Source organism: Pseudoliparis swirei, chromosome 5 (genome assembly GCF_029220125.1).
Source record: "Pseudoliparis swirei isolate HS2019 ecotype Mariana Trench chromosome 5, NWPU_hadal_v1, whole genome shotgun sequence".
Taxonomy (NCBI): Eukaryota; Metazoa; Chordata; class Actinopteri; order Perciformes; family Liparidae; genus Pseudoliparis; species Pseudoliparis swirei.
The window spans coordinates 22,047,341-22,182,491 of NC_079392.1; the positions used below are offsets into that span (position 1 = coordinate 22,047,341).

General features: G+C 42.9%; 8 protein-coding genes across 18 annotated transcripts; 3 read left to right on the top strand and 5 right to left on the bottom strand.

The window, feature by feature from the left end:
- Positions 1-6,172: 6,172 nt before the first annotated feature.
- st6galnac5b (ST6 (alpha-N-acetyl-neuraminyl-2,3-beta-galactosyl-1,3)-N-acetylgalactosaminide alpha-2,6-sialyltransferase 5b) lies at positions 6,173-21,415 on the bottom strand. Its single transcript, XM_056414339.1, has 5 exons — positions 21,401-21,415; positions 20,699-20,902; positions 10,648-11,057; positions 8,932-9,039; positions 6,173-6,494 (listed from the first exon to the last, which is right to left on the bottom strand). Exons 1-5 carry the CDS (start codon positions 21,413-21,415, stop codon positions 6,260-6,262), a joined length of 972 nt encoding a protein of 323 aa, XP_056270314.1. The 3' UTR covers positions 6,173-6,259.
- Positions 21,416-27,949: 6,534 nt separating this feature from the next.
- slc44a5b (solute carrier family 44 member 5b) lies at positions 27,950-63,305 on the top strand. Of its 5 annotated transcripts, XR_008831689.1 has the most exons (25): positions 27,950-28,120; positions 40,352-40,400; positions 44,188-44,261; positions 46,360-46,444; positions 46,695-46,779; positions 46,915-47,028; positions 47,985-48,045; positions 48,121-48,244; positions 48,802-48,834; positions 50,149-50,232; positions 50,435-50,547; positions 50,735-50,866; positions 51,085-51,184; positions 51,298-51,390; positions 52,085-52,172; positions 52,721-52,983; positions 53,140-53,234; positions 53,323-53,426; positions 53,557-53,630; positions 54,626-54,696; positions 55,162-55,250; positions 56,095-56,179; positions 57,842-57,962; positions 61,851-62,023; positions 63,168-63,305. XR_008831689.1 is itself a non-coding variant. In XM_056414305.1 (23 exons), the coding sequence occupies exons 1-23, from the start codon at positions 28,084-28,086 to the stop codon at positions 57,946-57,948; spliced, it is 2,160 nt and encodes a 719-aa protein (XP_056270280.1). In that variant the 5' UTR covers positions 27,950-28,083; the 3' UTR covers positions 57,949-59,136. The 5 variants fall into 5 exon arrangements, 4 of the variants coding, with proteins under 4 accessions (XP_056270280.1, XP_056270279.1, XP_056270282.1 ...); XM_056414305.1 differs by lacking the exons at positions 61,851-62,023; positions 63,168-63,305 and having other exon boundaries at positions 57,842-59,136; XM_056414304.1 differs by lacking the exons at positions 57,842-57,962; positions 61,851-62,023; positions 63,168-63,305 and adding an exon at positions 56,502-57,786.
- LOC130193687 (LIM/homeobox protein Lhx8) lies at positions 60,553-66,817 on the bottom strand. Its single transcript, XM_056414340.1, has 8 exons — positions 66,737-66,817; positions 65,305-65,430; positions 65,018-65,139; positions 64,350-64,570; positions 63,817-63,920; positions 63,201-63,296; positions 61,675-61,864; positions 60,553-60,629 (listed from the first exon to the last, which is right to left on the bottom strand). Exons 1-8 carry the CDS (start codon positions 66,815-66,817, stop codon positions 60,553-60,555), a joined length of 1,017 nt encoding a protein of 338 aa, XP_056270315.1.
- A 5,850-nt stretch (positions 66,818-72,667) lies between these two features.
- Positions 72,668-88,437, top strand: erich3 (glutamate-rich 3). Its single transcript, XM_056414361.1, is given in 16 exon segments — positions 72,668-74,111; positions 76,594-76,687; positions 77,327-77,452; positions 77,579-77,650; positions 77,847-77,975; positions 78,939-79,097; positions 79,507-79,707; positions 80,152-80,332; positions 81,148-81,334; positions 81,970-82,205; positions 82,838-82,984; positions 83,250-83,564; positions 84,653-84,811; positions 84,898-87,018; positions 87,068-87,125; positions 87,127-88,437. Coding segments are annotated over 16 exon segments (5,328 nt in total). The 5' UTR covers positions 72,668-74,091; the 3' UTR covers positions 88,250-88,437.
- A 941-nt stretch (positions 88,438-89,378) lies between these two features.
- Positions 89,379-102,161, bottom strand: tnni3k (TNNI3 interacting kinase). 2 transcript variants are annotated; one of them, XR_008831688.1, is made up of 26 exons: positions 101,883-102,161; positions 101,451-101,559; positions 101,214-101,299; positions 100,883-100,980; positions 100,367-100,477; positions 100,141-100,239; positions 99,315-99,453; positions 99,085-99,229; positions 98,876-98,980; positions 98,615-98,709; positions 98,390-98,539; positions 98,008-98,091; positions 97,858-97,914; positions 96,476-96,568; positions 96,326-96,383; positions 96,035-96,229; positions 95,292-95,396; positions 95,151-95,203; positions 94,367-94,419; positions 93,742-93,874; positions 93,309-93,418; positions 91,855-91,914; positions 91,609-91,781; positions 90,283-90,362; positions 89,737-90,039; positions 89,379-89,699 (listed from the first exon to the last, which is right to left on the bottom strand). XR_008831688.1 is itself a non-coding variant. In XM_056414298.1 (25 exons), the coding sequence occupies exons 1-25, from the start codon at positions 101,920-101,922 to the stop codon at positions 89,960-89,962; spliced, it is 2,511 nt and encodes an 836-aa protein (XP_056270273.1). In that variant the 5' UTR covers positions 101,923-102,161; the 3' UTR covers positions 89,379-89,959. The 2 variants fall into 2 exon arrangements, 1 of the variants encoding a protein (XP_056270273.1); XM_056414298.1 differs by having other exon boundaries at positions 89,379-90,039.
- An 851-nt stretch (positions 102,162-103,012) lies between these two features.
- On the bottom strand, positions 103,013-107,237 carry fpgt (fucose-1-phosphate guanylyltransferase). Its single transcript, XM_056414310.1, has 4 exons — positions 107,041-107,237; positions 106,365-106,532; positions 106,166-106,258; positions 103,013-105,300 (listed from the first exon to the last, which is right to left on the bottom strand). Exons 1-4 carry the CDS (start codon positions 107,132-107,134, stop codon positions 103,898-103,900), a joined length of 1,758 nt encoding a protein of 585 aa, XP_056270285.1. The 5' UTR covers positions 107,135-107,237; the 3' UTR covers positions 103,013-103,897.
- A 1,643-nt stretch (positions 107,238-108,880) lies between these two features.
- acot11b (acyl-CoA thioesterase 11b) lies at positions 108,881-117,034 on the bottom strand. Of its 3 annotated transcripts, none has more exons than XM_056414312.1 (16): positions 116,862-117,034; positions 116,052-116,249; positions 114,698-114,767; positions 114,494-114,554; positions 114,308-114,409; positions 113,848-113,950; positions 113,597-113,750; positions 112,854-112,973; positions 112,573-112,711; positions 112,407-112,462; positions 111,800-111,866; positions 111,614-111,697; positions 111,075-111,208; positions 110,144-110,275; positions 109,815-109,941; positions 108,881-109,701 (listed from the first exon to the last, which is right to left on the bottom strand). In XM_056414312.1, the coding sequence occupies exons 2-16, from the start codon at positions 116,239-116,241 to the stop codon at positions 109,543-109,545; spliced, it is 1,698 nt and encodes a 565-aa protein (XP_056270287.1). In that variant the 5' UTR covers positions 116,242-116,249; positions 116,862-117,034; the 3' UTR covers positions 108,881-109,542. The 3 variants fall into 3 exon arrangements, with proteins under 3 accessions (XP_056270287.1, XP_056270289.1, XP_056270286.1); XM_056414314.1 differs by having other exon boundaries at positions 111,075-111,163; positions 113,848-113,983; XM_056414311.1 differs by having other exon boundaries at positions 113,848-113,983.
- A 553-nt stretch (positions 117,035-117,587) lies between these two features.
- ssbp3b (single stranded DNA binding protein 3b) lies at positions 117,588-134,411 on the top strand. Of its 4 annotated transcripts, none has more exons than XM_056414325.1 (18): positions 117,588-117,748; positions 118,519-118,591; positions 118,728-118,789; positions 118,880-118,964; positions 127,554-127,643; positions 128,771-128,845; positions 129,096-129,158; positions 129,262-129,361; positions 129,874-129,947; positions 130,130-130,194; positions 130,291-130,339; positions 130,617-130,652; positions 130,785-130,839; positions 130,932-130,996; positions 132,026-132,104; positions 132,231-132,259; positions 132,642-132,743; positions 132,947-134,411. In XM_056414325.1, the coding sequence occupies exons 1-18, from the start codon at positions 117,693-117,695 to the stop codon at positions 132,974-132,976; spliced, it is 1,188 nt and encodes a 395-aa protein (XP_056270300.1). In that variant the 5' UTR covers positions 117,588-117,692; the 3' UTR covers positions 132,977-134,411. The 4 variants fall into 4 exon arrangements, with proteins under 4 accessions (XP_056270300.1, XP_056270301.1, XP_056270302.1 ...); XM_056414326.1 differs by having other exon boundaries at positions 129,262-129,325; XM_056414327.1 differs by lacking the exon at positions 128,771-128,845.
- Positions 134,412-135,151: the final 740 nt, after the last annotated feature.

A 135,151-nucleotide genomic window follows, 5' to 3' on the forward strand; every position in this document is an offset into this window, starting at 1 on the left:
TGGAGGACTGAACCAGTCTCCGTATGGTCACATTCAGTTTTCATATCTGTGGGCCCACGCCCACCAGCGCCCACCAGTATTTGTCTATATATTCTTTATGCTGTGGTTGAATCCTTTCTAATGGTTACTCAAAGGTGCAAGTGTGTAATGTGTTTCAAACCCTCAACTTCTACTTGTTTGTCGATTTTAACTGTATTTATTATAATCATTTGAGAATTTGTATCCGAAAAAATCTGCCAATGTTAAGTAAAAACAATATTGAATGTTGTTCCTACATAATAAGGGAGAACACAGACAGTAGTGTTGATGCTTTCATTCTTTTACAAAGTAGACAAACAGCCAGTCAGTACACTTCAGATATATTAGGATATAATTAATATAGAGTGAAGGAAAAACCAATATAAAGTGTTATTCTTAAGACCCGTAGACCATAACCGTGGCCCTTGGTTATAGCACTTGAAGAGAACTAACTACAGGCGTCGGAGTGCTATTCCGTCTGGTTAGAGAGCATCGATGAACATTCAGATAGTGACTGTGTGATTACTTTGAGGAGGAAGCCGAGTTGTCTTGGTACGCGCAAGGATTTCAGAGCTACAGTTCATTTCCTTAAGTTCCCCCAAGTGAGTGCAGTCGCAGACCCACTAAGCGCATCATCCCCATGGCCTCCGGGGTCAGCGTATTGATCGATGGCGTCTCCATGACGTCAGCCCTGTGCGCGGAAACACCTTAACATAGCAGTTGCTGAGTAGTAGCCTTGGTGCCAGGCAACCCAGGCAGACGACCTCCGGGTCACACATCAGCTAAAAGCCAATATCACATCATCCACAACTTTGTGCATCTCACACAACTTTGCGCACATTCTCGCAATAACTGTCATTATGATGCAGATTTGAACTCATGCTGAGCTTGAGAGGAGATTCTTGTACTTATTTTATTCTGTTGATATCACAGTCATTCTTTTCGTCTTTTCTATTTTTAACCATCATTGCTCCAGGGTATTCCGATTAAACTTCATCATTTTCCTTTCTGCTCAATTATATTGCGACGCCCTGAAAAGTTCCTGAATGCTTTCAAAAGTTTTGTGACTTGTTTCCATCCTCCAAAATGTCCTCTCTTTGTCCATCAGAAGTTGTGTCATACGTCCGCTTCTCTCTCTGTTGCTCTTTCTTTGAGCGATGGATGAGGGACGTTCAGGGACCAGTGTAATGTTCAGGGACCAGTTTTTGTTCAGGGACCAGTGTAATGTTCAGGGACCAGTGTAATGTTCAAGGACCAGTGTAATGTGCAGGGACCAGTGTAATGTTCAGGGACCAGTGTAATGTTCAAGGACCAGTGTAACGTTCAGGGACCAGTGTAATGTGCTCCACTTTCTTGGTTTTCATGAGAAATATGGCCGCAGCAGTCTGACGTTTTTTTAATTTTTACGAACACCAGTGAAGCCACTATTTAAATATTCTATCCTTCTGAAGATAAAGAACGTTTTTTTGTCTGTATTTCTGTCTGTTTTGGACCTAAATTCGTTAATTCCTGATATTTTTACGGAATAAATAGGTATACATTTACGTAGGCAATGGCGATTCTGCAGAACCTCCTCTGTATTCCCACCACATCCATGGTACTGAACACATGTATTTGTAGGTCTGGATGACCTCAACACCTGTGCCATGAATACTTTCCGGAGGAGGGTTTTGGTGATTTTAATGACATTTTTAATCCTGTATCTTGGTAAACCTCCAATGTTTTGTTATTCAAGTCATTTTTATAAACATTTTAAATATAAGAAAAACAGTACACAGCAGTATGACATCATGCAGGAGATGATCGGGCTTTTCTTTTTCATTCACATTTAATGAATGTACTTTTTAATTCTGTAATTGAGTTGCTGAAACTCCGGCGTCTCAGACTTTTTTTGTGTGCCCAGATTTGTCACTAATTATCCAACAAGGTATACGTCTTGATGAAATCTTCTCCCGGGTGACATTGCACCTTCGAGTGTGGTGTCACACAGCGTCTGCTGTAATGACAGGCAGCCGAGTGCTCGGTCACAATGCAAGGAAAGCCCCGGCATGGGAGCCCAATCACATTCTTTTGTTGGTTGCCTCCAATGGGGCTGTTGTAATAGACCGCCTGCCTCCGTGGGGTTCAGATGGAGCCGGGAGGAGATGGGGAAATAACACATAATGCCGGCTTTTTGCCAGCTTCACGGTCGCTTCCTCCCTTGGCGTTCTCTCCGTTATCACAGAAACACCCCGGTGCCAGATTCACAGGGAACAAACGTACTCTTCCTCTCTGCTCTCGCTCATCTTGTATCTCCCGTCATTTTTTTCTTTTCTTTTTCTTCTGTCTGTCACCCTGACCAAACGATTTACCCAATTTTGGAGATTGTTAACGGAGCACCGTTGGTGACATTTATGTGACGTGTAGTTGCAAAATGTGTCAAAGATGGTCATCAAGAAGGGACAAACGGTCAGTCTAAATAAAAATACAAATCTGAACACAGGTTGGGTTGGTTTTCTTGGCGCGACGCCCTCTCACCCTTTGCTAATATCTCACATTTCCAACACACATTTGATCCGAAAAGGTTGAGAAACTTCGTGGCAACGGAATTATTCCTCCGGAGCAGTAACCGTAACCGTCGTCGACCGGCCTCCCAGATGGAAAACTCTCATTTCATCAAAACAGACTTCAATTAAATTATTGTTTGTGTGATTGTTTGTGTTGTCCCACAGAGACTCAACCTGTAATCTGACCTTCATGAAGGCGTGATAATTGGTTGAGCAGCAAAACCCAGATCAGTGGTGACATCAATTATGTTGTTTTAGGCTAATATGGATGTGTGGTTAGAGGTTTAATGAAGAGATCCGTGAACATCTCATGACTGCTGTTACTGTGCAGTTTCACATCGTGTAGTAACCTGCCTACTAGTTGACTCTAGTCTATTAGCTTAACTGCTGGCACTGTCTGCTTCTCATCTGCTAAACCTTCAACCTCATGACAAGATTATCCCATCAAACATCTTTTTGTCAGAACAATTGTATTTCAGAACAATGAGACATCTGCGTGAACTAAAGACTAAGAGTCTACAGTCATGGAAGCAGCTCTGTGAGCGTTTACAGTCGGCACAACGTTTTTTCTTGGCAAGACCCGCCCCTTGTGGCCAGTTGAGGCGGTGACGAAATGTGTTAAATAGCTGTAAACCAAAGCCATGAGGGCAGCTGCTGTCCTCATTATTATAGTGATTTAAGAATGTTACATCTCAGTGTCAGAGTGTTTCCTGCTCCCACACACTCAGTCACACATGCTGCTGGAAAAAGAACGCACACAAAAACAAGTCCCGACAGCCAGAATGGTGGCCCACACCTCCTGGTTGACCTAACTCACCAAGCAAAGAACAGAAAATGAGGGGGAAATACCTCGAAGAGAACTAAGAAGAGATAGAAGAAGACAAATAAGTCACAAGACAAATAAGTCCTGTTCTTACTTCACACTATTATGTGTGACAATAAGCCACCGATGCAGGCGCCTCTTCCAGCTCCCCGCCGGTCCGTTCCGGTGCAGCAGCCAGACGCCTCGTGGAGGGAGACCGGCTGCTTTCAAAGTGCAGGAATCAGATCATCTCAACGCTTTAGGACCATTCCTTTCTTCTTTTTTGTTGCTTATTCGATACTCGATGTGTAGACATATTGTCGTGAAACATGTTTGTGTTTCCCATGTTAGCGTGCCACTCCATCTGTCTCATCGACTATGGAGGTCTGGATCGTGGACCATGCCTACTACGAACTATTCATATACATTGTCATATTCATTTAATGTGTTTTAACTCTGTAATGCTTCCTTCTGTACACATGGCATCTGTCATCCTGGAGAGGGATCCTCCTCTGTTGTTCTCCTGAAGGTTTCTTCCCTTTTGTCCCCCTGAAAGTGTTTTTTCTATTTCTTAGACGTTTTTTCTGATCCGATGCGAGGTCAAAGGTCAGGGATGTCGTATGTGTACAGATTGTAAAGCCCTCTTGAGGCAATAAACTGAATTGAATTGAAAATGATTCTAACTGACTTAAAACACTGCATTAGTGAAACTCGCTTTCATAAATTCTTTCTTAGAATATCATGTTCAGTACAAGGTTCTCCATTCAGTAAAATATTGTGCTAACGAATCTCCACACACAACTAAATGCTGTGCTGTGGAACACACAGCTGACACAGTGGTACATTAGTGTAGTCTTATATTAAAAGCTGCTGTAAATCCCTGAGAGGGATATATAGGCAAAATCTAATTTAAAAAAAATCATAAATACCTAACACTTTCTTGCTGAATACGTAGAATGTTATAACAATCTAAAAAAACATTTGATATCAATCAAAAATGTGGATTTTGGATACATTCTTTCTCTGATATTCCAAACCACACACATGTTTGTATCGAGTGGGCTGAAGCTTTAAGGAATAAAAATTGCGTCTGAGAGATGACAAAATTGACTCCACGCTCATATTTGCACGCTCAACTGGTTAGCCTAGCCTAGCTTAGCGTAGCATGAAGAGGTGCTCGGAGGCAGACGTCGTTACAAGGCCTGTGACACCCCGTCGGGCTCCGAGCACCTTCGTCTCCGCAGGTTTCCGAGGTGAAGGAAAATCCTAAAGACGGCGACGACGAGCTCATTTGCATCCAGCTTATCCTGAGAAGCGTTTTGAGATCCAACCGTTCTCCCTGAGGAGTTAGTAATTGGTTTGCAGAGCACACAGCGCAGATCTCAGGAGCAGCCAGTTAGTGTGATATACTCAAGCACTGCATGAGCTTTTCTCAGGGAGAACGACAACATGAAGTCTTTTGTTCTTCTTCTTTTTTTGCAGGATGATGTTATTTTGAATTCTGCAAGAGTCTTGCTGCTCCCCTCACCCTGGAGATACGGTTGGATAGCACGTGTGTAATCCCTCGCTCATGAGCAGCTCCCCTCTTTATGCTGAGGAGGCGGCGAGGCCTGTGGGTCAGGAGTCGTGACGCTCTGATGAAATCGTTTGTGTGAATATTACAGAGGAAGTTCCTTCGAGGGCTTGTTCAGTCTTTAGTAACGGGGACAAATCGTGTCCCCCCGGGATCAAACACACGGGCTTTTCTGGGTGGCCATCTGTTATGGAGCAGGAGAACAAAATAATGACTTATTAACACGTCCATTTAATCTAGATCTAATCTAGATATGATTTAAGGAGGATTACATTTATTTGGTTTTTAAATCCATCTAAATTTAGTTCAAATCTTGATTGTGTGAACAAAATAAATGTTTTTTTATGCAACATTTTACCACCAGGATCCTGTCAGCAGGATTTTAGAAATATTGATGTCAAGAGTCTAAATAATGTGACGAACAAAAAACTCAGATTATTGTTTAATTGTATATCATTTAATACATTTCAAACATTCCTTGACTGTAATTTTTTATTTTTTCATCTAGAAATTAGATCGTATCTATTTTAGAAGTGAAAATGTGTCCAACATTTTTTCCATTCTGATGCCACACTGTCCTACACACCACCAGTCATCAGCAACAATGGACCATATGTTCTGGTCATGTAAATCTGGACATGAGTGGTCGTCCTGCAACCGCAAGGTAGTCGGTTCGATCCCCGCTATCCCCGTTAGTTGCATGTCGAAGTGTCCATGAGCAAGGCACTGAACCCCCAGTTGCTTCACATTAGCCCACTGCTCCTTAAGAACTAAGGATGGGTTAAATGCAGAGAATATTTTTAATATATGTATGTAATTTTATGTAATATGACAATGAAAGTCTTTCTTTCTTTTCTTTAAAGTACGAAGCAAATTGATGTTCTTAAAAGTGACAGCTACATGAATGTGTGTGTGTAGTTGAGAGGTTTAAACTCAGATCAATAAAACTGTCACATTCCCACAAATAAATAATGAGGACACAACCTCAGTGTCCTCAGTGCATCTGCATTCAGTTTATAGAAATGAATCACTCCAAATTCAGTTATTGCAGCTTCATTGTCGGCCTCCTCTCTGACAGTATACTTACTGTTAAAGCAGTCAAAAAAACAACAACAACAACACATGAGCCAACCTCCAAGGCTTTGATCCCAGTATGAAATTCATCCTATTATAGTTACACTTCCAAAACATTGTCGGGGCTTTGTGCTGCCATTGTGCAGCCGCTCGCTCCCGTACCGCCTCACGCATTCATGTCGCCCAGAGAGGGAATCTGGAAACCGTCCACACTTCATTCCAGAGGGATTGTCTCTGGAGTGAATCTCAGGATCCGGCTGGAACCGGAGCGTGGCGTGAGCCGTTCACGGCGGCCGGCTTCCAGTCCGGCTGGTGGAAGTGGATGTCGAGGGTTCGAGCCCAGTTTGCGAACGCGGCCTTCTCCGTGATGAAGCGGTGGTGGCTTCCTCGCCGGCTCCTCTCGTGGGAGAGATACATGGAGCACTCGTCGGGCCCCGAGGGCTCGTAGTAATGGTACGGCAGAGAGGGATGAGAGGAGGATCTGCACGGGAGAGAGACGAGGAGAGGGAGCCAAGCGTGGGGAAAAAGACATGAAAAATCAAAGAGGGAGGGATGATTATGAGACGAGGGTGGGGGGAGAGACAGCGAGTCCCCGTGGGGGAGAAAGAGAGAGAACAAAGAAGAAAAAAAGAAAGATCAGAAGAATCTGGGCTCACAGATGTGTTTATTATTCACCATCTTATTCCTCTGATATTCACGGCCACGCCAAGCTCGCTGGAAGACTGAGACTCACTTCAATCTGGCCTGCATTGCTCTCTGAATATCTAATTGTGTCAAAGTGTATTTTTTACTGCCGTCGTAGATCCATGTGAGAACATTACCAAATAATTCTCCTACATCCAGTGGACCTGGAGCCATATGAAACGACTGTACTTTGCATTTCTAAACCTATTCGGGGACCTATGTGTTGTTTTTCTTGTAAGAAATGTTGAAGATGAACATTTCCTCTGGAGCTGAAGTCACCGAGTCATTCACCAGCCTGACTGCATGGCAACAGGAGACTCTCGTCGGTGTCACTGCAGGGTTTAAAATGTTGAGGACGCCATTCAAGATGTACGAGACAAGATTGGTACGTGGAAACGCACCCGTGTGTGGAGTTGAAGGCGCTGCGACAGAAGAGAAGGAACCCGACTCTCTTTTTTATGCACTAGTTGTCCCACTTGCTCAAACAGGAAGTGACAAACTAAAAAGTCCAGAGAATGAGGAATTCATTGGATTCTTGGATGCAGTGGCGGGCCGTCAGGGCCAGCAAGGCCTTCTCTGCTGGCCTAAACATCATCAGAATATATATTTTTTTCTAAATATATTTTCCCACAAATATGTATTCAATTATTTCCCAGAGTAAGAGTTATTCTCTTAATTTCATAGCGTTCCTCTTGGTTGCGCTGCTGCCAGCGCCAGGTTGAGATTTGGAGGGCTGGTCTTCATGTTAGATCTTTTATCCAATCATATTCAGCCATCGTGTGTTGCCAGGGGGCTAAAATCTGCCCTTAGGCCTTCAGAATCAACATTGCGGGCGCTGGTAGCTTCAAGTGAATGGGAATGACAATGTTGTGTCAACCAATCAGCTTTAGAGTTGGCCCTGGAACCGGCACAGGAGCCAGCTAGCAGGCAGAGTGCTGCACGTCTTTTGATTGGATTACCAATATTGAGAGGCGGGGCCTATGGGCAGGTAGATGCAAAACCTCAGAACTAGGAAACTGAATTTGATAAAGGAATTAATTCGCGGACTACAAAGCTGTTTTTTCAACCCACAATGAGGAAAGAAAGAAGGATGGATTTTGTGTTCAAATAATCAGTCTTCGGTGAGTAGGCAAACAATGCATTCTATTTTTTATTAAATGTGTAGGCCTATGTATGTTTGGCACAAAATAAAATGGCAAATAGCCTATGTTGCAAATTATTTGTTTTCTTTCTTTTATTTTCAGTGATTAGTTATGTGTCTTTATCATCACGGTGAAACTGCTTTGGGTGCGACAATGCCCTGTTTAGTGAACAAACTAGTGCAAGTGACTTTTTTTTCTTCTTTTTCTCCGTCCCGATGCGCATTCTGCAGCGCGCGAGACGGAGAGCCGAGAGAAATGACATGCTGTTGTGTAGATACGATCAACATCAGACGGCTGTTTAGTTTCATAAATGAACAAAGACGTGCTATAGAGAAAATGACGGGGGCGGGCCAATTTTTTTTAATGTCATGCGATCTACCAATACTACGTCGCGATCGACCGGTAGGTCGCGATCGACGCATTGAGCAGCCCTGGTCTAGAGCCATGGCATCATAATGAGAGGAATAAGAGGTGGATTAATTCGGGTGGGACTGTGTAGGACCTCACTGAAGGCCCAGGCCCCAGGCCCACGGCCCGCCACTGCTTGGATGTATAATTTAAGGAATGAATCAGGATGGTGCAGAGAGCCACTGAACAGAAAGCACCATGTTACTGTCTGTCAGATGAATTAATCACAAATCTATATATATAGTGATATATTATGATTGTTTTTTTTGGAGTTTTCCTTACTCTGTTTCCCTATGTTAGTAAATATTATATTTATTAATATATTTATAAATGTGCATTTAGCTGCTAAAGCGACAAGACATTTCCCTCAGCAAAAAACAATAAAAGAGAGTGAATATTCGACTAACTACTTTCATACCAGGTGGCCAGACTACAAATGAATACTAATTTTGCTTCGCACCTGTTGGATCTGATAAAGTGGACGTATGCTAAGGTAAAAAGTTGTGGACATACAGTATATTAAAGTAAATGAAAATAATTGAATTCCACCCCTTTTCTATATATAAATGACAGACTGGCCTGCTAAGAAAGCTGCTATGATCACCAAAAGTACATAGTATTGATATTGTGGTACTTTTTAGCTTCCGCAATTCTCGGATGAATAACAAAATAATTTGAGTCTACCTGCAGAAATCCGGTGGCACCATGCCGTACACGTTGATCCTGTCGCACAGCTCCACGGCTATCGCCATGGTGAACCAGCCGGTACTCAGCCAGGAATTGGATCTCTTTCTGGAAGAAGAGAAAAAATCAACATATTTACTCAACCCACACTTATATAAAGTAAATATGTTGGTGGTACGGACTTCTTACAAGAGACTAACTGATCAAATGAAACCAGATTAAAGCTTTGAATCCATAATTCGAGAATGTATCTGATCAATCGTCTTTTCAGTAATAAACAGACGAAGACAAAAAGACAAATTGAAGAAAGGCTTCTGTGCCTTGTGCACAACAATAAAAGAAACATCAATGAGGAAAACATTTATTATTACACTGCTTGTTTGAACCCTGAAAGGATTGGATCCTTAATTCAAATGCGACATCCTCTTATCTTCCTGTTAGCTTCCTCTTCACATCCACGTCAGTTTTGTGGAGTGATATTGGCTCATATTTTGTAAGCTCATATTCAGTCAGCCATTTTTCTACAATTGAGGTTGATGGAGCCATTTCAATGTTGACCAATGAGTGACACTGTGGGTATCCACATGGAGCCTATTTGAGTGTAGAATAATCTGACAGCGAGGTCATTGATTATTGACTGTGAGTCAGGTTGATGGGTTTTTATTTCGGATAGGCTACTTTTGTTACAGTTTGGATAAATAAATCGATCGGCACCGAGATTATGTTTTGGAAAAGAGAGCCAAGCTTTGGAAGAACACCGTCTACACCGAAGCCGCGTGTGCAATCACCAAAACAAGTGGTGCGTCAACAAGTGTCATGTGGCCATTTTGTGTTAAAGGAAGAAAACTTGCATTGTTGTCGTATCCAGTATAAAAAGAAATAAATGTGTCCGGTGTTTCGGGTGATCTCAATATATCAAACCTCTGTTTTGTTTCCTTTATTTTATGGTTAGTTTATTTGTTTTGTTTGATTGCCTAGTTCTGACTAGTAGACTGAGTACTCTTAGTTATTAAACATTTACATGTCTTTATGTCTCAAGGCCACAAAAAATCCTGATACAATTATACAATTTGAAAAAAAGTCCTTACTTTAAGAAAAAAAAATAAGTACCAAAGCTGAATTTGGTCAGAAAAAATAACAATAAGCATCACTAATTTCCCGTTAGAGTGGCAGCTGTGGCACTTAACCCTTGTGTTGCCTTAGGGTCATTTTGACCCGAATCAATATTACACCCTCCCCCCGCTTTAGGATTAATTTGACCCCATTCAATGTTTAATGTCGGTGTTCTTTCGGTAGTCAACAAACAAACATAAAGTGCCTCACACTTAAACTTGGAAAACAATATTAATTCTAATAATTTTCTGGAGGTTTTAATTGCTGCCGTCAAATTGAACCCAAAGGGTAAAATATGTTAGTAAATATAAAGGTAACAGGAGGGTGAAACATTGAATCGGGTCAAAATGACCCAAAGGCGGGGGGAGGGTGTAATATTGATTCGGGTCAAAATGACCCTAAGGCAACACAAGGGTTAAACAATGTGGTGCAGCAGGATGAGTCCATTAGGGCTCAACATCCAGCCACTCTCCATTATCACTGCTCAGTTCACATACCACGCAACATTTGTAATTGTAAATACGGTAGATAAGCTTGAATCTAAATCCTGTTCATCAGACGGCAACAACCTCAAAACAGAGTATGGATTCTGTGGACATGTACCTGTCAATCCCCGTTTCGTTTTTGAACAGTTCATCGAATTTCAGCATTTTCATCCGAGAAATGATGTAGACTTTAAGTTTTGGCAGTAGGTGGTTCAACAGCCTGAGGTTGTTGTAAACGTGGCCTTTCCCATCCCGTCTCATGCAGCTGCTGGGTCCCCAGAAGATGAACACTGTGTCTTGGCTTGCGTTGAGCAGCTCCTGCCGGCTTCGCAGTACCCTCTGCAGGCTGGAGTGAGCTACGACACGCAGGCTCGTGCGTCGCCCGACATCCCGCTGGTGGCTAATACTGGGAGCGTCGTTCATACGGATTACGCACTCAGAGCGGTCGATTTCTTCTCCTCTCCTGCTCCCAGTCAGCTGGCCGGAGCTGGTCACCAGGGCACAAGTTCTGCAGTGCATCTTCAGAGGCTGTATCGATGAAAGGTTATAGGTCAGATTGATTTTCAATGCACAGTATATAGTCTTATCAGTCTTATCTAATCCCCCACAGCCCCATCAACAAGCCACAGACCATCAGCCCACCCTCCCCCAGCCCATCAGGGGCTCACACCTCTGGAGCACCCTCCATCAACTCAGCGACGACCCTCGTCATCCTGGAGAGAGACGTCAACAGGCTGTTTAAAAAGCAGAACCCCCGCAAAGCAGCGGGCCCGGACTCCGTCTCCCCCTCCACCCTGAAGCACTGTGCTGACCAGCTGTCTCCGGTGTTCACCGACATCTTCAACACCTCCCTGGAGACATGCCACGTTCCAGCCTGCTTCAAGGCCTCCACCATCATCCCCGTCCCAAAAAACCCAAGATCACAGGACTCAATGACTACAGGCCCGTCGCCCTGACCTCTGTGGTCATGAAGTCCTTTGAACGCTTGGTCCTGTCACACCTTAAGACCATCACCGACCCACTCCTGGACCCCCTGCAGTTCGCCTACAGAGCCAACAGGTCTGTAGACGATGCAGTCAACATGGCCCTTCACTACATCCTCCAGCATCTGGACTCCCCAGGAACCTACGCCAGGTTCCTGTTTGTGGACTTCAGCTCTGCTTTCAATACAATCATCCCGTCCCTGCTGCAGGACAAGCTCTCCCAGCTGCACGTGCCCGACTCCACCTGCAGGTGGATCACAGACTTCCTGACCGACAGGAAGCAGCACGTGAGGCTGGGGAAACACGTCTCAGGCTCCCGGACCATCAGCACAGGTTCCCCCCAAGGCTGTGTTCTTTCCCCTCTGCTGTTCTCCCTGTACACCAACAGCTGCACCTCCAGTCACCAGTCCGTCAAGCTCCTGAAGTTCGCGGATGACACCACCCTCATTGGACTCATCTCTGGTGGGGACGAGACCGCCTACAGGTGGGAGACTGACCACCTGGTGACCTGGTGCAGCCAGAACAACCTGGAGCTCAACGCTCTAAAGACAGTGGAGATGGTTGTGGATTTCAGGAGGAATGCAGCCCCACCCGCCCTCTCATCCTGTGTGACTCCCCCGTCGACGCTGTGGAGTCCTTCCGCTTCCTGGGCTCCATCATCACCCAGGACCTCAAGTGGGAGCTGAACATCGGCTCCATCACCAAGAAGGCCCAGCAGAGGATGTTCTTCCTGAGGCAGCTGAGGAAATTCAACCTGCCAGGGAGAATGATGGTACAATTCTACACGGCCATCGTTGAGTCCATCATCTGCTCCTCCATCACCGTCTGGCACCCTGCAGCCACAGCCAAAGACAAGTGCAGGCTGCAGAGCATCATCCGCTCGGCCGAGAGGGTTATCGGTTGCAATCTGCCTTCCCTCCAGGTCCTGTTCACTTCCAGGTCACTGAAGTGGGCCAGAAAGATTGTCGCTGACCCCTCCCACCCTGGACACTCCCTGTTCGAGTCCCTCCCCTCTGGGAGGAGGCTGAGGTCCATCATGACAAAGACCACCCGCCACACCAAAAGTGTTTTCCCGTCGGCAGTCGGGCTCATCAATGGAACCCGGGACTGACTGACTGTCACCCCCAGGACTACCACCTCTTCTTCCACCTTCCTCTCTCCTTCTTCCCGCTCCTTCCTCTTCCTCCTCCTCCTCTTCCTCCCACTCCTCCTCCCTCCTCCTTCTTCTTCCCTCCTGGAGGCCTCCTCCACACACGTCACTTTAACATGCACTTTAACTTGAGGCCTTCTCCACACACATGCCACTTTTACATGCACTTTAACTTAAACACACGCCACGCGTAACATACACTTTTAACTAAAACACACCACTTGAAGCACACACCCAAACACTTTCACATTATTTGTTGTCTTTCTGTCGTGTTGATTGTTGTTTGTTTGTCATGTTCAAATGTTGCACCTTCCGCCAAAAAAAATTCCTCGTTTGTGTAAACATTCCTGGCAATAAAACTGTTTCTGATTCTGATTCTGATTCTGATCAAGCCATCACGTTTCCCATACTCTTCAGAAATGACAGCATGACCTATTATCAGAGGCAGTGCTCACCATAACAATGTTCAACATCGGAATTCAACGTGTTGGCATGCTGATTGCTAATTAGCACTAAAAACAATAATAATAATATACACTTTTATTAATCCCCAAGGGGAAATTAGTTCTCTGCATTAAACCCATCCTTAGTTATTAAGGAGCAGTGGGCTGCAGTGATGCGCCCAGGAAGCAACTGGGGGTTCAGTGCCTTGCTCAAGGGCACTTCGACTTGCAACTAATGGGGAGAGCGGGGATCAAACCTACAACCTTGGGGTTGCAGGACGGCCCTCTTACCCCACTGAGCTACAGCCGCCCAAATAAAAATTAAAGCTGAGGCTCATGAGAATGTTGTTGATTTTGAAAATATCTGCCATCAAATTGACATTATTTGCACAAGGAAAAGTAGTGGGATCACTAGTTAGAATGTATCCCAAGGGACCGTCTGTCCAAAAATTTACAGAAATCCATTTAAGACATTTCACTCAACACCACATATGTCAACCTGCTGACTGATCCGACAGCAAAACACCAGAAACTCTTCACATGAATTATTCTGAACCCAAATAGAAAACTACATTGGCATTCTGAACTGTGCTCTGAGCTTCACACTCCATCAAGTTCTGAAGTGGGAGAGTGTGTGTGTCTGTGGGTGTGTGTGTGTGTGTGTGTGTGCATGTCACTTTAAATACAAAGATGAGAGCAGCGACAGCTCCGTATTCTTAGGTGCCCTCATGATCCCATTTTAACTCCACAAACATCAAAAGTAAACGCGTTCAGCTGAGTCTTTCCTCTCTCTTGATTAAAATATTGTGATGATCAGACTTGTGTCTTTACCTTGGAAGTCATAGTATAATAATGCCTCATAAAGTGTTACCAAATTATATTTACAAATGAACCACATTTCAACCCACATTCAACTAGTCATATCATTTCCGGAGGTAATAGAGATGTTAGAAGTAGAGATAATTATTTGGAAGGGAAAGTAGACTATTCTAGAATATATTCTGAGGCCAGAGGCACATGCAGTTATTCATACAGCCATCCTCTTTGAAGCCGGCGGAATTGTTTCTGACTTGCCTTTGAGAACTCTTCAACAAACACAGCACACAATCAAGTATTTATTCTCCCAACTGTGATGATGAGAATGTTCTACATGCCTTTTTCTCCTCAATACCAACCATCATTTGAGATACTCACTTTCAATTTCAACTGGTTGCTTATCTTATCTTGTTAATTATATAATAATATAGAAACCTTTCATTTAGTATTTTTTCATTTTCTAATAGTGCCCTTGATGTATATGTATTTACGGTCCTGTGAATTAGTTATTTTTGTAATATCATTTCCTATATTGTATTTCCGATTGTTGCATTTCAGAAGGAAGACTTATTGTGTGAGTTATTTTCCATGCATGGTTGTGTATGTCGATATCCGTCGTCTGTATATGGATTAGATGAAGAGTTTAAGAAAAGAGATGTGGCGTTCAGAGCAGCAGAAGAGGAAGGAGCGGTTAAGAGTGTGACTCCTGTTCCAGTCCCAGTCAATTACCGCCCACACAGACTCATCAGTGTGATCCTGTTTCCCAGGGGATCCCAGGATCATAATTGGTTTCAGAGCAAACCCCATCAGTCAGCCTCTGATATTACACCAGAGCCTCTGTCTCCACCCCTTTCAGTTTAAGAAGGGTGGAGAGTACAAACCTACAGATTTAAAATACGTGGCATAGCGGAGCTACTTAGAGGTCAGAGAGGAGTCATGAGCACAAGAACAAAAAGGGCCCTATTCTCAATAATCCCATGAAAAGAAGATGGCTCTGTCCAAAGTCACTTCATGTTTATGCTGCTATTATAGAGTAGCACACAGTATTAATTGAGTGTCATGGTTCTGGGAAATGTCTGCACAAAACGGTGTCCTCAAAGAAAATGGAAAAAAGTAATGTCCATGGCAAGTGCACTGCTAAGGATCTGACAATGCATTGCATCAAATATTATAGATGTAAAGATACACATATACACTACCGTTCAAAAGTTTGGGGTCACCCAGACAATTTCGTGTCTTTCATGAAAAATCACACTTTTATTTATCAAATGAATATAAAATGTTGTCAAGACATTGACAAGGTTAGAAATAATGATTAATATTTGAAGTATTAATTTTGTTCTACAAACTTCAAGCTCAAAGGAAGGCCAGTTGTATAGCTTATATCACCAGCATAACTGTTTTCAGCTGTGCTAACATAATTGCACGGGTTTTCTAATCAGACATTAGTCTTCTAAGGCGATTAGCAAACACAATGTACCATTAGAACACTAGAGTGCTAGTTGATGGAAATGGGCCTCTATACACCTCTGGAGATATTTCATTAGAAACCAGACACTTCCACCTAGAATAGTCATTCACCACATTAACAATGTAGAGAGTGTATTTCTGATTAATTTAATGTTATCTTTATTGAAAAAACTGTGCTTTTCTTTGAAAAATAAAGACATTTCTAAGTGACCCCAAACTTTTGAACGGTAGTGTATATATATTTGTATATTATCATTTTACTAAATAAGTAACGAGATGAGTAGCTATTTGTTGGGGACTATTTTCAGCGGCAGATTTGAAGTGCTGCAGAGTGTTTATCTCTGAAATGTTGACTCCAGTTGACTCCAAATAAACTGCATTGCCACGTCATGACAAAGCAACCAGTGAAGCATTGCATCAAGGGAGATCTGTGGCTTAGAGCAATAAGACACAATCAGCTTTGGCTACACAGACAACAGATGCCCTGCCGCTGTGTCAAACAGTTGCTTAGCCTGCTGTCGGACAGCGCCATGATGAGTTCAGGTTCAAGCCCACTCTCAAACTTGAACATGCCTTCTATATGCTGGGCAGTGGGTGTGGCAAGACATATTTAATTACGTAGACTACCTAAAGAAGACAACAGACGGCAGAAATGGATTGCAGCGATTAAGCGGTCATCTGAAGTTGGAATATAATGCAATATAGCGAGCTAGCATTAGCTAATGTGAGTGCATGGTAGCCTGCTAACTCAGTAAAGACGCTAAACGAACTGGATACAAATCTTTATTTGGAAGCTGGTACGTTTCATGTTTCAGATCATATGTGAGCAAACGTTACCTGGCAGATTTTGATTTTTAACAAGTACACACAGAATAATCTTATGGAATTTGTTGAAAATAAGAACAATATATAATATCATGATCCTTTTCCTTTGATGTCGAACTTCCTCGGATGTGAGCAGTGGTGTGCAATCATGAAGACTTTCTTAATCATTTAGAAGTTGATCGTTACCGTGACAGAAGCGGCACACTTCCTGAGGCATAGAGAATTAGGTTAACGGCTAAACGGGGAGCAGAGGGGCATGAAGTGGCACCGGTTGTGTGGCGTGAAGTTTTATAACCAGATCTGCTTTCTTTTCTCAGAGACCAATTAGTTACATCGAAACCCTCCTGATAGTTGGCATCTCATTAAGCTCCTCCTGGAAACACATATATTCAAAGCTGCGAAGCTAAACTTGCTCTGTTCTCAATTTGAGGGCATAAAGGTGAGACGATTAAGGCGTCTGTCTTCTTCTTCTTCTTTTTATTTATCTTATTCTTCCTCTTCTTTTCCTCCTCCTCCTCCTCCTCCTCCTCCTCCTCCAATCAACCTCAGTCAGAGATAAGGGGATGGCTGCACCTCGGAGTACGGCAGCACACTGATAGGGAGAAGTGAAATAATGTCTGGCTGGTTTCCACCATGACCGGAAAAAAGATGATATTCATGACTTCCTGTCCGCTCTCGCCTTTCACCGTGAGAAAAAAACACAGCGGTATCGCTTCACGATTGGATCAGAATCAGCCACACCAATTCGGAAATGGTCAGAGACCCATGGATTGGATGTCATCACCCGGCTACACATTACATGTTGATACCAGGTGTTACTCGTATGTATATAAGCAGGACTACAAACTGGGCTCTGTAATGCAAGTCTGAAGACGACACATGATTCTGTTTTTCCAGGAGTGCTCCCTCCCTTTGAGTGGAGTTACAATTTGCATATCCTGAAACCTCATCCATTAAGTAAGCTCACCATTAACATACCAGATGTGGAGCACATCTTACATCGAACGGGGTCAGCGTAGATGAGAGACACTTTGGACTTTCTAATGACACCTATTTCTCCAGAGCTAACAAAAAAACATCATAGTGAGAGAAAATGAGGAATAAAGCAGGAGAACTAGGTGTTCAAACTCAAATGTGTGTCTGAAAGAGTCTATTCAACTCTGCAGCTCTAATTACTGTAGCTTATCGGAGAAAGAAAGAAAAATGCTCCAGGTGTACATCTCATAAAAACCTGCAGAGATTGCAAAAGGCAGATGAGAGGAACATAACGAACACTGAGACTCTCAAAATATCCCACATACAGTAAATGTGCACCACAATGTTGAAGTCGGATCTCACAGCCTTGATCTGAGAAGGAAAAGCCTAAATGAAGCAGCACGGTCTTAGTGATGGATGTCTGCTAACACCTTTTGTCACACACCATCACCAACACAGCCCACGCAGACGAGATATGCACATAAGTTGATATGGACCATAAACAGGGTACAGCAGGGAGATTATAAAGAGCTCCTCTTGCATTTTCAAAGCGTCCCTGCGCTCTGACGAGGGCATCACATTTTGACAACATGTCTGAGCATTTGCATGCAGGAAGTCTGCATGTGGTGCACCAGAGCTGAGAGTGTGTAACCCTGTATGAGTCAAAGCCAAGATTCCCTCCAGTGGACCTCAGATGACCCCGAGGGAAATAATACATGCCGATGCACCCACTCCACAGATCCTACGGCAGGTCTGCTCTGGTTAGTCAATTCCCGGCTCTGTCGGAGGGTGCAGCAGAAAGAGCTGGAAGCCCCACGGGAGGCGGGAGCATCGTGACACGAAGCAGCATGATAATGTCGCTGCGTGGATCCATCATGAATCAGCCGTCAGCCAGGAGGAAGCGGACGGGCATGAAAGATTTCAGAATAATGTCGTGCCTCCAAAAGCATATTTCTCTCAAGAGCCATGGTAAAAGTATCTGTCGTTACCTTTAAAGGGATCCGACATCGAGGAGCCATGAACGGAGAATCCGGCAAAGTCAAGAAGTCCAGGAAGTCTCATCCAGAAGGAAACCTCTCTCCGAACCTACATCTCTCTCACATCGCTGATCATTAATCACTGCAAGGTGAAATGGAACAACACTTTTTTCCTTCCAAATCCTCTCCTGACCGGAGCTGCCTGAGCGATGGGCTTTGAGTGCACTCAAAGAAATGACTCATTGGATGAACTCAATTAAATTGTTGGCAGGTTTTCCATCCAATAATTATCTGCAACTCCAACTCAAATTTAGCACATCAGTGCAATACAATGTAATTAAGTTAGTCCAACTCATTTGTATCAAATACATCTAAAATAAAATAACGATATTCATTGAATTAAATTAATTTGTGTTTGTCCAACTCAAAATATAAACTAACTAACTAAAAAAAGATGCAAACTCCACACAGAAAGAACACCCCGACTGGGAATTGAACCCACAGACCTCTGGCTGTGAGGCGACAGTGCTAGCCACTACACCACCGTACAGCCCTGAAAGTGTCTTCACCTCATGCAAACAACTGATTTTTAGAAGGCGCATGCGCAAAGGGTAGTCCTCAATGAAACACATTTATTTTGAGTTGATATGCACACCATCTAACCTAAATAAATCTAATAAATGAAAGTATTCATACATTTTGTGTTACACCCATTCAATATAAATATCTTCGTTTTGTAATTGATTTATTTAAATGTATCAAACAATATTTAAATGTGTCACCTCTAAGAAGGGCTTGAATCGTTTTTGTGAGTGTAACCTAAATAAATCTAATAAATGAAAGTATTCATACATTTTGTGTTACACCCATTCAATATAAATATCTTCGTTTTGTAATTGATTTATTTAAATGTATCAAACAATATTTAAATGTGTCACCTCTAAGAAGGTCTTGAATCGTTTTTGTGAGTGTAACCTAAATAAATCTAATAAATTAAAGTATTCATACATTTTGTGTTACACCCATTCAATATGAATATCTTCGTTTTGTAATTGATTTATTTAAATGTATCAAACAATATTTAAATATGTCACCTCTAAGAAGGGCTTGAATCGTTTTTTTGAGTGTGGAACGCTATCTTTCTCATTGAGGGGTGACACGCCGGCATCCGAATGATCTGTCTGTAACACGGCGTTGGCTTCTGAATGATGGGCCTCTGCATTACAACAACACTGGCTGTGGCGCTTATAGCACAACATTACAGCGCTGATGTCTTGAGGAGCCCTTCGAGTAGAAATCCATCCTGTTTTGAGGGCTTTTGTCTCTAAATATTTCATAGCGGGTCCATCAATTATGAACCAACAAACAGAGTAAGAGATCATTTAGAGAGCATTCCACCACAACAAGTTCAGCTTTTGACTTCATTGTTTAAGTTGTTATTTTTATAAGCTTACAGGGGACAATAAAGCCGTAATTAACTCCCATTTAATTCTGTAGCTTTTCCGTATGAATAGATATTGCTACAAAATAAAATGTATCATATTCAGAGGGCTTTGGAAAAGCAAAGGCAAATAATCATTGTAACAGCCAAACTGAAATCCCTGGACGTCGGCATTCAGCTGTGAGGAAGGACATGTGCACGAGTCAAACACACAGACGAGGATGTTTCAGTTCTCTCTGTTACCAGGGCAGCACCACAGGCTTCAAAAAGACATTTTCTGAGCGTTCCTGAACCCAATAGTTCCAAGCTCGTGTCTCTGTTGGATGATAGCTGAATACAGATCAAGTCCACTTTGTGTTATATATGTGGAATACGTGTCGAAATAATCAGTGTTCTTTTCAAGGGGTGGGTGCTCGAAACAAAAATGTTGCACACAATATATCCCGATGCCAAATTCCTTAATGTAGAACAGCAAGAGAATAAGGTTACCCGTCATCCGAAAGGATAGCCGCTGTATTTAATGCATTGAGTCAGTGCATCGAGCAAAGTACATCCCAGACAACAAAGACGTTTAGAGTGACTTTGCTGCCCCTTTTTCTGTATCTTTTCCTCTCCTGTTTGTATACTACAAAGTCCCATGTGCTGATGTCCTTGTCACTCGTATCTCCACTGCTGGCCTCCACCACATGCTCCTTCCAATACTCTTTGAAACCACTTTTCACCTGCCAGTATGCTATTACCCCAAATCCCACTCCCGTCTCCATGCAGGCACCTAATGCCCCGACGGGAACCTGATCATTGTGTTTGATTGAACACCACCAAGCGGAGGGTTATCTCTGTGGTAATGGTTGAACCAACCTGCACCACTTTCCTGTATCATCCATTTATTTGGAAGTTGAGGAGATTCTGGTTCTTTTCAAAGAAGACAAATACAATAAAATGGCATTTAGGCCCCGTTTGATCAAATGAATTATCATACAGATTTGCCTCATCCATCTGGCCTCCTTAGTTTTTACGTGTAGCTATATTAGATAGTGCATCACGAAATGGCAGAAAGAGACAGCTCACAGTGCAGAGATGGTGATTTACCTTATGATCCATGACACCTGTGTACCCCTCAAGGAGTCGCTGCGGTCTTTCTGGCTTTTTCGTGGACGGAACAGGACCATGTTGTAAACGGTGTGACGGTAGTGATGATGAGGAAGATGATTTGTCACCAGAGCCGCTGTTGTTGTAAGCCAACATGAAACTGGTAACCATGGTGACGAGGATGATGCCACTAACCCCTTGGCACTGGAGAGACACATACAAGACGTTAAGTTCTAAAATAAGAGCATAAAAACAACATCAAGTCAGACCTTTTGATTCAGAAAATCAGCTTCAGGATGAGAGCTATACAAAAAAGAGTGGGATCAAGAAGATCCCTGCTCATTAAATGTCAGCTTTCAAAGCAGGAGCAATGCAGTAATTGCAGCTTCTCTATTCCTCAGCCAGGCTGCAGATGGAACCTCAGCTGTGACACCCTCAGTCAAAACATTTTTAAAAGAGGGGGGCAAAATTAGCAGCTGAAATCATATTTACTTTCCCCCTTTTGCAGAAAGAACATATCTTTAGACGTGTGCGCTCCTATATGATTATCTGACAGAAATAAGATCCAGTTAAGATTCTTTAATTAAAAGATCCACATTAAATTGAGGTCATAGTAGACAATATAATGACAGCACAGCCTAGAGAGAAAACACTAAAGATCCCCGCAAATGGACATTACAGTGATTTGTCATTCATAATTACCACTCTTATCTTCATCTTCATTGTCACTCAGAATTCCAACCTTCATCCTATCATCCTCCTCCAAGCTCGCTCGCGCAGCGTCGGGACTCTTCGGCATGCAACACTTGAGCGGCAGCAGATCGGCGCGCGGCAGCGACAGAAAACGACGCTCCGCTACACTTCTCCCATGCTCTCCTCCACAGGGACGGCCTCTCTCAACACAGTGCTCCTCATGGTCCTAAAGCCCGCCCGTTCACAGCCTACCTCTACCTGGTGGGTTCACGGGGGGGGGGGGGGGGGGGGGGTCCATGAGATGGTAATTACACACTTAACATTATGATAACACGTAGTAATTCTCCTGGTCAATATCAAGGGAGCGTTGAGTGGTTCTCAAGTGTGTGTTATGACGTTTTTATGTCTCTGTTTCCATACCAACTTCTTTCTTGACAGCTTTTCTTGGCACAATTATCAAATGACTGATTATTGTCAACACACTTTGTGAAATAGCTCATTTTCACTTTTTAGCTCACAGTAAATGCATTATGTTTTTTGTATTGCTTTCATACAGAATCACAGTTATATTCAAATGGTAGCCTACAGTGAAATTGTGTTCTCCAATTTGTTAATCACTATGCTCATTATCTAGTTACTCACATCCAGAATCGGAGTCTATTCAAACATCATAACCATACCTTAACCATACCATACCATGCTGTTGTATAAGTGTTTTTCTCTCATTTAAAGGAGTTTCACCCACTCTACTCAACTTGATTATTTCTATACACAGAGATGACAAGTGTATAATCATCATCGTCGTGAGCACACAGCATGTCTGTGTGGTGGGAGCAATGAATGCTGCCTATGGTTCACCAGATATCAAATATTCAGCATTTTTTCCTCCTATTTGTTTGCTGTAGTTCCTAAATTACATGAATTTATTAAATTCTGATATATTTTTCTTTCCTGTGCAATGAAACCACAGCTTTAATTTTAATTCTCAGTTTCAGTGAAAGAAAATATATATTTAATGCAAATCAATAAAATAAATTAATTATAGACAGTGGACTCCCTCACATCGGCAAATTCATAAACGGCCATTTCACTTTGCCGGCAGTGATTCACTGGCTGATGATATTAATTTTAAATGTCAACACGAGTTAAGTGTTTTAGTGAGTGACCTTTGTAGGTCAGGTGAAGTCTTGTATGTTCTGAACGGCGACAGTTTTTCATAAAATGTGCTTGAGATATTGAGGAAACATTTGATGCAGCTGCCTCATCCTATTTTGTCGTTTCATGGCATCCCGCGAAAACTTATGATAAGATGATATAGTTCTTCAATGGGTGTTACGATAATGCGTCAACGTTTCCTTCAGCAGTCACGCTGATTTGGGGACATCCCATTTAAGGACAGGGGAGTATTGTACTCCTTTGTCACGGCAACCTGAGCAGCTAAAGCTACTCGTGGGTAATTGACTTGCTGGAGGCTGTAATCTATTGAGGAGGAGCTGGGAAATGAGTCTTTTTATAGACGCCCTCTGAACTGGTTTCATTGTGTTTTCTAATATGTCTTTCAAGTCATTCACGACTCACTTTCACAACCGAAATGTATCTGTTGGCTTTGTGGGAATTAATAAGTAATGTATCGCAAAAGCGACACAGATGCTGCAAGAAAAATCAGGGTCGCTACTGTGGGAACAGCACGTCTTCCCTTTCATGTTTTTGGCCCAGATTTACACACGTTCAAACAAAATGTGTTTTTGGACTAATTAGCTTCCTATTTGTTCAGGGATTCATGTAGAATATGATGATATACAAGATAACACATCCCAATGCATGCATGGTATAATGCATTATCATACATATGAAGCAAGATAAAACCAATTGTATTACAGTACAGTTTTATAATAAAATATCATTCTAATGAAAACAAAGCATTTTTTTGTGAAATACTGGATTGTTTACCTGTCTAAAACCATTTAAGAGGAACTACACTTTTTGGATGGGCTTTGCTCACAGACCAGTAGTGCTTGTGTCATAAGCCAAGAAATTTCAGCATCCAGTGTTCAGCATTACATCAGCCGGCATGTAATTACTCCATAAAAGGAAATTCTTTGACCTGAAACAAGAAATATGTGTTTCATGCAAAGTATAAAGTGTTTTAAAATAAGAGAATGCATCTGAAATAGAACCTATTATAGAGCCAGCTGATTTGTTGGTTTGACAGCGATCAATACTATTTATTATTCATTCATCCATACTCACTTGCAAAAAATGGAGACTGTCATTTCTTTAGGCTCTCGTGACAGTCGCTGAGTTTGTAGCTGAGGAAACGTGAAAATATCTAATGACTCACTGCACTCTGTTTAGATCTGTCCAGGTACATCTTCCTAGGAAACTATGATGTTGGAAACATTCATTCCAAAACATATGCAATATGTAACATTCCCATACCCATTTCTCAATTTTCCATATGGGCACTTCATTTGTCCACTCATGCTAATCCCCAAATGATCTGTACCACTGAGGAGCAGCGTCTCATAATGCAAATCATCGTTGTGAATTCCGATTGGGTGGCTTGCGGTGTGTGCATCTTGATTAAAGGGTCTCCCTGAGGTCTTGAACGCATCTCGAAAACACACACACACGAGCAAGTCCAAAGTCTGTGGGAAGAAAACTTTTGGGGATTAACTTGAAGATGTCAATCTGCCTATGCTGGGCCATAGTGTGCAATAATCTGCAATGTTTGCACCTGTTTGCAGTGCCACAAGCCTTTACTTTTTACTCATTATAATGTCCCAAGAGAAGTTGTCTCCAGATGTCAGTATACAACTAAGTATGGGTACCAGTGGGTACAACATATGTTATACTGAACCATGTCTGCACTGTAGGTGTCAGAGGCTCGCAATAGACGTTTGGTTTAGCGTGTTTTGGCACACAAAAATAAAGATATGTACCAAAAGCACCTTTTCTCTCAGTAAGTTTAAAGGCAAAACATCACTTTTTTTGTCTTGTTGGCAGGGTATAAATGCCTCAAAAAGAGTTGTAAAATGTACTTTTAGTGGTCAGTTTCTTATGGCACAATGATATACAGTCATGTGAGAGAAAAGGGCTGTCAACATAAGCAACACATTGCTGGACCTATTTCTATTCAACAGATAATAATAAGTTATTAAACAGTACACATAAATCCAACTCTAATACCAATAAAACACTCTTATGCTCTTGCAGAAAACAAAAGGTGGAGGTGGTGGTGGTGTGGGGAATGCTACTGTATCCTCCAGTCCAGACACATACTGTGCACTTCAGCTGAGGCACATCATTACAAACAAAGAGGGGTAGATACAAGCTGTATGTCCTGCACAGGAGATAAAACGTCTTCCTTCTCTTTGTAAATTGTCTCCACAGACAGACGGCTCGTTGACTCATCGGCTGGCATCCCCACCAATCACAGATGCAATTTCCTGCAACTCAATGTTTCTCAGAGTTGTTGTGATTATTCAATTGATCGGGGGATAAAAAAGACCTCCAATCATTGAGTGTATCTCTGTTGCCCGTTTATGCAGCGGTGCTACTGCTGGACATCATTACCCAATCGCTTCCTTTTAATGGTGGGACTTGGCGGGGTGGGATTTGTATTTGTAGGATTCAGCAGGGTTGATAGTTATTGCTGCAATCGTAAGCACTGAATGAAAAAAGACAAAGGGTGATTGTGTGGAGAGCATCTCCTTCGGCCTCTAGTTACGAAAACTCGCTCACATTCCAAACTGCAAAAGGACAACTGTGGCACAGAAAGGAATTCTCTTGTGTTTCATTAGGAGGAGAAAGGCTAAATACAGTTAATCTCAGAGGGGAACACAATTCACCTTTGGAATGTGTCGCTGTCCTTGTTCGGTCCTTGCAGGATTAGTGAACCTTCCTGATGGCAACGAACAAAGGCTTTGCTTGACCTTGTGGCATGTGATCGCGTTATAGTTTAGCCCAATTCAGCTCAGACAGATAACACGGTCCCCAACACACATGGAGACATGACACACCAACACTTACGCTCTTTGGATTTTTTTATGTTTTATTGTGTATTTTTAGTCAGATTTTATAGTGAATGTGCTGCTTGTTGTTACTATTGCTGGTTTTATGTGATGTAAGGTGACCGTGAGTACCATGAAATGTGCACATGAATAATTATTCGCTTCTAAAAATGTATATGCACTCAACAGAAGGCAGTATGTTTTTCCAAATAGGGTCCATCTTGATGTGGGACCCTTCCCTTTATAGCATTAAACCCAACTGAATCAGATGTCGATGAAGAGAAGTTCAAAAGATCCATTGTACACATTCTCTGAGCAACACAAAGTTGGACTGATGAACAATCCCTGCTATCCCTGCCGGCTATATCATGTTTTTTTTGTTGCAGTGTCCTTTTCTTTTTTATTAAATGAGGTTTCACAACCAGACACACGAGTGTGTCTCTGGAGGATGTAAATCGGTAGTTCCAGGCCTCTGTCATCAAGACAAATGGCTCTTCATTTCTCGCATTGCACTTGGCTATAATGTGATCCCGATTCATTTCGTGTGCTACTGGCACTGATCGAGCCACAACAACATTTGATCGGTCCTGAGGAAGTTAATCCCGTTTTAATGCCTGGCCTTTGGCTACCTGAGCTCCCACTGAGAGAGACATCACTTTTTAGATGTCAGTGTGTAATAAAAATTACCTGTCCCAGGCCATTTCTAATCTAACCTTACATTAAAATGCATGAAATATTTAATGTTTTAGACATGATGTCATTAAAAAGGGATAACGCTTGGTGATGTGCAATCATTATTCAGGGAACATCCAGGTTGAGTCCCTTTGGCTGCAGCTGTCACAGAAAGAGCAATCTTCTTTCTTGGTGTAATTTTTTTGATACTATACGCAAATTGAACCCTGCAACTCCTGGATCCCCTGGTCTTTGTTCATAATTTTCAGTCTCTGCTGCCACGTCCTGGTCTTAGTCACGACTGTCAAACCCCAAATGTGTGTCTGTGTGTGGAAAGTATGGATTGTGGTTTATATTTTATTTGATTCAGTATAGTAAAGTTTTCTGTGACTCAATAATTATGTGAAGTAAATGTTTTCCTCCACTATATGTATCTACATTTATTTTCCAGAACAAATGTTGACATGCAAAACACATAACTCATAAACTGTGATGTAGTCTTTTGTTTAAATCACCCAACAATAGCCAATTGTGTATAAATGAGCAATTAAGAGCCACCTGGATCACGCACACATAATGAACCACTGCTTGCTGGTCATACATGAAATAATAATGGATTGAAATAGCCCATATGTATGTGTCTAATATTTACTTTATATAAAGGACTTGGACCACACACACACACACAGGTGGGCTTGTAATGTGCTTGATAGAAGTCTCTCTGACCCTCCTGTTGGTTGTGTTGCATCTATTTGGGTGGAAGAAATTCCAACTTTATCATTATTATATGTTCTTAAAAATTGGTGACAAGATCAAATAAAATAATCCTTTATTAATCCCGCATTGGGGAAATGTACAGGATTACAGCAGCAGATGGCAAAGTGCAAACAAAACACATAAAAAAATAAAAACAAATTATAAAAAGGCAATACAATTATAGTTAGTTATAATAATTTAAAAATAGGGGAAAATCCACAATAATTTTAATATGATTTATACATACAGAATAGCGTATTGTACAGCGTATTTATATTGCACAGGCTGTAAGTGTGTTGTGGCCTACTGGGAGCAGAGCTGGTTGTGCAGCCTGCCAGCAGAAGGAAGGAAGGACTTGCGGTACCTCTCCATCACACACAGAGGTGAATCAGCCGGTGGATGAAGAAGCTGTACCGAGCTGCCAGGGCGTGCCACACGGGGTGGGAGGTGTTGTCCATCAGGGATGATAGCTTTGCCATCATCCTCCCGTCTCCCACCACCTCCACCGTAACCAGTGGACATCCCAGCACACTGCTGGCCTTCTTGATGAGTTTGTCTGCTGCCTTGTATAATTCCCGCATATCTCCACACAACATCACACTAATCACCTAGAACACGTTGAAAGTCTTTTGAGCAACATATAGGGGAGATAAAACATGCATTAATATAAAAATATAGGTGGAGGCAGAGAATACTATTTGCAATTCCACAGAAACCACAGAAGAGGGCGGTGTTTCTCCACCAAACGCCTCACCGTGAAGTGAAATGTCACTGCCTCCTAAAAAATACTGCCTGCAATATAGGCTGTATTATTAATCAAGCAAAAGAGGCATCCATGAATGCACCGCTGTTATTGCGGAAACGGCACGTTTACGAAGCCCTCCGTTGTCTGGCTTCGGTACAAACCCTTCGCATATTCATGTCAGCGGATAAACTGCACAACATCGACGAGCTTGTAATTAAAGCACATCCAAACAAAGGGAAACGGGACATTCAGCGGCAGCGGCCACGTTGCACGTCCCCTTTAAGACCGTTTTGGAATAATTAATGACGTCGCGCTGTAAACACGACTGACGCGCAGCTGCGTGGCCGAAGCATCCTCCAAAGAGCCCGAGACCTCTCTCCAGGTTCCTCCTTGTGTTTATTTCTCGACGGGACCGCCGAAAGGCACTAAAATAACTGCGGTTCACCTCGACTCTCATATGCGGTCTCCAGAACCAAGACGACGTTGCATTTGTCCTACTAAGTGCCATGGCTAGAAAGACGGACATTCCCTCCTCGTATTATGGTGAGTCGGTTCGTCTTTGTTATAAACCCCAAAATATATGTCTCCCCCTCTGTGCTGTGAGACGACATGACAACACGATATAACGGTATGTTATTTAGCCCGAGTGACATGTAACCCCTGTGCTGTGATTTACAGGGACGTTAGCGTGCTGACATTGTCAGTTGCGAACTATTTTTAGAGGCTTATTTAACGGTTAACGGTTGACATTAAATGCGCAGTAACGGTCATCTCGTGTTTTTAAATGGCTTTTCTTTGCGGTCGAATAAGTCGCCTAAACGTCTTCTTGCCCCCCGCTATTTGTGTGTCTTGAATATGCTTCTTAAAATATGATGCGTTTGTGAAGATAGTTAACTGGTGAACTCCAGTTATTGAACGTTACGGGTTGTCTTTGTGTTGTTTACCTAGTGAAGCAGTAGGAGACAATAAGTCGAATCACTTTCCTTCCTCCACTTGTCATCACTTCGTCTTTGTCGTAAACGCAGATATATTCCGCCTCGTAACTGGCTTTAACGTTACCGTGTGACGGTATGACAAAAACAATAACGTTATATTAACATTATATCCACAAGCGACATGGTCTGCTGAAATGTCCTATACCATATGTATGGTTTCGTCTGTTATGATTAGTTAGTGTAACGTTAGTGGAGAATACCCATCACTAGTTTCCCGAAGACGATGCCATAACATATCATTGTTTTGTCTGAAACCCCAAAAGGACAAAGAAGAGCAGCGAGCTAATCGTCCTCACGTTGGAGGCATTTTAGCTTAAAAAAAAGACTTCAACGATTACCGTTAATTGATTTGACATCGAATAGCTCCGCATTGACTGGTGGATAATGACGGTTATTGATGTGTAAAGAAGAAAAGTATCCGAATGTCTTCAGCATAATCTATTGTTACCCGAAAGACTTCAATACAATACCCCAAAATGAATTTTTTTGGAAATCTTATTCGCAGACTAGTTAATACAGGAACGTTGGCTAACAGCTCACATTCAGTCAGTGGGCTATTATTTAAAGGTGGACGTGAAATATGGAATAACTAATGCTATTTAGTTATTTTTTTGCAAACTGTTGGGGAGCCTAAGTTTCCCGAGCAGGTTAATCTATTCTATAGCATCACTTAGTCTTTTTTTGCCTTGTATTTTCATTTAATTTCTATATATAAATTAGTATATTGCAGTAAACTGTACAAAACATCTTTATCTTTACTTTTCCTCGGCCTCTTCTCGCCCACATTATACAGCACTGTAACAAATGGAGTCCACGGTAGTTATGTTAGTAATAAAGATTCAAAGCGATGTCCTCTGTGATCGGTAATGATAACAAAGGATTTATAGTCTCAAAGGATGTACATGGGCATCTTTTCTATCCATTAGCCTGCCTTGTTTATCACAGCAAAAATAATCCTTTATCACCAGATGTCACGCAGTGGGTTTCCTCTGAGACAAATAATCACTTGCACTGGTGATTTGTACCACACTGGTGACTTTATATTTAGTAATCTTCCATTTATTCATAATAAATAAATACTAAGTGTTTCTTTCACATTGTTGTTAGTGTACCACTGCTCGCAGGCTACTACAAGGCCATCATGTGTAATCCAGACTAAGTGATGCACCACTTATATCATGTACTGCACTCATCTAATTTCTCAGCATCACCCGATCGCAGAGATAGACCAAAAAACACGGTCCATCCCCAGTTATCATGCAGAACTTTATATAATTATGAACTTTATTTTTATGTCATGCTTATCATTGTCTGTAGAGCCTTCCACATCATTCTCAGTTACATACCCATATCAGTTGTATGTAATATTTACAACTAAAATGACTGCAGGGGAGGCTTGATCTTTAGAGGGAGCAGCTGCACAGCAATTTCGGAGTGACTCGGGCATTGCCAGGTCTGCAGCTCCTTTATGGGAAAAATACTGTGTCTCCCACACGCTGACCCCCAACGTCCCTCAGATCTCGTGACTCCAGCCCTCTGCCAGTCACTACGAAAAAAAACCTGTCATCTGTAGTTGGTCCGCTCCGCTCTCGGCAGACCTGCAGCTCGCCATCGGGCCTTCGAACCCTATCACCATAAACCTGACACTGGAGATGATGTGTCGTGGAAAATAAACATCCCAGTGCAGATTTGGAGTGAAACACAAAGTAGAGCCTGTATATTTTTATTACCGTGATTGTTATTATTTTGGACATTACTTCGATGCATCATTACAGAGGATAATATAACACATATACCCGCATTATCTTCTATTGCATCGCATATATTGAGCATCCCCTGACCTAAAGCTAGCATAGTATGGAGTTATGTGGCCTCACTGTGTTTAGGTCAGCTGCTTTATGTTATTGGCTCCCCGGTGCTTTTGCTCCATCCGCGAGCTCGACAAAAGAGCAATGCAGAAAATGTTGTTCTCGCGGTGGAGAGAGATCGCAAAGACACATTTTACCTCGGCATCCTCCGCCTTACATGTGTGGACGATCCGATCCAGTGTTATTGTTTCCGGTTCAGCTCGTTGGATAGATCTCGTCCAACTTGCTTCGCTGTGTTTCAGTTGATTTCGACGTTGGTACCATCAAAGGAAAACGGATTCTTTCTCGACTTGTCACACAAGAGGAAATAGATAAAGCGGAGACGAGCGTTTCTTTATGGACAGCAGCCACAAGGCATGTTGTGTGGAGGTATTGCTCGTGTCCTTCTCAGACAGACACACTCCTACTGTCTCAAAGTGGTGAGTATATTTCTGGGAAATGAGGCTAACTGAAGTCGGCTGGCTGACGGACTGTTATGATGCCATTCCGCATCAAGATTAAGTTTTCACCTAGCCCTAACATATTTAATTGTTGTATTTTTTTAAGAATTGAGAATAACTGACATGTCCTTGGGAAAAGCAGTAAAAAAAACAAGTGACTGCTAATAGGTTGAACCTACCTGCCATCCCATCATTCACGTTAAGCCACTATGTTATGTAACGCTTTTTAAGTGTTCAGTGGGCTTATTCTGTATTCAGTCAGTCATAAAAGTAGAAGAAAATAGCTCCTAATCATTTCGTGACGGGTTTGGAGGTAACAACTTAGATACGAGTTCCATTCACCCCCGAAAGTGTTGAGTCGGGCACACTGTTAATTAACAAATCTCTCGCATGAGCAGCTTCCCTAAACGCTTCGTTTTCATACTGAGCCGATGACAGAAAGCTGAACGCATTAGTTCGGAATCCAACGTTCACAGCCTCTTCCTGTGAGAGTGCAGTCAGAGGAGGTAGTCGCTCAAACGGCCCATTCTGCACCCAGGACTAAGTACAGTAATGGTCTTTTTACTGTCACGTTCCTCTGCAAATCCTCCGTAGCGCTTCCGCACATTTCATGAGTCTATACGGCACGTCTGCTCGTTATTTTTAACAAGGTTATGTTCTTTTGCTACGAATTTCTTGTGTCTTTTCTCAATAGATGGCAACGTCAGGGCTTGGCAATGTAGGATATTATTCACACTAATAATAGGGCGAGTCAGTAAATAATTTCTGATTCACTTCTGCACAGCACTGGATGGGGATTTGTTCAAGTCCCAAAAAAACGGGACATTTAGCCGTGAAGCGACTTTCTGGGGGACAGCGAGGAGACTTCATATTTCTCATCTGCAGTGCAAATACAGTCGCTGTTTGTTTATGGCTAGAAGCCTAAGTGACATTGTCAGTGGTTTGATGAAACACAAGCCAAGGAATACGAGCGGGCGATGAAGCTACCTTCATGCTGGACACGTATACGTCTCGAGTCCCGGCGTGCACAGTGAGACGCCAAATTACAGCTGATGGGTTTAATCTGCTAAATGATGCAGCGAGCTTGATCAAAACAAATGAATCATTATGCAAAGAACAAAAGAGACACAGTGTTCTGATTGTTTCCCTGCACAGGTGAGGGCCTTGCATTGCCTTGTACAGGGTTCGTACGGTCATGGAAAACCTGGAAAAGTCGTGGAATTTTAAAATGGTCGTTTCCAGGCCTGGAAAAGTCATGGAAAAAACTTAAATCATAAAAGTTTTGGAAAAGTCATGGAAATGTGTTAAAATCACATGTTCATTTACGCCGCGTTTTAAATAATAAAAAATGTTTTTTAAAGAAAGACGCTCAAAATATTAGCCGTCGATAGCTCTCGATACACAACATTTCCTACAGTTTTCATGTTTATACTGAGATTTTAGTTTGGTCATGGAAATTTGGTTTAAAGTCATGGAAAAGTCATGAAAATCCATCGGTTAACATGTGTAAGAACCCTGATTGTAGGTTTACCTTGATCTATCAGGGTTTAAGTGTTTGTTGAAACTAATCCAAACAGGCTGTCGCTGGGGCCGACATGACCACTTTCTTGCTAGCATCAGCAACTTCTGGCGATATCGTTGATGCGTACTTTTATCAATTTGTCAAAGAGTTGGCAACACTGAGTTTTTCAGTTGGATGATTTTAAAAATCCAGCACCGTCTTGCCAGTTTCTCAAGATAACCAGCCCTGCGTTATTTATATAGCCCAAATAAAGGCAACGGACCTCCCACCTTAAGGTCGGCATCACTTGGTTTATTACATCTATATTGTATAACTTGTGGATTAGAATCGTTACATTACATAAATGCATTAACATTTATTGCAAAAAAAAATCAAGATTCTGAATCTGTGATGTGCTGTGACACACACATGCATCCCCGAGTATAAACACACCTCATTGACGGTCACTGAGAGGTTCACTTTGCGGACTTAAACGTTGGTATATGTTGCTTGTACCTGATGACTTTCGGCTTTTTGTGGGGCGCAAAATGGACAGTTAAAAAAAAATATGGGGATGAACTCATTCTCCATGAAATGTGCAATAGCATTCCTACCATTCCCAATCCGGGCACAGAAACATTAAACTTTAATGTGGGAGATGAGGATTTTTCTGGGTTAGCACACACGGCAAAAAAATCCTTCATTAATCGCTTAAATCAGAACAGAGTCCTGAAAGTCTTATTTCCCTAAAACATGGAACGGCTTCTGTCTACAGTGGGATATTTCTTTTTAGTAATCTGTTTTTATTACAGATTATTTTCAACATACTTCTGTGCTACTAATGCGGCGATCTGCCTCAGTCCTCTTCAGGATATTAACATTAATACCTGAGGACGCTGTATTCAGGAACAACTGGTTAAAGTCTTGAATACCGTGTATGAAAAAAGGCTGTGTGCATTTGTAGTGGTGTGTAGATTCCTACGTGCGTTTTTATTTGCACCGGTGTGTGTATCGCATATTTGGATATCAAGATAGGGCTTAACCTCTCATGTTTAAATCTTTATTAATCCAGACCGAAGCCGGTCGAGCCTGTCGCTGATCTTCGGCAGCGTTATATATATATATATATATGTATATATTTATATGTATATATATTATATGTATATATATATATATATAATAGCGCTGCAGCAACGATGTGTTTGGATACAGAAGTGCGACGTGAGAAAGAGAGCGATGGTGCTACACGTCTGACTCTATTATCTCTCGACATTTTTTATATTGTGAAAAGTTGGAGCCATTCGGAGCTTTTTTAAATGCTGTGATTATTTCGGCGCCGTTTATTTTTTTCTCTCATTATTTCTGGTGAGTGTGGGAGACTTCAAGATAATAACGCAGTTCCCAATAGTCAACGGGTGTTATGTTCTTTTTGTGTGTGTGAGTTGGGGGTTAGTTAGATGTGAGCGTGTTGCCTGACACGAGTAAAAGAACCTTGACGGTTCATTTTCGACTATCGCAGCTTTACTCGCCCCCGTATCTTTACGACGGTGATACATCCCATTGTTACTATTGTGCCTTGCGCTCAAATTTCAGGAGAAACCTGAGCGCTGCTAAAGTAGAAACACAAACCAGAGTAAAAGCCCCGAGCCACGTCACCGTTGTTGCTTTCCTCTCTGGATTGGCAGAAGCCAGCGCTTTCATCAATTATGAATGAACGTACTGCATACGGCGGCTCAGGCCTCCAGGATGAGCCTCTCCCGCTGAGCAACATCATTATGCAGAATGTTTTACCATTTCTATTTTTAACTTTTTGGGGGGGGGGTATTTGTAGCTGGATCCAAGCCCAATGTGTCTTTGACTTGAGTGCAAACTCACAGCGCTCCACTCTCTCCAGGTCCCAGACATGTTTGTGAATCGGCAGAGTGAAGACGACAACAACAACAAAAAAGGTCCTCCCCGAATGGCCCCTCCGACCCGGCCCGTGTCGAGCACCTGCAGTGTGCGAGCTGTTTGCCTGACCACGGCATGAAAGAGGCCTGTGTTGGACGCCGTTGGGCCGGGGCACACTGGTGCCTGTGTGTGACCGCGTGGACGTGGATGTGTACTGGATGAGTTTACGGGGGGAAAAGCTGTGATGGGGGGGGCGGGGGGGTGGAAACAGGATGAAGAAAGTTTTCCTGTGCAGCGTGTGATTTGAGCACTGTACTGTATGATTTACATTCCGACCATTTTATATTTGACAATTGTGCGCTTTCCATTCTTGACTTTGATTTTAGGATTTCTATATATACTGTATCGGCAGACGCCATTTCATTCGCTGGCTGGCGCTCATATCATCAGATCTCAAAGTAGCTGCAGTGATGTTTGCCACATAAGGTACACCTTATGCGACTCAGTAGATGTGCACATGATCCATGAGCAGTCTAACCAGGATGATTGAGTGAGAAGTGTGCAGTTTAGTCTCCTCCCAAATTGTAGAAATGCAAGGCGATGAACTGCTGCTGTGACTTTCAGCTGAAGCTTCATCTCTCCAGGCTGGGTTGTTACATCTGGCTTTTTGTCTCCCCGCACAGGGACTCTGAAGTTGATTCTCAGCAGTCAGTCTAAGCGCATACTTGACTCCAAATTGAGGCATTTTCACACACTGCCTTTTTTTTAAATCTCTATTTCTGAGCAGTTTCATTAAACCTCTGAAGGAAGGCATTTTATCGCGCGGTATTTGTTGGTCACAGACTCAGTTTACATTAATTAGGTCCTCCCCGCTGTAAACCGATCCATATATCTCATTGCTATGGCAGACTCGCCGCAAATGGAATTTTTTCCTAGCGAAGATCACTGCCAAAGCCTTTGTCTGATCCCGACGTGTAATTCCTCACCCCGTCGAGCCTCATTGCCTCCGAGCCTTTGATTACCATCGATGATTGTTGTGTTACGCGTAAATCTTTCGGCCACAAGCGGCACACGTGGCGTTATTCAACCACGTCAAGAGAGAAAAACCAGCCGTTAGTGGAGCCAACGGGGACTTTAGCCGTCCCAGCCTTGGCATGCCTGCCGGGCTTTTTCCAAACGTCGTTGACCACAGACTCTGTCGGCAGCCTGACCACAGCCAGCGGCACACATGCAGTGCGCCGCCCTCGTCTCCTGCACCGGCGCACTGCAGTGCAGTCCGAACAGCCGCCGGCTCATGCAGAGTCTGCCTGCATCCAGGCATCACTGATGGTTTTCAACACCTTCTTTGAACCCTTCCTTAGAATCTGTTTTGTGGGACAGGAAAAAGTACAACAGCCCTGGTGTCAGGAGTCAAGCTGATGTCGTGAGTTGGAACAGCAGCGAATTACCGTCGCATTGAAAATGCGGAAGGTTATGTTTTGATCGCCGTTTATTTATTTATTTGTATGCGTGTTATTCGCATAACTCAAAAAGTATTTAACCGAATCGCATGAAATTTGGTGGGATGATTGGTTATTATCCGGGGACCATTTGATTAGATTTTGGGATCGATCGGGTCAAAGGTCAAGGTCATGAAAAGGTCAAAATCTTCTTTTTACCATAGCGCGGTAAATTTGTATCCAATTGGCATGCAACTAATGCCAAAATGTTCATAATTCAATGCCCAATCTTGTGATATGCGAAGGTATGCGCTCTGCCGAGTGCCCGTTCTAGTTGTATCTGTGCCGATTAAGCACAATCTCTTATCAGCTGCATGTTATTGTCTTAGAGTAAAGGGGTCTGTAATCCTCCAGCATATTTGTATTATGCTGTACGCCACGCTATAATGTGTTTTGCTGTTGGGGAGTATGCAGCAGTTTTTGAGTTCCCTCCGTCATACTGTATTGACAGTTTTGTACCCTGGGTTTTGAACAACATAACGACTGCCCCTCAGTGTTTGTCATTTGGCGCATTGGCCGGGCGTCCATGCTGCTCGCCTGCTGGTCCTCTTTCTGGACACACCGGCGGGCTCAACAACGCCAAACAGGAGGCTGATCAAGAAACCACACATAACTCTGAAAGTAAGCTCTGCTCCCCGACAGTCACTGCACCACAAGCTGTCCTCTCACCACTGGCTCTCCTTGATCTCAGTGTGATTCAACTTGCACTCGCCATATGGACCAACTCGTTTGTGTCACACCTTCTCCCGCACTGTAGAGACCTTGTGTTTTGATTCTTCACACGACCGAGGAGGATCAATGAAATGTAGTTTTTTTTAAATCCATATAAATTCAGCTTACGTTGGGCCCCGTCCATTACCCAGCTACGATTCTTGTTCCCCCCCCAGCAGTTGTATCTGTAATGGGCTCTGATGTGAGTTAATGTGATGCAACCTGCTGGCCGTGTGGGTGGAGCTACAACCACCGGGGCATAAAACAATCGGAGGCAACTTCGGGCACAGCACAATGGTATAGCTTGCTCCTTCAGTACGCCATGCAGATTTGCTGATATGGTTGTAAGGGAATGAGATTGAGTAATTTTTCCTATTTTTTTTCTCCCAATATAAACAAAAGTAACGATTTGGTATGGAGCTGTTTTTTAGTTCACACGGTTAAATTGAATTTAAGTTGTGATGCTCGACCGCGGTCCTTGACATTTGACGCCTCAACTGCCCTGTGGTAGTTGGTTTGTCAGCAGCATCGCTCCTTCTCCCATATTCTATGAAACTATCGGGCAAAAAAATATCAATATGTGCCATTACATAGGATTGTGTGTATGCTGCATCATTTGGGCAAACATATTTGAGCTCTCAACATTGGAGGTCATTTGAAAAATCAGCGTAGCGTCAATTCAGTGCTGGTGCTCCCTAAATGCTGCAGTGAGCACCTGGTCCGGTGACTGTGTCCTTGGCTGAGGAATTCACTCACTTAACCCAGAAGATCTCACATTTTTAGACCTAAAACACAACGAGAGTGAGTGGCTTTCAGTGACAGCCGAGCAGATGGCTAGACACACACACACACACATCGGGCTTTTTACCAGCAGGGACAAAAGGGGAAAAAAGCACATGGAGCCTCTCGTATCAAGGCTAGCCGCTCACGCTGCTGCCATGTCAAACGGCTCGAATGATCATAATCACGAACTCAGAGCACGGAAGGAATTTCCTGACGATCTAATATCTGCACGGAGCTCCATGCGGTCCACGAGTCGAGCCAACTGTAACCTTTGACACATGCTGTTCTCCATCTGCCATAATTTTTGCTCCTTTCCAGTATGCACTTTGCAAGAATGAATGAAAATTGAAATGTGACAATTAGTCACTTAGATGCAAGTACATTTCCAGTCCAGTGCATTTGGTTTTGCTGCTTTTTCTGACATTATCTTACTGTTGGCCCAGCAATTTGGCGTTTCTTATCCTTTAGACTGCCGCTGCTGTATAGAGCGCAGGTAGAGAAATCCTAATGGAAAGGCAGAAAAGGATGTAAACTTTCACACATGCAAATGTGTGTAACATCCGCCTTAACGTCATGCAGAAATATGGGTTGAGAAACCTTGTATGCAGCAACACGTACACAGTCCGCCATGGCCAGATGATTGTGGTGGCTTTATGGGTTGTGTAGCTGGCGGTTTGTGAGTAGCAGCCTCCAGGCTTTACTGTGCTGACTCGGTTATTCTAGGCAGAGATCTTTTTAGAATTTTTTTCCTCTTTTTTTTTGGCATGCATCTCGTGTATTATTTGGTTTTCTCATTTCCCTATTGTGTCCAGTCCAGGCTATATTCAATAAAAACACATCTTTAAACAGAAGATGTTTTCTTGAGGTCCAGCACTTTTACTCCCATTTATGATAATTATGTTTTAGCTAAATTTTGTTGAGTGCAATTGTTTTAATTTCATATACAATGATTAGCCGCAGTTCTTTCATTACAAACAGATGGATATGACACGTTCTTCACAGTGTCATAATTGATATTTCGCCAATGTTTCAGTTAAATTTGTTAGAGACGTGAAAGATGCTCCTGTGGTTTTAGCATTTACTGTATGTGACTATTTACTGACCGTATGGGCTGACGAAGGAAAACCAATACAATCTTGTAACAAGACATTTAGTGGAAATATGAATATTATTGAAAGCACAATAAGTTCACCATTTGGCAAAGACAAGTGCACGTTGCATCTCCTGGTTTAGTCTATCTGGTGATGATGTTTGTCTTAGCATAGCTGTACATTACAACAGACGACTTCATGTTGTGTTGTTTGTGTCTTAAAAATAAATATACCTTTTCTCTAGTAAAGTGATGAAATACTCATGTTCACCTTATCCAATCGACGGAAAGTCAGTTATGCAATATTGCTTTTGTGTGTCGTCCGTGATGGTTTTATGTGCACGGGGAAGAGAGAGAGGATGGGTTGTTGGATTTCCACCCGGGGGGGTTAGGGTGAGATCCAACGAGGAAAAAAATCAGATACACACACAACTCCTTTAAGCATGGTTATATTCGAAACTACAGTCGTGGACTTGTTCCAGAATAAACTAGAATGGGCACTCGGCAGAGCGCATACCTTCGCATATCCCAAGATTGGGCATTGAATTATGAACATTTTGGCATTAGTTGCTTGCCAATTGGATACATATTGACCGTGCTATGGTAAAAAGAAGATGATAAGATAAGATAAGATACTTTATTAATCTCCAAGGGGAAATTAGTTGTCTGCATTTAACCCATCCTTAGTTAGTTATAGTAGGAGCAGCTGCAGTGAGTGCCCCGAGCAAAAGGGGGTTCAGTGCCTTGCTCAGGAAGACACTTTTTGCCTCCGGGAGAGAGATGGGGGATCGAACCGACAACCTTGTGCAGTTGCCCTTACCCTCTACCTGAGCTACAGAGCTAGCCCCAGAAGGAACAATTGAAACCTGAGGACCCCTCTTGAGGGGACCTTGAGGCAACAGTGCTAGCCACTACACCACTGTACAGATGTTGACCTTTTCATGACCTTGACCTTTGACCCGATTGATCCCAAAATCGAATCAAATGGTCCCCGGATAATAACCAATCATCCCACCAAATTTCATGCGATTCGGTTTAATACGTTTTGTGTTATGCGAGTAACACGCATCCAAATAAATAAATAAATACACGGCGATCAAAACATAACCTTCCGCATTTTCAATGCGAAGGTAACTACGCTGTCCAAGTTGATTGTAGTGGAAGATTATACCACCCAGTGCAACAATATGGCTTTTGAATGTGTTTTCAATCGCTTTTGCATAATCGCGTAACTCTATGGAATGAAGGCATTAATTCAATCAATTAGTCAATACTTGATATTAGGACTTATGAGGTCTTTTAATTGTATTTGCTGAGAGAACTAAAAGGCTTATGTGCTTGTTACATTTAGGATTTAGTCAAGTTGACGGTACATTCAGAACATGATGTGTTCAGGGTCCAGTGGACTCCTCACACTTTTAGAAACGGGGCTGAGTTGTACATCTCTCGACAGGATTAAATTGGAGAATGGGCAGATGGGAGATTGGCCAACTCAAGCTGCCCCTAAATCTGCCCCAGCTGCCTGGAGATATTACGCTCCATCTACGGTGATTTAATCCGTCCTTAGACACGTCATACTTGGTTTCAACTGGGCTAGAGACTGTTTGGGCACCAAAGAAGAAGAAGCCAGTCATGAATGTAAATGCTTCCTCCTACATGCAGGAGCACGCAGTGGGAATCATCCCCTCGGGTCACTGATGGTGCTTTGCGACAGTGGTTCAGTCTTCGTTTTGCTGGGTCAAATGGGGAATCCTCACGCTGACCCATATAAGCTGTTTGGCCGAGGCCTTCGAGTTGTTAAAATGATCTATCGTATTTCTGCGTCGGCTGCATTGTTTTTGGCTTTTATTGCTTTATCCCGGAACGATCGTCCCTCTTCGTCGCGGGGCTGATATTCGAGCTGCACCGCGAAATGGAAATGTCACCCACTCTTGTCAGTGAATGTTGCTTTCTGCTCTGTTTGACCGTGATCTCACTCTACTCTGCTTTCCTCACAGGTGAGCCGCGCAAGTTTGACCCAAACTTCAGAGGGCCCGTTCAAAACCGGTACGGCACACACCCAACACCACCACCTTTTGCTTTAGAATTGTTCAAGGTTCAAGGTTTTTTATTTGCCATCTGTGCCTAGACCAGCAGTCCAGACACATCGGAATTATTTTTGCAGGGTTCTCCGAGTCAACAGAGGTACAAAACAAACACACTAATAATAATAATAATAGTAACAGTAATAATAATAGAAATATGAAAAATATATATTTTTTAAAACACTGTACAAAAAACACACTGTACATTGCGTTATGTTGCGTCTAACCATGTTGCAGTATCATCATAAATAATAACACTTTTGATGCACAGTTAAGTCACTGCTTTCAAAAATGTCAGCAGAAATCTCGCGAAGGATGTCTACAACATTTAAATAGATAAAACAGTATGTGTGTACATGTGCATCCCACTAAGAAATGGTTTGTTTGTTGTTGTTTGGGCTTTTTTATTCTGGTGGCCTGACCGTATAACTATTTGTCACTGTCTTCCGTGTCTATTGATTTTTGTCCATTGTGTGATCTTTTTGGTACACACCCAAGTCGGTGCACTGATGGATTGATCGTTCGTCATGCCACGTTAATAAAGATTGAGGCCGAGTGCTGGCAGCTCTCTCCACTCCACCACACAATCAATGGCCATAAGTCAAGCTGGTGGCTGGAGTTAGCCCAATGACGCACACTATTAACCAGACGGATACACACAAACTGATGTAGTCCACACATCACCGGGGCTATTGCATCAAGATGTCTCCTGTTTTTACTCCGCTTCTCCTGATCAATTACAGCCTACCACCTGCCTCCATAAGGGCTACAATTGTATTCAGCTCTAGCTATATGTCTTTATAAACTGATTCCCATAAAATTGGCAACTTGTGTGATACTTAAGGGCACTTAAAAGTGAGCTCACATATGCCAAAAAAAGATAACGACGCTGCTTTACAGATGTGACCTTCATCTAGAATCACAGACCTATGAACTGTAGATTGAGAATTGTCCCTCCAAAAATGAATACGCATTTTTAAAATGAAGTCTACATTTTATGACTACCTGGTGTCCTGGCACAATGAGGAGCAGAATTTTTGCAATAAAGCGAAAAACCATTCGAGGGTGTCGCCACAGGCTTTTTTTTTGATGACTTAGTCATTTTCTGAGGTAATGTAGGCTCTTATCTCTTTTATGTTCAATGTCAGTTTGGCAGGCGGCTGTAAAGACATGTTTCATACCTCCGGTGCCTCTCCAGCCAATTTCACTGCTGCAGCTGGGTGAAGGCGCCAAGTGTACTTTGATGTTTCTGTAGCTCAGAGGCTCTTCTTAATGAGAACTGGGAGAGAACCGACTCTGCGGTCGTCTTGTTTTCATGCGAGTGCGGGGCGCCGAAATGAAGTAACTATATCTGTGGTTATTGAGCAGTACTCTAAAAGGACCCACAGAAGTTGGCTCGCTGTGGTGTTCAGTCAAACTGGGAAAATATAATACACATATATAGTCTGGGTCAAAAATATATACAGTGGAGCTACAACTGCACAACCGTATTGCAATGTCGTAATAATGCCTTTGATGTGCACTCACAAATTGACTTCCTTTACGAATCATGTGTGACAACTTACCTAAAGGACCCTCGTGTTTGTCAGAAAAGTTCCTCCTCGGCTTCACGACCGTGAGAAATATCCCTATCGTGTGCAAAGCTGACCCCCCCCCCCCGAAATGTCCTTTTACCGTTAATGTCTGTTACATAGCCGAGACAGGCTGGAGGATTCGCACTACAAGCGGGACCCACGCTCCTCCGTGGCACTGCTGCCATCTGTGTCACCTTGGCTGGTCACTTGACACAAACGTTTATTATTGCTCTTACAGAACTTCTAGTACTGTTTTAAAAAAAATAACAAATGTCTTTCCCAGTTCGGTACACAAGCAGGGCAACGCTTTGGTCCCACTTCACATCCAAAGGGGCCAGGCTGGGGTCCACATAGATTTGCACTTTTGAATTTTTCCTGCTTTTCTGAGATAAGAGTACCAAGCGAAAACTAATTCAACGCCCCTCACTTTGTCAACTTCTCTTCAACACTCTTCAAAGGTGACTTTGTCTTCCCGCCGTGGTGCCGTGTGCACTTTGTCTTCATAATGGAGACGGATCTACAGTAACATATCACGGCGTAGGAGAGGCAAGGTCAGCTTTAAACTCCCAGACCAGATCTCCCCCTTCAATCATCTACGATGTGTTGTTGCTGAGTGATATCTAACTTATCTTCCAGCTCAAGGAATTCTTTGCTCGTAGTGTGTATTTATACTTCTCATATTCACTGCCAATGTAAAACTGTAGCGGTCTTCCCCAGGCAGAACTGTGCCCACTTGCAGCCTTTGTTTCCCTATTATCTCCCAAAAATAATTGCTGTGCTTTTCCTACACAAAAACAATAGCTTACACCAAGTCCCTAAATCTTATTTCATATGACAAGCAACTGCCCGTTTAGTCTTTTGTCTTCCAGCGGTTATTGGCGGTTTGGCTGATGTCGAGATGTTTGCCTGAAGATAGAAAGCAGATGTTCTCTGGGTAGCGATATCATATTTTGAATGTGCAAGTCTGCACAGTCTTAATGTAACTCCAATGAGAGCAGTGGTGATGGAGTGGTCTTGTTTTCAAATGAGAAACGAGGAGAATTGGCAGCCTTTTCTGGGGCAGAAAACATTCCCGAGCCTCTATATTGCTACGTTCAGAGCAAACCCGTGTCCCAGAGAAGCCGGTTAACACAGAATACAAGATTTACCGCAGTTATTAATGAAGGAGCATAGCAAGTAGCTCTTAAACTTACAGGCTTGGATCATTTGCAATGTAAACGTAAATTACACAGATCTAATTGATTCTAAGAGGCTACTCCGAGTAACTACCCTGACTATGGTCTATTTAAAGCTATATCCATCCCTCTCTGTATGGGTTGTTCTGTGCGCATCGGGGCTCTCTCCGCTCTCTGCTACTTAATCTTGAAAATGTATTTGGATGCTGGAGAGTCGCCTGCAGAGAAGCATGTAACCATGCTGCATCCAAAACGAGGACGAGCCACTCTTCAAAGAGCAACACAGAGGAAACGTTGTCACATCTCCGCTCTCAGGCCTCCTTTTCACATTGCTTTCGCTCCTCTGAATGAAAAGAGGAGAAGGGCTGAAAGCTGGAGGAGATGAGGGTCTCAAGTCAATTTGTGTTGCGCATGGTGTGAGGAGGCGCCTATGTATGTCCTTTTGTATGGTACTGCTGGGCACAGTGGATGGAGCTTGGCTTCATTCAAGACTGGGCTCAGTACTCCTACCCAAATTATTATTATTTTTTTTTAAAGGGGCTGGAATGACAGCTTCTCTCCGAGGGGATGAATCCTTCCTGTGGGAGAGAGACAGTGAAGAAAGAGAGAGAGAGACTCTGAGACGCTGCTTTACACGAGCAAGCTGAGGATGCTGTGGGGAGAGAAGCAAACTTCAAATAGCTGCCTGTGCCTGTGGCACAGTTAACTCTGGGGGAGGGGGGATTCAGGGTCTCATTAGAAAGTCAGTCGACCTCCACGACAGTGTCTCTAAAATAACGTGTGTACAGATGACACCTTGTTATAACTGCGAGCAAATGCTGCACCCGGATATAAAGCTCAAACCCCCGACAACGAAAGAGTTAAACACACAATCAACTCAAAAATGTGCATGTGTTTTTTTCTCATGACAGCCATACATTAATCACCATATCTTATGAATCTTTCCAGTGTCACTCGGCTGTTATTTGTTTTCACACGTGTGTCTGCTCCTCCCTCCCAGGAGCTGCACTGATGTGGTGTGCTGTGTTATCTTCATCGTCGTCATCATCGGCTACATCGCACTGGGTACCGTGGGTGAGTTTGACATATCGCTGCTGAATGCAAAGTCCTTAATGACACACACACACACACACACACACACACACACACACACACATTCATACATAGGATATGATACGTTCTGGAAAGGAAATAGAGTGAAAATGTCTGGCTGTGACAATAATTTGTCAAAATCTTAATTCACCACAAACATAATTGACTTGTTCCACTCGACTTGATTCCTAATTCAAGTTGGCTGTAGCACATTGGGGAGAGCGGTCGTCCTGCAACCACAAGGTCCCCGGTTCGATCCCCGCTCTCCCCATGAGTTGCATGTTGAAGTGCCCTTGAGCAAGACACTGAAACCCTGGGCTGTGCACTGCAGCCCTCTGCTCCTTAATAACTAAGGGTGGGTCAAATGCAGAGAATAATTGCCCCACTCTGGGGTCAATAAGGTCTACATTATTATTATTATGATGCAATGACACTGAAGGAGAACACAAGCTGTTTTCTTTCTTTGTCTGATTTTTTTTTCTTCATAATTTCACGGTGGACTATGCAACAAAATGTCTGATTGTTGAAATTGCGTGGGAGTTTTTTTATTTTTTTTATTTGACTGGATGACCAGTGATTCCCTCTGGCTCCCTGTTTCATTCACATTTCCTTGAAGCTGTCTGGTTCACTTGAGTGTGACAAAGTCCACTTGGTCTGCAAATGACTGAGGCCATACATTATGGTGCATCTCCTCATTGGCTTTCCTTTCTTTCCGCCTCGCCTCAAGTTTTCCTTTTCCTATCCTGTTTTATCCAGCACACCCGACCGCACATTTTTGTCCTCTCTTTTTTACACGTATGATAAACATCAGGAATTAGGAGGAAATGAAATCCTGATGCTGTCACTTGCCAGCTTGTTGTCAGTGGAGTCACTTCTCAATCTGGGTTTGGGAAGATTTTACTGTTTCGCAATCATTTAAAAAGAGCAGGAGTCGTGACAATGGATGCGACTCCAAATACCAGGGTTCATACGGTCAAAGAAAACCTGGAAAAACCATGGAATTTTAAAATGGCTATTTCCAGGCCTGAAAAGTCATGGGGGAAAAAAAATCCCCAACGTTTTGGTAAAGTCATGGAAACGTGTTATATGAGTTTTAAATAATTAATATACTTAATAAGAATGACACTCAAAATATAAGCCAGCATACACTCTCATACGCACCGTGACTGTAAAGACATAAATGTTTATTATTTGTTATCAAACTATTGTCTCTCATTCATTTTTGTAATTTAAGGTCATACTGTATGCTTTGGAATTGTCATTGTTAGTTTAAATACTAAATGTTCTCACTTTTTCCTGTATGCGCCGAGATTTCAAAAAAATGTTTGGTCATCGAAATTTGGTTTAAAGTCATGAAAAAGTCATGGAAATCCATTGGTCAACACTGAAATACACACTGACATGTTCTGCAAACCAGCTGAAGAATTCTGTGATTCTCTCTGTATAATTTGTAAAGTTTCATCATCCTTGTTGTGTCACAGACTTGTAGATTGTCTTTGTTGTACGGCTTCACGTTCACAACAATACTGCATTGACTGGTCAGGGGAAAGGCCCGATGCCGTTCAGATCGGGCCAGCAAATGAAACGCGAGAATTGCTTCTTAAATTTAATTTTAGGGTTCCTGCAGCTCCTGTCTAGAGATGCACATTAACACAAATTAAACTGGATTGATTTGTTTTTAGTTTTCATCTGTGTCGATGTGTCTTCTTAATAAACATGCATGCATTCATTCCAAATAAATCAGTTTTTTTGTTGCTTTCTTAGCTTGTTTAGCCCACAGAGAGACACACATGGCCTTGGCCTGATGCACTTATACTTTTGATTCCTATAGCTTCATATGGTCGTTGAACCAGCTGTATCTGATGATGATGATAAAAAAATAATAAAAATGCAATACATGTCCTAAGGAAGGAATAATTACTCCCTGTTGCACAAAGCTCTCCGACTCCCTCTTCACGTGTCATTTAGGGCCACAGAGAGCCTTGTGCAGCTCGGTAGGTAAAACGCTGACACAGCCGGTTTCACGAGCATGTGTCTCTGTGTTTACTCATGGTAGCAATGTGCTGTGCTGTGTTTTCAGCCTGGATCAATGGCGACCCCAGGAAGGTCGTTTATCCAACCGACAGCCACGGCCAGTTCTGTGGCCCCCAGAACACCCCCAATGCGTGAGTGGAAAAAAAAAAAAATTTGACCACAATACACAGTGATGGTTTGTGATTAATTAAGGCAGGCTGGATGGCTCACTCTCTCCCTCTCTCTCTTGGTGTGCGTCTGTGTGTGCATGTGTGTGTGTGTGTGCGCAGGCTTGTGTTTAAATGCTTGCTCGTAAGACGTTGCAGTAATGGACCTGCTTCTCTGTCTTTTGAATCCTTCTAATATGACTTCTCTCTTTTTCGTCACCATTTGTCTCCACAGAAACAAATCCATATTGTTCTACTTCAACATGTTGAAATGTGCCAATCCTGCAGTTTTGATTAACCTCCAGTGCCCTACAACCCAGGTAAGAGACTGAATGACGCCCCCTTCTACCACCCCATGTTTGCCCGGCTTTGTGTTCCTCACCAACCTGTCCTCCACGCTTGATGATGCAAGATTGATGGGCTTTCTCATTAAGAGGATGTGTTCCCTCCTCCAGCTCTGTGTGTCCAAGTGCCCTGACCGATTTGCAACTCTACTGGATTCGTGGTCTGCCAGTGACTGGAATTACTACAAGCAATTCTGCAAGCCGGGCTTTAAGTTGAGCAGTAAGGTGAGAGACCGTGGACAGTAATAGACTTATTTGATAAGTAATATTCTTACGAGCCTCGTCTGGATGCAGTTCTCACTTGCTATTGTTTTGGAGACCAGTTAATGTGTGACACCCATGTGTGTATGTGTATATGTATTATAGCTTGTCATTTGCTTTGGACAGGTCTTATTCCCTCAGAATATTTTATATCGGCAAAAAGGGGCTAACAAATTGCAAGAGTTTGAACCTTCTTCTCTTGTAGACACACATTTTGAAAATATAATTGCACAAGAAAGCTTCTAAACTCAGATTTCATCACTTTATCTGTACAGTGGCTTTAATGAAGCGCCTAACAGCTCAGTCATACTGCGAGGACTGAATCACTGATTTCCCTTCCCACATCATCCCAAGTATGGGAAAGGAGTTGTTGAGAAAGTGTTACATGAGAAAGGATTCAATCCCACCATGTCACATCTAACTTTGGTCTTCAGGAATAATGATATTATTGATACCAACGCTCATTGTTAATGTTGCTGAAGTGAGAGGTTATTAACAGCTTCTTCCCTGCCACAGTCAGACTGATAACAAAACTAATAAATATGTGTAATAACCCAACACTAACTCATGACACTTATCATGTGCAATATGTGGCAATTAAAACTGAAACCAAAACTTTACATATTAGCACCTTTCTTGTTCTTTTACATATTACCCCCACCTTCTGTATAGTGTATTATTTATAATATGTTTTCTTTTTTCTTGTTTCCAATAGATTTCCAATGTGTCTGAACTGTTGGTCTAGGCACACTTGGCAAATATAAACTTAAATCTGAATCTTGAATCTATTCTATTTTAGAGATACACAGAAACCTACAAGACGGGTTCAGATAAAACAACGGAAAGATCCGTTAATTAAATGGTAAAAGGCGCTCCACAATAATATTTTTAATTGTCGTGCCTTTTATTTCCCTTTTCAGTCCATTGTAGAAGTCATACGAGATGAAGACTGCCCATCTATGATCGTGCCGAGCAGACCCTGTGAGTACATCCGCATAACTGTAACCACAACAGCTCACTGTCTGTTTGCCGGGCCGCTAAAGAAATGCGTTTCAGTCCTTCAGCGGTGCTTCCCGGATTTCATCACACGAAATGGAAGTTTAACTGTAGCCAATCAGACCATCTTCAAAGACGGCGACAATAACAAGAGAAGCGTCAGCGACCTCAAAGACGCTGCCAAGTAAGATATGAACGTGACTCTTTATCCATGTTGTTCAACCAGTTAAGTTATGCAAAGCAAATGTAAAATTACTCTACACGAGATAGATGATTGACCTTTTTTGCTGTCGTAAAAAAAGAATTTGTATACATGTATTACCCGTGTAAAATAAAATGTTTTTTAAACTGTTACACTGTCAATAGGACTGCCCGCTCTGCACCCAGAGAGCTCGGGACAGATCCTACAGGGTAGGACAAGTGGGCATATCACCGAGGCCCAGGAATGTGACCAACCACATTCAAAGTCATTTGCATGTTTATTGCACGAAAGTGCAGCTTACGCTGAAGTTCCGGATTCGAACTTCAGGTGTAGCTACGAACTTACAACGGCTGCTTTGTAACTCTACGCCATCGACATGCCACTGGGCTGAGATGGCTTTACATAAGCAGATGAATCATGTATTTAAACCAGTGCGCTGATATTATAACATACATGATTCAATGGTTGCTGTGACCAACTTGTGTTTGGCCTGATTTAACTGGAAAGATAATGTGCTTTAATGCTTTTCTTTTTCGTAGCCAAGTAACAGCCATGCAGCGAGGAGTGGAAAGGTCTCAAACATGATTTATTATAGCTTTTTAACTTTGCCTCCGCCGTAGCTTTTTTGTAGACTAACCCCGTGTTTTCATTATAAACCATCTGTTCCTGCTTCCCTCCACCTGTAGCAGTGGATAGGAATCGGGACAGATTGATATAATTGTTTGTGGCATATATCTACCTCAGAACATCCAGTCATCTACTACTTTGGGTGTCAAAATAACATTGAGAGTGATGTGCTTCCCCCTGGTGGTCATTAGGTTTGCTCCCTGGATCTAGATATGAATGCAGGTATGCAGAACAGTGCTGGATATGATCCAAACTCTTGCTTATAGACAGGGTTTCAGTGACCTTTAGGAAACCGTTTGGTTCCAGAGCAGCTTTTATTGTTGTGTTGGTCCCTTAGCAATGTTAGCGTGTCCTCTGTCTGTACTTTGGAGATTTATCTGAGTCATAGGGGCAGTGTCTCTGCGGTCAAACAATTTTTTCAGCAGCAAATGTTGTGACTGTTTTACCGGCCTTGGAGTGGAGATCTCAACCTCCAAAGTCTGTTTATAATTTTCTAGACAGGGATGTCGTATGTGTACAGATTGTTAAGCCCTTTGAGGCTGATTTGTAATTTGTGATATTGAGCTATACAAAATAAACTGTATTGAATGTAATTTAATTGAAATTTAATTTCTTTAAATCCTCTGGCAGATTAGACAAGAAATAAGTTTAGTTCGATGCTGAGACATTTGTCTTTGGTGAAGACTTTTTTTTTTATGCACAGGGAAAGATGGATTGAGTCATTTGTGGTAGGTGACAAGTCAAACGGATAATTTAAAAAAAACATTACAGTTTATCTTAATACTGTTATGCAGAGTATTTGAAGCACTTCGTTTGTTGTATTAGTTATCGGACACTTCACCTGTACTGTGAATAGAAGCAACTGGGTTCTTGATCTGATACATCCATCAATACGTGTCCTTCCACATGCCGCTCTAATATCTACCGCCATACCGAAGGATCTATTGCTCCATCGCGCTTCAGTAACATTAACGCTGTTTTGTGGCTCTTTGATATTAAAGCTAGAATATTTCTCTTCAGACCCTCATAACCCAATCCATAGCTCCTGGAGCTGAGAATGTCAAAAGCAATTTTAAACTGTACCCATCTTTGTTTGAACGTGAGAGCATCAAAGATGAGTAAAGTGTCAAAATGTTTTTGAGAAACCCTACTAAATACATTTTTAGTTGCAGTATCGCAAAAGCGCCACAGCCCGCCTCTGTGTCCTTATTAAATCCCTTTTGCTTCTCTTCCCGCCTCACCTCGGTACTCCATCACAGAGGTATCTCCAGTCTGCTGAACGCCAAAGAAGTTGTCATAAAGATCTTTGAGGATTATGCAAATTCCTGGGACTGGATCCTCATGTAAGAATGTTTTCACTCTCTTCGTGGATGATGTGCTCCTCTGTAGTTGGGGGAGGGGAGAGGGGGGGGGAGATATAATGATGTAAACTATATAGATGATGAAACTTATTTAAATGTTTTCCCTGTTGCTATTACATGCAAATAATTCCTGCTGTCCTGCCAGTCAAGCACTGGTCAGTAACCAGTCCGTATGTGTTTGCAGTGGTCTGGTGATAACCATGGTGGTCAGTCTGATCTTCATCATCCTGCTGCGCTACACGGCCGGAGTGCTCCTGTGGCTCACCATCTTTGGCGTCATCACTGCGGTCGGCTTCGGTGAGTATCCACCAGAGACGGGGTTGCTTTGTACACGTGTCGGAGATGTTGCCCACGTGTTTTTTTTCACGTTTGACTTTCTCACGTATCTTTCTCGTGAGCAGTGCTGTTGTCACGGCGAGCTGTGGCAGATTTAGATGCGTCTTGACTTTCCCGTTGCGTTGTTTCCTCTCGCTCTGTCTCTCAGGTATCTGGCACTGCTACTGGGAGTACAGCACTCTGAGAGGGAAGGCAGGCGCTAACGTCACCATCTCTGATATCGGCTTCCACACAGACTTCAGCATTTACCTTCAGCTCAGCCAAACCTGGTTCATCTTCAGTATGTCGTTATTATCCACTCCCGTGCATTTGCTTCACTCTTTCTCTTGTATTGTAACACAAAACCTGATGGCCGTCGTGCAACGCTCGTCCCACTGAATACAATTGTTCCATCTCTGTAGACTTGAGTTTTAGAAAATGTAACCTTCATTATTATTTTTTAGCATATTAGTTGCATTGACTAGCTAAAAGTCACTCGACATATCTTTTGTTTTGTAGTGATCTCGCTTTCAGTGATTGAGTTCATTGTTGTGGTGATGCTGATATTTCTGAGGAAAAGGATCCGCATCGCCATTGCGTTACTGAAGGAGGGAAGCAGGTGAGTACCAATAGAAGTTTACTCCTTACAAATGAAATAGTCTCTTGACTTTTCTTTTTTTTCTTATAATGCAACACATTTCAAAAAAGATGTTTGATCTTTCTTGTTTCTAGGGCCATCAGCTACATCAAGTCCACTCTCTTCTACCCAATCATCACCTTTTTCCTTCTGGCCATCTGCATCGCTTACTGGGCCGTCACAGCTGTGTATCCTTCCAGCTGCTGGTACATTGATGAACTGTTTCACTCCCAGAATGCATGCAGTCTGTGGTAGTTGTACCGTAGAAAAGGACAACATCAAGTTTATTACAGGCTTCGTACGGTCATGGAAAACCTGGAATAGTCATGGAATTAAAAAGTGGTTATTTCCAGGCCTAGAAAGTCATCGAAAAATAATTACATCCCAAAAGTGTTGGATAAGTCATGGAAATGGATTTTAACTGAAAAGTTTGGTGGCCATAGTAACAGTAGCTCAGGGAAGCGGTTGGGATAATCCACTAGGCCAAGGAAGTGTAGATTTAAAAATTAAAAAGTACATGGTCATGGAAATCCATCGGTCAAAATGTGTATGAACCCTGTCATTAACATTATTCACAATATCTCCTCTACTAACTTTTGAGTAAACAGACCCTGCACTGCTGAGTTGATTGGAATGTATAGATATAGAACATGGAAGGTGCTTCTTTCACTTTTTCGAAAGCAAGATCCCAATGGGAGAACGCTTGTGCTCTGGTGTCTCAGTGAGTTGAACTTCGACCTATCAGTGTAAAGCCTGGATGGATGAGATGACTTTGTGTACGTGGATAAAATGCAAAACACAACTGAATATTTAATCAGAAGTCGCTGATTGTCGTGTGGATAAAATGTCCCTCTGTGTTGCCCTTAACTAGTGTGTTCTCAGCTTCTTGGCATCATCGGGTAATGCGGTCTACAAGGTCACCCCTACTGATGATACATGCATGTATGCCAACCTCACATGCAGTCCAAAGGTTCGTCCTCCACTCTCTTACCCAATGAACTCCATTTACTGGAGACATCCGGGTGTCACTCACACTTCATTTTCTGTAACCATGTCATGTCTCTGCCACTCTGAATACTTCTTGGTCAGTCGATAATCAATCAAAGTGAAAGTAATAGCTTTTCTAATCTGATAGCTAGCTGTGAGTTCTTAGAATCAATCTCTAATGCGCTAATGTGAATAGAGTTCACATCAGTTGCTGACGGCTAAGAACGAATATTTGATAATATATAAGCTTTTTTTGCTTCTACTTATAACATTTCAGTTTTTCTGTTTTGTATATTATATAGAATAATATTGTATTGTGTTGCAATGATTGACTGGATAAAAATATAAAACAACAACAAAATGATTCATCGATGTTAAAAACTGAGATACAGTGGAGGGAATAGCTTGTTTCTGTGATTTAGTCATTTTGTCTTGCTGTGAATTAAGTGGACCAGAAGTGTTTCATAAAATACGAGGTTGAATGCTCTTGTCTGACTACACACTGAGATCAAATCTGTTGCTTTCTTTCAGACCTTCAATCAGACCAATATCACCAAAGTGTGCCCCGGGTCACAATGCATGTTTGCCTTCTACGGTGGGGAAAGCGTGTACCACCGCTACATCCTGGTCCTCCATCTGTGTAACCTGTTTGTGTTCCTCTGGCTGGTCAACTTTGTCATCGCACTGGGTCAGTGCACTCTGGCCGGGGCCTTCGCGTCCTACTACTGGGCCCTGAAGAAGCCAAACGACATCCCTGCATTCCCCCTCTACTCGTCATTTAGCCAAGCCATAAAGTAAGGAAATATAACTACTACCCCAACAATTTACGTATGAATAAAAGTCCAATTTGGGACACAGCTTGTCTCATGAATGAGCCATTTCACAATATAAGCATCTATTGAATCTTAAGCAATGTTCAAATGTCTGTTATAGCATTTGTATTTCTCCAGTTACCACACAGGTTCTCTTGCCTTTGGATCTCTGATCCTCTCTGTGGTGCAGATAATCCGAATTGTACTCGAGTACCTGGATCACAAACTGAAAGGTAAACTCTTGACTCTTTAAACACAAATCGTACACTACTTGACGGCGACTTTTAAATGTGACGTCGATGGTTTACGATGTTTCCCCAGGTTCCCAAAACCGATTTGCTCGATTTGTGATTTGCTGCCTCAAATGCTGCTTCTGGTGCCTGGAACATTTCCTCAAGTTTCTAAACCGAAACGCATACATTATGGTGAGTTAGGAAACATCTGCTTCATACTGACTTTTTTTTCAGTTGCAAATATCTGTTTGAAGTTCGGTTGTAAGTTGGCTCGGCTTGTTCCTCAATGCTTCATTACTCTCTACCTTTCTCCCGCTAACAGATAGCAATATATGGAAAGAGCTTCTGCACCTCCTCCAAGGATGCTTTCTCCCTCTTGATGAGGAATGTTATTCGGTAAGCCCTTTCTTGTAGACCTGTGTCAGATCCATGTGTCAATGTTGTTGTTTTTTATATTGTACATACATGTTACCATTCTGCTGTCTTCAATGGATTTTTTATATTTATCGTGTTATTTGTAAATTCCACGTACACTACCGTTCAAAAGTTTGGGGTCATCCAGACAATTTGGTGTCTTCCATGAAAACTCACTTTTATTTATCAAATGAATTGAAAATTGAATAGAAAATATAGTCAAGACATTGACAAGGTTAGAAATAATGATTAATATTTGAAGTATTAATTTTGTTCTTCAAACTTCAAGCTCAAAGGAAGGCCAGTTGTATAGCTTATATCACCAGCATAACTGTTTTCAGCTGTGCTAACATAATTGCACAAGGGTTTTCTAATCATCCATTAGTCTTCTAAGGCGATTAGCAAACACAATGTACCATTAGAACACTGGAGTGATAGTTGATGGAAATGGGCCTCTATACACCTATGGAGATATTTCATTAGAAACCAGACGTTTCCACATAGAATAGTCATTTACCACATTAACAATGTATAGTGTGTATTTTTGATTAATGTTATCTTTATTGAAAAAACAGTGCTTTTCTTTGAAAAATAAAGACATTTCTAAGTGACCCCAAACTTTTGAACGGTAGTGTATGTACGAGGAGAGCGTATGTTTAACTGAAGCCATGTATGTGCTCATGTACATGGCCAATAAAGCTGATTCTATATCTAATAAGAGGTCACATTACTGACTGCTGAGACTCAAACAATTAACTAAGAAGGGCTAAGAAGAAGAAAAAAAAGCTTGCTTTTTTACAAATCTGTGAAACAGTCATGATGTGTGTTTCAAGCAGTTGGACATGTGTGCGTATTAGCCTACTCATCATATATATTTTATATTTAATGCTGTGTCCATTGCCTGTGTCTCGGTGTGTGTGATATTGCTTTCTCCGTTACTCTGGTGTCACGCTGGCTTTCCTCTGCCTCCTCCGTAGGGTGGCGGTCCTGGACAAGGTGACAGACTTCCTGCTCTTCTTGGGGAGACTGCTTATTTCAGGAAGTGTTGGTGAGTTTTCACAGACGGGATGAGATACGCTCCTGGATATTCGGCCCAGGATGAATCGTGCTGCCGTGCACATCTATTTGCACTCCAGTTTAAATTTACCGTTGCAAAGATCGTCTGCTGATCTGTGAACATTATTAAATCTCTTGCATTCAATTACAAGAGGTCAAATTAATCCGAGTAGTTACCCTTACAAATCCCTGTCCAGACAATATTGAGCTATTTGTCCTTAGGTTTCACTTTTGTAAGATGTATTGATCTAAATGTAGCAGATGAAGTATGTATCCTTCATCCTTTCCTCTTTCAGCCAATTTTAAAAAAAGCATTTTAGTATGATTTGTGCTGATGGGCGGTGTCGTAGAAGATTTATGTATTTATCTATTTATGCTTGGTCTAAAAGGGTTTATAAACCATTTCAAGACTTGCCAAGAAATTATACCGCCCACACCTTTCTTTCATGTTTTCCAGGTGTTCTTGCATTTTTCTTCTTCACACATAGAATACCAGGCATTCAAGAGGAGGTGCGGTCCCTAAATTACTCCTGGGTTCCCCTTGTGGTAAGCTATTTGTAGGTATTTTAAGTAGTCTTTTTCACGAGTAATTGTTCCAGCAATAACAACTGAATTAAGTTTCTTTTAGAGGTAGAGGTATGTTAGTATTTAGAATTGTCCTGTTTACTGAGCACACTAAATATCTAATCCAGGTAGTCGGAGGTGCTCAGTTTTTATTCAAAACATTCCTTTTCATGAAGGGTGAAATCTTCCTCTGTTATGTCTCTCGTTCAGCCTTCACATTTTAAATCGAGTGTTTGTGTAAATATGTTTTGTTGAAATAACTGTAGAGATGGATTAACACACTGATGGAGCTTTAGTTTAGCAAATTCTTCTGTTTATGTCCCTGGATATGCCACTAAAATGTATGTAGAATATTATTTATTATTATTCATATAGCTTAAATTATGCCTTTTACATTCGTCACATTTTTGCAAAGCGTGGCACTGATTCAGTTTATAATAATTGAGAACTAAATTTGCGGAAGTAGTTTTGTTTGTTGGTGACCATGAAGACCTGCAGGTAGGCGTCAAAACGAGATGACTCGCACCTCACCTGTCCCGGGGACACAGAACACACACTTCCTGGTGTGAAGTGTGAGCGATGACGTTTGTCTCTGCAAATGTGTGGCATAGATTACAATGATCCCCGGGTTTCATTTTCTTCTCTTGGTTGTGGAAAGTAGTGAAACTGCATTTAACACCATTTCAGATCCGGTTGCACTGCTGCTCGAGGTAATGTGGGATTCATGGCTCAGTAGCTCATATTACTCTTGATGTTTTTGTGTTGTCGTCCCGTAATAAAACAGACTTTGTGTGGCGTTCTAATCTGGATCTGTTGATTCTTTCAGACGGTGATATTTGGATCCTACATGATCACATACTGCTTTTTTAACGTCTATGCGATGTGCGTGGACACGTTGTTCCTGTGCTTTTGTAAGTATGATCGAGGTTTTTTTTCTTCTGTAATTTAAATGACACAATAAGAAAATAGGACTACTGGTAACCACCACTGTTACAATGGTTCAAGAATAGATTAAAGTAGCCTGTCGGCAGCTGAGTTTAACTACTCTAGCCCAAAATGACGACAACAACAACAACAACAACTTGACTCATTCCTGCTTATTCAGCTCTCTAATTCCTGCTTGGCCTTTTTGAATATTTACCTCTACTAAGTCTTTTCTTTCTCTTTCTGCCGATCGCTCTGTCTGCTCTTCCTGCTCCCCCTGTCCTCTGCTGTGCTGACACCTGGCCTCAGGTGAAGACCTGGAGAGGAACGACGGTTCCCCCTCCAGGCCTTACTACATGTCTCCCGGGCTGCACAAGATCCTGCGGAAAGGAGAGGAGGGTGCCAAATTATGCGCCGCCTCCTGAGCGACGTGGCGGACATTTTTATCGAACTGTTGACTCTCTCACTCACTCCTCCATATCGACTGTATGTGTGAGGTTCCGGACGTTTGAGAGCGAGTACTGTAGGGCTAAACCTCAAAACTGGATGCGTCCCAGCCTGGTCAGGGATGGTCTTGACATAAAAGGACATGCTTTTACTTCAGTTCATCCCAGGAAAGGCACGGTGGTGGGGGGGCGGGGCCAGAAAAGACCAGTTTACTTCCTCTCTTGAGCCGACTCGGACACTTGCCTTTTTTTCTGCCGCGCTTATTTTCTTTTTCTTCTCTGTATTTTCTGCTGACCTCTGCCTTACTGAGAGGGTACATGTCAAGTCGCAGGACGGACGCACAGACCGAGATCAACACGATAAGAGCATTTTTGCAAACGTAAGGACCTTAAGATGTACAGATGCCACTGATGGACGATGGCATAAGGCCTCACCGTGAAAAAGAGGTGGAGTTATGGAACACCCTCTTGTCGCACATTGGTCTTCTAGTGTAAAATCATGTTTTGTATGCACTTTCACACATGGTAAAAGAACCATGTGAGCATGATTACTTTACTGGCTGTTGGTGTTTACCATTGGTTTTATAGGTTGCTTTGATCCACCGTATTTATACTAACATAAACACACAGATCCAAAAATAGTGTGTACGTTCTGCACTCGGTAAAACAGATTAATCTCATTTTACATCATTAAGAAAAAGGGTTGAAATCATTTCAAAGTTTCCATCATGCTCATAAACGTACTGTAAACCAGAACCTTTACGGGAGGTCGAGACGTCAAAGGACATTTTATTTAAAATTTGAATAGAACCTGACAGTTTTCAGGACACTTCTGAATGCAGCCACTAGTTTATGTGCCTAGTTGTGAATAATAAAAAAAGAACATGTTCCTCTTAATCTGTGGTTTTAGCCCTAACACCAGGAACCTTTTTGCGATACAGTTTATATAAGGATGTCAAAGCCATTTTTGGTAATTTTTTTATTGGATGGTTCAGATGTATTGCTGTTTTAATACTAAGTATACCACACGCATCTATCTAGAGGTTATTCAATGTTCTTTTTGTATAGGAGCATTTTTTTTAATCAATGAAATCGAATGAAAATGTGAATAATCTTTTTGGGGGAATAAAGATAAATGTTTTAAGGATTGTCCAGTGCAATTTCCGTCTCCCATGTCAACGTGTTGCTACTGCTGCCTCCTAGTGTTGGATGTGGAGCTGAACGACGGCTCTCCCCAGCGGCCCTTCTACATGAACAACGCCTTGAAGAGGATCCTCAAAAAGAAAAACATTCTGAAGAGGAGGATCTAGAGAAGGGACCAAAGGTGGGGGAAGCAGAAATACTCACGGCACTCTACCAAAACATGTGGCAGTACGCGTTGTTGCCAAATGTAATGTGTATAAGTTACAACTGTACACTAATAATTAGATTCACCCACATACTCATTATTTATGACCTTGATATTTGGTGTATGTTCATAACTAACTAACTCCGTTTGTTTACAAAAGTATTTTTATTGGATTGTGTACAATGTCACACCACGTTCTTGTAAATATATATATATGTTACTGTTCTAGTTATAACAGATATAAATTGATATTACACGTTGTACAGCCACAGTCATACGACACACCGAGTTCCTATTGGAACGAGTGATTTCTTTCTTTATTGAGATTGTGCTATATGTCAGCTGTTTTTTTTTTTTAACATTTAATCTCTTGCAGTTGCCAGTTGTCGCCACGTAGTGGGGCCAGTCATTACCAGATGTTTTATGTGTGCTGTTGAGGTGTCGACGCTGAGCTGGTTTTTCCATGAAATGGTCAGACGTCAGCTCACCTGTGTATTGTGTCATCACAGTTTTTGACCTCCATATTGTCTCACATTGAGACAAACATATTTGCGTCCTCTGTTTTCCATATGTTACTGCCGAGGACATCATGGCGCCGCACTTCGAAGCGCTTCACTCTTTAAAAGGCCTTTTTCTTAGAATGTGCACATTGAGTGTTTTGAATACATTCTGCAGCTACATCATTTACATTTGAAGATGCATAAAACATTTTTTTTTACATTTTTAGAGAAGTTGTTAAAGGGATACTCAGTGATGACTTTTCCAGATGTTCGGGCTAGGAATGGAAGGTGAAGCGGGAGGAATGTTGTGTGTTTTGGTGGCTTGGAAACATGTCACACAACCATAAAGTCCCAGGTTTATTTTTTCGGCTGCAGCCAACCAGCAAAGAACAAAGAAAGAACGCCCGATTTGTATTTTGTATTTGCCATTTTATATTGTTGATTTCTTCAGTTGAGCCACATTTCTGGCTTCATGCAGACGGCAGTTTGAATGTTTGTGTGACTGGTGAGCCAGTAGTGTGGAAGATGCAGCCTCTTTTTTTGACTGCATCTTCGATGAGTTGAAATGTATTTGCAACAACATTGTGATTTCCAGGTTTCGATGTCACCAGGTTGATGAAATAAATGAGTGTCACAGCTGCTGGCAGTTCCACATACGGTGTCCTTGTGAACATCAGACCTCTGGGGATGTTTTCCCTTTCTTCCCAAATGGATCCCTGCATCACACAAAACGATCTTTTGAGATGTGACTCATGCTCGAGAGTCTTTGTGGCGTGTTTGTCAAAGCTGAGAAGCTGCCCTCATGGTGCCTCAGAGTGACAGCACTGCCGGGCTCGCGCACCTCCTGCCGCCGGTGTAGCCGAACACGCTGGGACACGCACAACGTAACCATGCAGAAGCAGAAAAAAAAAACTCTGCTTGTGCATCTGGAAGGAGAGAAATGATTCATGTCATGGGCTCCGTGTAGCATATTACGAGTGGGTACGCATGTTGTTACTTTAAAAAAAAAATTTATATATATATCTACTGAATAACCAGTTGAATTGTGTATCTTTATGTTCATGCCGCTCAGGTTTTTAGTTTCATTCCCATGAGGGTGAATACCTGAGATCTGATAACTTTTTTTTGTATATTCCATCCCTCCTTCGCATGTCTGGAAATTAGATTCTTTTGGGCAAACACAGTCAACAAGTAGACACAAGTGAATCTGCTCTCCTCATTAGAACGTGCGCCAGCTCCTAGAAGTCAAACTCTGAAGAGGAGGAGCTCACAGCTGTCGATACTCCAAACGGTTTTATTTATTGTGGCTCATTTGTGCAGAAAGCTGGCAGGATAAAGCCCTCTGTCATATATTTATTTATATGTTAAAGGCTGCAAGTGTTTTAATCTAAATATATTGCCTTTTTAAATAGGAGATGTTTTGTTACTTCTGATTTTATAAATAAATAGTTTTGTTTTTTTAACAATGCATTTACTTTCTTCCCAAATGTTGAATATGCAGCTGTGCACACACTGACCAGTGAAATACGTCTTCTCATTCATTCAGCGCGGATTTGTGAAATTAGACATTTATTTTCAAAACAGACTTCACGTACAATAAATAAATTAAATTGCAATATCCAAACACTGCTATATAAACAATTTTCAAGTTCACCTTCATAATGATTTGACCTCTTCGGGTCATTTTTGGTGGCTTTCACTTGGAGTGGCACGGTCACACTGTGTCTCCAACGACACAAACAAATATAAATCTATGATGTCATATGTCACAATCCAATGATGTACACTGAAACCTTTCCGTGTTCACATTATACAGTACAAATTGTAGTCATCCATAATATCCTCAAGTGTTTTCAAAGAATGTCGACGTGATGAATCACTGGCAGTTCAAGAAAAGGAAACGTTTTGTGGTCCACTTAAAATGAATTCATAATTACCATGACGATCTGAATACTGTAGCCGCGAATGACGACCGACCGCTGGTGGATGACTGAGGCTGCTGCGTGTGCGTATTTGTGCGTGTGTGTGTGTCTGTGTGTGTGTGTGTGTGTGTGAGAGAGAGCAGCTCAGGCGTGAGACACGGGCAGGGAGGTCATGGCGTGGGCCGGCAGCAACGGTTGAAACATGGATGGAGGGGAGTGTACTGCGGGGCAAGCACAGAGAGCACTGGAGTCATTACAGTTTCCATAAATTATATTCATATTTAGAAATATTATCTAGATTTTTTTATATCATCTTAAGTTTATTTGTCCTCTTAAAACTCCTAGTGACTTGTATTTTCCTTAAAAATACAGAAATTTGTATTTAACATTATTATATATTTGTAGAAGCAGCATCACTGGTTTGCTGGCAAGACAAATTACAATGAGCTGGGTATGATTCATAAGCACTGATGTGCTCTATGTCCATCCTATAACCCGCAGGCTCGCCCGTCACCATTGGCATAATTTGATTAAATTCGTATTTTTTTTCCACCTGCATTACACCAAGACCCGCCCTACTCTGCCTCTGATTGGCTACTACTCATTGACGAGTGTTATGTGTATTATTATATATGGGTGGAAGGATCGTAGGTTGATGAATTCAACTTGGATGTGGTGGGTGTGTTCATCAGGGTGGCAGCCTTCCTGTATAGAGCTCTCACATTCAATTCCAATGTTTGATTATGGGAGGGAAATAATCGGAGTTTTTTTTGCTGTGCACATTGCCTAAATGGTTTTAATTACACCGGTAAAGAAATTACAGGTCCACTTGAGGTTTTAAATTTGGATGTAGTGGATGTGTCGTAATTGAACTTCAAAATGAAACACACAAAAATAATGTTTAACTGGCACCTCTTATCAAAAAGGTCGCCTGCTCTGGTAAAACGTGTATGCTCTCGACCTTTGGATTCGACTTTTAAAATGTTATTTAAATAACCTCAAATCATCATCAAATCAACGTGTATCTGTTAATGTGATTGTCACTCACTTCAGAGGTAAAGGTTCCATCACTAACTCAAATAAAGGAGGTAACAGGCAACCTTTATTTCCCCCTTTTGTGAGTCACAATACTGAAGACATAAGCCTGTTCCATTTTAATAAACCATAGCAATGTAATACTTCAAATGTTAAAATAGGAATTTGACATATAGTGTTCATAGTTAGCGCAGTAAACGGTCTTAAGGTCATGAAACGGCTGGTGCTCACTGTCTATGAAGGAGTGTAGTGCAGAGAGCATTGATCCCTCCGGGCCTCCGTACGCTGTGTACTGCAGCTCTTCGGGGGTCAGGCTGGGCTGCGAGAGCCGGCTGGACTGCAGCGAGGTCATGGGGGTGCTGGAGGTGTGGTTGGGGCTCACGTGCTTCTTGTGGCGTGCTCTGCAGTTTTGGAACCAGACCTGAACAGGACGAGGAGGGATACATTTGAGAATAACGCGCCGCGGTTCGGGGAAGCATCCATCGTCACAAAAACACAAAGGAGATTATGGCAACACGTAATAATCTCTCTGCCAAGAAAACTCGTGAGGTGACACAGGAGGAATCACTTCTGCCCCGAGGTGAGTAAAACCAATGTTGCCGTTGGAAACCCGTCTCAAAACCATTCAAGCTTAAAGCTGTTGAACTGGAAGCGCGGCTCTGTAAACCGCCAAATACCTCGGAGTAGTTTGCCATTAGTCCAATTGAAGCCCTTTTGTGGTTGATGGATTTCATGATGTGTGTATTTGCTCAATTACTGTACTTGTTTTTTTAGATTTCAATTTTGTTTTCAATTTTATGCTGCATTGTATTTCTAGAAAGATTCAGGACTTTATACTAAAAAATGTAAGAGATACGTTGTCGATTCATATTTTATATATTTTAAACATTATCATGAAATACAATGCACTGCATCAAACTGGCCAGGCTAGCTATATTAAAATCCACAATATACAGGACTGTCTCAGAAAATTAGAATATTGTGATAAAGTTCTTTATTTTCTGTAATGCAATTAAAAAAACAAAAATGTCATGCATTCTGGATTCATTACAAATCAACTGAAATATTGCAAGCCTTTTATTCTTTTAATATTGCTGATTATGGCTTACAGCTTAAGAAAACTCTAAAATCCTATCTCATAAAATTTTAATATTTCCTCAGACCAAGTAAAAAAAAAGATTTATAACAGCTGAGTGTTTGTCAAGGCTCAGGAAACCCTTGCAGGTGTTTCGAGTTAATTAGACAATTCAAGTGATTTGTTTAATACCCTACTAGTATACTTTTTCATGATATTCTAATATTTAGAGATAGGATATTTGAGTTTTCTTAAGCTGTAAGCCATAATCAGCAATATTAAAAGAATAAAAGGCTTGCAATATTTCAGTTGATTTGTAATGAATTCAGAATGCATGACATTTTTGTTTTTTGAATTGCATTACAGAAAATAAAGAACTTCATCACAATATTCTAATTTTCTGAGACAGTCCTGTACATATGTAAATGTATAAACACAACATGTGCAAAGCTGGTTATTCACATACAGAACATATGCCCGGGAGATGAGGGCAAAAGACTCCGGTATAAACATGTAGCGTTTCTTTATTCTGCCATGTGGTATTTGAAAGCAAAAAGAATATTTAATGCTAGTATATATGTTTTTCCTTTGGTTGTGTGCATGTTTACCCAGCAGAGTGTGGTTAGCTTTAACCCTTTCCTCTTTCCAGTAGTTGGATCATACTTTATATTCCATCACTGACCTGTATGACTCTTCGACTGAGGCCCGTCTGCTCCGCCAGCTTCTGCAGCGTTTGGGCATCTGGATTGTTGTCCTGGGCAAACTGGCCCTGCATCACCTGCAAGTTCACAGGTAAAAGAAAAGGATTCAAATATCACACACTCAGGTTTACTTTGTGAGGAAATGCAAGATTTGACGAGCATTTGGTTTATCTGTGTCAGAACTGGTGTAGAAAAAAATCATGTTTTGGGAATGTATTTATGTATAAAAGAAAATACTAAACACAATTTTTTTTTTACTGGGTAATTTGAGACATTATACATTATAATGCCCTGAACAATGGAACATAATTATAATTATTAAGCAGTAAACATTTTTCTTTTTTAAAGGAATTGATTTTAAAACCCATCATCACCTCGGTTTTATTCAAATTAATTAATTAAAACTACATGTGTCAAGTTTATTAAAATTGACACCTTATTTCAGTTTTCCCCTTAATTACAGAAATTTGGAACAATAACAAAATAACACAAAATGATGGGGCTAGGGTTTTTACTCTGTTATTAAGGCTATACATTTAAAGAATAATTAAATATGATTTCTCTGTCTGTCTGTTTTATGTGAGGATGGAGGTCAACCTGCAGCTGGTCGGCAGTGAAGCTGGTCCGTGCTCTCTTGGAGGGTTTTGGCTGGTTAATCTCCTGTTCGGTGGGCACAGCCCCCTCCATGTTAACATTGGTTCCTGCAACAAGAGCAGACATTCACATTCAGATTAAAGCATCTTGAAATAGTCTGCACAGAATTAACAAATCTGTATTGAAAAACGGTATTTTAAAACTGTTAAATGCGAATAGGCCAAGCCATTAAAAAAAGCCAGGAAAAGTTGAATTTAATTTTAAATGTATTTTCAGTACATCGACATGTTAGAAACAACAGTTTATTTTCAAATTGGGCCTTTTACTAAATTATATGACAACAATCATTTTGACCTGAAGGAATCAGACTTATATAAAACATTTTGTAAAATATTTTTTTTAGATAAGTGGAAATATTGTGTCTTTTTATGTCAAAATATAACGAATCTGGGGTAACGTGTTATCAGTAATGGCCGAACGTTCAAAACAAGAGCGAGGACCGAGTCCCTCCGCGGGCAGCGGGCCGGCCGGCTCACCCTTCTCCACGGCCCGCTTGAGGTTGTCCAGCATGCAGTCGTAGTGGACCCTGCACAGCACCTTCTCCTCCACCAGAGCGAACTCCTCCCCGGTGGACAGCTGCCTCTTGCACGAGAAGCAGGCGAAGCAGGCCAGGTGGAACACGCTGCCCTTCGCCCGGCGCACCCAGTCTGTGGAGTGGATGGTCCGGCCGCAGCACGCGCACCAGGTGCCGTATCTTCTGCGGGTGAAGGGTGGATGCAAATTAGACTATATCCGCGTCACAGGCCGAAGAAGATGCAGGCGAAGAGGGTCTTTTCCGGCATCTTTTAATTTTTGTTGTTGTTGTATCCAGCAGAATAAATCTAGAATTGAACCTGGACCACTGGAGGAAGACTCCGCGGCTGCCTTTGGTAAGTTTTGAGAAAAAGTAGTCCCCGTTAAATGAAATGAGTCGAGGAGTTTTAATTCAAGTGACTGCAGCATCTTGTCTCCACCTTGTAGAGAAGTCACATTCCTTGCTCAGCAACATGTTCGATACAACAAAAGTGAAATGTCAAGTCTTGTGACTATTATTATGCATAATTAATATTCCTCAATGCGCGTTATAATGCACAGCCTTCGTTGAATAATTTCGTTCCGCTATAGCTTCTGTTGTCGCTGCAAGGATGAGGATCGATGCACATACCTAAAGTAATCCAGTTTACAGAAGACCGCTTTCTCTTTGATGTAGCAGCTCGTGTGGCTGCCGAGCGAGGTTTGGCACACGCTGCAGGAGAGGCAGCGCACGTGCCAGCACAAGTCGTTCACCTGAAGCACAAAGGGGAGACATTTAAAATGGCAGATGTCAATCACGGTGTGTAGGTCCGTCAAGACGCACAGAAATCCAAACAAAACGAGAAAAAAAGGATGTCATAATCCAAAATGTAAAAAAAAAAGTTCCTCGAAGAAAAGAAAAGTGTAAAAAGTGTTTACCTTCAATAAATATTTATCCACAATGTCCTCGTTGCAGCTCGCACACACCGCTCTGCCTAGCAGAGGCGCAGACGCCATCGCCTGCAGCGAGGTCGCGTCCTCATCCAAAACTTCCACCGGCGCGCCCTGAAGGGATCAGACGTGCGGTTAGAAAATAAAGCCCCGAACATACAGCGCAGGAGCCTGTGCACACACACACATGCACACATACAAACACACACACAAACACAAACACACACACAACGTGTTTAAACTTCATGTTGTAAAAAACTAGTTTTTCCAGCTCAACTCTTTTTTTGTTTGTTTTTGTGTGTCAATATCTTTTCTTAGAAAGTGAGAAAAAAGGCAGTTTACAGAATAATATTAGCAGCAATTATCACTTTAACAAAATGACAATTATAAAAAGCAAATGAAATCAAAGTGAATTTATCTCACTCATAATCAGCTGAAAGAAAGTTCGCTGATCTCAGAGGCTATAATGTGTCGTACACAGGCCTTTTATGGAGCAACACTATTCTCCATATTTGCCACAACGAGAACAAATATTTTAAAACTGTATTTGTAACAATTTTAAATAAAAAAACAAAACAATGGTCACTCTTTGTGCAGAATAAGTTTGAGCAATGCATACCATAATGTCTCTCCTGTCCTCAGTGCATGTGCCTAGCAGCTCTTCGTCTCCTTTGCAATCTTCGCACATGACGAGAAGCTACACGGCGGGAAGAGGATGCAGCAGCTCTGTCACACGGTCGCAGCTGCCTTAAATGCCCCCCGCGCCATCCCATAAATATCATGCCTTTCACTTTTCACCATGACAACGCCGGGGCGATTACCAAAATGACATTTAAAAGAGAAGGATAGCCATTACGCACATAAACAGACAACACTCGAGCTAATACTTATCCGATGTGCATTATGTTCTTGAGATCTGCATCTGTGAGCCAGCAAACGCTCGCTTGACATGCGCGCGCACGCGCTGTGGTTAAACAGCCCAAACACGGCAATTTCACGTGTCAATCACAAACCAAAAACAGCGCGAGGTCTCGCGTAGGGGGGAAACGGGGATTGATTTTTTTAATAACAGCAATTAAAAAAAGGCGAAGTTCGCCACAAACGTCTACCCGGGGCAACCGAAAGGTGAAGAGGTCTCATTAACTACTTGAGTTTTTAATTGCAGAATTCAGGGGAGGGGTAATTTTCTTCGACATTTCTTCAAATTGTGAAAATACTGAGCTGTCAGCCATGCGCAGGGCCGGCTTTAATGACACACGGAAGCCCACTTTGATTTAATTGGCAAAGCAATTTCGATTAGTATTTATTTAATCGTCTGTGCACACACACACACACACACACACAAACACACCTACTGACTCACACCTCCGCCATGCTGATGGGAAATATATGCGTCCGCGCTTAAATGCGCATGGCTCACCTCATCGCCGGACAACAGAGATCCGCTCTCGGCCGCGCGCACGCCGCAGCACTCCGCCTTCACTTCGCTTGTCCAGCGCATGTCCGCGTCCAGGGGGGCGACGCTGCCCCGGGGGTCTCAGGGGAGAGAAGTGCTGCTGCTTTTCTTTCTTTACTCCTCCAGGAGTTCCTCTGGGTGCGTCCGTGGCTGTGCGCCGCGCTGTTCCCAGAGGGCGGACCATACGTCCCCCATATTCCCCTTGGTCCTCTGGCCGCGCCTCCCTTTTTTTGGGAAATCAACTTATTGTGCGTTTTTTTTTAATCATATGTGGAATAATGCAACGTCCTGTCGCTGTTCTATTCCTATATGGATATATGTATAGATCCATTTTTTTTACTTCAGGTAAAACTGTATGACAGCATGGCAGCATAAGATAGTTAATTTTACTAATGTGGTAAAAGTAGTTTACTCAAGTGTACATCATTATAATGTGGAGGTATTGTAGTCCACTTAACTTATTTTAATTATAGGCTATATGCTGTGCATTTCTTAGGGTACATTTTTACTTTTTACAGCACTATTGTATTTACTTTGGTCACTTTCCTATATTTATATTCAAAACATGCATTCTTATCCTTATTTAATATGATATAAAACACTTGATGAGCTCCTCCTCAAGTAACCACATGCTCAGTGCACCATAATGATCCATGGTACTTTTATTGTGTTCATTGATTTAGCTTATAATACTTATCTTCTTTTACTTTTACACTAAAAGGTTTCCTGCAGAGATATTTACTTGTAAGGAAGTTATATATATATATATATATATATATATATATATATATATATATATATATATATATATACAGTATATACATCAGCATATACTTCTCACTGTTAGCTGAGAGCGATGCATTGTGAATGCACCTATGTGAGTATAATTTAAGGATGCTTCAAGAGAGGAAAAGGAAAAACTAAACATGATAATAAAAGAAAACCTGCATCCTTTATGCTGCAGAGTTTTTATTTCTAATTTATCAAATGCCAGACCTCAGTTTATTGTGAAAGAAGGGTTTACCACTGGAATATGTCCTACATAAGGATTTAAATCTCTATAGAAAATAAAATCAGCATTGTTTGATTTTGAAATTGTTATCATTTCACGACTAGTGCAGCGGTCTGCAGGACCCCGACCAACGAGGAAGTAAAGTCAATGTCAGCTCAACACAAGGTGTAAGTGTACTTGAGTACATGTACTCAAGTACTTTCCACCGCTGCTCTTTGGCCCTCTAAGTGATTTTGCATCATCCCAAAACAGAAGAGCAGGCTGCCCACCTGCTCTAAGTATGTATGCAAATCTTGTTAACTGTTAATCTCCATCCAAGCAGTGACAGGGGGGGGGGAACTATATTCTCTGGAAGGGCTCATGCAGATATTCTTTAGTCTCATAAACAAACTCTTTGGGTTCCTGGAAAGAAAACACACACAAGTCGCTATACTCTTTTTTATCTGTTCACAAACTCATTCAACCCAGTCGCTCACGCAATCCCACCCGTCATCACTCAACACAAACACAAACACACGCAGACACACACGGACCCTTCCAGCCTCTAACCGCCGCACACACAAACAGCAAAAAGGCTATTTTCTGTCCTCTGACGGGATAACAGTCCGACCTGCACCGGCATGACTCTGCGTCCGTATCGCTCCATCTCCGAGGGGATAAAGGAGTTAGCGTGCCTCCATCGAGATGTGTCCTGTTCCACCCGGTGGAGATGAATGCTCTCTATCGGATGACACATCTCAAACACGGCATGAGCAGACGGTTCACTGAAGCAGCCCCCCCACCCCCCCCCCTCCACCCACACTCCACCCTCACCCCCGATACGTATTGCTGCAGAGCTCTTTGAACACTTCCAGGTACGAATAAAGTCCCGTGAGAGGTCGAAGGTGAGAGCAGAGATGTAAACGCGCTGCCGAGTATATATAACAAAACAAATAATACCTCACATTGAAATGACTGATCCTCTCTCAGACATGAAAGTCTTTATCTCTCCGATGCGCCAGCTGCAGAATGCCTGATGCGACCACAGATGTTGGGCCGGAGTGTGTAACAAGTTGCATGGCTCACTTCTTAAATGTTTTGGGAGATATGAACCAGACGACAACAACATCTCATCGCTCAACAATTCTTACAAAATTGTTCTGCTGCCGGAGGCTGCTGCTGCGGCATGTACAGTACACGATCTATATAAATACTCCGTCAATAGGTGTGAGACGTATAGAGAAGTAGGTCAGTGATTATAGAATATGCAGTCACAGCTTTGGAGAATTTTACTTTTAGAGCGTTACGATCATGTACCAAGAGCTGCCTGAACATAACTTTTTATTCGTATTTTTTTTCCATCATTAAAAGAGAGATATTTCAGAATCATACTATAATCAAAATAACTTTTTAAAGCAGTTTTCTTAATCCTGATGTTTGTAATAAACATTATTTTAAACCAAAATCCGAATCATGCAACACAGCAATAGACCGGTTAGACCTCCCACATGGATTTGTTTCTGAAGGACTCTTTGGAAAACCTGAATATGAAATATAAAATGTGCAATAGTTCCTTTTTTGGTGTAATATGTAGATTTCTGTAATTCGTCACCATCATCAAATTGTGGCAAATAGAAGAGCAATCACTCAGATCCATTTACATCTTAAAACGGACACACACAAAATACATATTTAATAGAAAATAGCTGTTCTTATCAACATTGGAGCCTCAGAAGCCCCAAACAAAACACAGGGGCCACAAAAGTAATTTAAACAAAGAATATGACAGGCAGAAATGATCAAATTAAGAAGTAGAGCATAGTACTGTTTACAGAAGCACTCTCACAAATATATAATAGTGATATATATATATATGTATATGTGTGTAAATATATATGTTTATATATATATATATATATATGTATGTACGTATATACATATATATACACATATTTATATAACAAATATGCAACAATATATATATATATATATATATATGTATATATCGTTCATTGCATCAGCAAATTTTCATTCTTACTGGATGCAACATTGTCCTTGTTGAGCACGTTTTCTATAGTTCTAAAATGAGAAATTGTTTGTAAAAGCTACATTTTAAAAGACACACAAGTTGCTCAAATGCAGACAGAACAAGGAGTGTGTGTGTGTGTGTGGGGGGGGGGGGGGGGTTGAGCGTTCGGCCCCGGTGAGCCTCCGAGCAAAATCTCCCAATATGCTACTTCCACATGGACCTTTCTCTTTCTCCAGGGCTGCACCTCCTCATTTATTTCATTGAAATCAGTCCAGATCGGGGTGGTTTACAATTGACACAACGAGTTTGGCATGACCTTTTCTCCTTGCTGTAAATGGGTACTCATCGAATCTGCAGGGGGAGGTCGGGGGTGCTGGGGGTAGGTGGTGGTGGTGGTGGTGGTGGGGGTTGGGGGCGAGCTGCTTAAGGCTGGGGGCCGATGGGGGGGGGGGGGATCGGGTGGAAATCACAGCGGTGGAAAATGGCAGTGCGGTGAAAGAGGGGCCTGATTGCGTTGGGACGGCGTGCGAGGGGGAGCAGCTCAGCCCAATCAGAGACACATAAGGAAAAAGTGCTCTTATCAGCGAGTAATGGCCCACTTGACAATCACACAGGCACAAAACTGCTCTATTTAACGCTGATTGCAAAAACTGCTGCCCCCCCATCTCAGAGCCGCATGACTCCCCGACATCTCCCATGCCACCTCCCGGCTGACAGCCGAGACCCCTTTCCTGAATGGAATTTATAATCACCCCTCTTCCATTTCTACGCTAATTGTTATTTTAAGACTTTAGGTTGTGTATTAAGCGTTTAGCGGCGGTGGAAACGTCTGCCGGGATTGCCGCCGTGTTTGCTGCGGCACGCCCGTCTCTATTCCACCTGCTTGACAGGTGGCGAGAGTGTGTCTCTACCTGGATGCTTGTCTCCGTGCACGTCCACCGAGAGAGAGAGAGAGAGAGAGAGAGAGAGCACATCTGTACATGTGGAGGTTAGAAGGGATTCATTCCTCCAGCAGCTCTGACGGTTGATGAAATACTCTACTCAGATCTACTTTGATGAGATCCTAGATGACTGTAGTCGAAGAAAACTATTTTTTTTAGGTTCTTATGACATTTCATAACACACATTTATTGTTCCCACAGAACCTCATGGACACTGTGACGTCCACCTGCTGTCAAACTCTTTGTTATACTTCATGAAAAACAGTTAGTATGGACATGTTCCCCCATTTTTCTTATAAGGAAAACTGCCACAACTTATTTTAATTGTGTGTATTTCACACTTATATATTTCATAAGAATAACAACAACTCTGAGAGTTGTTTTGCTCATATCTTTATATTTTGCGTACACAAAGATTCAAACTGCTTTTTCTCCACACACATGCTGTGAAATGTCTTATAGCTAAAATCCCTTCGTGGCCTCACAAACAACATGCACATCGATTCAGCCTCCTCGATGGAAACAGGATGCTCATTGTCTCACTGGTTTAACAGTACGATGTGTTCTCCCGTCTCCCCTCTGCCCTCTCATCCCACCCTCTGCTCCTCTTCCTCTGGGCTGTGCGGCCCGGTCGTCTCTAACATCCACAGGTGTGTGTCGGCGTCCTGCTGTGAGACAGGAGGAGGAGGAGGAGGAGGAGGAGGAGGAGGAGGAGGAGGAGGAGGAGGAGGAGGAGGAGGAGGAGGAGGAGAGCGACGCCGCGATGCCGGTGAGTGAAAAATAAGCACCGAGCTCAGTCTGAGTCCACCCTTCAAAGCTCAGCCAGTCAAAAGAGAATAAAGAAGTTTTTGAATGTTAATAATAATACATTAAATTAAGCTAATTTAAAATTGATTCGCTCTTATTTTACTGGATGTGTTCCTTTTCATTTTTATATTTGTTTGTATTTTCAAGATATGCTGAGGAAATAAAAGCAGAAGATGGATGTTACCTTTGAAGCAGGTTAACATTAATACATGTGCTTTATTATGATGATTTATGATGATTATTATTATTATTAGCGCAGCAGTCATCTATATTGATGTGTACATTCTGTACTCTGCTCTGCACTGTGTGGCTTGATGTGTTCCAATCGTAATAAGTAAAAGTTCAGTAAAGCTCAAATGAATCCCAAAGCTTTTATCTTTAAGGGTCGAGCGTGCAACATGTCGGCCATCCAGCTGCTCTGAGTCCTTTCATGTTGACACGTAAAGATCAATGTTTCCAACTCTGTCAGGTTTTCAGAGAATTTTATCAGAAAAAACTCAAACGTGTGTCTTTCATTCAATCGGTCTCATCTGACAGCCTCTTTTCCTGGAATGAATTTGCTTTAAGCTCTGTGGATTTATGAGAGAAGTGCTGGTTATATTATTTGTGTTATCCGGCTTTTGCATGATTTAAGATTATAGATGATAAATATATGTATACAAATATATGTATACCAATATATGTGGATATACACATGTATGTATGTATGTATGTATCTATACAAAGAGTTTGCATATCTGCTGTAGCACATTTTAAACAGGTAGTCCACCAAAATACAAAAATGTATAAGCTCAGAAAGCTTAAAATGTATATATGTATACATATATATATGTATATGTATATATATATATATGTATATATACATATATATGTATACATGTACACATATATATACATGCTGTTGCATATTTTAAACAGGAAGTCCACTAAAAGCACAGAATGTATATATGTATATACATATATATGTGTATATATATGTATATACATATATATATATATATATATATATATATTTATATATATATATATATATACACATATGCTGTGGCATATTTTGAACAGGAAGTCCACTAAAAGACAAGAGCACAGAACAATCATCTTTTCTTCTCTTCTTCTCCTCCCAGTTACTCATCAGTGATCCTCAAGTGACAAGACTCCCAAGTTTGGACGCATGCTGAGACTCCAGAACACTTCAATTGATTATGAAATTATTATATGAGCGGTTTATGCCATAAAATTTAAAGACTATGTTTAATATATTGTGTGACACATATTATCACGACCACAGTGAGACACTGGAAGATGGACATCAGGAAGAAAATGTTTCAGAAATATATAAAAACTAAATATGTAATCAGATAAGACAATATACTAGATAATCTATTGCATCGCGTTATTGTAGTTATTGGCTTTTTTGTATTTGTATACACTAATAGGCAATGTGAAATGTGTAAAGAAATAGGTCTCCACATCTCCACCAGAGGGCCACAGAGGACCTGCAGGTTAAGTGCATCCTGGTCAACTGTAAAACATATTTATATTCTATACATACACACATCTCTAAGGAAACTCTCTCACACAATACTTCCACTGTTCAAAGCCCTTACCATTACAGCTCTCTAAATATGTTATAATAATCACTTTTCTGCCTATACTTTTTTTAATTGAATTTATTTTAATTGAATCAAATGATGAAAAATAAGTACAATTTTGAGGTTTATTGTGTTTCCTCTTTCCACGTCTACTCATCTACATTTCAAAGGGAAATATTGTCATTTCATACTCCACTAAATCTATCTGACAGCTGCAGTAACTATTTACTTTACAGAGGTTTTACACACAAAAAATATAAGATAAGATAATCCATTATTTGTCTCATTGCCGGTTATTAAACTTAACTATATTAACTATAACAGTGTTATGTTACATCAGTATTAACAGTAATGCCATATATAATAATATATCACGGACAGGGACCACATTTCTGCAGATCAAGATATTTTACTTGAATACTTTGAGTACATTCTACTGACAATACTGTACCTATGTACTTTGCTGAAGTAGTATTTTGAATGCAGAACTTTTACTTCTAATTTATTTGACCCCATAATGGTACTTTTACCAACGTAAAGGATCAGACTTCTTCCACCACTGATTAAAGATGTACAGTATTTTACTTAGAAGAAGCTGACACGCTCGGCTACTTATCAGATGAATTTATTAATGAATTAATCTGTCTAAAAACATTTTATTTCAGAGTGTGTGCCCGGATGCAGTGTGGTTTTATCCGGCACTGTCCTGGTTCAGATGCTAGTGGGACTCTCTGTAAGTGGAAACCAGCCCCATTTGGCATCACCGTCACGTGACCTCCCATGGCAACCGGCGAGCGTCATCAGTTCCGCTCCGCGAGCAGCGCAGCCTCAGTCCCTCCGGCCGACTTTAGAGCAACTCCGCCGGGTTCCTTTCGGACTCCACATCGGCACAGGTGTCTTCCTGCGAGCCCCGCGGCCATTGTTACCTGAGCTATTGTTGAGAGTTCGAGCTGAGCACCATGAGTCACCTCAACCCGGGGTAGGTTACATTTCATGTTTCATATTTTACTTTCTTGATGACTTAATCCTGACGTTATTATTTCCCCTTAAACGTGATTAACGAACTAATTAATACAAGTTTGTCTTTTGAGTACAATGTCGAGCTTTATTTGCACGGAATAAACAAATGTGACTACTTTTAATTGGCTCTTAGATTATGCGAATTCGGCTGTGAGGCAACGTGCGTCACAAAACGAGAAAAGTACCAGAGCTACAAAGTCACCACTCAGGCATCATTTACTCCTTTTAGTTTAATGCTACTTTTTGGCTCTGCCTAACTAATACTTCAACCAACAAGGAAACAACAACAATACAAAGTGTTCAAGGTGAACAACTCGTGACATTCAACACGAAGAAACAGCAGGAACAAGATGGAGAGGGATGGAAACACTCGGTTTGTCAAAGAGGCTTTATTTACTTATGTAAATGTAAATTTGACCACTAGTTGGATGTAGATGAGTGTTTTTACTCAAGTAAACATTTTAACTAATAAATATTTAGTATTTTAATGAATTGCTACTTCAAACTTCCACTACAATGCGGATGGAAATATTGATACTCCAACATATTTTTCTGACAGATATTGTGGCATTACAGATTGAGATTTCACCTTCAAAACACTTTAAAATATATATTAAAAGTTTCAAATATGATGCATTGTAATTGATTAAACTTTGTGACGTAGTTAAAGTAAGCTCCTCTCACCTAAACCTGCAACATTAAAGTTATATAACACACCGATGGGGGTCATGATCATGCATTATTATACTTTTACTTCTTTTTGTTTTATACTATGAATAAAATAGTTGTACTTGTACTCAAGTATATGTTTAATGCCAGACTTATAATTGTGATTCTAGTGTTGAATTTGACTTCAGTCCAGATCCTTATTCTTTCCTTTGATCCGCAACAACTCAGACTTGTTTTACTGTTTTATGATTTTTACCCGGGCTCACTTTAGAAACCCTAGAATTAACATAATAGGCAAGACAAGAATATTTATTATGCCCATTTCAGTATCAAAGCAATTGAGAGTGCTTCACATAACACATCAAAAGCCTCGAGATGACACATTATAAAAGGAGAATTAAAAACAGCCATTCAAAAGTCAAGTATAGGTTATTAAAACAAGCTGTTATAGAATAATACGTACAAAATACAAGAATAAAAGTTACAGTGCAGTTTAAGAAATGAATAGTTTTAATGAACAGCCTCGGTTTAATATAACTGGGTTGGATTGGAAGATGCAGTCTTCTGGAGTTTGCTCCAGATATATGAAAATGTATTCCAGAAGCAGAATATACATCATTATGATCACTTCAGAGGCATAACAAACCACTTTGAGTTGAATCAACGCGAGACAATTGTTCGGCTCGTGTATAAACCGACTACAAGATGAATGTCGTGCCACATTAGCACAATAGATAGTTGTGCCACGTGTCTCCTCGAAGCATCAACCCGGGTCAGAGAGACTCTTGTGAATGCAAATCCAAATGGCACTTAATAGTTTAACAAGCATGTTGTGGTTCAGAGAGAAAGCTCAGCTGGAGCTGAACCAGAGACCAACCGGCCCGGTGCACCAAGAGGAGGCCGACGGGGTTAAGTGAGCCATCCCCTCTGACTCCTGAAACAAGACACCGGCACCGACCCCACAGTTGTAGCTTCCTGTTGTCTCGTACACAAACGCCGGAGGAAATCAAATCTGTGTCGGAAAAACCCTTTCAGAGCGACCTCGTGTCTCATTAATGAGGACAAGAAACGACAACAAACAAACAAACAAACAAACACGGGGTTGTGCCCCACTCAACCATTTGATTGAGATTCTGTTTTTCTTCCAATTGTAATGAAGAACTAGTGGAAGACAACATTTAAAAAAAAATTTGAAGGTTATTATTTACAGTACGGGTGCCTGTAGTGGCCATTTGTCCAAATAAAACAAATAAAACTAGAAATCAAATTGCCACTGACGCACCGTGGGTTTCATAGTTGATGCAGCCAAAAGAAAGTAATGTCCATTTCCGTATGTCATTATTCGTATAATGTATTTACTAAACAAACAAAAAGAGCAAACAAAATGTTGATACTGGCTTCCGTGTGCTGGTAAAAAACCATCGGCCACCCTGGTGCATGCTGGTCCTGAAGCTACCCACACCTACACATAAGCACAGGTGCCCAGTGTTACCCAATCAGTGAACCAATCCTAAAACTAAATATATTTAAACAACAATCACAATTTATTTAACTAAACTACAACTATCATAAGAAAAAAATATTCTAACATATCAAAATATAACCTAAATAGGCAATGATTAATCAATATTACTTTACAATAAAACAAAATATAAATGTCAAAATAAATATCTCCAACAGTGCCAATAAGTTGAGTTTTTTTAAACTAAATTTCTTTGGTTCAGATTAATTGAGAGTCTCTTTTTGGTGTTTACTGGTTTTGTGTTCTGCAGACTTATTTCTGTCTACAACAGCCTCACAGACAGACACCTGGCTGGATACTTCAGCAACACTCGGCTCAGGAGACACCTGCAGAGAGCAGGACTGGTACGTTGACATGTTGACGTTGTTACGGGAGACGAAATGTACAAACATACAACAACAGTTAGATGGATGGTAAAAAAAAAAAAGGTCGGTGCTTAGCAAATGCGGATGCATGACCTTGTTTAGTATTTATAGAATTATGGCTCTGACGACGACGATGATGATGGCGATACGGGGAGATAACCAACCACCAACTGTCGGCAGTTTCTGATGTTTTAAATGTCGCTATATCCTGAAGACGGATGTTTGGACCAATGGCATTACATTTGGTGAACTGCACATTATTACTATTTGAGGACTCAACACTCAAAGTTTAGGACTTGGGACTTTAGTTTAAAGACTTGAGACGAGCATCAAGATGACAGACCTGGGTCCCACCTCTGTCCGCACATCATCATCTTTTTTCTCGATAAAAACTTTTAACTTGTGAAAAGTGTACAGAGATTACATTTTTGTGAAACTGTGTCTGTGTCGGACTTCATTACTCAGAGCAAGAAGCGGATGGAAAAATACGAAATTTCAGGACCGTTTAATGATTTTCTATTCTTGATCGATCAGCTGTTGGCGGCCTCAGTTTAAAAGGTCGTCTTCTAAAGACCCAAATCGTGGCTTGAACCCCGCTGAGACTGTTGCTGTTCTCAGATCAGCAGGAGTGGGCGCATCGTTCCAGACAAGGAGTACCGACACAAGCTGATCCACAGGAACCACCAGAGACACGTTCGAGAATGCCTGGCCCAGGCGATTTTCCACAAGGTGCTGGAGATGGAGGTGGGAGGAGCCTATACTGTACCCAAGGACAAACAAAAGAAAAATAGAAAAAAACACTGTCACCTAAATTGTGCTTCTCCTCGAAGAATAAATTATGCAAATGTGTTCTGTGCCCCTCTCATACAGCGTGTCCATCAGATAGAGATCAAAAGGAAACTGGAGGAGTTTGCGAGGAGGGAAAGAGTGCACAAGTTCAAAGTACACATTTGCATTCAAACTCTGCTCTGTTGCTCTATTTTTGTAAAGTAGTGACTCTTGAATCATATGAATAATAATAAAAAAACATTATTAGCATTTACCATTATTTACAGTGCCATTTCTGATGCATCTTTTTCTAAATATATAGCTCCACGAAACAATGGCAGCAACATAAATGCATGTTCTTGTTTGGAAGGTGGAGCACTCTAAAAGGTACGAAGAAGACACGGTCATCATCCTGTCTCCGCGGCCACCCACGGGTGCCAGGTGCATCCGAAAGCAACACTCTGGGCCCGAGGGGGAACACTCTGAATCCTCCGAGTCCGTGAGTCAAAACATCCGTCCTGGTGCGCCAGATCATTGAGTGGATATCACATTCAGACACTGTTTATTGCCGAGGAATGCGGCTCGGTGAATGGTGCATGACAATAAAACACAGTGCGTCATTTAAAGAGAGAAAAATGTGATGAACAAAGAAATACGAGGACGATGTTATTAAAGTGGCATGTGTGTATTAATAGAGAAACGGTTTGCAAGGGTGTGTAACTGTCCTGGGGATGTCAGTGGGGGTCAGTTTTTGTGACGTCATATCACATTTATTAATCTGATCCAAATTTTTAATCAAGTGTCTTTTGAAATATGAGCTTCAATTACAGCGTCTCTGTCATGCAAAGGAGGTTTTTAAATGCCACGACATGGTCTGTCTTTAGTTTCTTGGGCCAATCAGTACAGATGAATGATGATTTTCATGGTGGGGAATCTTCTTTTCCTTTTTTGATAGGTCAAACAGGACTATGTTTTCCAAGATAAAAATATATAGACACATTTTTTGTTATTGCCTAAAGATGCACAACCAAAAATACATCATCCCACTAAAGTTGGCTGAAGGCTGACAGCTGCACAGTCAGCATAACGCTTGCCAAAGGGAACAAAATCAGACCTCCAGCAGCTTTAAACATCATTAATTAACACGTTTCATCTTGTTAGTTTAATAGGTACACAGATATTTTTTTCGACTGTGGAATGTCTGCTATGGGAGTTGTTATCTGCGCCTGCTCATAATAGTTTGCATGTTTACACTGTAACTTGGATTTAAAGAGCTGCTGCTTACGGTGTTTTAAGTGGCCGGATATCTTTGTCACATAAAAAGTCACAGAGGGAAAACAGAGCTGATCATCCTGCCCTTGACTTCTGTGTCTACGCTTTCTGAGACTCGTTTGAAATACATCAACAGTGTCAGTTATATGTTGTGTGTGTGTGTGTGTGTGTGTGTGTGTTACTGCTGCAGCCGGGCTCGTCCCGACCCAACACGGCTCCGGGGAAGATGCAGAGGCCGGTGCGCCTGAAGCCGATCCACAGCAGCAGCACCACCGCGTCGCTCCGACGCAGCTCCCCTCACCGACTGCTGGAGTCCTCCAACGACCAGGAGCAGCCCTTCAACTGCACCGTGAGACACCACTGAGATTCATCCAGCCATCCATTCATCCATCCATTCATCCATCCATTCATCCATCCATCCATCCATGGGCCGGCTTGTGGAGAGAGCGTGCTGGATAGTTTTCCCGTACAGATATAATCATATTAGTTCATGGTTTTAGATCTAGAGTGAGATCAATATTATCTTCCTTTGGTAACTGTTAGTTGTAAAGAAAGTGTAAAAATGCAAAAATGCATCATATTGTACAGATGCATGCAAGCTCAAACATATATGTTGTGTAAATACAAGAGAAAACAACTTTTTTACAACACTCCAATAAACGTCTGTTTTTATGAGCACATTCACAGACATTGTCAACAACAACAACAACAAACACACTGCAGTCGTTTCACAGCTTGTCTGTGAACCTCTCTCAAAGATGGACAAGGCGTCCCGGAGGCGTTTGACCACGACGGAGCCCTCCCGGGGCATCTCGCCCTACTGCCTCCCGGTCGTCAACAACTTCGTCACCCCGGTGCCTCCGGCCACGAAGAGGAAAGAGAGGGGGTCAAAGGTCACCACGAGCGGCGCGCTCCGAGGCCGCAGACTGCGTCCCACCACGGCCTCCAGCGGCGCTGACGTCAGTGAGGTCTTTGGTTTCCTTGGCAACAAAACATTCCTCACCAAAGTTTTGAGCTGCAGAATGATTACATGTAATATTGAATGAACAACTATTACAAATATTAGGAGATGCGTTGATTTTTGCAAGACCTTAAGGAAGAGCTTATATTGTATGTCTTTGTGTGTGTGTTTGATTTCGCTGCGTGTCCTAATTTTGTCAAAATGCAAATACAGAACATTGTAATGTGTACTCGGAGATTATTGTTAAACAGGTATTTAACTCAGTGGTAACCAACCCTAAACTGGACAATCAAGAACATACATGTAAAGGATCAATTTGACCGCATTGTACATTTCATCCTGACCTCGATAACAGCTCCCAGTGAATATCAGTCACATCAAATTAAAACGATTGTCTAAAACTGGATTAAATGTACATAATACTGACCCCTAATCCACCCAGGACCCCCCCATGCTGAGGAGCTCCGTGCACCAGAGCAAAGTGTGTGTGAACATGATGTACTTCGGTAAATCGGTGCATCTCTCCCACGACATGACGGACATGAGGGATGAGGCCAAAGTGTTTCAGCAGCACTGCGGAGGAGAGAACCTGTGTGTGTTCAAGGGCAAGCTCCGCGAGGGAGGTCAGTGATCGTGTGTTAGACGTGTGTGTGTGTGTGTGTTTGTGTAAACAAATAAGGGATTTAGATAATGTACACTACCGTTCAAAGGTTTGGGGTCATCCAGACAATTTTGTGTCTTCCATGAAAACTCACTTTTATTTATCAAATGAATTGAAAATTGAATAGAAAATATATTCAAGACATTGACAAGGTTAGAAATAATGATTCATATTTGAAGTATTAATTTTGTTCTTCAAACTTCAAGCTCAAAGGAAGGCCAGTTGTATAGCTTATATCACCAGCATAACTGTTTTCAGCTGTGCTAACATAATTGCACAAGGGTTTTCTAATCAGATATTAGTCTTCTAAGGCGATGAGCAAACACAATGTACCATTAGAACACTGGAGTGATAGTTGCTGGAAATGGGCCTCTATACACCTCTGGAGATATTTCATTAGAAACCAGACATTTCCACCTAGAATAGTCATTTACCACATTAACAATGTATCGTGTGTATTTTTGATTAATGTTATCTTTATTGAAAAAACAGTGCTTTTCTTTGAAAAATAAAGACATTTCTAAGTGACCCCAAACTTTTGAACGGTAGTGTATATGTGCACAACAGCCTTTGAGTAAACAAACTATATAACGCTGTCAACCAGTCTATAAATGTACTTTAAATTGAGTTACTTCTGTATCTTTAATATAGCAGTGTATTGATCCATTTGTAAAGATATGTAAAGAGGCCTCTCAGGATTTGAGAGGTCACAGATTTGATGATCTTGATCCTGAAAATGTTCCTGCCTCTCGTCCACATCCTCCGTCTTCCCCTCAGAGACTTTCCAGTTTATTTCCAGGCGACACCGAGGTTTCCCCTTCAGCTTGACTTTCTTCCTGAACGGGCTGCAGGTGGAGCGGCTGAGCTCCTGCTGCGAGTTCAAACACAGGAAGGGCCCCCGGCTCGGGGGCCGGCACGGCCACTTTGGGTTCTGCAGCGTAGAGAGAGCCTCTCCCTGCTACAAGTAAGGTCACCTGCTGCGCCTTTTAAAGGGTCGTCCATTGGTAGATGTGTATTGGGGAGTACTGCTGATGTGAAAAGGTTCAAATCCTCCGGCAGGAGGCTGAGGTCCATCAGGACCGAGACCTCACGCCACGCCAACAGCTTCTTCCCGTCGGCAGTCAGGCTCATGAACAGAGCCAGGGTCCCCCCCCCCCCACTGACCCGCATGAACAGAGCCCCGGTCCCCCACTGACCCTATCTTATATGTTGACTTTTGATTGTTGTTGTTTGTATAATGTGTACGCCGCCAAGTCAAATTCTTGGTGTGTCTAACACACTTAGCTAATAAATGTTTCTGATTCTGATTCTACAGCATTTTGTGGCTTCAAACGTGAAACAAATTGAATAAAAGAAAGTGAAAGAAGTGAGTTTACCAGACCTCTGTAGTCTGATGTTCATCTCTGCTTGAAGTTTGCAGCTCAAAATCTCTTACTGAAGGGTCAGTGGTCGAGTTGCATTGTGGGTAGTGTAGGCGTTATGTTAAAAAGACACAAAAAGCCTGTGCGTTGTGAGTTTGACAGTATCGTACTCTTTAAGGAAAAAGCATATCATATCATATCAAGGTTCTTACAATATATCGCGCTACTTTTTGTTCAGGTGCATCATAGCGATGGGATTGGACAAGAAACCCACTCCTCCACCGAAGAGGGTCAAAGAAGATGAAGGCGGAGAGGAGTCCCTCAGCAGCCGTAAGGATGCTCCTGAGATGGAGACGGAGAGGACCGGAGACAACGCTGCAGCCCGGTCAGAGGGGGGAAGCCGCCAACCACAGGATACCGACACTCACGGCAGAGAGGAAGAAACGGCAGCCGACGAGGACAAAGTCAGAGACGGTACGATGTCGGAGACACCAGAGCACGCACAAGAAATATACACTGCCGTTCAAAAGTTTGAGGTCACTTAGAAATGTCTGTATTTTTCAAAGAAAAGCACTGTTTTTTCAATAAAGATAACATTAATCAAAAATACACACGATACATTGTTAATGTGGTAAATGACTATTCTAGGTGGAAACGTCTGGTTTCTAATGAAATATCTCCAGAGGTGTATAGAGGCCCATTTCCATCAACTATCACTCCAGTGTTCTAATGGTACATTGTGTTTGCTAATCGCCTTAGAAGACTAATATCTGATTAGAAAACCCTTGTGCAATTATGTTAGCACAGCTGAAAACAGTTATGCTGGTGATATAAGCTATACAACTGGCCTTCCTTTGAGCTTGAAGTTTGAAGAACAAAATTAATACTTCAAATATGAATCATTATTTCTAACCTTGTCAATGTCTTGACTATATGTTCTATTCAATTTTCAATTCATTTGATAAATTAAAGTGAGTTTTCATGGAAGACACGAAATTGTCTGGATGACCCCAAACTTTTGAACGGTCGTGTATACTTGTCAGACTTTGCGGATATTCACTCTACAGTGTACCCTAAAGGAATCGTCTGCATGTCTTCCTCCTCAGATTACGAGGAAGACTTTGAAGGAGACGACGAAGGCCCTCCACAAGGCGTGGAGGCAAAAGAAAAGAAATCCTCGCCTCCATCTGGGGAAACTGAAAGGCGGGTTGATGAGAGAGACGCCTCCGAGACTGAAGACGACGAGAGGGATGGTGGGTTAAATCTCTTGTTTGAACACACGAGTGAAGTGCCATTTAATCACACACTATTTATTCATATTACAGCAAAACAGGATCATTCTGCAGCCTATATTTCTAAGAGATGTTCAACTTTATATACGTCAATTACAACGTGTCCTCTGTAAAGCAATACACCCTCTTTTGGAAGGGTTATGCATGCATGTCGTACCTTGAGAGGATTCTTAATTTTCTGTAAATATGTAAATAAATACAAATATTCTCTATCTTTCTTGCTCAGAGGACTTAAAGTCTCATTCAGGCTCCAGCTCCTCAGGCAGCGACGGGGATGAGAGCGATGCCGAAGACTCCAAAGACGGCAGAGAGGACGAGAGAGCAGAGCGACCTGTAGAGGTCGATCAGGAGGAGACTGTTGGAAACAAAGATGGACCCAATCCACAAGAAGCCGAGGCCGCGCCCGCCGCGCCTAAAGACTTAGGCACACGGGACAGTACGGAGACGGAGGTCTACGACACCGGCGAGAAGAAACAGAGTGACGACACCTCAGGAGACAAAGAGGTGGAGAAAACGGTAGATGAGAAGAAACAGGAGCGAGGTGAGTACAGACCGACAAATACATCTCTGGAGCTTTCGCCTGAGTGAGAACTGGACCGGTCCATCTTTTATGGAGGTTTTTCCACTATTAGCACAACAACAGCTGTCGTCCACTTTATGTGGTGTGTGTGTGTGTGTGCGTGTGAACACGTAAACACAAAAATTCAGACCTGACGACAACTAAATAACTACCACAGTTCTGTGTTGTCCGTTGGTGAGTACGATTGTGACGTTGTACAATTTGATAGTGGAAAAATTCAATTTTCTGTAATATTATTTGTTGTGCTTATTTTTCTAATTTCTTTTGTGTGTGTGATGATTTTCTGTCTGATCCATTTTTTGAATGACAAAAGTAAAAATATATTTTTTTAGATTTTAATAAGAAATTGTAACCTAGAACAATGTTTTAATTGTGTTTTTTTATCACTTTAAGAAAGTGTGTTCTAACTTATGCTTGATTTTTACTACATTTATTTGCTTTAAAGTTGCACTTTGTTGTTCTGGTGAAAGAAATAATGATATAAAATACATAAACAATTGCAAATATTGCTTGGAAAACACACATTTCAAACACTTGGGGCTGTATAAGTAGAGTTTAGCCGTAGAAATCTACTTTTGCATTACCATCAGCGTTCTTCTTTTTCTTAATGTCTGTAACATCCAACCATGAAAACAGAATTGTAGGTTCCCTCAACTAAAGGGATCGGTTCGCATAAAACATTTAAAGTGCCAAAGTTTAGTGATTTTCTTTCTTTGTTTCAACTTCACATCCTAAAATGATCGTTTACGGTCTTTTAAGAGATTGTGCATTGTGTTTTTATTTTGGTTGTGTCCTGAATCATGCTTGTTTATGTGTGTTCTGTGCATGTTTATTATCATTTTGCATGTTCTGTTTGCACCTGGAATGATTAAAGACATCCTTTTTGCTTATGGCTGTATGTTTCTTCATTGGCTCAGTTCTCACATTGCATTTGCATTGTTCAAATATGCCTTCTTCGTCGCCTCATAACGATCCGACATTGCGACTCACTAAAGTTCACCCTGAGCTTTAGTGGGAGCTCATATCACCGTCTCTTTTTCTCTCCCAAGCCAAATCAGTGCAGGAGAAGCTGGCAGAAGCCATACTGAAGGAGTCCCAGTGCAGCTCGGGGCCCGAACTGAGCGACACCAGCACTGAGGAGGAAGAGGAGGCGGAAGAGGAGGAGGAAGAGGAGTCCACAGATAAAGGCCCTAAACAGGACAGCCAGGGTACCAGCCTTTCATCGTCATCCAAGTGAACGAAGACTACTCTTGCACTCCAAAACTGACGTCCTTTCTCTCCGTTGTATTTGCAGATGCAGCTGCGGTGAAGTCTGTGGCGTTTACACAACGGCAAGAGATTCTCGAAGAGGTGGCAGAATGCGAGGAAGGTGTCGTTGGTGAAACTGAAGTGGTGAAGGATCGCGACGGGACGTCTGAACCGAAACACGCCGAGCGAGAGGAGAGCGGCGATCGCGCCGAAGATGAGACGGTCAAAATAGAAGAAGAGGCAGATGAACCGGCGTCGCCAGAAGAAGACACAAACGCAGCAGAGAGCGATAAACCCGAGGACACGGAAGACACGGCTCTGCATCCGGTACCCGAGGAGGACATCGTCGAGGATGACCGGACTTCAGAACCTCGAGGAGACCTCGCGGCTAAATCCGCTGACGGCGAGGCCGCAGAGGAGAACAGCGAGGAGGAGAAGAGCGAAGCTGAGGAGACGGGGCGAGGAACAAAAAGCGCCGAGGAGGATGAGTCATCGGCGTCGGGGTCGGATAAAAAGACTGATGAGACGGCAGCGCCTGATGATGCGGCGGGGATGACGCCGAGCGAGACAATGCAGATGAAAGCAGAGCCCTCGGTGGAGCGAGAGGCCCTCGACTGTGAAGAGGCGCCCGAGAGCGACACAGAGGCGAGGCGGCGAGGAGACAGCGGGGACGGAGGCGCGGCGTCAGAGACGGAAGTCGCGGCGGAGGATTCACGCAGCTCGCAGGAGGAGAGCGGCGACACCGCAGCGCGTCAAACAGAAGATGCAAACGACGAGAGCCGCGGAGAGGATGTTCAAGGGGAGGAAGTGACAGCAGCAGAGGATGATGAAGATGACAATCAAAAACGCGGGGGGGATCCGGGAGAAGAGCACGCGGAAAAAACCTCAGAGGAAATAAATGATGAGGTGGAGGAGAAATGTGAAGAGGGAGGTAATGAGGAAGAGAAGCAAAGAGATCCAGATGAGACAACAGAAGGTGAGAATAGAGAGGAAAGTGAGGAGGAGGGTAAAGATGAGACGGAAGAAGAGGAGAATAATGAGAGTGAGACAGGAGAAAGGATAGAAAGCGAGGGAAACATTTCCGAGTGCGCTAAATGTGACTCGACCACGGAAGGAAATGCAAATGGAGAACGGGCCGAGGAACACCGCAGTGAAGAAGAAGTGAAGGTTGAGAATGAAGACAAATCAGAAAAGACAGAGAGGGACGAAGATGGCGGATGTGTCAAGAATCAAAATGCCGAGGAGGAGGAGGAGGAGGTGGACTCTGAAGAACAGGGAGCCGGTACTGGTGAAACTAATGAGTGCGAACAGATGAACACGGCTGCTGAGGAAAAGGATGACGGAGCAGAAAAGAAAGAGGAAGATCAGAATGAGGACAAAGTGGAGACTGAAGACGAGGACCAATCTGAAAAGGGAAAAGTTGGAACTGAGAAGAGTGCAGAAGGAGAAGAAACATCTGAGATACCGGAGGAATCTGAGAAAAGCGGCGATGCGGACTTGGATAATGTGAAAATATCTGATGAAAATATTGCCGAGTCAGAGGACGCCGCAGACAGGGAAGCAGCAAATGTCGCACAGGAGACTGAAACGGCTGAAGAGACGGCAAAAAATACGATGGAGGCTGAAGACGTGACCAAAGAAGGTGAAAAAGGAGGTGTTGACGTGGAGAATGGTGAAGTTTTTACCAGAGCAGAGAACAAAGCTCACGAGGACGAGGGAGAGGCTCAAAGTGAGGGGAGGGATGATGTAACAAGAGCAGTGGGGACCGAAGAAGGGAGAAGAGCAGGGGGACCCACGGGAGGTCAGAGCACAGAGGTCAAAGAAGTTACTGTGCAGTCCGAAGATGTGGCTGAAACGCGCGAAGACGATAAAGTCGGCGAGGCTCCCGACGTCGCCGAGGTCGTACGAAGCGAGGCCGAGGCCGGGAACGCCGCGGTGGAAAAACAAGACGGATCCACTAAAAATGACTCCCGCGGCGACGGAAGTCACGGCGAAACAAAACGAGATGAGAATGTCGACCTTTGTGACCCTAAAATCGATTCATCTATGAAAACGAGCGACACCGTCCAGAGCAATGTCATCCAGGTCGCGGTCGCCTCTGCGGTCGATCGGGCGGCGGCGCCCGACTCGGACGATACCCGTCACAGGTTAGACAAGTCCACTGCGCCGGGCGAACACGCACACGCCGGCACAGCTGACCTCTCCGATGCTGCTGACCTCTGACGCAACAGTTGACCTCTCCAATGCTGCAGTTGACCTCTCCGCCGCCGCCGGAGAACGGAGCCGACACCGAGGAGGCGAGCGAGGCCTCGGAGGAAGGAGCTAGTGTTCTGCTCAATCCTCAAGCGCGGCCGTCACAGCTCCCACAAAACAACGACGTCACCGCCGCGGCGGGCGGCGACGCTCCGGAGGCCTCGGCCAGAGAGGACAACACGGATCTGGTCACCAGCTGGGTGACCATGCATCAAACGTCAAAGTACTTTGAGACGTTCGTCGAGCCTTTGGAGGAGTTGAAGGAGTCGACTTCAGACGCGGAGGAGGCGAACGAGGAGGCGAATGAGGAGGCGACGCAATGCGACGAGCCGCCGAGATCAGAGAGTCCACTCGTGACGGCGTCTAACGATGCGGAAGGAGAGCAGGCGGCGAAAGACGGAAATGAGGAGACCGAGGTGTCAAACTTCGAGAGCAATCCCTCCGAAGACGGCGGACCGGGTGAGAGAGACACACCGCAAGAGAAGGAGGAGAAACTCTTGATCCCGAAAACAGAGAGTGAACTACATGAGAAGGAGTCTGTGAGCGAGCAGGACACGAGGTCAGGGGAGCACAAAGGAACCGGAGGATCTCTGGACGAGGAGCAGGACAACTCTGAGCCGACGGACGTTTCTCAAACCGAAGTGGAAAGCTTCGTGGGTGCCAGCGTCAGACCCGAGAGCGTCTCTGAGAACCACACCGAGGAGGAAACTACCGAGAATGTTCCAGAAACACAAACGGCAATTGAAGAGGTGACGGATGTTCCACCGTCGTCCCGAACAGAAGAGCATCAACAACCTCCGCCGACCGGTCCAGAAGGGCTCTCCGGATCGAAAGCGGAGGAACCGCACGAAAGCGAAGAAGCTCCGGTGAGGAGAGGCGACGAACCGAGTGGAGAAGTTACCGAAATAACTGATTTCACGACGTCCAAGTCCGACGACGGGAGCCAGGAGGAGTCCCGGCAGAGAGACGGCGGAGGACCCGAATCCTCCGACGCCGGCGGAGACGAGAGAGACGTGCGGCTGATCCAGGACATCCAACGCACCGCGAGTAAAGACCGGCTGAGCACCTTCTCCGTGGATGAAACGCTGTTCGGTCGAAGTTCATATCCTCTGCTGGCCGGTGCGAGGACGGAGAGTGGACATTAGGGACCTCGGCCACTTCAGAGAAATACACGGAAGAAGCTCGATCACAGAAGGGAATATTTTTAAATAACGAGCAGCTACAGACAATCTGGTGGGACTAGAAACAAATAGAAACATTCGTGGTGATCAAAAAAATACTATTTGGTTTTCAAAATATGAAGAAGAGGTTTTTTTTTAAAGCGAGTTTTGACAGCGGCTCTTAACCCTTGTGTTGCCTTAGGGTCATTTTGACCCAAATCAATATTACACCCTCCCCCCGCTTTAGGATTAATTTGACCCCATTCAATGTTTAATGTCGGTGTTCTTAGTCAACAACAACAACAACAAAAGTGCCTCTTAAAAAACTAAAAAAATAATAATTTTAATAATTTTAATCTTTTTTAATTGCTGGCGTCAAATTGAAAACCCAAAAAAAAATATATTAGTAATATAAAGGTAACAGGAGAGAATATATGATGAAATCGGGTCAAGGTGGGTTGAATTTGGGGGTGAAATATTGATTCAAAAAAAAATATAAGGGTTAAGTGTCTTGCGGTTTCCGTGTTTCCATCACAATGGCTTCTCAAATAGTCGTCATCCTTCAATCACCGGAGAGGAGAAGCCGCGCGATGATGAGTATGAAATGTGTACAACAGGCCGCCTCGTCCGATTGTCGGTAACAAAGAGGCGTCGCGCGAGAGGTATCAAGTGCAGCCGCTCTCACCGATTACCGGACAACAGATACTCTCCCTCACTCACGCCGACAAACCCTTGAATAATACATCGTCGTTGGACTCCCGCGGCGCAGTCTGCCCCACGTACACTTCACATTTCCACCGACGGTACTTCAGCTTTGATCAGAGATCTGTAATTGCACTATGTTTCGTTGTTTTAGCGCTTTTTCATGGTTATTTATTTATGAAATGTCAAATCTAGTCACCGAGTTGTGTCATTGTTGCTGCTAACACTACCTCTTATTTAACGTTAAGAAAATAAAAAGATACTTCATATTTATTTGTATTTCTTTCATCGGATTGTTATGGCTAGCGTGGGCTTGTGAGGCTTCATCGTGTCATCTGCCAGCGACTGAACATGTGTGTGATTTGGCCACTCAGAAAAATAATAAAGATGAATAATAGAGATGAAACGTGACTTTCTGCTTCTTTTTATTTTATTTGAATGAAGGTGTGTGCACATTGAATGAAGACACACATTGACGAGAACAGATTTATGCAAAACATGTGCACAGATAATGATTTTGCTCGTCACACAGGATTTATAAAACAAAAGCATCAACAACATATTTAAAAAATGTTTACATCACGTATAAACTAACTACAAACTAAGTATGTGTACTGTACATTCATAAACAACTCATACAAATACAGAATGCTACACAACTACTAACTGGTTTCCAGGTTAGTTTTTCAATATCTACTACTTCTAACCAACCCTAACCCAATATCTACTACTTCTAACCTAACCCTAACCCAATATCTACTACTTCTAACCTAACCCTAACCCAATATCTACTACTACTAACCAAACCTAACCCTAACCCAATATCTACTACTACTAACCTAACCCTAACCCCCTAACACAATATCTACTACTACTAACCTAACCCTAACCCCATATCTACTACTTCTAACCAAACCTAACCCCCTAACCCCATATCTACTACTTCTAACCCAATAACACACATGTCTGCTTAATATGGTCTATAATACGGGTTTAGTTACTGTCCTCAAAGCTTCCACTGCTGCTGTAAGAAGAGCTCAGTCTCATGGTGCTCATGGGATCAGACACGTACCCTGAAGAAGAGACAAATCAATAACAACGGGGACTCATCAGTTTTGTTGATGATAATAATATTGACGTGCCAGCATCAGTACTATTCTTCACTTTGTAAAACGTTTTTAAAAAAATGTACATTGAAGGGTAACAGAAATTGTATATAGAATAAAATAAACAATAACATCAGGTAAAAAAAAAATTCAAATCAACATTGCATAAGAACAAAGTCTCCAAAAGCACACAGTATTTAAAGCACAAACCATTGCGATCAACCGGAGAAAACTGCATGTTACTTCTGAGTTCCTCCAGCGAAAGGCCTCCGGACTCTCGACGCCGCTCACTGAAAAATAAAAACACATCAAATCAACCGGTGAAACAATAGAAATACATAAAAGTGTTGTTTACATGGAGAGAGCCAGGCGACATGGAGCTGGATACATTAAATATGTAATGTCCCACCTGATACCTGCTCTCACTTTCTCTTCAGGAGTTCAGTGTACGAACGTATGACGGGGCGACCGCACACAACATTTGATATTTTAATATTTTTAATGATCTGTACAAAATGTAAACTCCATTATGGATGAATTTGCACTTTTTTGGGGCCGCAAACACCCAGAAAGGTTGCGTCTATCTGTGGATGGAGCGCCGGGGGAATGACAGGAAAGACGTTGCCCCTCCACAATAACCCCACCTCTTGTTTCTGGGTTCATAGCGACTGTTACCAGGCTCCAACACACACACACACACACACACGCAAACACACACACACACACGCAGACACACACACACAGCACAGAGCATGAAAGCCAGGCGCCTTACGGAGGCCTACCTCCTCGGCCAGGATGCCATGCATGTTTTATTGCATTTGCTTTCCTTTTGTTTCCTGGTCGGTATCCCAGCAACTCCAAACTCTCACTGTTCCAGTACGTCTCTGAACTGGTCCACATGTTACCGGCTTAACGATTGTTCAAAGGGAGTCCTTTCTACAAAGCCTGTTCGACATTGTGTCCGAGCAAAGGTTTCCACCAAAACATTTAATTGAAATTGAATTAAATTGAACATTTAATTGAAGTTGGAAAACAACTTTAGATTTCTTGGTTACGGCTTTTTCAGCACTTTTCTGAGCCCATGTGTAAGTCTCATCTGCAGGTTAATTGTAAAAATCATGAACTAAATCAATTTAATACATTTAAACATCTGTTCTCCCTCTTAAATGATGACAATAATAAGTATAGAATTAGTCAAATCGGTGTTTTTGTGTCAAACATTTTCAACGGATGAAAGCTCTGAGATTCTTCAGAGGTCGACTTCACTGACGTCCTATTATTGAAGAAAAATATTATATATTAGATATTGCTGCACTGTAGAAACTTAATATATAGCAATAATATACAGCTGAAAGCCAACTGTTGTGTCAGCCGGGGAGGTGGCAGTTAGTTTGTCATCATTATGTTGGTTATTCAATTCAAAAAAAGGATTTTTCTTTTTCTTTTGTCCCACAAAAAGAAAAGGTCACCGGCTTAAAACCAGGTTTAACAGCGGCTGGGTTCTCGGCTGAGGGCGAACGTGGATTACTCTCTCACCTCTGACTCCAGAAGGCGTAGGCGCGAGAGTTGAGGGCGTACTCCAGCTCGAAGCGGGAGCGCAGGGCGGCCACGTGGCTCCGGCCGGGTCCTCCTCGCCCCAGCAGACAGTCCGAGGAGGAGGAGGAGGGCGACAGGGAGCCGCTGCTGTTGCTGGAGGCTGGAGACATCAGCTGCCACACAAACCACATCAGGGGCCGCGCTCTGCTGTGTTCAGCAGGCGGACGGCGGGGGGGTCATATATACCTCAACGTTGCACAAGCATTCCTCCAGGTTGGAAACCACTTCGGAGAACTTGGGCCTGTCCTGAAAGGGGGGCGGACGATAGTTTATTTCCGCTTCAATGCTGAACAATCAATCATTTGTTCCCACAACAGACGGACAACACGTCTCTCAGACACCCGTCCAGGAGTTTTTTTGTTTTGTTTTCGTCCACCCACACATGAAGCAAAGGTGAACTCCGCTTCAAAAGCAGTCCTCAGATCTGTTGCCTCGCTGTGGAAGAACAAACACGGCCACGCCGTTCAATTATGCATCCTCAGATAGAGGCCACGGTCCGCCGGGGCACGCTGCTTTAATACTACAACAACAACAACAACAACAACAAGAATACAAGCACTTTTACACTCATCTGTCAAACGCTGCTAAAAACTCCACGTCTGACTGCTGCTACAATACAGACACATTTTTTTTATAGTTCTTAATTTATAAATGATATGTTGTCTAAATGTTATTTGTTGTTGTTGTTAACTGTTTGCACGTTATCAATTTTAGCACTATTATTATTACTCACTTTATGTCGGACAAGAGACAAACATACTTTTGGTCTTCTGTATTTTGAATAAATGGAAAATTGACGTTAAGATGACTTTGACAACGCTGTAAACAAGGAAAACACATGACACACTTTTAAAGTTCTGAGTTTAGGAAACACTTTTCTCCTCCTGTTTATTATCTGTCAGTACTTCTCTCGCCAATTTCAGATGATATTTGTGCCACACGTCTGAGAGCAGTGTTGTACAATCTGCTTCTCTCCGGCGTTGACAAATACAAAGTCGCTGTAAACACAGAACAGCGTGTGTGTGTGTGCATGTGTGCGTGTGTGTGTATGTGTGCGTGTGTGTGTGTCACTTGTAAACCCCCCTGGCAGCTGCTATAGGCGTCCTATACGGATCACACTCTTATTAAAAGTGACTGAAGTTGCAGTGGGGCGAGACGATCACAGCGGGGAGCGAGCAACCGGTTGGCAAACAGGAAGGAGACGGCGCCACAGAGGGAGCGATGTACCAGCACGGTCGGCCGCGTCACGACGCGTCTTAATGAGGCCGAGCACAAAAACAGGCCCGGCTAATTATGAACATGAGCACCGAGCGGACGATCGCACACGCCGCGTGCGATCGTGAATGTGAACAGCCGTGCAATAATGCATCGTCTGGGGACATGTTGTGCCGGAGCAGCTTACTCGGCATGGCTCGGCCCTCCCGAGCCTCCGTGTGTTTAAATAGCTAACGACATATGGGAGGATGCTAATGGTGAGATTATTTTTCGCAGGTTGAATCTACCACGCAACACCTGGCAGAGGATACGCAGGACAGCGCGGCTCATAAGTGCACACAACACGCCCTGTCACTGAATCGAGAACGATCATTTCATCAGGCCTCGGATGAGGTGCGACACGCAGGTGTAATCCCGTCTTTTACCTCGGGGCAACCGTTCCAGCCTCTCATCAGAAGGGCGGAGATGGGTTTGGGGATGGAGTAGCCGACTGGAGGCCGGATGTGGTGGTAGGCCATGTCTGCTGCTGCAGCGGCTGTGGACACAACAACGTCTTAAATCTACTCCAGTTGAGTAAGACGGCCTTTTTTTGTTCTGTGCTCTGTGTTTTTCTTGCATTAGTGTGTGTGTGTGTGTGTTTTTTTAAATATATATTTAGTCACATCAAAACACGTGTAGCCAATGTCAGACAGAGGGGTCCAGATTGATGGGGGACGGACGATGTCAGAGCCACCGTGATGTCGAGTGGATTCTGTGACTCTAACATTGAGGTTAATTCATCGCGTGCTGGTGTTTAATCGACACTCGGTCTCTTGTGGGGTGTTTTCACATAAACTGTCACAATTTGGGCCAAAATACCTGGTTTCAAGTGAGCGAAGGGGATTTCTCCAGTGAGCAGCTCCCACAGACAGAGGGCGTAGCTGAACATGTCGGCCTTCACAGAGTAGCGATTGCACTGGGTGAACACCTCGGGAGCCATCCAACGCAGGTTCTAGACACACACACACACACACACACATATTTGCACAAACACACACATTTCGATGAATCTTTATTGCCTAAGAGATATTTTTTACATTTTTTAGACATCACTCACACACACAAACTAAGGCCCAATTACTGACATAAACACTGTGTCCAAGCAAGGGCAAGTAGTTCCTCACAACAGAATATACACAGGCAGTCCTCAAGAGATGTAACACACTTAACACCAAACTGCAGGCCAAGCACTCTGGGTAGCGGTGAGTCAGCACATTGAGACAAAATCTGCATGCTTGCAGTTTTCTTTCTTTTTTTTTTTTTGCTTGTGAGTTATTGATGGCAGGTGCAGAAGCAGCAGCTATTTCTTGATCTCCTGCCTTATTCTTGCATGGATGCTGCAGATGGTGTGAGCGTGTTTTGCCAAAGAGGGAGGAAGAACTCATTCCAGAAGGTTTTGTTTGTGTCATAAAATAAATCGGAGAGAGAGGAGAACGGCACTGACCCCCGGCTGCTTGGTCATGTTGTCCTCAGACACAGATTGTAGAAATCTAGATTCTAAAGAGGAAGAAGAAGTCATGCGATGAAAAAAAGAGAACTAATGGTCATTTAATGGCATGTCGACTCACATCGAGCTGAGCAAAAACAAACTGATGGCAAGAAACTAACAAGTGAAACCAACAGAAACGTTGCTGCCGGACTAACTTGCTGAACTAAATGTGTTTTTATATAAATGATTAAAAACAATTGAGCTATTGGCTTATGTTTTAACTTTATGATTTAATATCTATTATTAGACAGTGCAGTTTGCATAACTTAGTCAAAGCAGAAGCCACGTGACCTCCAGAAGTGTTTCTGACCGTCATGAGTTACTCTTCACCCGCCTCGGTAAGATAACGTTAGCTTCTATTATGCTAGTTTTCTCGCGTGTTAGCAACAAAGTTATTTCCATCTAAAGACTTTTTCTTGCACTTTACTGTAGTTTGTTAAGTCTAGTGTGTAACGGTAAGTGTATTTGAAGATTAAAGAGGTCATATAGAGATTTGTTTTTGTTTTTGAGATGGCATTTTGTTTTACTGCTAAGAGTATTTGTCAAAAATGATTGTGTTTACTTCATCGGTGAAACAGGCACCGTGTTTATACAGAAAAGTACGACGTTGCATCTTTGAGAGAGTGAGGTTTTACCAACATATTCTTGCTGTTACAAACATACAGTTCTTTAACAAATACATTTAAAAGAAAGGTTAATGCCGCCTCAATTTTGTTGAACACCGCGAAATGTCTCCTACCTCCAAAATCAGCCACCACTGCGTGTCCGTCCTCATACAGCAGAATATTGTGGCTGGAAGGATCACATGCATCATGAGTAAAGACAGCGGTTCTCCAATCGGCTCGTACCATCCCACCCACCACCTCCTGTGCCCACCCACCTGTTGAGGTCCCTGTGGATGATGGGCTGGGTGAGGTTGTGCAGGTACTCCATGCCCTTGGCCACGTCGATGGCAATGATGAGCTTGGACTGCAGGTCGATAAGCCTGTCCATTGACACATCATTAAAGCAGCAGCCACTTAGCGCCAGATCAATGCGCCCCTGCCAATCACACGCAGCACTTTACACGGATCAATAGGACGGTCTATGAAGACGGCACCTGGCCACAGTTTGCGGAACACTTCATCTGGATCAATGTTGGTCCGCCCTGCTTCCGAGGAGGATAATGAGACCTGGAGTCGTTGGCCGTGCTGTGTAAACATGTGGCCTCGTAAAACACGGAGTAACTAAAGGTAGTTCAAGCTCTATTTAGGTCTCAACGTCGGGATTTAGACGCCGTCAAAGTGTGTGAAGAATCAAACGGACCGCACGCTAACACACCAGACCGCATGTTTTTTTTTAAGCTTCACTCGTTGAATTTACCAGAAACACCTTTATAGATGGAATGCATTGCAATCCAAGCGCCCTGCAATGAAGGATATGCCTTTGTTGTGTCGCAATGTGTCGCGGTGATTTTGGCCAGCTCTTTCACAAACATGAAGGAACTAAATATTAGGAACAAAAACGTAAACGCGTGTCAAAAGTGACCGTTGAGTTGAACTAACTTTCTAGCACAGAAACCACATTTTAATTTGTGCGATGCCGACTACAGACGGGATGATATACCGTGGGCTCCTTCCTCACCTCTTCTGCTCGTGCAGCAGAGAGAACAGAGAGCCTCCAGACACGTACTGGGTCACGATGGCGAACTGGCTGGGGTCGTCCAGACACGCGCCCACAAAGGGGATGATACAGGGGTGGTTGAGGCGACAGAGGATGGAGACCTCTCTGCAGAACATGTCCACGTCCGACTTCGAGCAGTACGTGTTGGCTCGATAGCTGCAATCAACATTGGATGGTGAAGAGACTCATTAGCCCCCCCACCCCACACCTCTTATGGGATGTTAAATGTCATCTTGACAAGTGGAGCAGTACCGTTTTATGGCCACAACTTTGTTTCTGCATTTGCCTCGGTAGACTTTTCCAAAGGAGCCTGAGTGTGAAACAGATTGAATCCGTTATACCTGAATCCTGATTATCTGAAGCAGGTAGCAAAGGGAGCAGAAGATGTATGAACAGAGTTACCCGATCCAATAATTTCCTTGAACTCCAGCTCCGACAGCTGAAGATGGAAATGAGATGGGAGGCTGGCCCTGAGCAGCAGAACTTCTGCCTTCTCTGAAAACATCAATCAATGGAAAGCTTTACAAGAGTTCAATGCATCCTTATCCCCACAACGCTGCAGCAGCTTTTTATATTTATGTAAAATATATGAATATGGGCCTGTGCACGCTGGTCTGCTTTGAACCGGTTAGTCAGATTAGAAATAATTGAATATGCACCAAATCATTTTTTATATATATATATATATAATATTTATTTTTTTGTCTTTGGATGTGTGTGTATGTATATATATATATATGTATATACAGGACTGTCTCAGAAAATTAGAATATTGTGATAAAGTTCTTTATTTTCTGTAATGCAATTAAAAAAACAAAAATGTCATGCATTCTGGATTCATTACAAATCAACTGAAATATTGCAAGCCTTTTATTCTTTTAATATTGCTGATTATGGCTTACAGCTTAAGAAAACTCTAAAATCCTATCTCATAAAATTTTAATATTTCCTCAGACCAAGTAAAAAAAAGATTTATAACAGCTGAGTGTTTGTCAAGGCTCAGGAAACCCTTGCAGGTGTTTCGAGTTAATTAGACAATTCAAGTGATTTGTTTAATACCCTACTAGTATACTTTTTCATGATATTCTAATATTTAGAGATAGGATATTTGAGTTTTCTTAAGCTGTAAGCCATAATCAGCAATAAATCAGAATAAAAGGCTTGCAATATTTCAGTTGATTTGTAATGAATCCAGAATGCATGACATTTTTGTTTTTTTAATTGCATTACAGAAAATAAAGAACTTCATCACAATATTCTAATTTTCTGAGACAGTCCTGTATATATACATATATATCTATATATATATGTATAATTTTTCTCTGTTTTATGTTTTATTTTTGTAATGTTTGTCTGACATTTTTGTATTTGTTTTATGTTAATATATCTAATTGAATACAAAAAATTGTGAAAAAAAAGATTATTAGATAACTAAATATGCACCAAATAGGTTTTTATGTATATTCGTAATACATTTACACTACCAGGTAGATACAGTGCACTGTAACATGCGGATGATTTTTCAAGTTTATGTTGAACTCTTGATGTTCGGAGGCTTTTCACATCGGTTTCCTCAATAGACCAATCAGACCTATAGATTCTATATTGTGACACACAGACGGATCTGTAGTTTCAGTGGTAAGGACGTCAGCAGGTGTGATCACCAGCAGCTGAGCCCCCTCCCTTGGCAACGGAGTGTGTGTGTGTGTGTGTGTGCTGTCATGTCAGCTGACAGGTGATGTGAAATGTGGGAAAACCTGCTCTGCTTCACTCCACCTCGCTACCTTTGGTCATGCTTTTGATCTTTCCCAGCGGAGACGGGACAGAAACGTAAGACCCATCTGGAAGAGAGGCGACATGATCAGTAACGGGAGGACTTGACGTGATTCAAATTTTTTTTTAGGCCAGACAATATAATCTCCAGCAGTACTCACCCCCTCCCGGCTGTGAGTACTCGTTGCAGGGGGAGTCATCTGGACGCTTGTAGTGTTTCAGTAATGTGACAATGGCGTCATGGCCTGAGGAAGTACACCTCAAGTATGTTAGAAAGGGACAGTTCTAGTCTTTTGAAGTGCTGTTGCATGAGGTACTGATCCACAGTCAGTGAAGTACGCCCCCTGTGGAGCAGCAGCACTGGCACAGTAGCAAAACAATGCTGTAGACGGGTCAGCACAACGTATTTTAGCAACCGTAAAAAAAAATCCATATCAGTTTAAGTGTAGCCTACGTTATATTTATCATATATATTCTACAAACGACCAGAACTATCCCTTCGATATGAGTTTTACAGTCGATCTCGGCACCATACCGACAGACCTCTTTCATAGGCCCACATGAGGCAGGTCTGCTCGTCCTTCTCCCCACTGGACCTGCTGGAGTCGCAGGCCACCAGGTTCATGTCCGCCCCGCTGTCCAGCAAGAACTGCACCAGGCGGATGTGGCCGTGAAAACAGGCGCTGTGAAGAGCTAAGTAGAGTATTAATTATAGAATTACAGTGAAAAAACACAACTTGATCTCACGGCACGTGTTTTCCGAGTCACCCGTGTGTCCATCTCTGCCCTGGTGGTTGATGCTCATCGCATTCTGGCTTAACAAGAGCTTGATCATCTCCAGGTCTTTGCCATAGGTGCACGCACTGTGACACAAGACAAGCGCTCATTATCGCCCCTGAACACGAATCGCACGTTAGAGGTGACCAACACATATTGAACTGTGCATGCGAGGCATGCGTTCTGTGTCTATTCTCAGTGCGGTGATTGCATTTTTCAGATTATGAATAATTACAGCGTGCGAGTCCACACCTATGAAGTGCGGTCTCGCTGAATATGTTCTCCTTCGACAGACTGTCTGCGCCAGAAAGCTGTATGATCTCCTTCGCCGCCTCAAATTTCCCATTATAGCAGGCCCTGATGAGACACATTAAACACGGCAGTTCATCTCCGCTTTCATGACATCTTCCCACCCCAAAAAAAGGCTGCAGAAGGACACTGCCACCAGGAAGCCGTTTTACAGGTGTAATGGCGTGTCTCCGTAGATGTTGACGGAGTGAGGCTGCACGTCAAAGTTGCCCCGCAGGAGGAAACGCACGACCTCGTGGTGACCAAAGCGGGCGCAGAAGTGGAGGGGGACGTGATCTTCGTTGTCCTGAGCGTTGACTGGAGAGAACCGCGGCAAAGTGAAAGGAGAGTTCATCATTTTCCATGCGGACTCTGGGAAATCTGAACTGAATGCGCGGCTCACCGTCAGCTTTGCTGCCTTCCCCCATCAGGAGCTCGATGATGCTGAGGAAACCCTTGGCTGCAGCCAGATGCAGAGGCTGGTCACCGACTTCACCACTTGCATTCACATCGGCCCCGAACTTGAGCAGCAGTTTTGCCACCTGAAGGCCAGACGGAGAGGTGAGAGGACGCATATCATTTCAGGGTTTTTTACCTTCGCATTGAAAATGCGGAAGGTTATGTTTTGATCGCCGTGTATTTATTTATTTATTTGTATGCGTGTTAATCGCATAACACAAAAAGTATTAAGCCGAATCGCATGAAATCTGGTGGGATGATTGGTTATTATCCGGGGACCATTTGATTAGATTTTGGGATTGATCGGGTCAAAGGTCAAGATCTTCTTTTTACCATAGCACGGTCAATTTCTATCCAATTGGCATGCAACTAATGCCAACATGTTCATAATTCAATGCCCAATCTTGTGATATGCGAAGGTATGCGCTCTACCGAGTGCCCGTTCTAGTTTATTTATTTATTTGTATGCGTGTTATTCGCGTAACAAAAAAAGTTGTAAACCGAATCGCATGAAATTTGGTGGGATGATTGGTTATTATCCGGGGACCATTTGATTAGACTTTGGGATCGATCGGGTCAAAGGTCAAGGTCATGAAAAGGTCAAAATCTTCTTTTTACCATAGCACGGTCAATTTTTATCCAATTGGCATGCAACTAATGCCAACATGTTCATAATTCAATGCCCAATCTTGTGATATGCGAAGGTATGCGCTCTACCGAGTGCCCGTTCTAGTTTACAAATGCAGCTGTGGTGAATACGAGCACTTCACCTGCTCATGGCTGTTATAAGAAGCGATATGCAGCGGGGTGAAGAACACAGCATCCTGAACATTCACACCAGCTCCGTGCTGCAGGAGGATATCTGCGGCCTGTCGGAGAGAGGAGCGTCACATCATCAACGCGTAGAAAGGCAATGAGAAGTCTGGAGATGTACCTCATTTTCCCTCACGGTAATTGAAGGCAACAAAAAGAGAAAGAAGTCGCCTCGTGTCTCACCTCGTGGTGGCCAGCCAACGTGGCGACATGCAGGGCACTGAGGGCGCCGTAGCCCGCCTGCTGCACGTCGGCCCCTCCGTGGAGAAGTGCAGTCAGCAGCTCAGCATTGTCCTGCAGCACAAGGCGGTCATAAACCCAAAATATAAAGCCATTAAAATCAGCTCCAACTCTACCAGCTGCAACATTCAAGGGATGTACTCGGGCATCTCGTTATGAATTAGGCCATTCTGCATGACTCCTTTTTACTTTTGATTTTCAATGTTGATGCTCAGTTCACATGCATGACCTTTTGACCTTTACTTGTAACAGAGTATTTCTACACCGAGGTATTGCTATACTTTTACCTAAGTAAAAGATCAGAGTACTTCTCCCACCACTGGTACTTGCACTCCACCATGTGGTAGGAAGGCTCTTCACCACATAACAACCCAAGCGAGACAAAGACAGATTGCACCTCAACAAAACATTGAAAAAACATACAAATTCTGTATTTATTACCCCCTTAGTTGTCGTCACCTTGTATGCAGCCAGGTGGAGCGCGGTGAATCCATTCCTGGACAATCTGGAAGGACGCAGGCCTTTGAGCATCAGGGTGCGGATGTGTGTCGTGTTACCTGGGTCACAAATAAATGATGTGCTGGACAAAAAATTCACTCCACAAAACACTTTTATTTTAGAAAGTTCACATGTATTCGTCCCCTAACTGTTTGTATTGACTCTTTATGTCCACAGTAACATCAGGGAGGTCATCTTCAGACAACAATGTCAGCCAGCTCATCGTAATCCCTCCTCACGCTGCCACGGTTTTGCCGAGGAGTTATTAATAGGCTCTAGTAGTCATGCATACCTCCACAGACGCAGCACAGATGCAGCAGCGACAGCCCCTTCTCCGTGCGGTAGCTCAGGTTCACCTTCTGAAAAGCTTCATCCGAGCTGAGCCAAAGAAAGTCAACATCACCTGCTTGTGAGAATTGACACCCGGCTGAAGAGAGCACGGCCATAAAAAGCAACACTACATCCACCGAGATGGACTTTAAACAATGACTGAATTCAGTTTTAAAAACAGATTGTTGTTGTTGTCAACCTGAAAGCAAGTCTGAGGTCCACGATCTCCTTGTCTTTGAGCAGGAGATCATCTTCCAACTTCTCGACGATCACGGCGTACGACTCGCCCACCTTCTTCTTCCACTCATCTTCACAGCCCCATCGCCACGGGTTAAAAAGAATAACCATTTGAACACATTATTTCCATCGCTCACCAACTGCCCATAAGCAGGAATACTCATATTTTACCTCGGAAATAGACTCCAAACAACTGTATTTTAACTCTTCTATGTGTAATTGACAAATACTAAGTTTTGAAAAGGATTGTGCAACTTGTTAGTGTTTGACTGTGATGACAGCCAACATTAGAGCCCAACCCTCCAGTCTTTCTTTTTCTTCTTCAATTCAATCCTCGATTTTCGTCTGAAATCAATAATATCCCTAAACAATCACAAACACACTCAGATATTACCTGTGCACGTCTGGGATGGTCTTGATTTGTAATTTCCCATCGATAAGGTCTCTCTTCTCGTGTGATATCTGCTGTATAGTTTGGGTAAGGCAGTAATACAATCTCTCACTCGGCCACAATTGCACAGGTCCAGATAAAGGGGGGGTTCATGGCTGCGGGCTAAAAATAAACACCTTTGAGTGGAATGCCGAACAACTACGACAACTGATCTCCCTCCAAATGACAGCAGGCAGGTTTCAATGGGATTGAGTTCATGTACGAGATACACATATATATATATATATTACAAATTCAGTTTTATTTTTATTCTTTCATATTTCTTTTTAATATTTATATATATAAATATATACATATATATTTTATTTTATATACATATATATATTCATATTTTTTTTAAGTTAAATTAAAGCAACACTATGTAACAATTGTACCTTAAAATAACAGCTTGAAAAAAATTGTGCCGCTACAATGACTTTTAATATGGCGATTTGCGGCTCCGCCATTGCCATCGGGGGTCTGTGGGGAAATAACTCCGCTATGTACGATTCTGGAGCCGCCCGATCCGGGGCGGATGTACTTCGACCTGCTTTCTCGCAGTGATTACGCAATGTCATAAAGTGCCACTCCACGCTCGCAGCTCCAGTATAATGGTAGCTTTTTTATGTAGCTTTTTGGTGTTGTCAACAATATTGTATTCGATCACACGTACTCCACTTTCAAACATTTAGAAAACAACGTATATAGGCTGAAAACGCGATCGGTATTTCATCTAAACTAAATGTTGTCATTCTTTTGGTTATGTTGTAACAATTCGCCCTTAGCAACTCAATCAAGGGGAAAAGGTACAATACGCTAAAAAAAAAAGAAAAGGGAATGGGCGGATCTGCGAGTTCTGGTGTTAACTCTCTCTGCTCAAATGGTCGTAAAAGAAAAACACAGTCGATATGCGGAAACCCAAATGTTATTATATTAAATCAAATTCAATGCATCTGCAAGCCCCCAAAATGAACACATACACTAAAAAGTCAAACCCACTCAAAACGAAGTATAATCCCCGGATCCCGACAGTCCCCAAAGTCTTTGCAGTCCCCCAAAACAAAAGTAAATGACTGCACGCACACACCCTCCCCCCAAAAGCCGGCAAACAGCTGACCGACCAGGCGGAGACGTGGCGAGGCGCCGCGTTCAATCCCCGCGCTACTTCACCCTAGTCCGGTAGGTGCTGGGCCCAGTTCACAGTGTTCCTGCGCAGTCTTCGTATTAGTGATCCCGCCCGTTGGTATAAATCCAAAATAGAAACAGTCGCCGGATTGCTGCCGTTCTGAGTCCGCCGCCTGTCAGCGCGCTCCAAACAAAAAAAAACTTGCGTCACCTCCCCCTCGTCACCTTTTATAACCCGTGACACGTACAAATAATAACAATAATTATTATTATTATTATAATACAGGACAACACATGATCCTAACTCAATACAAGTGTCTGCGAGGCTGCGTCTATCGTAACTGGGTATTTACGACACTGAAGTAAACGTTAAATACCTCAAAAACTGAAGGGGGCGCTAAAAGGGAAAAACTACATAGTGGGGCTTTAAAATAAGTTCAAATTAAAATATAATTAAATAATTATATATATATATATATATACATCAGTGTATATTTCTTCTTTCTGACATATGTTGACTTTTCATTGCAGGATTATGGGTCACTAAGTAACATCAACTCTAATCCAGCAATTATTGCATTGTGGCAATTTGAATATAGTTATTGGTTAAACATGACCAAAATGTCTGCTGTGAAGAAGTCTCATTAATAAATACGAGTTTTGAAGTCCCCTTTCTCTTGACTGTTATGAGACAATGAACACGTCTATGTAGAGCCGTGCTGTGGATGAGGCAATGAGGGAAATACGTCTAAAAGAAAGTTATACATTCTATCAGTAGAACTTACAAAACCGTAAATGGAAGGATGAAAACTTCAACTTTATCTCATACTTAAAAAGACTGATAATCTCGATTATTAACTTCGATCGTTGGCTTTCCTCCGAGTGATGTCTTCATACAGTCCCTCCCTGAACTTCAACATCTCCTCCAGGTTCTTACACTGTAAGGACTCCTGCATAGACATCAGCGTCGTGCCCGTGGGTAAGGTGAGCGTCGAGCCCCCGAGGGCGGCCTGCAGCATCTCCAGAGACAGAGAGAACGAGCCTTGCTGATCGGGGCACACGGGAAACAAACACGCGTTCCACAAGCTACACCTCGACGCGTCGCCGGAGAACCTCAGCGCCTCGCCGTCCAGCCCCCAGCGGCGCAGACGCTCCGCCAGGCTGAAGCCAAACAGCTGCAGGTCCTCCGTGTGCGCCGGTGCGTCCACGCTGCGCTTCAAGCTGTCGCCGATCCCAAAGGCGACGGTTACGAACCCGGTTCCGCGTGTGTCGTTCACACACAGGGAGTGCATGAAGACTCCGTCGGGCACCGAGAGGCCCGCGCCGACCCAGCAGCCGCTGACGATGGAGCCCCCCCCGACGGACGCTCCCGCCCCCAGCCTGGAGTACTCCACCACCGACCCGGCTGCCACGCGGCAACCCGGATCCAACACGCTGCCCATGACGCAGCCTCCCGCGTCCGCGTTGACGCTGAAGGCGGACGCCAGGAGACCCAGCTCGCTCTTCAGCGCCGCGTCCTGCGCGAGGTGGAAGAGGTACTCCGACGTGGTGCCGATGTGGTAAAACTTGGAGTCGTTCAGCAGAACGACGTTCAAGGGAGTCCCCTTCAGAAAGCGGAAGATCTTTCGGCGCACCTCCGCCAGGCTGCTCTCCTCTTCGGTGACATTGGCGGCGTCGCTGGTGTAATCTATCGTGGCTCCGGGGCCCAGAGCCTGGAGGAAGTCCCCGTATGCGTCGACCTCGCAGTCCAAAGGCCCCAGCTCCTTCAGCAGAGCGAGGAGAGACTTCGCCGCGTCGAAGTCGACGTAATAGGCGCTGTCCGTGTAGACGAACTCCGCGTCGGACGGAGACGAGCTCCCGCTCCGCCTTCGACACACGGCTCCGCTGCCTCGCATCTTCTCGACCGTCGGCTTGTGCAGAAAGCGCAGGCAGGAAACGTTCTCCACGTCGGAGTCAGTCGACTTTTGGTTCGAGTCCAACACGAACACTCCGTGGGTCGTCCCGATAGAGAGCGAGGACGGGTGGGCCAAAGCTGTGAAGCCCGGTTTGTCAAACCTCACACTCGCCTCATCGCCAGTACTGTAGAGCTCGATGTCGTCTGCGCAGGTCACCAGCACACCGGGCTTCATCCGGGATGGGAAGTCCACATACAAGGCCAGCTTGAGCTCCAGCATCTGGTAGAGGGGGTCGCCCAGCGGCACGGCGGTGAAGATCTTCCCCAATGCGCTGGCACTGGGCAGACGCTGACTCAACCCTCCTGGACGGAGGAGGAGTGGGAAACATCACACACACACACACACACACACACATCACATGCAGCATCTAAAACAAAATCAGCTTCACACACTTTCTTTTAAAGCCCCAAATATTCGGAAGATGCTATAATAACATAATAATTATGGACATTTTAGCAACTGGCATGTCTTGGCTTCATCGTGTGTTTGAGCAATTTTGATCATTGTATTAATTTTCACAATAAGCCACATCATTCAAAGAATGTACATTTCACATATAAGATCATTTATTCCGTTAACTACATGATAATGATCACCTGCTGTAAGAGGACGGCAGTGTGTGTGTGTGTGTGTAGTTTTTGACCTCATGTTCGACTCTGTTGTGTTGCCATATTTCAATGAATATGTATATGTATATATATTAAATATTTGATTCTTGAATGTGAAAATGAATTTGGCTCCCGTGGATCCAACAGTAATCATGACTGTGGTGTTGGGATTTGGACAAATTCACACGCAAGAAGTGTGAAACGGCCGGTGTGGACATTTCAACGCATAGCTGCTTATTATATTCTATTATTTGTATTGAAAAGAGTTGGACATATTCGTGGAGCTGAAAGTCAAGTAACGAATTTTTATAATTGGCCTCAGGTTTTGGAAATCAATTCAGCTTTTCAGTTACTTTTTTTTAGATTTAATACAATCGTCTAGCTACTTAACTTAGGCCTATATGATAGTAAATTAAATGCATTTGGTTTTGTTTTAACTGAGCTGGGTTATGAAAAATTGTAATGGTCATTAAAAAAAATATATATATATATTTTATTTATCAATAGCTGTAGTTTGTTTAAAGTCTACCAGTAACAGAAATCCAGTGAAATCTCAAACCTGCGTGGATGAGGAGGACTCTCAGCCCGCTCAGAGCCTTCCCATAGATCTCATCCAGCTGCTGCAGTGCGTACAGAGTTGAGCCCCCATTTCCTTGAAAACAGGACATATCAGTAGTCATATTAATATTAATAATAATAATGTAGTGATTTGTTGCTCCCCTCCAGTGAAATGTATGCTGCCTGACTGACACACTCACCTATTTTAGATCCAGGCGGATCCGAGAAGACCTTGTAGTGAAGTCCGAGTGGAAGTTCTCTTCTGTCAACTTTCCCTCTGATCTGCAGCTCGTACGCGTCTCTCTGGCTCTCGTCCGCCGCGGTCACGACCACCACGTCCCAAAACTCCCCGGGCTGCACCTCCCGAGCTTCAGGAGAAGGAAACGCATGACACAGCTTCTTCAAACAAGAACACCTACTAAGAATAAAGAACAACATACAGGTTTCTCCAAACAAGAACACCTACTAAGAATAAAGAATAACATACAGGTTTCTCCAAACAAGAACACATACTAAGAATAAAGGATAACATACAGGCTTCTACATACTAAGAATAAAAGATAACACACAGGTTTCTCCAAATAAGAATACATACTAAAAATAAAGGATAACATACAGGCTTCTCCAAATAAGAATACATACTAAGAATAAAGGATAACATACACAGGCATCTACAAATAAGAAAAAATAGCCTACTAAAAATAAAGAATAATATACAGGTTTCTCCAAATAAGAATAAATACTAAGAATAAAGAATAATATACAGGCGTCTACATACTAAGAATAAAGGATAACACAGGGTGGGCTTTCAGCTCAGGAGAAGTGCACATACGTGTGGCGTTACAGTTAAATGAGTCCGTCAGATATAAAACTCACCACGCAGAGAGTTAAATTTTCTTATCTTTTCTCTTGTCGCCTTTTGTAACTTCTTGACACATTGCTGGTTCATGCCGCCTCTTCTAATTTCCATGAGACAAAGTCGCTGGTTCCGTCAACGGTTTAGTTTGAGGAGGGAGTCAGGAAACCTTTCGGTTACTTCCGGGTCACGTGGTTTCTTGTGTTTACAAAGACGGAGCACACGGTGAGGGGTGAACTGCAGGGCTCAACTCCTGATTTTATAGATTATTTATTACTCATAATTCAGTCAATGTTTTAGCATTTTTTGATAGAAACGTTTATAGAGAGTATAGAATTCACAAAACATCAGATGAATAGATGTGTTACTTTTACATATCTTTTTTTATTTTTTAACATACCGGTATATATGTTATAGTGATATTGACATATACCACTGATGCAAATACTCATTAAACATATTTTGATCGTGTTTTGCCTGCAACATTCTTTAACTAAAACAAAAACGTTTGGAACTAACCACCAAAAAATATGTAACAGTCATATTTGAACTATTTTAGATTGTTCTACCAGTTAATGGTGAAATTATATTGTCTGTAAATGTATTCTTCTCAGTAAAACACTTCTGTAGGTTAACCATGACATGCTAGGGCCTCTAATGTAGTAAATTAATCCATTACCTTTCAACAAGGACACAATACAGTAAAAAGGCGTTGCTTTAAGATTTGATTAACTGTTTTGATGTAATACATTTATTGTTTATATACTATTTAATGGTTTTACTAAATGTTTTTTGCAGCCAATTGACCTCACAAACAGGCCTACTTCCAAAGGTTAAAACAAATGCGGTCTAGTCAGGGAAGGGAACTGCCTGTCAAATTCATGAACTTTTGAAATAAGCTATTTTTATAAGAAATGACCATAATTTTTCACAAGGTGCTAACTATTAACACATTTTTATGGCAACAACATCCTGAGGCTCGTATTTGCAGGACATTAGAGTGCATGTCGTTACGAAATGTATTCTGAGAGAATTACCATGACAACAATATGTGGACATGTCCAGTGATTGGTTGTTGATATTTCAGTGGCGCTTAGGAGGAGGAAGACGCAATTACAGATACTCGAGGAGCGAGCTGGGGGAAATTTGGAGAAAGAGGTCCGACAATGTCAACAAATAAACGGAAACTTCCACAGTGGCATTCATGTGAACATTAAGTGTTGCTCTTGGACAAGTCTGCCTCCCAGATGACAGAAATGTCAGGAACCAAAGATAAAAAAACACCTGGCAGACGCACAAGGAGCCCGCTCAGGATGGAGGCTGCTCTGAAAGTGTTAGGACAGGCAGGCTGCATTCCTAAAACATGGAGGACACAGAGGAGTTGGGAGTGGGCACTGATAACGACTCCCTCACTGAACGAGGCGAGAATAGCACACGTGAAAGCAGCCGCTGCTCAGGGACCTGCAGCGAGGGTCAAGCTGTTGACCTCATCCAGAGATACGTAGGATAGATTTATTTCACAGGCGTTGGTGACTGGCCCGTGATTGACAGGGTTTCATCGTTCTACCGGAAATTTCACAAAATGTTTCATCACAGGTTCATTACATTTTTTTCTCTCCGATTTTCTGCCTGAAAAGCAGGATAATAATGCAACATAAACTAAATCTGGAAAGCAAACAGAGCAATCAGCTGTCTGTTAGACTTTGACTGGATCATACTGGTCGCTGGCCTGTGCACCTCTTACAACACGAGTTACAGTGGAATACAGCTGCCAGCTGTGTTTTTCCTTTCTTTAAAAAAAAAAAAAGATTAAGGAATGGTAGGAATGTAGGGTGGGAGAGGTGAACACAACACAACGGCTCGAGACTCTTGTGTTTCTTGTTTAGTTTAAAAATCAAGACAGCTTGACTTGTTAGATACTTGGCCATTGAATGTCAACGTACATTATTTAATCTGAAACTATACATCATTGTCTCAACATCATCATAAACACACTAAATGTACATCTCGTCTCACTCCTATTCAAAGTCTCAATCAAATAATTTAAAAACATTTAGGAGGTAGAAAAACTATAACAAAAAGAGGCTCAACTTTGACTAAAATAATGGAAATGCCATTAAAAGCATGACTGTCTCAAGAAAACAGATTGCGGTAAATACTTAAAACCAAAATATGATTCATTGATCTAGAAATTATTTTTGGAGAGTTTTCCATAATAAATGAGCAGTCATAAAACTAAAAGGTTTAAAATCCATATTGTGCAGTCTTGCTTCATGCCTATTAATATTGCAGAAAACAAGCAGCAGTTCTTTAAAAAAAAGAAAAGTAAACACTATTTCACGAGCTGATTAAAAGCCATTTCTCTCATTTTATGAATGCACAAAGTCATACAGGGAGAACTGAGGTTTGAAACAAACTACAAATACAGAAGTTTGTAATCTCAGGGTGGGACTACAGCCTCCTCAACAGGGGTGGGGGGGGGGGGGGGCTGAGGCAAAGACTGATGCTGCCGCTCGGGGACGTCACAGTGCAGAGGGCGGCAGAGCAGCCAGGCTGTCCTTGTTGCCCTCCAGGAAGAGACTGCAGGCCGAAAAGGTGCTCGAAAAGCTGGAGGACAGACCGGCGATGTCTGTGGAGATGTAGGGGAGGACGCCCGGCGTGGCCTGGTTGTAGTAGGTGATCTGAAACAAAAAACACACAAACACGGGTCACATGGGGCAATTGCTTTGAAAGTGAATCGTTAGTGCGAGGGCGCAGTAACGGGCTCCCCCCCCCCACTTCTCATTTGGCCAACCTTGGTGACGGTGCTGGACTCTTCCAAGATGGTGAAGCCAGCACACAGCACCTCTCCCCTGGTGTAGTCCTCGGTGGGGAGGTGAGTGGGCAACGTGACAGAACGCAGAGCGATCAGATACGGGTCCCTGGGGAGGGGCGAACGAGGATAGCATCGTGAGACTTTATGAGCGAGCACGCGGGAAGCAGTAATGCAATAACTGGTTGCATAAAGAAAATGTAATACAAGCTGGAAAAGGGAAATCAATAAACAGTCAAAATGATGAAAATACAGCAGAGAAGTGGCAAACAAAATGAGCGGGTTGTTTATCGTGCTGTGCGTTACGACACCTGGCGTCACATGGCTTCCTCCTGGATGCCAGCAAGATAAAGTCCTGGCCTTTGCCCCCTTTGCTGACAGAGGGTGCGGCCACGCGGTAAAGGGTGTCTTCTTCATCTACCTGGGTGATCACCTCACACTCCCTGCAGAGGCCACACGGTAAAAAGTGTGTGAAAAAAATTAAAACATTCTAAAAAAAGATGTCGAAATCACATCTCACGCTGCCGTAATCATCAAAAAAGACAAACTAAATAGATTAAAGTAATCGCGTCACGACTGCAGCCTCACAATGGGAGCTCAATATGTGCAAACATGCCAATAGTTTTACAATTTTCATGCAGAAATAACACGGCGTATGAATTTAGCCTTGTGTTTTTAGGTTTGGTTGGTTGCTATGGTAATATGAATATGAATGTAAAAGGATACAGCAGGTGACGTTCTATATTTATCCCGCCGTCAAAAATCCAATGAAAAAGAGCAAACCCCCCCTTTTAATTGATCCTTATTCTTCATTGCTATAGACCTCAATTGTTGTCCTAAAATTGTTTTAAAAAAATGTACTAGTGATGCACTCTGTGACATGTACCTTAATTACCATGAAAACAAGCACTTTAATTTCGAGTCTCTCACCATCCTGCTGATGTAAATACTCACTAAAGCACCGAATGTATATTGATCTGCGGTTGAAACTAGTCCTTAGAAACACTCCATTCACACATGTTTGATTAACAGGTGCTTGTGGTTTTAGGAAAGTATAAACCATTTCAGTAATAACTGTATATTGCGATACATCTTTAAGATTTACATCCGCAGAAATTAGTGGGCCTGTTTTTTCTGTAATTCGTTGACGACGAGAACAACATTAGAATCACTCTTTGAGATTATGCTGCTGTTAAAGTAACGGCAAGCTGCCGTGCGCCAGACGGCGGCTCTCATACTGACTCATAGTGCCGGTCCCACTCCTTCCTCCTCCTCAGGTCTGACAGAAGGTGGAACGTCTGCTCTGCCGGTACGCTGACGTGCATCTCCACCTTGAAACACAGCACGTGGTTTTCCTCCAGTGTGTACAGTCTGACCTAAGAGGGGAGCAAATCCACCAAGAGGAGGTGGGCTCGACGTCTATAAATAGAATTTGTTCCAGTTATTCTAATGCGCGGGCACACATCGAGCTCGACTGCCATATTAACTGGTGCGCAGACAGGAGATTAGACATAATTCTATCGATTTTTAGGACGACTATATTCATAGACGGTTCTCTAAATCTTTGCCGCTGACTTTCAGCAGAAGTGATTTTAAAGTTGTTCTATTCTGCGTTGTTACATAATTCCATTAAAAGCAACATGGGCCTACTTCCAGGAGAGCCAGTGACTGTGCAGCTTGTCCAACACGATACAGATGAGAATGCCCGGCGGAGTCACAACAGCTGTGTCCATTTAACAAGTTATATCCTGTAGGATAATTTTTTTTAAAGCAATACCGACCTTGTTTTTCTCAAACGTTAGTACCCAGTTGTTTCTGGTATCCATTAGTTTCAGTGCCGATACATTATTGCAGCTCAGGTAAATCTAAAAAATAAAAACAGACAGAAAACTTGTCTGAATTTTTGAATACCGTGGCAATAAGACTCAGCGAGCATGAGGAATTCCATTTGGCAGAAATTGCAATACCTGGTTACTTGGATCCCACGGTACAGAAACGGGCACTTCAGTGTGGTGGCAGGAGATAATGTATTTCCTGTAAACAATGAGGGCACAGTGTCTTACATTCAGGGGCAGAAGGAAGCTCAGAGTACCTGATCACAACGTGAAGCTTTGCGTTCCCGCAATGAGCCAAATCCCGCGCTCGGTTATCAAATAGTGGAATAAAGATTAGACTGGAGGCCGGGTGTTTCTACAGTGGAACAATGCACTTATTATGCTCGACACCGACGTGTGCTCAGCTGCGATACGCTGCTCCGCCAAGTCATGTGCTGCTGCGGTCTACTGTAAATAATGGAGTCTGGAGCACAACACTGGACAAACAAAGCAATGGCGATAGAGTTCCTGCAATACGTCCAGTCAATAATACTGCAGTCATGCACCGTAATATGTTGCTGTTTTTTTAACGTTTTTCAATTAATGTTGAATCAAACCTGACAAAGAGATGGAGAGATGCGTATTAAAATCAACTTTTACAATGATAAAAATCGACGTATCTGCACTAAACCATGTTGGCCATCGATATTTCAGGAAGCTGTACAAAGAACAAAACGGCGATTTAATGGTAAATCCTGACCTATCAAGGCGAATCTTCTTTCTGGCAACAGCTTCCAGATAACGTCTTTTTCCATCCTGTAAAACCAAGTGTTGAAATCCTCAAATAAAGAGGCTTATTTTGTGATAACTTTGCTTTTTTGGGGGGGCTATACTGTACAATACATTATGGGCTCTTGGAAACTCACCACCGGTTCAGGTCGGATGCGCGGTAGCGTGCACTGCTTCCCGTCACCGCCCAGCACCTCAAACGTCATGAAAGCACTATTTATGTGGCGCAGCGGTTCTCCACCCTGGTAGGCCTCCACACACACTCCCACCTCCATGCTGGAGGACGTCATGTCGGCAGGTGCGTAGAGTCAGAAAGAGACGCGCGCACGCAGGCGTGCAGTAAACACACGCATCGTTAATCGAGTCGATGGACGCTTTGTTGTGTTGCTTTTATTAGAGTCGCTGTGCGATGACTCACCTGTGCTTGAACGTATTGTTAACAATGGCTTTCAGGACCAGTCGGTCACCAATGTGAGACGGGCCACGGAAATGGAACATGTCAATGCTCCTCAAGGTTGAGTGAGCGTTGCACAAGCGACTAGATCAAAAGATGAAAACGGAAAAGAGGAAGAGGTTTGTTTTGAACCGTGGTCTCATTTAAAATAGCCTCAGCAAAATTGGGATGCGTGAGGATTAATCTTATGCGTTTTCTTACCGCGAGTTTGATGAGAAGATGGATACCATTGTTACAGCTTTGCGTTAACTATGAAGCTACAGCCAGGTTTCTTAGCACAGCATAAAAACTGGAGATCGGGAGAACCAACTATCTGGGCTCTGTGCGGAAGTGAGAAAACACACCCACCTGCATCTCTAAAGCTCAACCAACCATTAGTTTTGTTCCATCTCTACAAAAACATACATATAATCAAACACTATTCATGGTGTTCTAGGGGTGTTTGTGTGGGACTACTTCTTGGAGTCTCATAGAGGAACACTTGTTAATTATGCACACATACTTGTGGCGAGTCTAATTCCGTTTCCAGTCTTCAAGCCAAGTCGACCGACTGCTGGCTGTAGTTTCACAATCGGCAAGCAGATATGACCATTGATTTTGATCTTTTCATCCAACTCAGCAGTAAAGCTATTAAGCACATTTTGAGAACTGTAAAACTATTTTAAAGCCGTTTTACGTCCAAGTTTAAATTAAACCTCAGGACACACCTCGCTGCAATTGTAGCCACATTCTCCATCCAGGCCATGATCTGGCCCCCAAAGGTGCTGACTTGATGGTTGGCATGTGGCGGAAGCACCAGCTCCACACTCTCCACCCGCGTCCGCTCTGCCGGCACAGCGTCCTGGTACTCCTGGCATTCTCCTGGTGAGGGACCATAACAACAACAACAACAACAAGCTACAGATCAATCCATTTTTTCAAATGTCTTGTTTTCAAGCCCCACGTCAACCGTCTGTACCCAGTTGAGCTGTGCTGCTGCTCAGTAGGTCTGTAATGGTCTCAGCATGGATGAGCCTCATCCTCCTCCGCTCTGCTGCAAGGCTGTACTCCATCTGCTCCATCTGTGTGCGAGGAAACACCTGCTTCAGCTGTACCTGTGTACACAGACCACATCGGGGATGTTGAACCAGCTTTAGTAAAATGCATCCCAGGGCTCATACACATTTTGACCAATGGATTTCCATGACCAAACATTTTGTGAAATCTTGGTAAAGTGAGAACATTTAGTATTTAAACTAATAGTGATAATTCCAAAGCATACAGCATATACTGCGTCAAATTAAATTTCCATGACTTTTCCAAAACTTTTTGGGAATTTTTTTTCCCCAATGATTTTTTCAGGCCTGGAAATAACCATTTTAAAATACCACGACTTTCCCAGGTTTTCCATGACCGTACGAACCCTGCGTGTCCCTTACCTTCCCCGCTTCAGTTCGTCTGGCGACGAAGGTCGCAAAAGCATGGCACACTTTCCACTGCCTGTCGGTGTACAGATCCTCACAATTCACCAATATGCCCACCTGGAAAGAAAAAAAAGAAGCAGCAAGTGTCACTTTTTTTGAACTAAAAACGTCCCGCACACTGGAATCAAAATGTCCACTAACCTCCATGCTGGACGTGAAGGCTCTGTTGACCTTTGCTATGATGTTGACGACCTTTCCCACCCTGGAGTCGACAGACATACGCTTTACTATCAACACGGAGCCGTGATTGCAGTATCAACACACTCTGGACCTCTCTGCTGTGAAACACGATGTTTAGATGGAGATACACCGACTGGCAGCGCAGCGTTCAAGTTAATACGTTACCCGATGGTGTGTTCAAAATGGATGTCGTCCACAGAAGCTGTGATACAGGAACAACCGGCATGTCTCTCAGCTGGCAGGAGAGAGATTAATAGTTAGACCAAGTGATCCAGCAGACAGAAAGCAACTCAGTGAAATGAGTTTATGGGCTGTGAATATGTGCGTCTCTAAAAAAGGCATCGAGTAATAATCTGTCACACAGACAGACTTCAACACAGTTTCTAATTTAAATAGATTTCATTTGTTGACAAAGCCCCAGCATATATTTATTCCCAGGTGTTATCTATTGCGCCTGGAGAGATATACCTGAATGTGTTGCAGTGGCCCATAATAAAAACACACTTCTACTTTTTATGGTGCGGTAGCAATCTCTTTAATAAATCTGGATAATTTAGGTCATGTTTAAAATTACACATGACTGAAGAGAGCCGTCCATATTGCCCACTTGAGTATGAAGCATAATCTGTTCAACAAAATAAATCTTCGCAAACAATTTGTCAAACTGGAACAAAGTGCTTCATTTTGGGGACTGTAGATAAGACTAGCATGGTTGAGTGTCGGTGAGTATTTAGTCGACCTCCCGATGAGGTCAAGACAAAAGCAAGACGGAGTCCAGATGAAATTATCGCCGAGTGCAACACTGAAACAGGCGAGCAACCGTCATTAAATGCTTCAGTACTGTACTAACCTGGACCCACGCTAAGCCTCAGACCCGCATGTTCCACCACTCTAGAGACCTGGGTTTAAAATCTTGGCTCCGGAACCACCGGCAAAAATTACTTTGAGTCATCAGAATTTAAATTGGCACTGTATGTCCACGACTTCCTGCCAGAACGCTTCAGTGGCCATTTTGAGTTATCCTCGGATAACCACGGTGCATGATCAGAATGTCAGTTGCACAAGTATGTTGAAGGCTTTATGATTTCAATAAGAGCGGTTATTATTTTTATTAATATTATTATTATGTTTTCGGTTTGGTCGTCAGCGGGACTACACAAAGACGACTGGCCCGATTTCCCTGAAAATGTATGGAAAGGTGACGCATGGGCCAGGGAAGAACCCATTGTATTTTGGAGCGGATATAAATTTTGGGGCTAATACACAATTGATTTGATCCTTTTGTTAACATCGTGTGAAAGAGCATTTGGCCTTGGCGGATATGTGCTCCTCTAGTTTTTTTGTTTGGTTTGTCAACAGGATTAAGGGAAAACTATCGGTGTGCATTTATATATATATATATACACAACACACATCTCCAGATTACATCGTTGGTAACACCTTGAGAAGCGGAGATGGAAGAAGACCTACAGAGAGTTTAAAAGTAACAAATCGAGATGTTTTCTGACGTTGTTCCTACCAGACAAGCAGGCGGTGGAGTCCATCCACTTCAGCAGTTGTCCAACGCTCAGCTCCCCGCAGTGATTGGCATGGCACGGCAGCACGATCTGACTCATCTTCAACTCCGTGGGGTTTCTGTACACTTCCTCAGCCTCCTGACAGAACAGAGGGTCCTGTGTGTCGCCCGCATCTCTCCCCTTCGACGTCATAGTCACAACTGCACAGACAGGAAACACAGGGAAATCTGTCACTCACAGTAATAAATAAATAAACAGTTTGGACCAGTGTTACATAAGACGCTTTCAGTAATCTGCATTATGTTGTTGCCTAAGGAATTGCCCAACATTTGTCCTTCAACTCAGGGATCAGGAAAAACCTGAGATGCCTCTGTGTGATTACAACCTTGCAACATTTTGTGGTAGGCCTCGAGAGAATGTCAGACTTCATGCAGGCTGGGATGTTTCACTGGAGCAGAGTCTGAAAACTATTTCAAGCCACATGTACAAAACTATTTTAAGGCATGCAGCTAAATAAGGTATTCAGGGAAACTATTTGCCGGATTGAAGAGTTTGCCCACCACTAATGCTCCAATGGGGAGCACACAGTGGTCACCTGTCTTTCCCGTTATCGTTGGCAGAAGCCGAAATGACCTTTACGTTTGACTTCAGGAGAAATGAGACAGACCACACCATTCGCAACACTTCTGTTACAAAAACAATACGGACTATACAGGCCTACTCTTCATTCTGGACAACAGGTCGTGGCAGTAAAGAAAACAACGCGTGTTTACACTGGAAACAAATTAAAATAACATGTTCAAATAGCTTACCTAATTTTATAGGTACAGCTGATGCTGAAGTAGAGATAAAGACCTTCACGTGTCAATGGACGGTCGGCCACTACACGTTAACGCCGACTAACGACTGCAGTGTGCTACACCTCTTCCCATTTCTCCCATTCCTCCACAACTTTATAAACACACACATGCAGGCACAAGCGACAGATTTGCTCAACCGTCTCGCCACTGGAGGGAGAGAGAGAGAAGAGGGAGGAGAGAGAGACCTTCCCCTGCAGTGGTCCACATCTTTAAGGTGGAACTGTAGTTACCTCATTGTGTGTCGTGTGGAGCATATTGTCCATACACTTATTCTAATAAAAACAACGATACAAACTATTTGGGATACTAGAAAAGCTGCTAACCGTGTTTTGTTCTTCATTTTTACATTTTTAATTTTTAAAAGCCTTCATTCAATATACGATTAATTGAATTCCGTATGAATTGTTTTAATGTCTTTCATACTCGCATACTCAAATTAAAGGCGCACCGAGTAAAAACAAATTAACAATGAAACTATGAAATAACCTTCATTAAATTACCTCGATATCATAACATGATACGATATCAACGTAGAAACGGTAAATTATATAAAGCACGTCAAGGCAGACCTTAAGACAAGACCGAGCTCTGATTGGCTGTCGGCCGCATCACTCGGGATTGGCCCCGCCTCTTCACCCCACGGACCAAGCTCGGTTGAGTCGTCGGGTTGAGGCGGAGTGCGGTTGGAGTGTGAGAGGGTCGCGGCCGCGATGATCTGACAGATGAAATAGCGAGGAAAAAAAAGAAAAGAAAGAGAAGGCGGTCGTCCTCCCACACAAAACAATGTTCCCCAAAGGCAAAGGCTCCCCGGTGCCGTCGGACGGCCAAGCACGAGAAAAGTAAGCGAAGAAACGTCTATTATTGTGTGTTTTTGCCTCGTAAATTGTTCCCTTCTCGCTCTCTGTTGTTCGCTGGACGGACGAGCGAGAGGCGATTTCCTCCTCCCGAGAATCGAATTGAATGAACCGCCTTGTCTGCTCGCCATTCCTCCCCTGAGCTGTGTTTCAGCTTTTTTTTTTTTGTATGTGTGTGTTGCTGTCTTTTCACACCTCCACCCCACGATTCCGAGTTCAGTTTGGTTTGTGTTTTTAACGTAATTAGTGCGGTTATTCGGTCGCGAGCGCCTACAGGAGAAAACAATAACATCTTCTCGCGAAACGGTACATTGTTTTCTCTGTTGCGCTTTTCGGATACGCTCCGTTTTATTTCCCCTCAGCCCCATCAGTGCCACCAGGATACTGTGCCCTAGCTAATACACTGCAGGCTGGTGTGCTGTGTGTGTGTGTGCTTTTTACATTATTTTTTTACGTTTCACCACACGATGTTAAATTACACTCCTTTGCTTTATCACTTTCTTTTAATCTTCTCTTTGCAGTGCATCGTCCCCAGGTTTTGGCATGGCTACACAGTCACCCATTACATTTTTTTGGCATAGGCTATTTGGCAGCCATTGTTCAGAGGCCCTGTGCCCGACTCTAGTCACTCAGTGTGGCCGTTGGAGGAGATTGAATCTGCTTGTTTGACGTTTATTTTTCTGCCAGTTGGAGATATTTCGTTAAATGAAACCTAAAATGAGTAATTTTTTTCTTCTTTTTCTTCCCCCACACAGGTTGGCTTTGTACGTCTACGAGTATTTGTTGCACATAGGAGCTCAGAAGTCTGCACAGACCTTTTTATCAGAGGTATGTAACATTATGGAGGAAAGTTCAACTATGTCCATTTAAAAAATAAATATTTAAACATTTCTCGAAATGTTTTTGCACATTATATTATTTTTTTCTTCTAATTGGCTAATTATTGAAATCCCCCTTGTACAAGATCCGATGGGAGAAAAACATAACACTTGGAGAACCCCCTGGATTCCTACATTCCTGGTGGTGGTAAGCGATTAATATTCACCGTCTCCCTGTTAACATGTCCGGGGGTTGTTTGTGTGTTTTTGCTTGCTTCATGACCTGTCTTGTCCACAGTGTATTCTGGGACTTGTATTGTGCTGCACCAGAGAGGAGAGAGTCATGTGACCACTCCAGCGAAGCGAAAGCCTTCCATGATTACGTGAGTAGTTCTTACATGGGAACTGTTGCACATATTTCTCTGTCTTTTGATAAAGAAGACAACAAGTCTGCTTTCAAAGGCTTAGAAGTGGTTTAAATAATGTGTCTCCGGCCTGGGTTTTGCAAAGAGTATGTTTTGTTTTCTTCCTTCGTTGGAGTTATCGGAGCAAAGTGCTCACAATCTCTGTTTGTCAACACTTGAATCCTGAACAAATCTCCCACATACCCCTCCAACAGGGATTCTTCTTCTTCAGGTTATCGTGATTTCTTTTAGCTCGAAGAAGGATCATGATTCAGCCTATAGTCGTCTCTATCAGATTTCTTCCCTATTTTTTTAATGTTCGGGGTTTACGTCATTTTCTCTTGCCCTCTGCTCCGTTGTAGCTGCCAAATGCAATTAAGGAATATCTTATTTTCTTTTCTTTTTTCCACTTCTGAATTTACGATCGGTCATCTTGCCCTGTCGGTGGGTCGAATGATGCGTCCGGCAGTGAGCTTTATAGGCTTCTGGGAAAATAATGCTGATGTCGACATGTCCTGAGTCAGACCTCTGGAGCGCTCTCCCCATATCCGTGCCACGCTCAAGCTCCCTGCCTCAGTTGTGAAGACCAGAAACTAATTTCTGTTCTGCACAACTTCTTCATACACAAACGGGGTTACCATGCTGCGCCCTGGAAAAAAAATAAAACACCGCTGACACATTTTCAGGTCATTGAAAACACAAATGACAGTCAAAGTACAATGTCCTGGAAAATATTGGTGTTGGAGTGAATGAGGGCTCACCCAGATCGGATAACATGGCCATATGAAAGGGCGTTGCTGCATTCAGGTTAATTTTAATGATGAAATGGTAGTTTATGGACAAGCGTGTTTTAAAATGAGCTCCTCTTCTTTTATGGTCGCCCATGCAGGTTGGATGCCATTACATAACGTGATTTCTTCCCTTGTTTTTAAACCGTTAAATACAACAACAACAATTAGTTCGCATGTAGCAATGGTTTCCAATGCATGTTGGGCATTGTTGAGAGAGTTGGTTAATACTCAATGGAAAGACGGGGTCAAAACGATGAGTGGGGACTCGATCGTGTATATCAGCCAAATATTGGCTTCCTTTGCTCGCATTTTCTCTTCAAAAGCGGCGTGAATGTAAAATGGAGCATAATGTGAAAGGACATGTTAAGTTTTGTAGCAGTGGCTCACAGTGGATGTGATTTAACCTTGTTGGTGACTCCATTTAACATTAATAATAAAGTATGCTGTGATGGGAGTCAGCGACAGGAGGCACAATTACAGGCTACTGTTTGTGTTTTTGGTGCTCAGACTATTCAGTTATTGGTGTTCAGGCAGCAATGGTTATTAGGGGGCTGTAGCTCAGTGGGGTTAGAGGGCCATCCTGCAACCCCAAGGTTGTCGGTTCGATCCCCGCTCTCCCCATTAGTTGCAAGTCGAAGTGTCCTTGAGCAAGGCACTGAACCCCCAGTTGCTTCCCGGGCGCATCACTGCAGCCCACTGCTCCTTAATAACTAAGGATGGGTTAAATGCAGAGAACTAATTTCCCCTTGGGGATTAATAAAAGTGTATATTATTATTATTATTATTATTATAATTCATAGGAAAACAAGGATGTGTCCGTGTGCGGCATGATTCCTGTCTGTCGTACCAACTAGATCATCTCAGAAAATGAAATGGAACCCGGACACGGATTGTTTGCCGTGTGGCAGCTGAAAGTACGGATGCCACATATTATCTGCCGTGTTTTTTTCTCACTGCAGATAATATGTTGCAATATATGTTGAATTTAAAAGAAGAAACGGCAGCGCATTGCTCTGCGTATGATAGCATTTCCATTTATTTTCAGGTTTTTGTGTGTGTTTTGCATCTTGATAATTTTTGCCATTTTAGAGAAAGTGCTTAATTGTTTCCAGCTTTGAGTCAGCGTAGAAACAAATTAAGAAAGCCTCCTGAGGATCAGAGAGTGCAAACTGCTGGTCGGTGGCTGCTGCTGTTCCCTTCCATGTGCTTCATCATGTAGCTGACGTAAATTAGATAAAAAGTGCTGTACAGGTTTTGCTGCGTCGGCACGGCCAAGGAAAGACATTAGGGATTAAGGAGTCCTCTCTGGATGGCCAATACACAGCTCAGTTTGTAGGTAGGTCGGTGATGAATCGAGACAGGAAGGGGTTAAATGGGGATGTTGGCCCTGCTCTGGTAGATAGGGTTGTCAGGGTAACAGGCCTCCTGATCTGGCAGGTGACCTGGGAGCAGGAGAGAGGCGACTGCGTGTCTCTGGCCTCTTAAGGAACCACCGTTCTTATTATTCTAAAACGCATGCAGGGTAAGGAGGGCCTTTCGGTGGAAAGCCCATCCTAATTCACAAAGCCTACTTCATAGTAATTACTGTTTGATTGATTGTGATTGCCTGCTTGGGTTGGGTGGTCTTATAAAGTGTCCCAGATGTCGTCTGTTTTGGGAAAATAGATGTGTAATAATATTAGCAGCTGAACTGATTTTTCTTATTTGTCTGCTGCTTCCCTCAGACCGGTTTTGAAAGATTCAACGGCACACAACACGATTGCAGCGTGTGTTTTTGACGGAGACAATTTTCATAACATGGAAACCATTAAGCAAATGAGGGAACAGAACAGGGAATCGTCGGTCTTTGCTGGGGAGCTTTGGGAATTTGTGTGCGGGTTGGCTCTCCCCGACATCTTGCGGTTGCTCTCCGCACCGATGTTCCTTCTCCTTGTGTGCATTTGTGGATGTTGGGGGTCAGACAATTGTGTGTGTGGACGGTACTAGTTCTTGGACCCTGTGCCTTTGTCTGTGTGTGGGGGAGGTGTTAGCTGCTCTGTTAGCCAGCGGGGTCGTAAAAACCCCGGTGTATTCACACTGACGGACCCTCCCCGAGGGGGGAGGGGGGGGGGGCGTCGCCATGGCGTCAGCGGCTGATTGATGGCTGTCACGGAGCTGAGGGGCAGATTGGAAAAAGGAAAAGGGGAGTGGCACCGTGGCATATGCCCAGCATCCACTTCCGCTGAGGGAATGAAACGAGGAGGAGGGGGGATGAGAAGTGGAAAGGACCTGCTAGAAGTAACCAGAGAAAGAAAGAGCATCCAGTGAGGATTCGGAGTGTGTTTTATGATGTTGATTGATGGTTACACATTTACAAGCTAAACATAGGCGCTGGTTTCTTTTGAGCGTCGGCTCCAGTGGAAGAAGTGAGGCCGTGAAGAGCTCACGGTGTCAGGAGCTGACATTTGGGTGGTCTGAGCTGCAGCCCAGCCACACAAAACCCGAATCAATCCCTCCTTCATCCCTTTTTTTAAATCTCACTTTTTTTTATTTTGTCATCTCTCCGAGTATACACGGTTGCCTCGGTCAACCCCTTGGTCATCTTCACCCTGCTCCCCCTTTCCTTCTCTCTCTCTCTCCCCCTCTATATTACCCTCTCCCCCTCTCTCTTTGTTTTTGTAAAAAAGCGCACGAGCACATCCGCTGGCGCTCCGGCCTTTTGTAACCTCCTTCAGTGATTCGAGAATCCAAGGGAAATGTGTTTGGCTTGGATTGCTTGTGTGCTCCTAACTACACACACACACACGCGCACGTACACGCTGAATCGTGTCAGGGTGGGGGGTAGTCTGTACCAAAAGAGGTCCCCTGGGAAATTGTATGGAAGGCCCCAGACAAGAGCTTCATAGCCCGGGGCAGGGCTGAGACATCTGCCCCTTTCCTGTACCAGATAGTCTGTGGACAGACGTGGCTCGTTTTTTTTTCTTCTTCTAAAGGAAAGCAGCATCAGGCTATTTGAGACGGTCCAGCAAGCACAGCTGTGAACTTTAGTTAGACATGATGAAGATTTAACATAACATTGAACGTTGCTTTTCAGTGTCTGACTCCGACAGAGCCGGATTGTTGACGTTGTTTTATGACTCACTGCCCTAAACGCAGCTTTGTTTGACTTCATTATTTCTTGGCAGGCCTCATTCGGGGAATGGGCTACTTAAGGTTAGAGGAACAAAACGCGTTGCCGCTTGTTTCGCTGTAAAGGGACCAGACAATTTGGTGCTATGACCGTATAACACTCCACTATGAAACTAGACACCGTAGATCAACCTTTATCTATAATGAACAGAGCAACTCCTTCCTCCAGTGGCAACAGGAATGTTTTTCGTTGGTTAATGACAACACATTTTCCTTTTTAGATGACGAATGTACGACTGATGTCCCGCAGGAGTGGCAAATCAGGAGCTGCTCAAATGCGATCAGAATGAGGATGAATGTCTTTACAGATGAGCTGCAATCGAAGCATTCAACACAACAATCAACTTAATGTCACGGGGAAATTACTCGGAACACAAAATGGTGAAGCCTAACGTTATTGGCTCGTTAGTTATTTTACAACCTACGAATTAAAATAGAGGATACACACCCTTCTATACCTAAAACATGGATTAAATCCCCTCAGGTTTATGCTGCGATGGTTGTCGCCTTTTCACATGCAGATGGTTGTTTTCCTATATTTATTTATTTACTTACGATTATTTACCCTGCTGATCATTTTAGTATTTAATCTATTTGATATTATTGCTTGCCAGTCTACATAAATGCATGTAAATCGATAATAACCTGTGAACACTGTTGCATTTCTCCAGCCAAATATTCTAGTTTTGTGATCTCTTTGATTCCTGGTTGTTTGTGAGCGCATCTCTAATGAGATCCCCGCCCGATGTCATCCGTCACGTTTCATTAAGCTGTTCAGCGTTTGGAGAATATTATTTCTCTCCTCAACCTCCTAAAAGTCCTCCTACTCGTAACAGTGAGTTCTCTTTTGGGCTAAGAAGCTTTCTGAATATCTTTTCTCGTTACCCGGATCTTGTCCGAACAAGTCTTAAAAAAACGTCACGATTCTTTAAATAACTACTGCATCCCCGTGGACTCGCAACATCACGTCCTCCTCTCTTTGTAATACACCCACGTCATTGTGGGATTCATTCAGTATTTACTCCTGGTTTTATTGAATTGTCCCTGACCGTATGATCTCAATGTTTTTAGTGTCATAAACAATAAAGCGGCATGTAATCGTACAAAATGGTGATAACAATGAGCCTGTAGCTCGAGCTAACATGCCTCCCAACGTGTTTCATAGAGGTCTGATTGGTTATCCTCACAAAGAAACGAGCAAGCATGGCACACGTACATGCCCATCACTGCTGTTTAAAAAAACAATTATTAGTAATAATTACACTTTATGTGCTTCTAAAATGCTTTTTGATTCAATGAATGGTGAAAAAAAACGTTCTCGTAAAAACTAACTCGGAGTCCTTAAGTAAACCTGTCGGGCTATGCAGGTGAGATGGAGTAATTGCTGGGTGAGTCCTTCCAAGTCCTGAACCGGCCGGATGGAATCTTCACTTTCATGTGGATCACTTTACTTGGCAGTTAAATTCTTGCAAAACAGGTAGTGTTTCATGTATGCAGATGATTTGGTTTTTTTCTTTTCTTCACACACTGCTGTTCTTAACAGTTGTTAAGTATATATACTTCCAATACAGTGCAGATTTTGACATAAGATTAAATGACTAAAGGATATGTATTTAATGATACTTCGACGCTCGAGGTGACTAATAAAAAGCTTTTAAAAAGGTACAAACTGTCATCTCTAAGAAAGCACTATTTCTTCTGTCTTTGGTAAAAAAAACATCCAGTTCACCAAACATGTACATGCCGCTCACACCCCAGTGCGAAGTTTTATGGTTTTCTCTGTATTTTAGCTATTTTTAGGTTTAAGTGGGCGCTTAACAGAATTTGAGTGAGTCACTGCAGGTCTTTAAACATCGAAACGTCTTGAACACTGAAAATTAAGTCAACTTTGAAATTCAAAGTTTGAATCTTAATTCAAATGTTTTCATCCAAAAGATTTACCAAATTCTGAGTTGAGTGTAACTGGTGGGCGAGGAAGGACAAATTTGGTCTCGCGGAGCAACTGAAATCTCCAGAAAATGTCTTTTCCCACACGGTTAGAGCAGAATATTCCAGTAAAGAAACTGGCTTGGCCGGCTGCGCCCTTGGTGGTGGTGCCCGGTGAGATGTGCCTTCTCTCTGCGGCCTCACTTCTCTCCCTGCTGAGGTATTTCACAGTGACCCTGCAGTGGCAGCCTGAGCAGATATAATTAGGGAAGGAGCAGTCGATTCCAGGGAGTGTGTTTGCTATTGACCAGTGGTGTCTGTAGCTCTGGACTGTGTGTGTGTGTGTGCTGGTGCATCCATATACATACCTGCAAACTTGTCACCTTTCGGCGAAATTCGCCGTTTTGAAATCAAAATAGGTCATCCACGTGAATAGTGTAGATCCGAAGAGTTTTTGTTTTGGGGTGTGGGGGGCGGGGGGGGGGGGTGTAAATTGGACGGCCGGCGTTTATGAGATTGGCGTGAGACACGGAGAACATGCGATGTGGTGATCTTCGCAATAAAATATCTTTGATGGGACACGTCGAAGGAACAGGCTCCTGGAACAGAATCATGGAACAGGAACACACTCATGGACAGAATCATGAACAGAATCATGGAACAGACTCAAAGCATCGCAGAGCACACAAGTAAAAACATTTTTTTTTTAAAGGAAGTTGGTTCATGAATGACTTTAACCATACTATATATAATGATAATGTAAAGTTGTTATTACGATTATTAGGGCCCGATCACTGAATTATTCAGAGGACCTTTTTTTCTTAAAATATTTGTTGTTATTATTTCAATTTGCAGTCAGAACAATCAAAAGACCGTAGTTATAAAATCTTTGAAGTGTCATCAAACAACGTGGATGTGGTGTGGAGACAACCCCCCCCCCCCCCCGTTGTCACCTTTTCCACCCGTCATGAGTTTGCAGGCATGCATATATTAATATCCTAATATTCATTGCTTCTCTGCGCAACACCAACACAATAACAAGAGCGAGCTACGCATTCAGAAAAGGGACCGGAGGAGCTTCTCTCGTTCTTAAGCAGTTTTCTGGAAGCTCCGCCTCGCAGCCTGAAGACATTAGCCCATCTCGGATTGCCTCGGCTACGGCGGAGAACAACTCGGTCAATTAGCAGCGTGTGACCGAAGCAAATGGCACATTAGCGAATTAGGGCTGCGGTTTGAAGCAGGATATCGGCCCAGTGAGCCCCTGCTGTGTAGCAGCACTTTCGAGCCACTGACTCGGTGAATCCCAACTGATACTTATCTGGATCAACCGGGTACAGACGCCTCATTACCCCATTAGCGCCGCTTGCATACAGTCCATCCACAAAGGATTGCGGCTCCACAGAATCCATGTTGGATCCATTTCTTTCTCTTTTTAGATTAGTTGATGCTGCGTTAAATTGTGTTTTTTTAAAATAATAATTTAATGGAGATGAAGGCTGGTCAAATAACACAATAACCCTTTCAGACGGTTCTTACGGTCATGGAAAACCTGGAAAAGACATGGAAATTTAAAATGGGTATTTCCAGGCTGGGAAAAGTCCTTAAAAACTGTAATCACAAAAGTTATGGAAATTTGTTATATTCACATCATTCATTTACGCTCAGTTTGAAATAATTAATATGTTTTTAAAAGCAAATAACGCGACATAAAATTGCTGTGGCCGCCATAGCAACCAACAGTAGCTCAGGGATAATCCACTATCATGTATGCACTGAGATTTCACAAAATGTTTGGTCATGGAAATTTGGTTTTAAGTCATCGAAAAATCATTTGAAATCCATTGGTCAAAATATGTATGAGGCCTGCGTCTCAGATTGACAGCCAAACTGGTTTAGCCGAACCTCGGGTTTGCCTCCTTGACTCCTATTTCCTTGTACAATACTGGGATCACTTTTCAGGCAACACCGGTAATTTTCACTATTCACACAAGCATTACTTTCAGGAACATTTCCGTCTTGCGCCCCATTCCACGCGCAATTTGGGTACGGCAAAGCCCACCAGATGGCAGTGATGCATTAATTAGGCTATTCCACCTCCATAAAAGTGAACCGAAGAAGAAAATGGCAGAATGTATGTGTACACTGCGGAAAAGGCCTCTTATCATTTTCGGTAAATATGGTGGTTGATGTGCTTCTTTATTTTTTTTGTCCAGCGCTTATTTTATTACAGTGTATTTACTATGAAACAAATTTTCGAGAAAAGGGAAAGCATTAACGTCACTGCTACACTGTAAGATCTTCTGTGGACTTGAATAGATTCTCAGCATTGTCTTGTGATTGGTCGCCCCATGTGAAACGTGATTGTTTTAGTGCTTGACCCTGCAGTGTTTCTACTTTCATTCACAACACAGCTTCATCACAGAAATATTACTGGGCCTCGAGGCGGGGAAATTGGCGTCGCAGATTCCCCTGAATAGCGATCCCTGCTCCCATTGGCACATGACGTGTGTGAAAGGGCACTTTCAGAACATCAGTTTCTCAGATGTGCTCTTCCAGCTGTTCCAAGAACCTCATCCATATAGGGATGACATATCATTTCCAACAATATCGGCACGTCTGCGCGTTAAAGTTCCACGTGTGTACTGATGATCTTTTGCATCTTCCTTTTTTCTTTTCTTCTTAGAGCGCGGCAGCAGCCCCCAGTCCTGTGATGGGAGCGATGCCCCCCAGTGAGGGCAAGCCGGGAGGACCCATGCCACCCGGCTTTTTCCAGGTCAGCGAATTCACCACACCGAAACTGTGTCTTCCCGCTAGGAACGCCCCTAAATCAACTGGCGGCGCTCGATGAATCACCTCCTTAATAAATAATCAACATTTTCATAAATTGGTATCCTGTGGATGGACAAATTATTTAATGAACTGATCGTTTTCCTCGCTGCACATCTGCGGGCTCCCGCTTTGTAAAATGCCGTCAGGGCTTTGTGGATCTGTGGGTCTCCACGCTGGTGTGTCTAAAACCGCGTTGGTCTTTTAGTTTCGCTCCGCCGTGCTCTGGGAACTTGTAGTAAACATCATAGACGTTCTGTCTGCCCGGGCTCCTCCGGTGCTGTAAACAGGCAGGCGTGGCCTGGCCATTTTCCCTAATGGAGAGATCGAAAGGTGCAGCACCTACCGAAAATCAATAGCTCACGAGGATAAACCCGTGGCAGACAACTGTATGCAACCGGCTCTAAGAGGTGACGTATACGATTGCGATGTTGCTCCGCCTCGACGGGATCAACCTCGGATAAATCCACCAGATTATTTCGTCCTGGGAGCCACAAAGACGGCACTCGTTCCGTCATCACGTTAATATCGGGAAAGTGCATTTTGACGTTGACACATGAACTCGCTCACACGCACTTTCCATATCAGAATCCATTGGAGGGATCTCAATTAGACCCCTCGGTCTGTCAGATCAGCAACATTAGCGACACAGTGCCGGTGTTTTGTGTTGTACAGCTAATTGCATAGAGCTTAATTGACACTGTTAATTCCGGGAAATTAGCACTGATGACATGCTGCATGCAGCAGGCTTCTTGATGACTTGACTGACAGGCGAAAGAGCCCCACATCCACTCCATCTCTCTGTCTCTTTTCCCTCATTCAAGGCTCAATCATTTGCTTGCTCCTCTCTGCCGCCGTCTCTCTTTTTGGTCCATGGAAATGGGCATCTTATTTTTGGAAAAGAATTTGCGCCACACTTCTTGCATTCCAACTGTCCACTGCCCTGCCGTAACCCCGCTTCTCTCTTTCTGCCCCTCTTCTGTCACTTCTGTTTCTCGTTCCCCCTTTTTCTCTCTGTCTCCATCCTCCCCTCTCTCTTCCTTCTTGCTTCTCTTAATGTGTGCAACGCTACAGGGTCCTGCTGGTGCCCAGGGCTCTCCTCACCCCCAGCCTCCTCCCGCTAACAGTATGATGGGACCTCACAGTCAGGTAACACTCCCTCTCCCCCTTTCTCTCTCTCTTTATTTTTTTTGTTCCCGTTTTTTACGCCTGTGGTCATTTGGGAACGCCGGTTCTCAGTGCTGATGCTTCATGCATCCGTCTCGGCTTCCTGCTTTATGCTGCTTTCGGCATTCACGCAAATGAGAGAAATGAGAAATGACGCAGTCACACATTTTTGAGAGACGTGTGTCTCATTTTCTTCTTGGAATCTCATGGAGCGTCGTTGTATCTGTTGTAGTCCTTCATGTCGCCTCGCTTCCCCGGAGGCCCAAGAGGTCCCCCCATCAGGATGCCCAACCAGGTAGAGCTTTCACACGCACACACACACACACACCATGGGTGCAGAATACGTAACGCACGTTTAAAAGCGTCATTGAGTCTTTGTGTTGTTTCCTCCCCGGCAGCCACCAGGCGGAGGACCGGGTCCTCATCCCATGCTGCCCAACATGGACCCAACACGGCCTCAGGGTGCGCCTCAGTGCTGCGTTTCAACGAACACCAAATGTAGATTCCACTTCACTCTAATTCTTGCCTCCCTTCATTGGTTGCCAGTTAAATTCAGATGTTTTTTTAAGATTCTTTTAACAACTCTTGAGGTTCAATTTAGTTTGGCCCCCCTTTTTTATTACTGATCTTTTTGAACCCGGTATGCTTCAAGTCCTAACCTCTTATCCTCAAGCCCACAGTCGCTAGTGGCTGGGGACTGAGGGGGACCTATGCTCTGGAATTATATTCCTGGTGAGATTAGGCTTGCCAGCACGTTACCTGTTTTTAAATGATTGCCTACAACTTGTTTTTACGAAGGCTTCTTCTTTACGCCTGATCTTCACCTTTTTGCATTGTTTGATTCTTGTTTTGTTTTTATCATTGTAACTTTATTGCATATGGTTACTGCTGTTTTTAGTTGTTTTATTGTCGGGTATATAATAAAGCAATTATTATGAATTATTATTCACTCAAACTACTACACATTAGAGAAATGATTGCTTCATACACATTCCCTTTTTTCCCTCCAGGCCATCCTAACTTGGGGCCAATGCAGAGAATGAGCGGCCCTCGAGGCATGGGACCAATGGGGCCCGGCCCTCAGGTAGGCTATTGTACTAAAATATATATATATATATCACCACTGCCTTGATGACCAGTCATTGCCTGGTCTGTAGATCAAATCCAAACCAAAGTTATGTTAATGGTATCAGTGGTTTTCATGGATTTCTCTCTCTCATACTGCACCCTGACTTTCAAAGACAATGATTTTTGTTTGCGTCTCAGAACTTTGGTGGCGGGATGAGGCCTCCACACAACTCCGTGGGTCCTGGTATGCCGGGAGCGAACATGTGAGCCTTTTATTTACGTGTAAATATATTCTTTGGCATGTCTTTTAACCTCATTGCAACATCTCACTAAAATGTATTTCATTATTTACCATGTAGGGGCCCAGGGACTGGTCGGCCATGGCCCAATCCCAACAATGCCAACTCTGTGAGTACTAACACACCAACGCACACATGCACCCAGAGAAATGCTGCTTCACATTTCAGTTCAATTTCCTCTCCGAGCTGCAGAGGTGTAATGTGCTCCACGGTTCCAGGCTGGGATGTAATTGCAGTATTATATGTCACGGTTTCCACAGGCAGTTGGACAGACCGCCGTAATGGCATTAGGATGATCAAATGATGAATGATGACGTTTTGAGGTATCGAAAAAGGGTTTGCACTCACCCGTTTCTGGTCTGTAATGTGTGTGTTTTTGGTTTCAGATGCCTTACTCATCACCCTCTCCCGGTGCATACGGGGTGAGAACACATCCTGGCATCTTAACGTTCACATAGTATATGATGGAACATATTGCTTTCATTTGTTTTGGCATAATTATGTTAAATTGGAATCGTTCTCTCTTTTCTGCGTTTCTATCTTTTGGCATATAGGGTGCATCTGGAGGTGGGGGGCCCCCAGGAACTCCCATCATGCCCAGCCCTGCAGGTTAGTGCTTCCCGGACCCCAAGCTGTTCGTCATTCCCCTTTTCACAAACTATCCTGTGCCACTTATATGTATCATTTCATACTTTTTACAGACTCAAACAACTCTGGTGACAATTTGTACACCATGATCAACACTGGACCCGGCAACCGAAATAATGTAAGTTCTGGTTCATCGTTCTCTTCTGCTCTGCGAGTGGATTTCGAGAGGAGAAGTGCGATTAGTACACTTAAAAAATGGACAGAGGACAACAATTAAGTGGCTGAGGGAGACAGTGTGTTGAGAGATTGTACCAGTAACTAAACCCCACATGATTCTGCTATTCTACATTTATGTCATCACTGAAGTACAAAAGGGCTGACAGACGATCTCAGTTGTTTCTTGCTAAATTAGGGAAATTCTTCTGTGGATGATGAGTTACCAAACGGTGGTTTGAAATAAAATTTTACTCTGGAATAAGATAAGATAATCCTTTATTCGTCCCACAGTGGGGACATTTCAGGATCACAGCAGCGGGTGCACATTAGAGCATTAATAAAAATAAAACACAATCACAATACTGAATACGAAGACTAAAATACTAAATACAGAGGAAACTAAATATATGCACAAGGCAGTGTCCAAAGTGAATTTCCAGCAGGTTAAAGTTTCCAGGAAAATAAATCTATATATATTTCATATATTTGCACATATTTCATATGTGATGTGGACTTGAATCTTTCTCACAGATGGATATAGGATGTTGGATCTGGTTGCTTTCAGACGGAGCAATACGCACGTCAACCTGAGCTACATCACATTTTCATGGTTTAGTACAGGGTTTTTTTATAAGGCAGATTCCACTTTTATCACACAAACAGAGCTGGCCTGCATGGAAATCACTTTACTGACACGCCGTACTAAAGCACATTTCTATCCATCCAGGAATGTAGAGAACCTATGTCTTTGGGACAACACTGCACTTGTTACACTGGTTCCATCTGTGTGTTTTTGATGCGGCAGGCTTATGTTTTAATCTCTTTTTTTTAACTGAAATGATCCGAATGCGGACATTTCAGTTTAAATACGAACTGACGTTCACAGAAGCGTAAATAATTAATTTTTTTAAGCCACTTTTTTTATTTTGAACCTGCTTGGCTGTTGTTGAGACGTGGATAGTGAGTCCATGCTGTCCCGTTTCCCCTCTAGTTCCCTATGGGCCCCGGCTCTGATGGACCCCTGGGAGCCATGGCCGGGATGGAACCACACCACATGAACGGGTCACTAGGTAACACCGCTTTCTACCAACGACACAGACGTGTTCTGGCTGCTTTAAAAGGATGTGAGAATATAGTCTCCCTTTCTTATGGTCATAGTATACAAACGTTTGTTCTTCATATTGTTTCATTCTTAGGCTCTGGTGATTTGGATGGAATGAACAAGGTAAATATTTTAACCACGTAGAGATTTATTTAGCATTTCAGAGCTTGAATAAATCATGAATAAAGTTAAATGTTATAAAGATATACATATGTATGTGTGTATATATATATCTTTCTTTTTATATATATATATATATAACCCTGCAACCGCAGGGTTGTGGGTTCGATCCCCGCTCTCCCCATTAGTTGCAAGTCGAAGTGTCCTTGAGCAAGGCACTGAACCCCCAGTTGCTTCCCGGGCGCTTCACCGCAGCCCACTGCTCCTTAATAACTAAGGATGGGTTAAATGCAGAGAACTAATTTCCCCTTGGGGATTAATAAAAGTGTATATTCTATATATATATAAATAACAAGAATAAACGTTGTGAACACTTTGTTTCCAGAATTCCCCAAACAATTTAAGTGGCATTAGCAATCCTCCCGGCACCCCGAGGGATGACGGGGAGCTGAGTGGAAACTTCCTCCACTCTTTTCAGAGCGAGAACGTGAGTCTGCCTTCTTGCCACCGTCATAGTGCTTTGATGAAGCCGAGCGCCCGTTGACCGCACCGAAACGCCACGGTCACGGCACGTTAACTCACTGACTCCAGTAGCAGCGCAAAGAGCTGGCTGCGTGTCTGACCAATGAGAACTTACTAGGAGAAAGGCGTGTTTTTTAATCCTCTCTTCTTCTGTCTGTGCCTCCACAGTACTCTCCAACCATGACCATGAGTGTGTGACCTCCCCTCCACCCCCTCCCAGCATTATTTGCCATCATTCCGAGGATCTGGACTCACCATATAGGACACGGCCAAACACATCAGCACCGAATCAGGGACAGGCGCCATTTTTGGTTCCACGCTAACGCCAGAATGCTGATCGGAGGGGGAAACAACCGAATCTAAATGGCTGGCGACTACTGCTCCTTGCTCAAAAATGAAGGACAATTTCTCCCATTTATCACAACCCCCCCCAAGTGTGACGAAAACCAGCTACTGAAATGCATACATGACACGTTTTATGTTTTTTGCAGAGCGCCCATAATCCCCCTCGGCCCCTCTCAACCCTAGAGCGAAGAGATACAGAGAGAGAGTGAAAAAAAAAAAAACATGGTTGAAGTTGACCTCTTGTACTTTTAATTTTTAATTTTTTGCTTTGTGGTGCAAGATGTGCAGGAAATGTCTCCGCTTTTGGTCCCTTAAAACACTGGAGAGTGTGCATATGCATTGTGAGCTTGGAACGTCTTTGTCTTTGTCGTTTTACTTCTCGCCATGCGTACCGTGTCACAGTTTGACATAGGATTCAGAATTTGCCTTTTACTCTGGCCACTTTTATGAATAACGTACTATCCTACCCAATGTCCTCCCTTCTATTTAAAGATGTTTGTGTCCGTGGGGGGAGGGGAGACTTGAAAGATTACGGCTTTTTATCGCGACGACCTTTCGCGGGATCCAAGTGCTCAGAGGGTCCTCACAATGTCCGATTCGTCCCGTTTGATCCATTTCCAGTCTTATCGTCGACAGCGGTGCGATTCTGCGCTCTTGGCTGTTTTTAAAATTATTTTTTCTTTAAACGGTCGCATTCCTTCGTGGGGGGGGGGGACCCAGACTTCGGCATAAGAAGCGAGCGCATGAATGCTGAGAATCTTGTGTACAACATACTACCTAGTGCTGCTCTTCTCTCTGTGGACGCCGGCTTTACGATGCGGTGTGTATCTCTTTACCCGTCTGTGCTTAACACCCTGTGCTCCCCGTCGTCGTAGCCTTCCCGTGTTCTCTCCAGTCGCGTTGATCGACGATGAACTGGCGGCGAACGAGCGGCCCATCTGAACCTCTCGTACGCATCGGTCGTTCACGCTTCCCTCCCGTGTCATCGGTCGCCCCCCTCCTCCTTCCCCCTCACACATTTTTTTTTATATTTTGATACGATCTTTGACTACATATATTGCCCCAGTTATTCAGTTAGTCAAAGCTTTCTAAACCAATTCTAGTAGACATCATTATAAACTTAGCAGCAGTCTTGTAAATGTGATGAGAATTATTTCTTTTTTTTCTTTCTCTCCTGTGAACATGACGCATTATACACATCTGTTTCTATGTTGCCTTTATTTGCTGATATTTTTTTATTTCAAATTGAGGAAAGATTGCTTGTTAATATAATTTTACAATAACTTAACTACTATGTGTCGGCTGTTTTTTTAAATTTATTTATTGTGCCTGAACGTGGATTCGTGTCACATTTTTAATTTAGGAGTAACAAGAATGATGCCACTGAAGCTGTGGACATGACTGGGGATGTTTAATGGACGCTTAAGTTACACATGTGCAAAGCATTTAAATGATGGCCCACACACACACACACACACACACACCCGTCGTGGTGTGTGTGTGGGGGGGGGGGGGAATACAGATGCAAATGTATAATTGTCTAAGCAGCTGACTTTACATTCACATCTCTTGGCCACATGCCAGCCTGTAGCGCGCAGCTGGCACCGGTGTGACACAGGAGCCCTCGGCACAGGTATCAGATGTCTGTGTTGTGATGACCGTTATATTTATATCCCTGTAAACATCTCCGATTGTGTCATCTGAATCACTTAATCCCCGAGAGGTAACGCTATTCAATATTTGCTGCAGTCCTCAGCAACCAGACCAAGAGGAGGAAATCCTGCAGAGGGGGGGGGGGGCGTGGCGGGGGAGGGGAGACTTTGTGGCAGGCCGAGCTGCCGAGACAGGAAGAGGGACACAGTGTTTCAGTCGAGTCATATTAAACTTCTTTTTAATCAGGACTTTTTATACGGGCAAATGGAGCTCAGTCGGTTACAAAAAAAATGCAACGCATTCAAACAAGGGCCAAAGGATAGAAATAAAGACCATGAAGAATAATAATGAGAAACTTAGAAAAATATAATTAAA

Bases quoted from the DNA above. Each gene is read 5' to 3' on its own strand.
- LOC130193687 (XM_056414340.1), bottom strand. From the start codon at position 66,817: ATGCGCTGGACAAGCGAAGTGAAGGCGGAGTGCTGCGGCGTGCGCGCG. The intron at 65,431-66,736 runs GTGAGCCATGCG...TGATCCCTTCAG, and splicing joins CTCTGTTGTCCGGCGATGAG to GGCGCGCCGGTGGAAGTTTT. The intron at 64,571-65,017 runs GTATGTGCATCG...CTTCACCCGCAG, and splicing joins TGTAAACTGGATTACTTTAG to AAGATACGGCACCTGGTGCG.
- acot11b (XM_056414311.1), bottom strand. From the start codon at position 116,241: ATGACGTCGAAGGGGAGAGATGCGGGCGACACACAGGACCCTCTGTTC. The intron at 111,209-111,613 runs GTCGGTATTGCT...CTCCCCTCTTAG, and splicing joins TAACGTTTGAGAAAAACAAG to GTCAGACTGTACACACTGGA. The intron at 109,942-110,143 runs GTGTCGTAACGC...GCCCCTCCCCAG, and splicing joins AGGAAGCCATGTGACGCCAG to GGACCCGTATCTGATCGCTC.
- tnni3k (XM_056414298.1), bottom strand. From the start codon at position 101,922: ATGGGAAATTACAAATCAAGACCATCCCAGACGTGCACAG. The intron at 98,710-98,875 runs GTGTGGACTCGC...CTTGTGTCACAG, and splicing joins AGCGAGACCGCACTTCATAG to TGCGTGCACCTATGGCAAAG. The intron at 96,569-97,857 runs GTAGCGAGGTGG...TGATGTTTTCAG, and splicing joins GATCAAAAGCATGACCAAAG to AGAAGGCAGAAGTTCTGCTG.
- st6galnac5b (XM_056414339.1), bottom strand. The intron at 11,058-20,698 runs GTAAATCACCAT...TCATCGATACAG, and splicing joins CAGGTGTCATGGATCATAAG to CCTCTGAAGATGCACTGCAG. The intron at 6,495-8,931 runs GTAGACTCAAAT...TCTCCCGTGCAG, and splicing joins GTGCCACCGGATTTCTGCAG to ATCCTCCTCTCATCCCTCTC.
- slc44a5b (XM_056414304.1), top strand. From the start codon at position 28,084: ATGGCTAGAAAGACGGACATTCCCTCCTCGTATTATG. The intron at 44,262-46,359 runs GTGAGTTTGACA...CTGTGTTTTCAG, and splicing joins CATCGCACTGGGTACCGTGG to CCTGGATCAATGGCGACCCC. The intron at 46,445-46,694 runs GTGAGTGGAAAA...TTGTCTCCACAG, and splicing joins CCCCAGAACACCCCCAATGC to AAACAAATCCATATTGTTCT.
- fpgt (XM_056414310.1), bottom strand. From the start codon at position 107,134: ATGGAAATTAGAAGAGGCGGCATGAACCAGCAATGTGTCAAGAAGTTA. The intron at 106,259-106,364 runs GTGAGTGTGTCA...CCTGTTTTCAAG, and splicing joins TCCGCCTGGATCTAAAATAG to GAAATGGGGGCTCAACTCTG. The intron at 105,301-106,165 runs GTTTGAGATTTC...TCCTCCGTCCAG, and splicing joins AGTCCTCCTCATCCACGCAG to GAGGGTTGAGTCAGCGTCTG.
- ssbp3b (XM_056414325.1), top strand. From the start codon at position 117,693: ATGTTCCCCAAAGGCAAAGGCTCCCCGGTGCCGTCGGACGGCCAAGCA. The intron at 129,948-130,129 runs GTAGGCTATTGT...TTTGCGTCTCAG, and splicing joins CAATGGGGCCCGGCCCTCAG to AACTTTGGTGGCGGGATGAG. The intron at 132,260-132,641 runs GTAAATATTTTA...CTTTGTTTCCAG, and splicing joins ATTTGGATGGAATGAACAAG to AATTCCCCAAACAATTTAAG.